This window comes from Glandiceps talaboti, chromosome 14, assembly GCF_964340395.1.
Source record: "Glandiceps talaboti chromosome 14, keGlaTala1.1, whole genome shotgun sequence".
NCBI lineage: Eukaryota > Metazoa > Hemichordata > Enteropneusta > Spengelidae > Glandiceps > Glandiceps talaboti.
The window spans coordinates 8,202,634-8,305,133 of NC_135562.1; the positions used below are offsets into that span (position 1 = coordinate 8,202,634).

The following is a 102,500-nucleotide window of genomic DNA, read 5'->3' on the forward strand; positions in this document are numbered from 1 at the left end:
ATCGTAATATGTAATCTGGAGCTACTGATAAAATAAACCTCCCACAATGGTCAGGGTAACTATGAATTGACCATTCGTGGTTGCAAGCAATGTACAGTATTGTTTACAATGCCAATTCATTAGTATTTATTATCACATTTCCCGTGATGCAGCATTCATTATGGCGGGTTTGCAAGTTCCCTATTATGTGATACTGTGAAATTGGAACTTTGCGTAGTTTACATATTGCCTAATTAGCGAAAAATCATTAATAATGCAAATTAACCATTAAGATTATCAGCTACATCAACAAGATTTTAAAGAACACGTGTGCTTCTTTACCACCAATGCATGTACTAAATCATTTCAAATTACCTAATTATCAAAAATGACTATTTATGCAAATTATATATCACAATTAAAAACTGGTTAGGGTTTTGTATAATTAATTTGGCAATTAAGGGGTACATCATGTATGATATCTATAGCTAAGAATTTTGCATTCCAACAATATGTGTAGGAACGAAAATCTGTATGGTTTTGCCCTTACTAGAGGCATTCAGTTCAAATCTGGTCAAATATCATTCCAACTGGTAGAATAGTAGAACATACATTGTCAATGTTTAGGGTTGTCGGTGGCCATTTGCCTCTTACCACTGTAGTCGGCGTTCGAACCCATTCAGGGTTTGATTAAATTTACCACTCTGTAAGTAAGAAAAGTGTCGTTCAGTTTGACTCTATCGAACAGCGTGGGTGAAAACCAATACCCGTATCAAAATATTCCAGTATTGCGACCTGCATATCGGATCTGACCTTCAAACATTGGATATCGCTAGTGCTGATGTTTGTGTTGTTGAAAGTTGAACATGACCAGTTATGACTTGTTGAAGTTTTTTTTATAGTAAACACCTGAATCAGATCTTCATATTAAGGCAAAGCAATATTATTGTATACAATTTTCATTAGTGAATTACATCGAACATGACATCGAACATGTATATTTTGTTATGACATCAAATTCGAAATTCGATCTACAATCATGTGATGTCACTGGAATTCAGGTCATGTTAACGTTCTTAACTCAGTGTAATTATAGACATTGTAACATTAGCATTCGACATGGAAAATACTGCTGCTCTTCTTCTTGGCTGTCTTGTAGCTGTGTTTGTCTTTAAAGTAAGTGGAATCCGTTGGTTTATCATAGAATGAATGCTTTGAGACATTTTCCAACTTTTCCTGAAATACTGATGGAACGGATATCAAATTAATGTTTGGTACGTCTTATCATGAGGGGTCCATCCTCATGATGTAATTGTATGTAAAATTAAGCACTGGAGTTGGTACACCCGAGATTTTTAAATACTAAACACTTTTAACTGCATATCGTAACATGTTAAAATCAAAACGTGAAATGTAGACCAAGTCCACATTCGTAAAAACAAAATAAAAATAATCATTAAATTCATAGTCAATCAAACAATAACTAGCAAGTTTCACACAAAACCTTACTAATATGTCGATAGCAAGGAATATGGAAGGAAACACATTATAAATATTTTTTCCCCATTTTTTCTTCTTATCATTTTAGTCTCCGGCGAATGCACTCTGTGCGGACGGTTCTGGTAAGTCGTTTCCTTCGATATAGAAGTTGCATAGTCTTTGACTGAACCAAAATTGTCAACTAAAAATTAAAGCCAATGTAGAAAATGCGATCACACAATTAAACTCTAAGCTATTAAGAAGCAAATCTGAACTCAAGCACAGTGTTACAGGTTTAAAGAAACACAGTGACAAACGAGATGTCTAGCTGCTTGCCAAGGTTCAGTATGTTCTACTAGTTGTGATGATACTTGTAATTGTAAACTCAGGTGATCAAGCTATTCATGCATGGTGACGTATTTATCTTCCACAAGGGAAGGTTATGTCATTGTTTAGTTATGTGTGTACGTCATCCTTTTATCGAAAAGGACTGGCTCAATTCAAATGAAACCTGGGACATAATATTCTTTAAATTAGGATAATGGCCAACACTTGTAGTATTAATTACAATGTATTACTCATTAGAGTTAAAAAGCTACATCACCAACCTTTAGAAAACATATGTGCTCTGACTGCGCGGCTCTCTTAACATCAACCAGTTCTGACCATAACCCCAAAAAGTATGTGTATCAAATTTTGTTTGAATTGGGCCGTCCATATTTGAGAATACACTGACCCGGCAGGCAGGCAGGCAGACAGACAGACAGACAGACAGACAGACACTCACTCACTCACTCAACACACACACACACACATATCACATCTTTAAAATATATCCTTCCCTTTAAAATACGGAAGGTAAAACTATTCAGTATATGAATAAATATCCACAGTCAGCTAACCAACATTGGATGTCTTGAAGTTTAAAGGTCAATATGAAAGTGACATACTCATAAGGAGATTCCCTTATGACCCTGAATTCAGAATGTGACCTCTTCATACTTGGCATTTGTTAAAGTCCTGTTTTATTTTCGAAGGCTATTTTGGTATATTTCTCTGTTGAATGATACAGGGCTAAAGCCTTGTTGGGTTAATACTCAACATTTACATTAACACATTGACAACCTGATAAATAATGTGAGCAGATAGATACACACTCTTGGGTTGGATTACAGGCTGAGTTGAAACCCAACGTGTGGCTAGTTTAATACGATAAGCATATATTATCATGAACTAAAAACTATTAATCGCAACCCCTGCAATTCAGGGTCACACAAAATGGACTTGACAACAATTATTTTGTGTTGACCTTGGGCTGTAACCTTCTCATTTTGAAGTAATCTGCAATAATTTAAATATGACCCAGGCAACAAGTTGATCTTGTATAGATTTATAAGTTGTTTGACCTTTGATGTATACCACTTGTTGCATCTATCATCTGTATAACTATTAATCAACTTCATCTATTGCCCATTTTGAAGCTCTCTTTTTCAGAATTCGTGACGTCATACCATCCCATCTTTGTACTTGATATCACGAAGCAATGTTAAATTTTTCACTATGGAAATATATTGTAGAATCTACAATCGTCTTTAGAAGATCATTATTAGCAACATGCACATATTTGTTCATATTTGATGAAGATAAAAAACGCCAAACCGTCATTTTTCATACTATTTTACAACGGAAATCACAAACGTTGAAATTAAACGTCGCCTGGTTCGACAAAAATCTCACTAACATTGCCACAGTTTTTGTCTGGCCAGACAAAATATCTCTTTCAAGTTGGAAATGTTCTCGTCTGGCTCGACAAAAATCTAAATAATATTTCCACATGTTATCGTCTGGCACAACAACCACTGAACTACAATTGATACATTTTAGTCAATTGACTGTCTCAAAAATATCAAAGAACACGCCAGACCTTAGGTTTACCAGGCAGGGACATGTGAATTTGGCATTGATCTCCTAAGATAATGGTAGCTCACGCAAAGAAAGTGTAACAATATCGGTAAAGATGTTTGTCACGCTAGACAATTGACGAAATGTTGTTGGTAAGATTTTTCTCTAGCCAGCTGATAGAATGTAGCTTTGTTAATGAGATTTTACCTTGTGGCTAAAATAGAACTATTGTGTAGAATGCAAAATTAGCACAAAAGTGATGAATCCAATCTAATTGTAATATTTATACAAAGTTGTCATAAGAATTCAAAAATTGCAATAAAGGGTAACTAACTTACAATTTTGCATTTAGTTTTTTCATAATTCAACAGAGCTTACAATAAAACCCATATTTCCATCAATCAACAGTTGCCGAGGTGTGCGCATTCAAGGTGTCAGCAGATATATTTATCAAAGGCAACAACGTCGTGACTCTAGATAGAGAAACCCCTGATATGTGTGCCGAAGCATGTCTGGAAGAGACTCGCTTTGTTTGCCGTTCATTTGACTATGGACATGATGAGGGAAAGTGTTATCTAAGTGACCAGAACGGCGCTACAGCTGATATTGGAGAACAGCCGAAATGGTCCTTGTATGAAAGAATGATTTCCAGTTAGTACTTTAATGGTCAAATATTTTAAACTAAAATTGCGTCATGGACTTGGTGACACTGCAGACTTTTAGTGTAAAATGTTTGTTCTGAAGATAAAACAGCCTTGGTCGATTCCACACCCATTTTGTCTCGATCACTGTACATTTCATTTACCTACTTTTCATTTAATTATGAAGCAGTCAATAGCCAAGTGAATATGTGTGTCTGCCAAAATATGTTAAAGTTAGGTAATATAGCCATACAGTTGCATAATAATGCATTGACTCGAGTAACGTTAGGTTATTGAAGACAATTTTCAAGTAGTTTATGACTTTTGATAATGTGTATGATCATTTAATGACATTTTTGGCATTAAATAACCTCCTTATTTTTCAAAAACTGTTTGCTTGGGAGGGGGATACCTCCCACACCCTCCCCACAAGCTATCATTGGGGATGGTGTTTCTGCCCAGAATCAAGGTTGAAAGAGAAAACCCTGCCGACTAAGTATCTCCAAGTATAGATTACAGCCCAGCTAATTGATTTTAGCCTAGAAGCCCTCCTAAAAAATTGAATAAATTTGCCTATATCAGTCAAATTAAAAATTGCTGCCATCACTTTCAAAAAATCATATTTCTGCAAAATTTCAACTTCAAAAAAAATTAATGATAACAGCCTTGCATGCTATCACACTACAAAATCTTATATTCCTATCAAATAAGGCACTTTGTATTTCACAGTAGCGAAGTAAATAGAAGTTTCCATAATGTACCCATGATTCCTATGTTGGAAATTGTTGTCTGAGCTTACAGTACAAGCAAAGGTTCTTGATATTTCAAATTAGACACTACAGCAGAGATTGCTGTCATAGTTAGTTTCTGAAAGAAGAGCACCATGAATAAATTAGTGAAGTCAGATTACACCTTGGCATCAACACTAAACTTTTTTATACATTCTGGTGAGAATTTACTGTTAAAAATGTGAAGTCATTTGGGGTTTTCCTTACAATCACTAGCTTTCCAGGACCAGTATTCTCCCAGAGCTTTTCAAAAGAGTTCTGAATTCTGAGGATTCTTCCTCCACCACACCATTCTTGTAACATTAGGGGGAACCCCCGTTTTCAGTAATGGGTATTGTAGTTATATTACGACAATAACCCTATACTTCATGATTGAGCTGTCAAAAGCATGTTACTTATCAGAACTATGGGCCCTTTTAGGGTGTAGCAAAGTGTTTTCAACTTCCTGATTTACGCACATTTATGTACATATTTAGGCTTCTTTTCTTGTTCATTATCAAGAAATAGATCAAAAGAAACAATTTTGTGCTCTTCATTCAGTATTCCAAAATAATGTCTTTTATTAATGAATGTTGCGTTAATTGTTGTTTGTGGACAGGACCCCAATCACTGCAAGAATGCTTTGATACGAGATACCTCTCAACTATTACTCATCTTGCAGCTCAATCCGTTTCCATTGTAACTGTTCCTAAACGATATATGTATGTATTTTCTTTCCACAGGTGACTCGCTGAGTCAGTTTAAACAGATGAATGGACTATACATGGTAAATGTACATGACACCAACGCTAAGTCAATGAAAGGTACCCAGGAGGAGTGCGCCAAGGCCTGTCTGGAACTGACTTCCCTTGAATGTCTTTCATTCAGCTATAAACAGGGTACGGGAGAGTGTTTCCTCCACAAGCAGGACAGGAAAACCTCCAAAACAAGGGATGAAGATGGATGGTATCTCTTTGAAAGAACCTTTATTCGTAAGAAATGTCATTATCTTTACAGAATTCACCTTTGGCTTTTCGCATATTGTCAAATGTTTGAAGGATGAACGAGACTATACAATTCAAAATTTGATGAAATTTTCATGACCAGATTTAAAACTAATCGACTTTATTTGATACGGGCACTGACAGCAATTGCGGATTTTACATCAAACAATTGTTTTACTAAATAAATTTTGACAGTTCTTTTATTGATGCGTTACACAATATCTTGGTTTTCTCAGAAAAATTAACCTGTGAGCGGGATGGTTGCAAACATGTAAAGACGTGAAAGTTTCATTGGATTTAATGGCAATATTAGTAATGTGCTTTTGACGGATAAAGTTCTTGACAAGCCAATTGAATCTGACACAAGCCATTTACATTACTATCTTGATAAAGTCGGTAATTTATTTTGATGAAATATTAATCTCAACAAGAATTTTGTTTTCAAATGAAGTCATTTATATTTTTGGAATATAATCTTATAAAAATGGTTATTTCGGAGAAACTTATCATTTCCCATTGAGTGTTAAATTTTCATGTTCACAGATGATGCTCTATGGAACTTCAAGGCGATCCATGGTGTATATGGAAAACCTGGTTTAAAGACGATTATGGTCAAACCTACGCCTGAGGAATGTGCATTTGTATGTCAGTTGGAGGAGGAATATATCTGCAAATCTTTCAACTACAATCACAACACTGGAAAATGTTATTTATCGAACAAAGGTGGAGATTTTGGTGAACTGAGCAAGGCCGACGGATGGTCCTTCTACCAGAGAACATTATCATGTAAGTATCACTTGAAGATGGCATTTGTATTTCTCTCAAGATGAAACAATTCACACTGATTTCATATTTTTGTGACTAGATATGAATAATAATTATTCTCCAATATGTTTCCCCATTCAGGAAACATATTGGGAAACATAAGGAAAATACGAGTAACCTAAGGAGCCTTGTCAGTACGAGTCTAGACAAGTAGTGACAAACACTTACGTCACAAATATTTTCTTGTTGAATGAAGAGAAGTACCGAGATAAAATTTGGAATATTTTGAATCGTAATTGAGCACCGCAGAACCAGTGACGTAGACACGAGTTGTGATGACGTAGAAACATCTGTTCAAAGAGAATAACGTGGCTTGTGCATGTTATAATTTATATTCTATTTATTTCTTTTAGTTTAATTCTTAAAGAAACACGCTACAGTACGTCTCAGTGCATTGTACAACAAACTAACAACCAAAGATGAAAAAAATAATCCAACAGCTACGAAAACACAGAAAAAACACCAATAAAATGTCTCCAAAGAAAGGGCACAAATGACTTATAAAATTGCTTGCTGGTTAAAAGTTCTTTTAAATATGAAGGATAAAAATTTCAGAATACAGCTGGTGGATTAAAACAAATCACTCATTAAATAGCGTTACACATTAAAATAGAGAGTCAAGTGTCCTGCAGATACCCTGTCAACTCAACTTGAAATCATCAAATTATATACTGTCTAAAAAGATGCGTCTTCAACCCACTTTTGAACATGTGAACAGTCTTAACACTACGAATATCAAGTGGTAGTGCATTCCACAAGGAAGGTGCGCAAACTGAGAAGGTTTATGCATTGTTACATATTTGATATTCTTTGACTGGTATAAATTATTTTACATTGCTATCAGTCCATTCTATATTTACATGTATCTTTTGAAATATATATTTACATAAATTTAATACGGCCTGCTTATATATATAAGTGTTTGTGTACATTCTTTACCAACAGCTGACGCATTGTGCCATTTTAAAGAGACCAATCGAGGATTCGTCGTTGGTGACAGTAAAGAGAAACTAATAGTGGACACAACTGAAAAATGCGCTGAAGCATGTATGGACGCTACAGGATACCACTGTCGTTCGTTTAACTATGGGAAGGCAGACGGCAGTTGTCGTCTAAGTGATATGGATAGTAAGACCGCTAAAATTGAAGAGGTCGGCGGATGGTATTTGTATGAGATAGTTTTCTAGACCAGTTAGGAAAATGGGGTCAAAGTTCTTACGGATTTGAGGTTTTCTTCAGTATTTTAGCTCAGAGATTCGTGTGGGTTTTTTTTCGTCTAATGCATTTCTAATTAGGGATCTGTAGATTTGAGAGTCAACAAGTTTTGATAACTGTTTATTACACCTCGGTGTTCTTCCGAAGGCTGTGATTGGTCAGACTCGTATCACGTGACCGATTTTAACTGGGCTATTGCCCACAAGGTGATATTGCCCGCTCATGCAGAGACTACTTTTTGTATATTTATTTGCACTCTAAACTTGTACCATTATTTACTTTGGCCAGGGGTCAGACACGATTAGCATAGCTATTTTCTGACTCCTGTTATCCGATCTTGTTTGCTTTTCCTGTATTTACGTTTGTATTGTACTTATTTTTGATCGGGTAATAAAATATATATCATATCATATCATATCATATCACTATTTGCCCGGGACTATTGCACTGCTTCTGCGCATAACAAATAGTCGTTCACTACTTTCGCTCAGACATGGCGACTGCCGCAGTAAGACACGCAAACCTTTCCGGTACAGAACTCGATGCCATTTTATTAGAATTGGACAGTAAGAACACAAAAATTGCTATCAATTATTCCGTCTCTGTTTTTAAAGATTATATCGGTTCCAAATTTGGATATGGAGAACGCGCAATGGAAACTTTCACCGCCGCAACATTAGACGAGGCCTTGACTACATTTTACGCTGAAGTCCGTACACAGAAAGGTGAGCTTTACAGCAAAAAATCCCTACTGTCCCTGCGTTATGGAATCCAGCGTCACTACAACCAGCCACCAATGCGAAGGAATTATGACATAGTCAACGGAGAAGATTTCGTACGTAGCAGGAGAATGTTCGCCACTATGTGCAAGAAGCTGAAAGCCGAAGGGAAGGGAAATGTAGCACATAAGCCACCGATACTACTGGGCGATTTAGAAAGGCTGTCGGCATGTGTGTTTGAGTGAATGAGGGATGGTGTAATAAAATTAATAACACATGCGCTCGGGCAATATCACCATTTAGTGCCTGCCCTCGGACTGGCACTCTTTACCAAAATTATGATGATGCCCTCGCCTTCGGCTCGGGCATCATCAAAATTTTGGTAAATAGTGTCAACCCTTGGGCAGGCACTAAATGGTGATATTGCCCTCGCTGGAATGTGTTATTACTTAAATGAAGACTACATCCCAGACAACCATCAAAACTGGTTGTCTGAGGTTACAGCATGTGACACTCTTTAGGCTACCCATAAAACCTGGAGTGAAATGGGTACGAAACTGCGGATATTTGCTTTGAAGTAATGTTCTTTTGCATATGATTAGTTCCGTTACACATATTACACGTGAATTGATTAGCAAAAGGGTCTCTCCTGGGGAATTCCAGTACAATAGGAGTTCTAGCCAGAGCTATGATCTACCCAACTGTACGAGTATTAGTACTGTTGACTACTGACGCCTTCAGATATTTGATTTATGTTTTAGAACACTTGAAAGGCAAATTAGTTATCACGGCTATCAAACATTAAATCAGACAGAAATGTGTTGTAGTGATACATATACATAATAGTGTATATTAAGACGTCATCAGTTACCATAGTTTGTTTTAAATGTTTACAGTTGGTGAAATCTACATGTAATTTCCGGAAAATGCTATAAATCGTATAAAGTATAACAGATAGCGGTTATTGGCGGTAATATTAATTCAAAAAATAAAATCAAGATAAAATAGACATTGTTGAATTACGAACGACAATTCTTGATGTATGTCTCATAAATCAACTTTCCCAAAACACTGAATATTGCTATTGCTTTAGTTTGTGTTGTTGAAAATTAAAGGAAACCAGTTGTGTGAATCAATAAAGTTACCTAACGGCAAACACATTATCATCACAGGCAAATAATTTTATTATTTGCTAGTTTAATTGGTGATTTAACGGCGACAATGTAAATGTTGTTGTGATGTCAATTTTGAAATTCGATCTAACAGTATTTGGTTTCACTTGAACTTACAATAAGTAAACTATCAATGCACGTATTGTACCACAAGCGCTCGACATGGAAAACACTGCACTTCTGGTGGGCTGCGTTATAGCTGTGTTTGCCATCAAAGTAAGTTGAATTCTTTGTTTTATCCTACAATGAATATTTTGAACCACTCTTCAACTTTGTCTGTACCTAGGGATGGTATACTTCGAGGTTTTGACCAGTTGACGATATACACGCATAGGGCGTCAGCAAAACGGAGTCTACCGGTCAAAACCAAGGAATATATATTTTCTCTTTAAAAAAAACAGGCAATGGTTTATTGCTCTCATATTATATCGTTATATTTACAACGAACTTTCTTTTAAAAAACGGGAAAACGAACTGTAGTTACAGTCATTAAACTTAAATATTTCACTGATGAATCATTTGCTACAGTGTAATGTCTGTAGTTGTGTTTATTTTGTACAGTGACAAGTTCATTCGTCAAACGGCTGAAGATAGACTAACTTTGTAGCAACTTTAGTTATATCATGTGCCTAGCCGTATCTTTTATTGGGGGGGGGGGGGTCAAAACCCGAGCGTCAAGAGCCACGCGACAGCTGTATGGTCAAGGGTGACGATGTTGAGTAAACATCGGACAGTTGCAGTTCTAGAGCTTTGAGCTTGTGACATCTCATTCACTTCCTCACCGTTTTCAGCGTTTGACACGGACGACTTTGTTCCTTGCACATTTGCCTCTTACCACTACTGTCTGGGTTCGAAACCATCCTGGGTTTGATTAAATTTAGTACGCTCTAAGTGAGAAGAGTGTCGTTCAGTTTGACTCTACCGAACAACGCAGGTTTTCCCCCGTCACATCGGTTTCCTCCTGCATGAACACTGAACCCTCTTTCTATTATTGGGCAATGCCTGTTGGATGATAGATAAATAAATAAAGTCTACATTAAAACGTATTATTAAAACTTTATAAAATTATATTATGAAAATATTAAAGCTATATCAGCAAACTTTACAGGACACATGCTCTTTGCTATGTTTAATTATATTGCATTTGCAGTAAGCATTCTTCAGATATAGCCTAATTACTTTTATTGTCTGGCTCCATAAAATGATACTAACACTGCTACAAAACATTGTCTGGTGCATCAAAATCTTGCCGATATTCATATATTTACGAGAGATGCATTTCGTCTGTCTGTCTGTCTGTCTGTCTTTCCGTCCGTCAGTCTGTCTGTCTATCTAGATATGTATGTATGTATGTATGTATGTATGTATGTATGTATGTCCATCCGACAGTCTGTCCGTCTTGTGAGGGATTATTATTTGAAATCCCCATTAGATACGCATCGTATTTTGTGAATTAAAGATGTTAAATATATAATGAGAACATGCTAAAATATAAATATCTAAAGGGTGCTCTGACAGTTGAATCAACTTCTACACAGTATATATGGTATACATGGTCTTTTCCCTAAGTGATTTTATGTGTTCTTCTATCATTGTGTTTAGTTGTCTCCCACTTTCTCCAATGTAGGAACCAGTGCAGGAATTACATTATTTTAATCCCATAGATGGCCCACACACACCTGTTCTGAAGGGGTCTTGTCTTTGGGAGCTACTACCAAGTTCCTGATTGTGCAGCCAGGCTTTAACTGAATGTTGTGCTTTTTAGAAATCCTGACTAGTTTTTTCTCTAAGACCGTAAGCATAAGGGGAGCACAACCATGCCAGGTGATTTAGCTCTGTCTCTACTTCTGTTGTTACCACTGCTTTTATCCTTGTTCATCCTACTTTGAGTGCGATCAAACACCCAGTTTGGGTATCCACATATGGACAGTGCTGTCATTCACTCTGCCGTCTTCTTTCGCAACAATAGAGGGGTTGCAACAGTCAGTAACGCATGTGACCAGGTAGTCAATTCCGAAGCATTGTCAATAATCACGTGACGCTATTAACACCTGGCGAAAACATGCAGTCCACTGAAGAACTCAATCGAGTCTAGACGAAATATTTGGACACGGTAACATTTCCTGCTTGTGATAAAATAACCTTTCTATATATCATGAAGCCAAGCTGATGAGTTTCGTTAGTTCTACAAAGTAAATAAACTTTTTTTTCCATTCGATGAATTTCTTTTGGCACGAATACTGAGTAAGGCTCTGCTCAACCACTGGCCGAATATTATTTTGCTGCTGATCTCCAGCGGCACGTTTACAAGAACGAGCCCTTTGGTTTTGGAAACGTTAGAACCTTGGGTGAAAACCAATTCCTTTACAATTCTACTTCCAATATTGCTACCTGCATAATATCGGATTTGACCTTTCAAACATTGAGTATCGCTAGTGCTGATGTTTGTGTTGTTGAAAGTTGAACATGACCAGTTATGACTTGTTGAAGTTATTTTTAGTAATCACCTAATCAATTTTATTGTATGCAATTTTTTTTTAGCGATTACATCGAACTCGTATACTTTGTTATGACATCAAATTCGAAATTCGATCTACAATCATGTGATGTAACTGTAACTCACACCATTTTAACGGTCATAACTCAGTGTAATTAAATAGACATTGTAACATTAGCATTCGACATGGAAAACACTGCTGTTCTTCTTCTTGGCTGTCTTGTAGCTGTCCTTGTCTTCAAAGTAAGTTAAATTAGTTGGTTTATCATAGAATGAATGTGTTAATCCATTTTCCAACTTTTCCTGAAATACCGATGCAAATTACTGTTTTGTACGTCTTTTCATTAGGGATCCCTGCTTATGAAGTAATTCTATGTAAAATTAAGCCACCCCTGGAGATGGTTTTCCAATGCTAAAAACTTTGAACTGCATGTGAGTTATAACCTTTGCAAATCAAATGATTTGAAATATCGTAACATGTTAAAATCAAAACGTGAAATGGAAATTAAATCCAAATTCTACAATCATAAAAATAAAATAAAAATATTCATTAAATTCATAGTAAATCAAAGAATAAGTAGCAAGTTTTAATCAAAACATTACTAATATGTCAAAAACAAGTAATATGGAAGGAGACACAATATAAATAATAAATATTAACTTTAATTTTTTCTTCTATCATTTTTAGTCTCCGGCGCACGCATGCTGTTGGGACGGTCCTGGTAAGACCTCTACATTAAATTTGTAGTCTTTGACCGAGCCCAAATTGTCAACTGAAGCCAATGTAGAAATGCGGTCACGTAATTGAACTCAAAGCTATTAAGAAGCAAATTAGAACTGAAACAAGAAACTCAGTGACAAACGAGAGGTCTAGTATGTTCTACTAGTTGTGATGATACTTGTAATTGTAAACTCAGATGATCAAGCTATTCATGCATGGTGACGTATTTACCTTCGACAACGGAAGGTTATGTCATTGTTTAGTTATGTGTGTACGTCATCCTTTTCTCGAAAACGACTGTCTCAATTCAAATGAAACCTGGGACACAATATTCTTTAAATCAGAATAATGGCTGACACTTGTAGTATTCATTACAATGTATTACTAATTTGAGTTAAAAAGCTACATCACCAAGCTTTAGAAAACATAATTTATGCGCTGTGTTACCATCAATCAGTTCTGCCTATAACCCTAAAGACTATGTGTACAAATTTACACACACACACACACACACACACACACACACACACACACACACACACACACACACACACACACACACACACATCGAATCGTAAAATATGTCCTTTCCTAATTGAAGGTAAAACTATTCAGTATCTGAATAAATATCCAGAGTCAGGTAACCAACAGTTGCTGTCTTGAAGTTTAAAGGTCAATATGAAAGTGACATACTCATAAGGAGATTCCCTTATGACCCTGAATTCAGAATGTGACCTCTTCATACTTGGCATTTGTTAAAACCCATATTTCCATCAATCAACAGCTGCCGAGGTGTGCCCATTCAAGGTGTCAGCAGATATGTTTATCAAGGACAACAACGTCGTGACTCTAGCACTACGGGGAAAACGGGGTTCGATTTGTTCAGTACAGCGCCATCAACGAGAAACAAGTAAACTACTGACCTCGGGGTCATATCCATAGAAACTCCTACACTATAAGACTGTGAAAATAAGTGCATCCATCAAAAGAAAGCTGAGGGAAGCAAAATCAGACCTCAGGCAGTGTAAGTTCGATGATTATATTAACCTAAACGGTGTGTTTGATGACCTAGAGAGAGCTGTGGATCTGTCCGTGAGGAGGAACGACAAAATAACGCCGGACAAGGCACAGTGGAGGCAGACTCTTGTGTATCCAATGTTTTTACCTAATCGAAATTGAATAAATATTCATAAAGATTAGAATAAGAAGTCTAACATATTTACACTAACCACATACATTGTTCAGTATGAATCTTAACATCATGATATGCCTAGAATAAGCATGATCGCCCACAGTAAGTTGACAAGACGTTTGTTTACATTGACAACAGTGTACGCGTCCGTAGGTTCAACGCACGTACTACATCTTATAAAAGTGGATGTGTTACCTGCTTCTACTCGTTGGTTCAATTTTTTCAGTTTGCGTTGTATGTACACAAAACTTTCACAGTAACTGTATTGCATGAATAACCAAAACTCTATCGTTTTCGATTTTTCACTTATGCTACGTAACGTCTTCAATTTGTGTGGACCTTTTGCAGCAAATAACAAGCATTATACAGCAAGACGAGAACTGGCGCAGGCCTGCTTCAGTTCAAGGCCTCTATTTTCACTACAGTGTAACTTTAACGAAAAATAACCAACTGAAACATAGTTTTAACATATATTAACACAATGATGACAAAATTAGATCGAATTCCTTCCTGATTATCCGTGTCCGGGAAAAAAATGACGACCGGCATCGGCGCCAAATACACACTTTCGAAAATGGCGCGTCTCATTATCCAAGCTCATGAATAATTCATGAGAACGCGCTACCATGGAACGCAATCGCGTCAAATATCCCCGTAGTGAGACAGAGAAACCCCTGAATTGTGTGCCCAAGCATGTCTGGAAGAGACTGACTTTGTTTGCCGTTCATTTGACTATGGACATGATGAGGGAAAGTGTTATCTAAGTGACCAGAACGGTGCTACAGCTGAAATTGGAGAACAGCCGAGATGGTCCTTGTATGAAAGAATGATTTCAAGTTGGTATTTTAATGGTCAAATATTTTAGTTACAATTCTGTCATGGACTTGGAGACTCTGCAGACTTTTAACAGTAAAAAACAGCCTTAGCCGATTGCACACCCAGTTTGTCTGGTTGAGAACTATTTCCGAATCGCCTGTCATATATAAATTGTTTCGAATCTGTTTCTGGAAATTACTCACTAATTATTCCAGATGTCTCAATAATTACATAGGCTGGGGTCAGAATTTACTGCAGGGGGGGGGGGCTGGGGAGAAACACGGGGGCATAAAAATTGAGAGTCCAAAGTGGAGCTACGAAAATTATGATGGTCTGAAAGATGCCCCCGAAATATTTTGCTCATGATTTGAACCAAATTAACGTCAGAAGCGGTCGTTTACCGAGTAAATTAAAAAAATTCTCCTGGTTTAGCCACAATGCCTTCTAAGACCTAGATTCAATAATGAGTTGGTGGCAGCCATGCGATTGTATTTGTATATGCCTTCCTCTGTCTGTCTGTCTGTCTGTCTGTCTGTCTGTCTGTCTCTCTCTCTCTCTCTCTCTCTCTCTCGCTCTCTCTCTCTCTCTCTCTCTCTCTCTCTCTCTCTCTCTCTCTCTCTCTCTCTCTCTCTCTCTCTCTCTCTCTCTCTCTCTCTCTCTCCTTGTACTTTGCAAAATCGTACACTTCATTTACCTACCCATGATACATTTAATTATGATGCAGTCAATAGCCAAGCGAATATCTGTGTCTGCCAAAATATAAGTTAATGTGTAGGTAATATAGCAATTCAGTTGCATACTAATGTATTGACTCGAGTAAACTTTGGATATTAAAGACAGTCGTTCAAAGTAATTATGACTTTCGATGTGTATGGTGGCCTTTTACATGTCCTTATTTTTTTAAACTGCTTACTGTGGGAGGGGGACATTCCCTCCTATACCCTTCCCTATAGCTACCATGGGGGATGCTGTTTCTTCCCAGAATCAAGGTTGAAAGAGAAAACCCTGCTAGCTAAGTATCTCCAAGTATAGATTACAGCTGAATGTGGGACCTTTTCCGCAAGTCCACATATATTTGTAAAGAATCTTTTCATATTTGTTATGTATGGTCGCCAACCACAGTCTTTAAATATTTGCGTAAATTTGCATAAATCAGTAAAAGTCAACTATATGCTATCACACTGGAAAAATTTCATATTCCTAGTAAATAAGGTACTTTGTATTCCTCAATAGGGAAGTAAAATTTTCATAATACAACTATGATTCCTATGTTGGCAATTGTGGTCTGAGCTTATATTACCAGAATGACAAGAGAAACTTAATTTTAGAGCAGCATGCATAAAGTAGTGAAGTCAGAGGACATCTTGGTATCAACATTAATCTTTCTTTATACATTCTGGTGAGAATTTACCGGTAATATTGTGAAAATCACACGGTGATTAATCACTAGCTTTCCAAGACAGTAACATTCTTCAAGCACTTTTCAAAAGAGCTCTGAATTCTTAATTCTTCTTCCATCACACCATTCTCGTAATAATAGGGGGAAATACCATTTTCAGTAATGGGCATTGTTGTTATAATATGACAAGAGCCCTATATTTCATGATTCAGCTGTCAAAAGCATCTTATTTGCCAGAACTATGGGCTTTTTTTAGTGTAGCAAAACGTTTTGAATTTTCTGATTTACGCACATTTATGTAAATCTTTAGACACATTTTGTGCTCTTAATTCAGTGTGAATATTTGCAAATTAAGGCATTTCACAGAACTACATGTATGTGTTTGATAGTGACCACCTTATTTTTTTCTGATCTATGCAAATTTATGCAAGTGGCGTTAATTGTAGTTTGTGGACAGGACCACAATCACTGTAAGAATGCTTTGATACGAGATACCGCTCAGCCGTCATTGCCTCCTGGGCCTGTACTCTTCTTGCAACTCAATCTGTTTCCATTGCAACTGTACCTAAACGATATCTATGTGTATTTTCTTTCTACAGGTGACTCACTGTGTCAGTTTAAACAGAGGAATGGACTATCCATGGTAGATGTACATGACATTAACACTAAGTCTATGAAAGGTACCCAGGAGGAGTGCGCCAAGGCCTGTCTAGAAACGACTTCGTTTGAATGTCTTTCATTCAGCTATAAACGGAGTACTGGACAGTGTTTCCTCCACAAACAGGACAGGACAACTTCCAAAACAAGGGAAGCAGATGGATGGTATTTCTTTGAAAGAAGCGATATTGGTAAGAAATGTCATTAACTTTGAAGGTGCCGAGACAGAATTCAGCTTTCCGCATTGTCAAAATATTCAACAATACAGTTCGAAAATGATGAACTGTTCATGACCAGATTCAAAACTTATCAACGTTATTTGATGACAGTGTGACGATGGCTGATCACTGACAGCAATTGTGAGTTTTACATCAAACAATTGTTTTACTGAATACGTTTGACAGTAATTTCATTTATATCTTCGATAGTGTCTTGATGTCTGATATGAGAAATATTAATCAGTGTGAGCGAGAAGGTTGGAAACTTGTAAAAACATGACAATTTCATTACATTTAATGGCCATATAGTAATATGGATTTGACGAATGAAATGCTTGGACAACCCAATTGAATCTGGTATGTGCACCAAGCCATTTACATTATCATGATAAAGTCGGTAATTTATTTTTATGGAATAATTATCTCAAAAAGATATGTGTTTTTTCAAATGCAGTCATTCATGTATTTGGGAATATAAGCTTATAAATAATAGTTTATTTTCATTTTCACAGTTAGTGCTCTCTGTAACTTCATGGCGAACCATGGTGTATATGGAAAACCTGGTTTAAAGACGATAATGGACAAATCTACGCCTGAGGAATGTGCATTTGCATGTCAGATTGAGGAGGATTATATCTGCAAATCTTTCAACTACAATCACAACACTGGAAAATGTTATTTCTCGAACCAAGGTGGAGAACTTGGTGAACTGAGCAAGGCCGACGGATGGTCCTTCTACCAGAGAATGTTGTCATGTAAGTATCACTTGAAGATGACATTTGTATTTCTCTCAAGATGAAACAATTCACACTGATTTCATATTTTTGTGACTAGATGTGAATAATAAATCTTCTCCAATATGTCTCCTAATTCAGCTAAGAAAAATACGAGTGACCTATGGAGCCTTGTCAGTACGAGTCTAGACAAGTAGTGACAAACACTTACATCACAAATATTGTCTTGTTGAATGAAGAAAAATACAGGGAGAAAATATAATTATACCTCGGCATCCATATTATAAGTAAATGCGGGAAATAAATACAGTTGGAATGTTTTGAATCATATATTGAGCACCGCAGAACCAGTAACGTAGACACGGATTCAACGAAAATAATATCGCTTGTGCATGTTATAATTCATATTAACAGTTATTTTGTATTTATGCATTGTCTGATATTTGATATTCTTTGAATGGTATAGATTATTTTACAATCCAATCAGTCCATTTTACATTCATACATATCTTTTGAAATATATATTTACATACATGTAATATGACTTGCGTTTATACAAGTGTTTGTGTGCACTCTTTACCAACAGCTGACGCACTGTGTCATTTTGAAGTGTCCAATCGAAGATTCATCGTTGGCGACAGTAAAGAGAAATTAGTGGTGGACACATCTGAAAAATGCGCTAAGGCATGCATGGACGCTACAGGATACCACTGTCGTTCGTTTAACTATGGGAAGGCAGACGGCAGTTGTTATCTGAGTGATATGGATAGTAAGACCGCTAAAATTGAAGAGGTCGACGGATGGTATTTGTATGAGATAGTTTTCTAGACAAGTTAGGAAAATGGGGTCAAAGTTCATACGGATTTGAGGCTTTCTTAGGTATTTTAGCTCAGAGATTCGTATGTGTTTTTCAAGTCTAATGCATTTCTAATTAAGGATCTCTAGATTTGAGTCAACAAGTTTTTGTACTAATATTACTGTATTAAGAGTACATCTCAGACAACCATCAAAACTGGTTGTCTGAGGTTATAGCATGTGACACTCTTTAGGCTACCCATAAAACCTGGAGTGAAAAGGGTACGAAATTGCGGATATTTGCTTCGAAGTAATGTTCTTGATTACGATTAGTTCCGTTACATATATTACACACAAATTGATTAGCCAAAGGGTCTCTCCTGGGGAATTCCAGTACAATAGGAGTTTACGCCAGAGGCTATGATCTACCCAACTGTACGAGTATTACTATTGACTACTGACGCCTTCAGATATTTTACAGATTGATTAATGAGAATTGTCGTTCATAATTCAACAATGTCTATTGTACCATGATTTTATTTGTTGCATTAATATTACTACATTCAAATGCCAATAACCGCTGTCCGTCCTACTTAGGATAATTGACATTGTTAAGGATTGTTAAGAAATCAAAGATTTAAAGAATTTGGTAGAAATTATAATATTATGCAAATCTCGCCAATTATAAACATTTAAAACAAAATATCGTAAATGACAACTTGCTAGTATACACTATATATATTTATCATTACAACACATTTCAGTATCTGTCTGACTGAATGTTTGATAGCCGTGGTAACAAATTTGCCTTTGAAGTTTGCTAAATTTTCAAAATTGTAACAAGTGTAGTTTTAGCGGTGTTATACATGTACTACATGTATACATGTAATACATGTAGTTTTAGCGGTGTTATACTACGTGAAGATATACTTTTATGAGGAAATCTCAGTGATTTTTATGAATGAGTGCAATGACATTAAAATTAGTTTAACCTAAGATTCTTTGTGTGTATGTTTGTGGTGGGCGAGGGAAGAAGGAAAGTTAGACAGACACTTTATATTTGGTTTTAATGTCTTTCTCGAGAAGGATTTGCTCAATAAAATGAAAAGAATATTGTTACATACTTCTCTGGGAGAAGTCTGTTGTAAAATTTATGCATGATCTATTATCCCACATTTCCACTTTTCACGTTTTCATGTGTGTTTTTAAAATAGTTTAGCATATTGGTTATATTTTTTGCGTGTACTTCAATAGGATTATGCTAAACATGAAATGAAGCACACAATATAGTGTCATTTTTCTTTGGATATTCAACATCTAATTATATGTTTTGGTAAAAGATTTATTTAATTGGCATATTTTATTATCTTCGTGTATATCTGAAATTCGTTTTCATTGTTACAGGAGGAAATCTGTTTAAAGGAACTTTATTAAAACGTACTTAGTGATCATATTCAAGAACTGAATACTATAAGTAGTTATGTATTCATGCCAATCTTTACATTTGTTGTTCTACCAAATATGTACACGTGTACTTTTGTGACCTAATGATAAACAAAAATATTTATTAGTGGTTACATGATAAAAAGTGATTTGTTGGGAATCAACATATAGGTACATTAAGGTATAGAGGAGCAGATCAAATTGTTTTGCTTCTCATCATTCAGATTACCTTGGAGAGTACACTGGTGTGTCTGTAAACTAAACAGATGTAAACTAAATGCCATGTGCAAGTCATGACAGCAAGACTTTTGATGATACAATACATGAAATAGCTCCGGCACTGAAGTGTGAATGAATGAATACAGCACCTTCTGACAGAACCTGAAACTATCCCCCAGGCATATTCATAACTACACCTCTCTTATGGGAGGTAAAATGTACTACTAGTATACAAGTCGTTAGCAAAGGCAAGAGATATATATATATATATATATATATATATATATATATATATATATATATATATATATATATATATATATATATATATATATGAAAAGACTGTTTTAGCTACTAAATACCACACCTTTCGCTATGTGGACTACTGTTCGATAATCAAGACCACTAGGTCTTTCGGATTCATCTTAATATGCATGGCATGAGGCAATATTCCAAACTCACAAAATCATACTAATAGGATTATTTTCCACAAACAATGTTATTGATGTGATCAGACTGTGGTCTGTGTGGACTTGAATATATACATGTTATAGATAGTGCGCCCCCCCCCCTCCCATGTAAATTGCAACCCGCTAATGTCGGCATTATCAGTCAATGTTAGTGAAAATGTAACGCTCATGCCGGGGTACAGTTAATCGGAGTCATCCAGATGACTAACTTTGTATCTTTGTTGTTTTTGTTCAACTGTACGAATTTTCCGTGTGTGTTTCTTGCCGACTGGACGCTGGTATTGTTGGAGCTCTCGTTGAAACGTTGATTGCATCACTGCAATTGTTGTCTTGTCTATATCCACCACTCGGATTGTCTTCAGACTTCCAGGAGAACGACTTGATGTACCAAATTCCTTAATAGCATCAAACATTGCTTCAGCACAAACATTTTTAGGAGCGCCATACACTCCTGTGTTGACGGCTGGTAAAGCTATGGACGAAGCCTTCAACTTGTTCTCTGCATACATGAGGCTGTTATGAACAGTCTTTCGCAGGATGTCTTGACTGGGACTGTTGTCTTTCCATGCCACTCCTATTGCATGAAGTACATATTTGCATGGCAGGTTATAAGCTCCAGTGTGCACGACTTCTGAAGGAGCCAATTTCAACTGTCGACTTTTGACAATCTGGTGGCTCTCCCTCTGTAACCCATGCCCTGCTACACGAACCAGTGCTCCCGCTAGGCCTCCACCATGTTCTAATACTTCATTTGCTGAATTTACGACTACATCTACAGATTCACGTGTCATGTCACCACAGCAGATATCTACAGTAATTCCCCATGGGGTCTTCAATGTCAAAGTGTCTAAATCCATCTCACTGCTCTTTTGAATACCATAGCCTGTATATTTTTGGCGTAAACTCTCCTTTTCATCCCACCACCTTTTCCCCATGCTGGCAGTCTGAATAGGATGCTGCTGATAACTTTTTGTCTCTCGTTTGCTACGTGCTAGTCTTGTTTCCTCCTCATCGTTACCTTGTTGAATGATACGTGACATCCTTAGACCATTACCTTTCCTCTCGACTTCAACTGATGCACCTTCGGGAGTGCTCCTTCTTGTATAGGCATCTGAAGAAGTTAATGTGTTTTGAAAACCGCTCAAACCGCTTGCGTTTGTGTCTGTCATTCCTTGATCAAAGAATATCTTCTTACTTTTCGTTTTTCCTGAACTTGACATTTTTGGAACAAGGATATCCTCTTTCATCTACAAAAAGGTAGATAAACAGATATTTCACTTATTTGAATAATTTGATGGGAGGGATGTGTGTATGCAATATAATACAGGCTGGCATAGAGTGAAACTGGCAACATACTTTTATTTTACTTCAATAAATCTTTACCCATTTGGTGTTACTCATTTCATTGATAAATTATGAAAGTTTCAAACACAAAGAAATGTAAGAAAAATGTAATAGTCTAGGAACGAGTCTGCAAACTCATTAAACAGAAACTCACCTGATCGTGTTGTTTTTGATAAGAATCAGAGACTGCCGAGTCGCTCATGGTGTAGTGTTGCTTGGATTCATGATGAGCCTCTCGCCGAGTGACAATAGATGGTCTGCTCTCAGACAGGCTTGCTTTACCTTCAGATCTGACAGAATGTTGATTCGGAGGTTGTGTCTGTTTGACATCATCATCTATAACAGTTTGATTGCGGATATCTATTGAGACCCCACGTTTATTCTCTGACGATTCATCGATCTTGCTTTCCTCAGATTGGGCAAGTAACTGGCCTTTGTATTGGTCTTCCTCACTCTGACTTGACTCAATCAGTGTAGTGACAATACTGGTTTGTATTTCAGCCTTGGTGTCTGGAGACAACAATTTCTGGATTTCCTTGTTGACTTTTTCTACAGCCATCTTTGTACCTTGCAGTCGTAGACTACCATCAGGCTCAACGTCTACTCTTACCTGGAATAAGACATAAATAATAAAAGGTTTACTCTATTTACTTGTGCTTACCATCAACATTTGGGATTATGAAGCTATTACTTTTCATGAATGTCTCCTGAAATCTATGTTTGTACAATTATCTGATTTCTCTTAGCAACATGTATGTATGTATGTATGTATGTATGTATGTATGTATGTGTGTGTGTATGTATGTATGTATGTATGTGTGTGTGTATGTATGTATGTATGTATGTGTGTGTGTGTGTGTGTATGTATGTATGTATGTATGTATGTATGTATGTATGTATGTATATATAAGTATGTATGTATGTATGCATGTATGCATGTATGCATGTATGTATGTATGTATGTATGTATGTATGTATGTATGTATAGATTCCTTTCCTATCGTTGAGATTGCTATTTGGAAAGCATTGAACTATACGACATGGACTACCACGTCTAAAGTCTTACCACTTTCATTGTATTCCAAGACAAATACCCGATTCCAAATAGCAACCATGCGTATATAATCATCAAAAAACTCAAAACATTTCAATTGTAACTAAGATTTCAACAGGATAGGGGTTCACTTGCATTGACCACAACTAAAAGAATTATTTTGAAGTTTGTAAAATTTGTAAATGTAAATTACAGGAAAATCATTAATACTAATAGAAGTTATATGTGAATGTGGATTTCCACTGAAATGGCTGTAATAAGGCAGCTTGTCTAACCAATGATACAACAGAAAGTTGTTGAAGTCACTGTTGTATATCACATATCTACATTCATGTTTGACCCTGTCTTGTGTATATCTCAAGATCGAACTATATGTTGACTGAGACTGCTATTTTTCCTCAAGTGGTGAACAACAACTTGACACCTTCAATTCCTTGAACTTAAACCGAAACATTTGCTAGGCTAATTTGTCTCATCTGAAAACTGCTGTTATATGTAAAATATATTGGTGTATACATGCTGTATAAATGTATATTTGTCTGTCAATGAGTCCAGGCCATGCATGTGTGACCACGGATGTTGATCCCATCTAGTCAATTGATATTTGAATACAAGAACATACATGTAACGGTCTTGCAGATGACTGTATGGTAGATATGTCCATGAAGGAGAGCTTCTTAATGTCTTCATTCACCACTTTCTATAAACAAAATACAAGATATCACTATTATATGTATCATATTATTAAACTTTACATGAAATGTTTCATACAGGTATTCATTTAGTTGGTACATAACCCATGAAGTATGCGTGTCATGATGTGTTGCATAGCACCATTCGTTATCAGGCTAGTCGTGTATAATACACGTACAGCCATCTGTGTATCATATGCCAGGTTCTTGACATTTCAGTCATTTGTTTCCCTTGATAGCTATGTCAATGCTCGTAGTAAAAAGTGTGAATAAATACAAGAGTTTGATATTCATACCTTGTCTACAAAAGCTTCTTTGATATATTTATCAATGCTTTCAATAGCAGAGTCTATGTTCTGCTGCACTTCACAATGCACGAGGAGGGTCAGCATGCCATAGGGATTCCAAGATGATTCTGTCGCAGAACCCGGTCCACTGTTCTGTTTTTCTTCTATCGTGCATTTGAATTCATCTTCAACTGACTTGAGGAAAGTTTTACCTTCTCCTTCGGTAAAAATCATTGAGAGACCTGGTGTATTAATTGTATAGGGGCTACATTTGACGTCAGTGACAAGTTTATTTAGGTGTACAAGAGCCATATCGGTGTCGTCTTTGGTGCCTTTGACCAGAATCTCATTTGACCCACTTCGTTGTGTCTTCGAGATGTGGAAGGGCTTTCTTTTAGCTTGATCTTCAGTATCCTGCATAGCGTCATTCTTGTGGTCATACAGGTACCTCATAACACCAGGTTCAACAACGAGTGTTTTCTCAATGATTGAATTCCCTTTGATGAAGCTTTCAATCTCGGCAAAGACGAGATCAATGGATGATTTGATACCAATTACAGATAGGGTTGTATTGATCTGATCCGAATTAAGTGTAATCCTCACCAGTCGATCTTCTTGTAGTTTCAAAGAAATGCTTCTCCATTCATCCATCTGGAATACCGATACCAGGTCTGTTCCTATATCCATATTTTTCTCAACTACCTGCATCTTGAGAACTTCTATGGCTCTTTCAAGGTCTGCCTCATTGTTTGAAGAGCAAATGACGTCCCCATCATCAACTAGGTACATGGCATTGATACTTTCATCTTTGAAGACATTATCAATCTTGTGAGTCACTTCTTTGGAACTCAAAACATCGATCACGTGAGAGTCTAGAGTCTTGACCCTTGACACCAACATGCGGTTCATATGTTCATACATCATGACTTTGGCTTCCATGATTGCATCTGCTTGCCCTTCCAATACCACAGTGTCAGTCTCGGATGATAACTGGACACGTACATCAGGAAATTTGTCCATCACTTGATCTGTAAACCCAGACAGAAGCAACTGCTTTATCTTCATACTTTCGAGTTGAAAGCAGTCAGTCTTCCTCTTTATAGAGGCATTAATATTTACCTGCATGTCATCTACACAGCTTGCCTCTCCAATGACATTTATTGACAAAGAAGACTGGTCAGCCTGCCAAGAGACATCATTATTTTTCGGAGAGCTTTGCAATTTTTCAGTGACCTGTAGAAAGATTTCTTCGGGGACAGAGATGGAGACTTCTTTGAATCTGTCAAGGAACTCTTGTAAGCTACTTTCTGCTGTCTGGGCCCAGTTTTCATAATCACTGTCCTTGCTCTCTCCTTCCTCTGTCATGCACCTGGTCAGTGTCGCTGATTCCTCGTCATCCTGGTGAGGCCATTCTACTTGGGCAAATGACCGCATCAATGTCAGATTCAGCTCCTCCTTGAAGTGCTCATGCGCCATGATGAACTTCATAGTGCTGGAGTTGACACGTACAGGTAAGGTTTGTGGTATCTTTGGTGATGCTCTGTCTGTGCTGGGTTCACATGGTGTGCAAAGACTTTCATAGCACGGCTCTACTACCACAGTAGTCTTGCTAATTGTATGACTTCGTCTCAACACAGAGTCAATAACTGTGGAAAACAAAGATATGTGACATTGAACATAGAGAATCTACGATGGGTACGAACATTTTGCCTAGTTCATTTAACATCTTCAGATCTGAATAATCGACAGAGTTACACTGTGATATTCAGATTATCATAACAAGTTTAAAATTCATGACAAAAAGTTGATAGTCTCAACTTCGAGAAGAACAAATTACTTTGGCAAGACTGCACGAAGACACTGTCTGGCATGAATGTTATATGCTTTGGTCAGTCTTGTAACAACGAAAAACTGAAGGAAACAACTTGCATGAGGGTTGCTGATGTAAGAGTACTGGTTTTGTTGATAAAATGAACGCTAGGGCCTTCATCGAATGCAAACTTACTACCATATAGAAAGCTGGGCCTAGTGTGTCATCACTCAATTTAAATATATTCTGCAATAACGTTTTATTTTGTACCTTTATAGTTTTTGAAGTAGACAATTGCCGTGTTCTTGACCTTATCATATTCCACTTTTTCTACATCTCCGCCACCACTCCTCTTCCAACTTTCAAAGTACAGTTCAAGCGTCTCCTCCGAGACTGTCTTTGGTAAATCCTTCACCACAATACACTGTGTATGATGCACTGGTTCTACCACAAGCGTTGCCTTGTCTAGAGTTCTTTGACTGATACGCCTTATGATGTCATCAAAGTCTGAAATAGTGTAATCAAAAGAAACTGTGTTACCCCTCTCAAATACGTTTTTTCCATGGCTACAGTTCGCAGTAAACTTTCACCATACCTCTCATGTAGTCCCAGTAAATCATCTCATTTCATTATATTCTTTGAACTATATTTCAAGGCAAATGAGGTTATGAGTAAAGGGGGGGGGGGGGTTCAATGGTCAGTTTTTAATTCTTCCTTTTGTTTTAAAGCCCAACATGTATGCTTAATTGCCGTGAACGAGTATCCATACCGTTTATGAATATACAATTGTACAGATCAAATAACAACTACCCAACCCGACCCACAACCAACATATTAATGGATTTACCTGTTATTTCATCAGTATATCTGACCATCACTGTACCACGATCTTGACTAAACAAAAGTTTGGGTTCCTCATCAATATTAGTGCGGTTTTCAAGATATAGTTCAAGTTTCTCTGTTGTTGTGCCTTCTGCTAATCCCTTCAAGAGAAAACTCCTCTTATCCTGCGGTGTTTTGGGTTTTGTCTTTTCGATTGCTGGTACATTGACTGCGAGTTGGTTGCCCCCAATAACATGCCTGCCACGTTTTAGAACCCTTTCTGCATCTGTGACAACGAGAATGTGTTTGATTTAAACGTGTGCGCTAATCTAAAGTGATGAAGTACTGATAAAATTAATTCATCCAGGTACAATATAAAGTTTTGCGATAATACATTTTCCGAAATCTAGTTTTACAACAAATTTGATATTCTATATTTTTGGTAAAGAAAGATACCTTCTGAGTTTTCATACGTGATCATCAATATGTCTCCACTCTTCTTTTGTGTTTCAGCAATTGGCCCTCCACCAGATCTCTTTTTACTTTCAAAATACATCTCCAGAGTTTCAATAGAAACCTTGTCTTGAAAACCATGCACTTCGATTGTACAGTTTGCAACATCATCCCCATCTTCAAAATTATCTGAAATATTCGATAAAAATGCATAAATCAAACGAGACGCATTGTGTCAGTTATATCAATGTGAACATATACTCCGTTACCTGCAGTAATTACAAGGGTTAGGGTTGAGAGAATTAGAGGTCACACTTTTCAATACAGTGTTCTCGGGGAGGGCCATATTTTTAGAAAGCGAAATTAGGGGAGGGTCACATTTTACTTTAACTCATTGTGTTATCTAACTATACATTATTTTGTTATTTTGGTGGCACCCTACCGCTGCTACAAATGTCACAGAGAACACAGCTGCCAGATCCCACCACTGCCACCATTGTCATGGAATATTAGAACATGTCAGTCAAATCGCTCTGTTGAAAACCTTACAGTGAATCAATTGTTAGTTGTGATGTTGTGAGAGGTCTCCATAGATCTCAAGGGAGTGAAGGGTAAACATTGTAATATTAAGATATTGGTGATAACGATGTGGTGGAGTGAGGATGTTCGTGAACCCAAATAACATTCTCGCAAGCCATAGTTATTATTTCTACCACTACATTTTGAAATAAGTAAAGCTGTAGGAGGCTCGTTAAGAACGTTGCCGTAAAACAGGCCGTAGTTTGCGACGATGCCCTATAATGTCAGTGGTGCATCATCCAGTCTTTCGTAGTTCTGTCCTCCAGCTGACCTCCAGCTATACTAATTATATACAAACAAGGGATTGTAGTGTCTTTACACAAATTCACTGTGATGGTAGTAGTGAGTAGCAACCAATGCGTGGTGGTGGTGGTGGTGGTGGTGGTGGTGGTGGTGGTGTTTGGTTCATGTTTTGCTTTCAATTCTGTTTCGTTTTTACTGTCCAATTCATAAAACGTACCTTCCGTTGTAATTTCTTCCTTCTTCGTGTGTCCCTGTTTGACAACCAAGGTTTGACCATCAAGAGTGTGGTTCTGTCGGCTGAGAACTCTTTGAGTATCTGTAATGAAAAATAGATTTTGACTTACGATGCTTCTCGCGCGCCGCCGCCGAGTTCTCGGTAAAACTAACCATTCACTGATGCGTAAACATCTATGTACATTTGCACGTCATCTCCAATGTATATAAAAAGAGTTCAAGTTAATGGCCACTATAGCGATAAGAGATTTAACCCGAGCTGGCTATCTAGCACATTCGGTTGTTGCCATGGAAATGAACTGGAGCGGGTGGCATTACTCGTATTGCGTTAGTTATTTCTGATTGCTGAACTATCAATAAGATACATTTGTATATGTCATCTTCCATGGCTAAAGGGTATCAGTTAATGGTCTACGCTTCAGACCTCTATAATCATCTGAGATCTAACTAATGTGATAACTTGCACGTGATGGATAGAGACTTCTAATAACTAAACTGAGTGTGACTTCACCCCCGACTGTGAGACTGGTGGTTGATATATAACTAGTAATACATTATATGGCAGTCTGACACGTCGTATCTTAGAGCCTGAGAATAATTCCCGCCAAATATCAATTATTAAGACACAATATGACTACACACATGTTTCGCCAAGTTTCTTCGCAAAACTTGAAATGTCTCCACGATCCATTTGTCTCACGTCAAACTAGCTATGTAATAATTGGATTTGGTCGTTGTGGTAGTCATAATTATACGTTCTTATTTGCATATCACAAAGCTCAGTAGACATATGAAACGCAGAGACGACTTTTGAAGTATTTTCTCCGTTCTTTGCAAAACAACAAACCTTTTAGAATATTAAATGCCTTACCTTCTGACTTCTCATAAGTTATTTTTACCGATCCATGGCTCGTTCGCTTGATATCTTCTATAGCGCCCCCACCCGACCACTTCTTACTTTCGAAATACATCTCAAGGGTGTCTAGACTTGTTTCCGGTTTAAACCCAGTCACTTCTAGTATACGTGTGTCATCCATTCTGAAATCAATAACAATTTGAATATAAACTTAAATATGCTATGGGGATCAATGTCACCAAAACAAAGTTCTAAAATTTCTCAAAACTTTCCCCAAATGAAAATTTGCTTCTAGTCCTCAAGAAATTAGGGGATTCACCGTCTTGTTTTCAAAGAAATCAGTAATATTATTTTTACATTCCATTAACACATTAGTCATCCTCTTTTTAAAAATAAAATACTGTGCGGTGACCCCCTTTTTTCATAATTTTGACTAATGAATGGATGTGAGTTTTCAACAAAAACAGCAGCAGTAATTTCATATTTTTATTTCCCAAGCACACCATAGGACCTAAAAAAAATGATTTGTAGAAGAAGTTAAAAATACAACAACAGAATCTTCGAGTATAAATCACTTAAAACAAGGATATTCGTAATTTTTTAGACCTCAAATGAACTGACAAGTTGTAATCAGTTACATATCATCATCAATGTATGAATGAAATTAAGATATGGGATTCACGTAGGCAATCCTACCATGACCTCGTTTTGACACACCCATGGAATATCTGTTTGCGACTTGTATATCAGTTGCAATGGAATTACCAAAGTGAATCAAGCGTTTAAGAGGTAAGTGATCCAAAATGTATAATTATTTTCTTACTTTATTGAGCTAATTATGTTATCTTTTCCACGTAATGTCTGTCTGCCTGTCTGTCTGTCTGTCTGTCTGTATGTCTGTCTGTCTTATGCATTTGTGTCCACCAGTTTCTGTCTGTTGTATGTATGTATGTATGTATGTGCGTACATAGGTATGGGAAAGCGCTATATAAGAACCCAACATTATTATGTATGTATGTATGTATGTATGTATGTATGTATGCATGCATGCATGCATGCATGCATGCATGCATGTATGTATGTATGTATGTATGTATGTATGTATGTATGTATGTATGTATGTATGTCTGTGTCTGTGTATGTATGTATGTATGTATGTATGTATGTATGTATGTATGTATGTATGTGTGTATGTCTGTCTGTGTGTGTGTGTCTGTCTGTCTGTCTGTCTGTCTGTCTGTCTGTATGTATGTATGTATGTGTGTATGTATGTATGTCTGTCTTCATGTGTTAGCATTTACATCTCCATAAGATGGATAAAGCTACATGAATAAGAATGTATAGTCAAAAGAAAACATGTGATGAATATAATTATAATTCTCTTTGTTCATTAAGTGGAAATTGTCCCTTATCGTCAATACCTTTATTCTGACCACAGTTCCGTGTATTTCATTGTATCTCTGTGTCATAATTTGAAATGAGTTCAACTAAGGGGTGAAGGGTTACCTATTTTTATCTTTCTAGGAATCGAAGTCGACCTAACAACAACTATTGTACATGTACTGAGATGCAGTGACTTTCGTTTTGGTGTAATGTATGTATGTATGTATGTATGTATGTATGTATGTATATGTGTGTGTGTGTGTGTGTGTGTGTGTGTGTGTGTGTCACACCCTCTGTAGGCGAATTGCATGTTGTTCAGTGTCAGCTACTAGGTAACAAAATACAGAGGCCTGGTTCGTCACTGTCGTTCCAGTGCTTTCAACAAACAGAAACAGCAGCAAGCCTGTATGTTGTTTAACAAGACTGAAGAGGAATGGCGATGAAATCCGAAACTCAAGATATGGTCGGTTGTCATGGAAACACCCCATAATACAACGGTTCTTTTAGGTGTGTCCTTCAATCAAAACAACTAGACACTCTCACAGTTAGCCTATAGATAAAACCACTTTCTTATTTTAATTTTGCTATATATTTGTTACGTTAGATTTTTGACGTAGACTCGGAGTGCTTGTGGTGCATGATTTGAGAATATTGGTGGCGTCGTGTCGAGATATTTTGTGTAACTTTTACGGCGTACACTCGAAAGATGACCTTCGATGCAAAACACTGCAAAAATATACAGATAATCCATATTGTATTCACATGTCATTGATAAGATTCGCCCTAAAAGCTGTCAATGTAAATCTATATGGTGAAGGCATCACCAACACAGTTAATCAAAACACCCCTATAACATGACAGAAACACAACATGGCTTTCTAAAGAAAAACACTCCTTGCAACAAAAGAGGAAATTGTGTAGGAAAATGATTTGTACCATTTATTTTATAGGAATGACGTATCAATCAGTAAATCAATCAAATTTCTATAGCACCGATTTCCAGAGCAATGTTCTGTTCAGTGGCGCTGAAGTACACCATATGCTGTGGTGAACAAAGTCTTCAGTTTTGTTTTGAAACAATCTAGGCCGTGTGTGTGTGTGTGTGTGTGTGTGTGTGTGTGTGTGTGTGTGTGTGTGTGTGTGTGTGTGTGTGTGTGTGTGTGTGTGTGTGTACAGTAAGTTTTGGTCATATACAACCTAATAGTCTGAATGCCAACGTAGCCTCCAACTAAACCCATCGCAATGATACCGTACATGAACTAGACTAACACATTTAACGACAATATCATACATGTACCAGTAGTACATGTATGTCTATATATACAGTTTATACAACGTCTTACTCATACATGGCCACAGAGTAGAGATAGAACAGAGTTGTGATAATTCGGGAATTGATGCATGTAGTCTATGATCAGTGTACATACGTAGCACCTCTAGCCTGTAATTTTACGATTACCCATGGTCAGATACTATTAGTCTACGTTATGAGAACACTGAATCCTGCTCAAGGTTTTCAAATTTTGGACAGCTCCCTTCCTAAAAAATACGATAACAGTCAAAACCTAGCCCTGTCGATGAAAACGAAAGACGGTGGTGTGCCAACAATGCAGTCAACGCACTGTAGCTGGTCCCGACAAATTATCAGCAATGTATTTGCGCAGTACAATCTCAAACCACTATATAGTGGTCTAACATTCAATGTACGCACGAGTACATTTTCGCGAAAATGAACTGGAATTCGCAACAACAACAAAATCTAGATATTACCTGATAATCTTGCGACGCCCATGAACACAGTCTTCAAATGTTGACTCCCACGATACCCTTTGAATCCTAGAAGGCAGCTAACATCGATTCGGGGAATCCCCTGCATGATGATGTCATCGAGAGGTTTGCTGTTATTGGTTGATTATGACGAGGCGGAAAATCCCCTGCTTACATTTGTATTTGAATGTAGTGATCATGGCGTGAGTGTCTTTAGCGTTAAATGAATAATGACAGACAAATGTCTGACACACACTTCTATTCTAACCTACCCATGATTTATGGTATGTGTGTGTCTGTGTCTGTGTCTGTGTCTGTGTCTGTGTCTGTGTCTGTCTGTCTGTCTGTCTGTCTGTCTGTCTGTCTCTGTCTGTCTGTCTGTGTGTGTGTCTATGTCTGTATGTATATGTATGTATGTATGTATGTATGTATGTGTGTGTGTGTCTATGTACGTGTGTGTGTGTGTGCATGCATACATACATACATACATACATACATACATACATACATACATACATACATACATACATACATACATACATACATACATGCACACACACACATAAGAAATAAATATATAACCTTTTTTTAATATTGTTATATTTTTGACTTCCGATATGATTTGAAATTTTCTCACATCCTTTGTAGAACGTATCTTGTATTCCAACTTCCAAATAGAATATGTAACTGGATAATATTTGCATTTATTTCAGATGCTCTGTATACATAAGTCAACTTACTTACAAAGAAGGAAAATAGAATTCAACTGAATTATTTCTACAAACGATTATTCTCCATGTTTTTTTGTTGATATGTTTTTTCAATGTTTATCATTCTCAAATGACAAATAAAAATTACTGGAAAGTATACGTGATATTTGATTAAAGATAATACAGAATGTTTTATATAAAGTAAATACCACATCTGTCAGTGTGGTAAATTCATGTGGGGGGACAATTGTCATGGAAACAATTTTATTGGATCCAGACAAAAAGTCGGGTTTATCCATCTTTACCCAACTATTAAACTTTTTCCAAACCTGTGACCAACGTGACCATCACCTGTGTCCAGGGGTAACTACGATCGAGATAAAGTAACCACAGATGTACAGTCTAGTCCCCAGGGAAGATACTGTAGGAGATATAGTACCAAGGTGACGTTTGACTCTACAGTCAAGAGCTACAGTCCCCAGGGAAGATGTTTCTATAGGTGGATTAGGTCAAAGGTGGCACCTTGTCTCATACTCATCATATGTATATATAGCCTCTGTGCATGGAAAGCTCCACTTGGGTGGAAAGGTGGGATCAAATGAGATTGTTCGTGCGGTAGGTGGGTGGGGGCAGTTTTCCGGCGGAAAGTGTCTGGAGCAGTTGACGGGGGACAGTCGTCTTAGAACCACTAAATGTAGATCTTTATTTGAGTTTAATACTTCGTACAACTTTGATAAAGGGTTTTCTCTTCTTTGAAATGACAGTCTGTAATTTTATTATGTATGTATGTATGTATGTATGTATGTATGTATGTATGTATGTATGTATGTATGTATGAATGTATGTATGTATGTATGTATGTATGTATGTATGTATGGATGGATGTGCTACTAATATTGCCTCGAGCACTTTCTCTCAAGCGAGACACTTAAACTTATATATAATTATATATATATATTTGTGTGTGTGTGTGTGTGTGTGTGTGTGTGTGTGTGTGTGTGTGTGTGTGTGTGTGTGTGTGTGTGTGTGTGTGTGTGTGTAGTTTGAGTCAAATTTAGGTTCCCGACACTTAACCTATCCAATTAGAGGAGAAGTCCATCCAAACATATTTTTGCCTTTCAACCATTCAACTTCGGGTGATTTTCTTCAATATGTATGTGACGGTTTCGAATCAAATCGAACGTATTTAAGTTTTGCGTTTTTGAAATTGGGTTAGGTAGGTAGGTTGAGTTGAATTGAAATCAGCCATTTTACCCCAAACGGATTGGGGGAGTGACGTCATACCCTCCTAGTTTCAAGAAGTTGAGTTTTCCACCTGTTCATTGTTTGAAAACATGCCATCCTTCAAGTACTACAGTTGGAACATGAAGGCATTCTCTTCCCTATTGACCAATCCTATTCCTTCAGGTTATTCTGTACTTGCAGGTTTCTCTCATCATGTGTGATTTGTCGGAGTTTTAATAACAACGTTAACCAATAAAGTGTAGGTAGTTACTTGAGTACTGATTATGTAAATGTCATTCTTCCAGGACCTGGTATACACAGTTCTCTCAATCTTCATGCATCTCCATCACACTATGTTAACAAATAGTCACTTCTAGATACATGTCTACGTGTATTGTGAGTAGCATTTTGTACACTGACTTCGTTTTTTAGTAAGGATGATTTTCATTTACAAATTTCGACCGAATTGCTTCAGTTGCTTCTCTATCGATGTCAACCAGGTGAATATTCTTCAAACTTTGAGCCCATATGTGACTTAGACCAAATTCTTTGTTCGCATCAAAGGTTGCCTCAGCGCAAACGTCTTTGGGAGTTGTTGTTGTTGTTGTTGTTGTTGTTGTTGTTGTTGTTGTTGTTGTTGTTGTTGTTGTTAATAATGTTGCTGATTTAAATAGATTCAATAATATATTCTCATATAATGCATGAATATTTCATTTTCTTCAACGCCGTTGCGGGCGCTCTTATAAACCCTTTCCACAAAAAGGTATCAAGTCACATGTACACATAATATATATAAAGATAAGGCTAATGAACACAACGAATTATAAACATCAAAGATAGCACCATGGAAGTCACTCACGATGGGTGCCCTCCCGAGAACCGATTTGTAAAAAAGTGATTCACCCCGTAATTCCCCGCCCCTCCGCTTGTAATTACTCACGGCTCCCTAAGAGGTAGCTCGCTAATGGGGGGGGGGGGGGGGCGTAATTAAACATTACTGACTTTAGTGTTCTCTAAGTCTTTTCTTGAAAAATTACGTCGAAGGTCACTCAACGACAGAGGTAGACAGTATGTTAAATCAACGATTGCTCTGCTGAAGAACGGGCTGTTGAAAATATCAGTTTTTGCATAAAAGTTTTTGTATGTAGCTGGATAAATGCGAGTACTCACAGTTAGTGAAACTTAACTTTGCTACAGTGGCTGACAGTTCCTCCTTTTCTAATTTTATATATGTTTCATAGAAACTTTTCCAATGGTTTTCTTGTAGGGTAGGTCACTCAAGATTTTCAAACATGTCTGTTGCACTGCTATAGTCACCACAAACAATCTGGCTGCAGACCGTTGTACATCTTCCAACTTTTTGACTATATTCTCTTGTGCGTATGGGTCTCATACTGAAGTTGCATATTCAAGTGTTGGTCTAACAATTGATTGGTAAGATTTTTCAAGTGCAAAAAAAAGAAATATCATCACTTTCGCAATTTGTTGTTTGTTTCGTAAGAATTGCCTGTATAAAAATTGTCATCAAAATCAAACACGTGGCTCGAATTATAACTATAATAAATTTGAAATGAGATCATCATTGGTAATCTCTGCCTACACCGCATCCGTGATACAATGTAGATATTATACAAACGCAACGAAACGTTTCTTACAAAACATGGCTTAATGAAAAACACCTTGCACTTCCCGGATATATTCATGCAGTTGCTTTGGGTTATCGGGTATATGCATGCACTTTCGTCGAAATCTTGTCAACACCGGTTGGAAATTCCTTGCCTATCCCAGTGAATGAGTCATTGGTGAGGGTGGGGGTCGTCACTTTTCGTTCTTATTGTTGACCTCAAAAGCTCCAAATGGGTGAATTTAAAAATGAAAGCATCTTTAAGTTTGTATTTAATACAAACTTAAAGATGCTTTCATTTTTATATTGCAAATAATGTGGGATTTTTAAACCACACAAGTTACGGACACTGACATAGTCGAGTGAAGTTTCGAAAGAGCGCCCCCATTAGGCAGCCTACTCAAATATTTACATGTTGTCACGTGATCGTAGGTCAATCTCCTGAGATTGAGAGTGCATCATTTCACAGAGTCCAGGTCAAGCTGCTTGCAAGTGGTGGTGTCACAGTTATTTCGCTTTGTGTTTTCTCTCGAATGGTAAGTGTATTTGTCATCTATTAACACAAACCCTCCTTTCACACTTTGATGCTGATAACTCTAAGTGTTTGGTAATATTTCAAGGATGTATTTGTGTAGAACCGCAACCGGTGTCAGCCGTGCTAAAAACGTCTGCCACAACTTAACACTTGTGGACGCGAATGTTTGTTGTTATGACCAGCTGACGACAGTGTTGTTAGTGGTTTATCATACGAAGATAAAAAAAAAAGACGAAACAGCTAGATGTATGTCCTAGGTTATGACGTTTAATTTTGTAAAAGTAAATAGTTTCTTCTATTTTTAGCAAACGAAAATTATTTCATGTTGACATTTCTTGCAAAGTTTGTCATAATTAAAACTTGAATAATAAATATTTACATTTGCGGAATAAAACCCAACTAATGTTTATAAAGTTTGACGAGAATGACACATATAATTAAACTTGTGACAGAAATGCAGAAAGTTTCCTCAAAAAAAGCAATTCTTTAGAATTATTCATTCAAAAAACTGGACAGCTATGCAGTGCGGGAACTTCAAAAACGTGAATGACAATTTTTTTAGGTTCTTCACTTCTCGCATTATTCAAAAATACTCCGAATGAATCAGAAGTGAAATTTTTATCACTTTTCATTGAGCTGACCAGCAGATGTGACTCAAATTAATTAATATTCTAGTACAGAAATGGTTGTGAAAATCCCAACCAAGTGCTGGCCCGATGATATATCCAGCCATGTTTACAGTATAATATATCAAATGCACCATTTTTTTTAATCATGTGGTTCCTTTAATTTATTGAATTTAATTCAGTTTAATCTGTTTTGAATATACAATAAAAAACAAAATTTTGCACAATATTTACTTACAAAATTGGAAGGAACACATGTATTATTTTAAACATTGTATGAGAAAATACAAATGAATGATGTCTTTCATTACCCTTCAGTGTGGAAGACAAATTGTTTAAAAGTTGTCAGGGCATACAGGTTGTATTTTGAACCATGAACACATGGATATTTCACTTTTAGTTGGCCTAGTTGGTCATCATGTTGCGTTTAGAGAAACCTACTTTTCCAATAATCTTCACATCAACTTTTATTCGTGAATAATGAAATGATTTAAACATAATTTTCATTCTATTGAATTTGTACTTTTCTAAGCTCTATAGTTAGTGTAAATATTTTTCATGAATAATAAGACAGATATTCTGTCTAGAGCTTATAATGGACAAAGTAACCCAATAATAATATGCATGGATTAAAAAAAAATGTAAAATTTGATATAAAAACTTAAAGTTGTTCAAACTGGAATCAGATATTATTATTAAGAAGATCTTTGTTTTGAAGAATTATCACTTTGTAATTTATAGCCAAAATGATAATTCACTTGAGGGTGTTTAAAATTATCACTAATAGTTATTGCGTCTAACTGGGTTCCCCTTGAGGCACTTTCCTGGAGGTCTGGTGTATATAGCTTAAATGAAAATATGAAAGTTATATCAGATTTCGTAGCCTGGAGACTAATGCTACTTAGCTCAACATACTGACTCAGGGACTCTATAGAACATTGTCAAGGCAGATAGCCAAGTCTCTTGGCAATACAGGTTTCCCTCCCTGTCTCAGTTATCACCGGGGTTTGAAAGCTATTTCAAAAACTCAAGTGCATACTAAAGAGAGTTTATACATTAATGATGTATTTGTCTGTGAGATGAAATGTTGTTTTGAGGTGAAACATTCAGTGTAAGGCCTAACAAAAAAAAATTGTGTGGTTCCGATTACGCTCAATTCTAGAATAGGTTGGGTAGGTAGATTTTGTAGTTTATTTTTTTATATGTGAGTGTGTAGTTCAGGTAGTTAATAGTTATGTTTTCTGTTGTTTTCCATATGGTCTCTATGTTATTGGTTTCTTCTCATCAGATGTACAACCATTACAGATTGAAAGAACAGATATATATTCTTTTTTAAGTTGATGTCAGTTATTGCATCCACTTTTTCTTGGGAGACTTCACAATTTTTGCGATTTATTATTTTTTTCTTGAATATGTAAAAAAAAAAGTCTAGGGTTGGCCTGAAAAACTAGGTGGGGGTCAGGTAACGGGAACCAAATCATTTTTTTATTGGACCTAAATAATCATAGGAACTAGTTAATAATGTTAGAAACCATGTTGGCATCTAGAATATATAAAACTGATAACAAAGAAACATCAAATTACTGGACCATGTCTCCATGTACACCGGAACTTGTCTATATATTATGTTTTCCTATTTACTAACTGTAGTGATGTGTAGCTAACAGACAGAGATAGATTTACCGATACAACTTATAGAGTTAATTTTGTACATTTTAATTTCCTGTGCCTACAGGAAGTACACTTTATCAGTTTTCTCAGTAAAATGCACATATTATGTTTCTATTAGTATCTTCCCACTCATTGAACAATCACTCACAAATAAAATTTTGGATGAGCTGAATTTCAATTTTAAAAAACCACAAACAACCAACATGTCATGTAGCATGTTTGAATTTAGTATAGTAGCTGAGATTGAAAGAGTTACAAATACAAACAACCATGCAATTTTTCAGAAAGCAATACCCAGAAAGCTTTGAAATCCTTGTGGCAACACTTTTTGTATTCCAGTAATTTGTACATTTGCTGGCAGGCCTGATGCTCTTTGAACATGGCAAAGTCTATAGTTATAGAGTATAGAAAAATGCATTTATTCATAGAGCTGAGTTCCATTTAGACCACCAAGTTTTCCTTTTACATCAAAGTTTCTCATAATATGGCCAATATTCCATTGATGATGATTAATAATAATATACATATTTTCTAAATTATGTACAAAAATTTGGAGTCTTCAGATAATTTCTGTAATTTCTCTCGAAAAATGAGAGAAAATTTTCTTGCATCTTAGTAAAAAAAAGTCAAGATTAGTATCATATTTGCATTCATTAGTCTAGCCTGTCTACTCAGTGGATCTGTGACTTCGCTACACTCATTCACAATCAGTATCAGTATCACAAGTATAGCAGAGTAGCAGATCAGGGATGTAGACAAACAAGAATTAGCCTAGTCTGCAGGATGCCAACGTGGTTTCTAACTTAACCATCATAACAATACTGTATAGGAACTAGACTAGAATTAGCCCAAAGACTTGCCTATCTGCTTAGTCTTAAGGCTATGAATGGCTTCAAATCTTGTGATCTCTCATGTCCCATTTTAGTGAGAAGAACTTTGAAGCCCCACTACACTGTATTTGACTGGATTGACAGAATATTCTGGTGAAGGACATTTCCAAGCAAGATAGCCAGTCTCTGTGTTAGGCAAGCATTTGTCATTCCAGTCAATTTGACTTGAGCAGCTTTTATGTTGTAATACACGGGTATATATAACATGAAGGTGAAAGATTACATTTTGATTCTGTAGTGTGTACATGTCTGTGTTACATTCATCAACACACATCACATATCACATACCAAAATGATCTTGTTTATTTATGCAAGTAATTCATATAGAACAAAAATTTGTCTCCCGCCAAGACCTGATGTGTATTTAACAACATAGCTTTATAGAAATAAATAGATACATTAGACTAATTTTTAAAACACAGTACTGCATATTATATATTGTTTTAATACTGCATTGGTGTATGAAATCCTTCAATTTCTATCTCAGTATACCCCATATAGTAGTATTAGTACTGTCTTATTAATGTTAACATTTGTAAGTACCTGCCAAGGTCAAATTTTTGTCTTTTTAATATTCCCATTATTGTTACATTTAAATAGTATCTTCATTCAAGTGCCATCACTCATTACATTTCTGAATATGATTAATTTTGTGAAATAATTTTAGTTTTTAGAATTTACAAGCATCCAAATTTGTAATGTAATCATTGATAAATATAGTTAATCCGTGATGGTTCTGTACTTCTTCATTCGTGTGTGAAATCTTGCATACATGTACTGTGCATGCAACTATTATCTCTTTGCGCATATTTGTGAAAATTTCTTATGCACTAAACTAGAGCAATTGTTGATCACTGATATTTTGAAGATATGGTCATTATAACTTTTATATTATGATGAGTATCTGATGTTTTGTGCATACATGGTATTACAAACACACAAAGCGATAAAAAGGTACAACAATCACAGTTTCATAACATTTATCATTCAATGACTGTTCCTGTGTTTTGTACACAATATTTTATATGTACATGAAAAGATATTGTAACAGTTACAAGCACCCTTGCTTCAAGATATCAAACATCTTCTACAGTCATTTTCATGCATAAAATCTTACATACAGAACACCAGAGTGATTGTAGAAGATGTTTAAACTTTAATATCTTGACTCCAGGATGCTTGTAACTGTGTTACAATAACTTTTCATGTGCATGTAAAATATTGTGTACAAAATACCGAGAGAGAGAGAGAGAGAGAGAGAGAGAGAGAGAGAGAGAGAGAGAGAGAGAGAGAGAGAGAGAGAGAGAGAGAGAGAGAGAGAGAGACACACACACACATAGACAGAAAGACAGACAGAGAGGAACAGACAATTTCGCATTCTAATATTAAAAACATAACATAAATTTAATCAAAACTACCTAGTAATCACCAATATTTGCAGGTTAGAGTAGACTGGTGCTTCAAAATAAATTACAATAACTATTTCTTTATTAAAAATTGTGTTGTTAATAATAGACTTGATTCAACACAATTACAGACCAGTTCTAGATATGAATTACATTCACATGCCATATGTTGGCGGTTACTGTTCATTGGTAACAGATGTCTAGAAATAACTAAAAATAATGAAAACATAGCTCTAACTTTCAATTATAATAAAAATATTTCCTTAACATATGCTGAGGTTCATATAGAAAAATATATTGTAAAATGAATATTACTGAGGGGCTATTTACAACATTACAGGAATGTGGTGGTAATTATTTGAAGAAATTTATTCTCTTTGAAAAAAAAAGTGGTGGAAACTGACAGAAGGTGAGGTAAATAATTGCAGTTAGGCCTTTAAAAAAAATTGTTTGGTTCCAGTTACCCGACCCCATCTAGTTTTTCATGCTGACCCTAACCTTTTTTACGTATTCGAGAAAAAATAATAAAATTGCAAAAATTGTGAAGTCTCGCAAAAATAGTGGATGCAGAAACTGACATCAACTTAAAAAGACAATATGAAACTGTTCTTCCAATATCTGTAATGGCTGTACATCTGATGAGAAGAAACCAATAACACAGAGACCATATGGAAAACAACGGAAAACATATAACTACCTGAACTAGACACTTACATATGAAAAAAAAGTATATGAATATTAATGATGTCATTCTCCACTATCACGTTATTCCACATCACAGTTTAGCCGCTACACTAGGCAGCTATATTGTTCTAAATTATTGGATTATCTTTAAATGGTATCTGTCAGGATGGTTTTTAGTTACCCAGAAATCATCACATATTTTGACTTATTTAATAGATACTATGATACTATCACATTTACATTTCATATCGTACATAAATATGAAAAGTCTTGAATTATTAATATGACAGCGTCGAATAATTGATGACATGGTGAATATTTCATTTAGAAGTGGTTTGATTATTTAGTATGATAAATTACACAGTATATCTACCTTCAAGTGTGTGATTTCCTAAGGGAATCGTTCTTTTAATTATATATTTCATACTATAGTACAATGTGAGAGAACCTCATGATGCATGATGTGTGGTGCACCTGTGAGTGTTTACATATCATTGCAAACCATTGCCTCTTTATGGAACTAGCTAAAACGTACATCATCGCAAACCACAGCCTCTTTACGGCACTGGCTAAAAGGTACATCATCGCAAACCACAGCCTCTTTACGGCACTGTCCAAAACGTATATCGAATTGCAAACCACAGCCTCTATATAGCACTTTCCAAAACGTACATCATTGCAAACCACAGCCTCTTTACGGCACTGTCCAAAACGTACATCATTGCAAACCACAGCCTCTTTACGGCACTGTCCAAAACGTACATCATTGCAAACCACAGCCTCTTTACAGCACTGTCCAAAACGTATATCATCACAAACCACAGCCTCTTTACAGCACTGTCCAATACATACATCATCGCAAACCACAGCCTCTTTACAGCACTGTCCAAAAAGCACGCTTCATAATCAATTTCATTGTGTCAGCAGAAACGTAATCTGGCTTGTGAGGATGTGCTGACAGTGTTCTCTGTGGTGCATTTTTTGACTCAGCATATCAGATAAAAGTGGCTAGTGCGTGAGTGCAGCAGAAAAGACTGCAAGCACGAGTGCAGACTATCACCAAGCATCTCACTGGCATTCCCACATCAGTCATAGGATTCTGTTATCATTACATAATTATCTACAACAAATTTTCACCCAAAATACTACTTTGCATTCATGTGATTTCAACAGGGACTGTTTGTGACACTCATTTGCATACAGGCACGCAATAATGTTTTCGGTATCGCACTGCAGTGTAAATACCATTAGCATGCAAACATGCAATATGCAAGTAATCACTCGTACATGTATATTTCAGTGTGTAAAAATTTATGAAAAATGGCAAAAGGTGACAGCTACAAGGGCTTTTAATGATATATCATTCTATGGGATTAATCTTTATGCTAATCCTTGTCATCCTGGTACATCAATATTTAATAAGGACTATAGTAGTATAATTTGTATGCCCTAATTCTGCTTTGTCATACTCAGAAATAAAAGTTAATGGAATGAATTAAACAATCCAAATATAGTGTATATTTTACTAAGACTCTCTGTCGCAAAACTTGTGTGAATTTGATGTTATTCCCCAATATTTTTCTTCATTCAGCCAAGGAAAATACGATTGACACTGACCTAAGGGATCTTTGTTACAGCGAGTTATTTTACTGAGACTCTCTGTCACAAAACTTACGGTGTTAATTAGATGTTATTCCCCAATATTTTTCTTCATTCAGCCGAGGAAAATACAAGTGACAATGACCTAAGGGGTCTTTCTCTTTGTCACTACGGGTCAATAGATGAGTAGTGACATCCCTTAGGTCACAAGTATTTTCCAGGTGAATGAAGAAAAAATATTTGCAAATATGATAATTATACCGGCGCTAGTAATATTAAAGACAAATCAGGGAAAGTAATGGTGATTTTGAACGTTTTCACTCACATTTCAAAAACAGCAGAACCAGTGATGTAGACTCTGACACGTGTTGTCGTGACGTAGATGAGCGTTGTCATGACGTAGAGCGACCAGAGTACATGTATATATTCCATATTTTTAATTCTAAGTGGCTCATGCATGGTATAATGTATTCTATTGTATCAAACAGAATTGTTTTGTGACAATGAATGTTTAAATTAGATTCTAGGTTTATGGTAAATATACTGTCTATTTATGAAATTTAGACCAATTTAACCACATTGTTCTGCAGTATGGAGACCAAACGCTATTGAGGAAAAATATCATTATCGTATTGTCTGTGGATGGGAACATAATAGAATGATCTTTTCCTTGTAACAAAATAAGATAGTGAATAACCAAATGTATGTAATGATTTCAAAAGCTGGAAATATCTTATATCAAAGTTTTGGATGAGTTTATACTATACTAAATAATTTTAAGAAAAATTTGTCTCTGAGGTACTTTTTTTTCATCCATTTATAAAGATGGTAAATAACAAATTACAAAAGTATCTGGGGAAAAAAACTTTCATTTATCCAAGTTTTGGATGATTCAGGCTACTTTAGTTTTCAGAAATATTAGTCCCTGAGGCACATTCTTCCTTAGGCGCATTCTTCATAAGGGTGGCTAATCATAGCTAAAACAGTTCTCTGATAACCCCTATTATCAGCGGATGATGATAAAAAGTGCAACTTGATATTGACTTTCAATACTGTCCTATAAGCTGTGCTGATACCAGTGTTTTTGCTAACGATGGGGTACCTTTGTAAAAGAAAGGGAGAAAGGGGTAAAATGGCAGTGTTTCCCCATAGCGTCTAGGGTAATTTTGTTTTGGAACCCAGGTAAAATGACATAGGAACCCTGATAGATTTTACCTATTTATCACCCTCAGCAAAACACTGTAAACTGTGTGTATCATTTCAATTTTCATGTTGATAAAGTGCGCTGTACTGAAAGTACATTAACCATGGTTTAAAAACAGCACTGCCTTGACCACAATTAAACAGAAATGGTGATAAAAATTGCAACTTGATCTTGACTTATAGTATATATACGTATGAAGCTAGAGCTTATTCTAAAAATACTGTTTTATCATTTCCTTAATGAAGTATTACTATATGTTGTAAATCCATCAACCATAGTTTAAAAACAGTACTGCTATGACCCAATTAAAATCAAATGATACAAGTATTGCAACTTAATCTTGACTTTCAGCATTTATGAACTCAGTTTATATTAAAAATAAAATGATTATCGTTTTGTTTTTGATCTATAAAGTACATATACTTGTTGAAAATCCATCAATCATAGTTTAAAAACAGCACATGCTTTGAACCTATGAACTGAAACAAGTAAATGACAAAAATGATAAAGCTGTGTTACTAAAAATAGTGTTTATTACTTCATTGATAAATGCATGCTGAAAGTCAAGTTTGCACGGTTAAAAAAGCAGCTGTTATGACCCTAGTTTGGCCTTTAAAAAAATTGATCGCAAATAATGATAAACAACACAACTATATGTAATTCTAGATTTTCAATTTTTCAGCACACCTATATATATTATCAAAATTGATATTCACACTGTTCAAAATCCTATATTTATTGGTGGTATGCTGAAAAGTAGTAAAGTCTAGTGCTATCTGTGGCATTGAATCTCAGTGAAGAGATGATTGATACCATGGATAGCATCTTGACTAGAACTTAAGCTAACCATAACTAAAACAGAACAATTATAACCATGCATATTTATAGCCAATGATGATGAATAGAGCAACTTCACATGGACTCTATACTTTTCACGTGTTTGAAGCTGGTTTTGGCACTTGTCAAACCTTGGTAAATGAATGCTGAAAAAGAGGGGGGGGGGGGGGGCTTTCCATGTCAGAAACAGTAAAATTTAATGTACAAACCCTTATATACACTAATGATGATGAACAGTGCACCATTTCATTGACTTTATACTTTTAATATAATATGAGCTGAGCTTGGCACTTGTCATTATTTGATAAATGAATGCCGAAAGGAGGCTATCATACCTAAAACTGGAAAGTTTAATATAACCCCAGTGCACAGGCAAATGATGATGAACAGAGCAATTTTAATACAATTCCTGTGCTTTCAGTATACAAGCCAACTATGGAGCGGATATTGTCAATTTTCATTGTTTTGTGAATGCGTGCTGATGGGTGACAAACCACGACTAGAACAGCATAATTATAACCTACATTAGAATCTTTATTGTATCCGTTAATTAAGAAAACTACATTTCTTCATTGGATTTTCTGCAATAAGTGTTTAGTACATCATTATAGCAAATGATGGTTAACAGAACAAGTTTAATCCTGTGCCTTCATATACCCATGAAGCGGATATTGTCAATTTTGCTGATAGCTGTCTAACTACGACTAACACAGCATATTCATAACCCCTATTATAGGCAAATGATGATGAACAACACAGCTGATGTATTCCAGACCCACTACATCAATCATTTTCATTTAATCTTCACGTCTCACTAACTTGCCCCAGGATATCAAGGGTTGGATGTCGTCATCACTCACATGTGGCCAGTGATGTGACTGTAATGTGAGCTCCTTGTAGCTAATAGTCAGAGAGTATATGGGATCAACATTGTGATTAGCTGTTAATAGCTTATTTTAATCCTATCTGTTAATCCTTGGACAAATTAAACCCATCAGTTCTCAGAATGATTCAGCTCCCAGAGTTGTTGGCTAAAAAGTGTATTTATTGTATTACTCAGAAACTTTAATAGGTTCTTTGAAACAGTTCCCCACCTGTTGAGAGAGAGAGAGAGAGAGAGAGAGAGAGAGAGAGAGAGAGAGAGAGAGAGAGAGAGAGAGAGAGAGAGAGAGAGAGACAGACAGACAGACAGACAGACAGACAGACAGACAGACAGACAGACAGACAGACAGACAGACAGACAGGGGAGAGACAGACAGAGGGAGAGAGAGAGAGGAGAGAGACAGAGAGAGATGAAAATAAGTTAATAGTTTGTTGTATGCTTGCATGAATGTATTGAAAGCAAAATTTTTATCAGTGTATTTATCAAGATTTGTCTATTACATTGTACAGACATAGAATATAATTGGATCTTGTGGCTGTAACACTCACAGTAAAGTCTATTTTAGGAATGTATTGTGAATTCGGGATACATACCATGTCATACAATACAGTGAATTAAATTTACAGACATGCCAAATTAGTTAACAGTTGTAAAGTCTAGTCATAAAGTCTGGATGCCAACATTGTATGGAATCATTTCAAAGAGAGATCTTAAGATTCGATGAAGTATAGCACTTGACTAATAAAGTTCACACCAGCTACAGTATATGTACTTCTGTCAAGTGTTTGTTTTGTGGGTTGAACTGATCAGCAACTCTGATAGAGAACTCCTTTTTTAGACTTTTGTCATTATTTTATACCTGACAATGAAGAGAAGTAACACTTATATGTAACAATATCCAGGACACATCTGTATGATAGTGATAAATGAGTCCTGGTTAGTTTTGACAGGACAATTGAAAATACACATAGTAACAGCTAGGGGACACGGTCTAGCCAGTATGTCGAGTCAGATAACCAAGTCTGTGGGCTACTTTCCTTGTAGTCTGTAAGGTACACCAAGAGGGGCCGGGTGCCCTCACACAGAGGTCAACCCCTCTCACGCAGGCCAGTGCTGGCCAAGAGGCACGATTGTATCTAGTCTAGGTCCGGTACCGTTACGATCTCCACTCGATTAGTAAGAGACTACACTGGCATCCAGGCTATGATGTATCTTACATTTACTTTCCTTGTCAAACATTTCGTTTTCTGTTCTGTTAACTATGCAATAGTCTGTCTATGTAGGTGATCTGTGACTCCACTTCACCATATGAATAACATGAACACAGTGGAATCACACATCCAACAACATAGACATTAAACATACATGACAGGGCTGCAGTGTAGCTATTAACCAATATGTGCCGTGTTGAATGTCAGAAGTGGTGAGTAAGTGAGTGGATTGCTTCTTTGATAAACGAGCGATTTTGAAGCCATCATGTTATATACAATGTACTTAATAATATATGTAGTGCATTCATTAGTGTACAGTATGGACTCCGGAACCAAAGAATTTTTTTTCAGGCCTTACTTGTCATAGTGAATAACTAGTAGGAGCTACATGATTTAATACCAGACCCATTGAACCTAGTTTTTTGCTGCCAACCCTAAACTTTGTATGTATTCAACAAGTCTTTGGAGAACTTAAAAAGACAATATAAAACTATTCTTCCAACCTGTAATAATGGCTGTATATCTGATGGGAAGAAACCAATACCACAGAGACCATATGGAAAACAACAGAAAACATAACTACCTGAACTACCAGTAGAAACTCACACATGAAAAAAAAATCTACCTACCCCGCCTATTCTAAAATTGAGGTAATCAGAACCACACAATTTTTTTAGGCCTAGTAGGTAGTAATGATACATAAATTTGAACAAACAACATGATTTAATCGTTGAGACTAAAAATAGTCAAATGAAACAGGTGTCAACTAGGACTTTATTCAGTAATTTGATTTCTCAAGAGATTTACAGCACTGCTGATAGAGTTGCTAATAAAAGTGTTTGACACCTTTGATTCATTTCTGTGTACACACCAGTCACATCTGTAAGTCACCAAGAAAACACAAATTGATGCAATTAAAGGAAAACTCCAATCAGACTTGTGACTTTAGTACACTTGTATTCATTTATACTACTATCAACTTACATATAATTAATGATTTGGGGTGATAAAATAGCACCTCATTCAACTTTCAGAGTTAGCGCTAGCGCTCGCCACAGTCGCAAAATGCGAATAACATTCCTAATTGGTGAAAAAAAATTATAACAGTGTTGCCATGGTGGCGATTGTATAATTTGCTGCTGTCAATGGAAGTTTTCGGAGCCTCGCCCGCCCTACTCGCAGTCGTATCATTCCATGGTCATTCCAGCAGTCACTTTTTTATAATGTGTTCCCTGAATCTGTTCTTGCCAAAATTAGCATCAAAATCCCAGTACGGTGCGTCTTTTCCAAATTTGATGCACACGACATGTACAGATGTACACGAAAGCTCTACTGCACCTGATATGTGAAGCCAGTTTGAAGAGTTCCTGCAAGGGTTTATGGGAAAACCTAAGGCTCTCTAGTGATGACATAATTTTTACTCCAATTTGTATGCTTTGACAGTGTTGTCTTTGTATTTGTCATGAGACAGGAAAATGGGAAATGCTCAGCCTGACTACTTTGGCTTGATGAGTTATATGTTCTAGCCAATGATATGATATAATGGTACCACATAGTATAGTACTATCCTTCATCAAATCTCAAGATATCTCATATACAAATGATTCAGATACCACATTAGCATCTAGACTAGGCATGAAGTTGTTTAGTCACTCATCCAGCCAATCTACTGTGGCTTACCACTAGGAAATAATCAGCTGTTGTTGAATTTGACTGTCAGCTGTTCATGAATTTGATGTACAGTTGTTGAAAGAATTAGCCAACCACTGAGTAAATCAACTATATTGATGACAAATCTAAAGTCAAAACAAACACAACTGTTCACCATCAAACTGTGTCAACATTCTGTCTTCAGTAACTTTTATTTTTAACAGATGCGTGGTTCTCATTTTAATAGTCTAGAGGCTATCCGTGACTTCAAAGATCTCTGTACCAGAAAAGTTTCAATGCCAGAGATCACCTCTTGATTATCAGTACAAAGACTGTCTGATCAAAACCTTCATGAATATTGTAGAAAATCAGTTTCACAAAGTAAGCTTATATAGATATTGAAGAAAATTGTTTTTACAGTTCAAAAGTGGAGAAAACTTGTCATATTTTAAGAGTCAATTGTAAATTGACTCAAAAACTGAACTGAAAAAGCAGGAAGAGAAACTAAGGTCTATTTTAGTTTTTGAGAATTGAGTGAAATTGTTAAACTATGGTGAAATTAATTTGTATAGAGTATGATGTATATATCAGCCTGTTTTAATACAAGTTTCGTAGGGTTTTCAAAAGTAGGCAAACTTGTCAAATCTCAGAGTCAATTGACTCAAAACTGAAGTGAGAGTACGAAACAAAGGTTTTTGTTTTGTTTTTGAGAACTGAGTGAAACTGTTAAACTATGAAAGAAATTGGTTTGTATAGAGTATATATAAAATGAATGTAAACCTGATTAAATACAAGTTTCATATGATTTTCAGAATGGGAGAACTCATTAATCTCTGTTGATGCAAAACTGAATTTAAAGAGTAGGAAAAGAAACTAAGATAACAAGACATTGAAACCAAAACTGTGACTATCATGAAATCCATGAGATAAGATAGTTGAACTTTTGTGTGTGTACTGGTTTCAAATGATTAAAAAACACAATAATAAAGCCACTTCTGTGAAGTTATATATTATCTATAAATCTGAAAATACAATACATGCATGCATTGATGATAAAATTGAAAGCATCAAATCATATCTGTAAACATTTTATTATTATGAATATAATGCATATACTGTACTTTATATTGTAAAGATGTGAGATATGGGGTAAATACATGTATGCAATTTCTGTCTGGTACATTGATGTTAAAATAAAAAAAAAATTAGGCATATGCAGGATAAGATTTACCATCACAGCTGTGCTTTGTTAAGGTTGGAATACTGTAGTTAAAGTTAGATACAATGTGTTGTGCCACCCTATCAGCCAGCACTCACAGAAGACTGGTTACATCTGAATGACATGACATACTATAACTAATTCCATAATTTTGGCTGGAACCCCGGGTAAAATAACTTTAGAACTAGGGTCTATTTACATACATCCATCCATACATCCATACATACATACATACATACATACATACATACATACATACATATACATACTACGTATACTTGCCACCAGAACTAAACCTCTATGTCACACCAAAGTTTCATTTGTCATGATTTATTACAATAATATTTATATCAGATTACAAATAAATAGGATGTGACTCTCAAATTTCACTTTCATACATCATAAATTTAGAGTAACTCATTATGGTTTTATTTCCAGTTATGTGTGAAAGATAAACCAATAATATATACCAATTAAAATTTATATATTTTACAACAAAGTCATATTTATTTTCATCAGATAACTAATTGTAAGATGATAGCGGTATTTAATTCCAAGAAAGATGATCTCAAGAAAATGGACCTCAAAGTGTGGTACATGTAGTCAGATAAGGGACGTAATATAGCCAGCATTATGACAGCGAAGCAAAATTTACAGGCTAACCAAATAAAGAGTGTAGGCTAGAAACCAGGCTGTCCGGTTCTACGTGTACAATTTAAGAAATGCCTTCCAGTTAAAATATAGTCCAATATTGGTTTTCAGACCAACTGTGATCAGTATGGCTATTAAGTTTGATGAATGGAATAACACTATAACATCTCAAATCTCATGTGGATTGTACATATCATGATAAATGAATCCTCAAAAGTTATTTTATTTTTTTTGCAGATCAATGTGATAGCAAAAGATATCAAATCTACATTCCTCATTGGAAAGAAAACCATACGTCCAGGTATGACTCATTTTATGTGTACTTTACCTTAAAATATATCTGATGTATGTAATTACATACTATAACATGAATCCCCTATAGAGTGTACTTAATTATCATGATATATGGTTCTATATGTAGTCTTAGATAACCATGGAGGTAATAAAAGTTACATTTAATAACTATCTTACTTCAGAGACTTGGCTATCAGGCTCAATATATTTACTCAATATATATATTGTTAGCTGGTCATACCTCCTAGCCCTCATAGCCTATTTATTGCGCTGTTGAGATACATCATAATAGCTGGTCATACCTCCTAGCCCTCATAGCCTATTTATTGCATTGTTGAGATTCAACATTAGCTGGTCATACCTCCTAGCCCTCATAGCCTATTTATTGCACTGTTGAGATTCAAGGTAGCTGGTCATACCTCCTAACCCTCGTATTCTCTGGGCTACGAGGTATAACCAGCTAATATGTATATCGACAGTACAGTACAGTTTCCAGGCATTTTGGTTACCCAGTTTTTTGACACAATAAAGTATCATTCATCCTATCCTAACTATCTCATTATGAGACTCATGAATCGCAACAGCGCAATAAATAGGCTATGAGGGCTAGGAGGTACGACCAGCTAACGATATATATATTGAGTAAATATATTGAGGCAGATAGCCAAGTCTCTGAAGTAAGATAGTTAATATAAGGAAATTATTACCTTCATGGTTATCTAAGACTACATATAGAACTTATGGTAGTACTTTGTGTCATGTTTAATAATTGATATCACAGTATGTGATAATATCGGATATCATCTATGAAGTATACATATTACTATTTATGAATCATGGATAATAATAACTATAATATTCTCATGTAATATTAGCATCTTCATTTCCGGAGCTGTTGGCCTAACATTTATGTATTCCAAACTATCATACACATAGTCAAGTGCAATCCATGGCATCAAATCTCAAGATCTCTCTTTGAAGAAATGATTTGATGCCACGGCTAGCAACTACTAGACTACAGTAAATACATGTACTGTAGAGAGAGATTTCATTCATTCTGTCCGTGTATATATCCCATAATATCATACACACATTACAAAATCTGTAGGTATTATACTATTGTGCTTGTCCTTATAAAAGGGACATACAACTTACAAGAAGGCTTCAGTTTTTACATTTTTGAAGGTTTTTTACCTGCATTAAAAAGTACTTGACAGGTAGTATCATAGTTCATACTTTCTGAAGTATATGTCATGTAATGTACCGTAGCTCATTATTGGCTAAATACAAACCTGACAGTCAGGCAGATATATGATATGATATGATTCATTGCAATAATTTCGTTTGTGTATATTGAATGTCAAAAGAACCAAATGCCTGAAGACATACTGTTTCCAAATTCTAATATTATCGACAGCATTTTGTAAAGAGCTATAAGCAGGTAAAATCTACATGAGTTTGACAAGCATTTTCAGGCTCACTAAAATTATGGTACATGGTATTAAAAGCTGTGCAAATGTTACCAGATTTCCTCACTCTGTGACTGTCAGTGGAGTTCCCAGACCTAAGGGAAAGCAATGCTTGAATCATGAGTTTATGTATAAATTTTCATTGTGTAAGATTTGCTTAATAAGTTATATACTGAGCATGTGCTACTTTATAAGTGTTACCAAAAATACCGTTCTCTATGGACTCCTTTTTCACAAAGTGACAATTTAGTACAAAGAGTTGTGCATATAAAACAAGTACTCCTTTTCAACAAAGTGACAACATAACTCTGGCGTTATGCATGTGATGCAGGTATGTTTCAAGAGCTCTTTAAGTATTATCATAAGGGTACCTGTACTGAAGGCTCTTTTTATGGAACTGATCTTCAATAGAAATATGAATGATTTCAAAGTTTGTATTCGTGAAATTAAGAAATCTGGAGGAAGAATATTCTACTATAAAATGGAAAATATATTGTCCATGGCTCTATCAATAGGACAGAGACATAAACCTGGAAAATAATTAAATCATTGCGTGATCAAAGTCCGTCGTAGATGGGTCAAAACGTTGCATTCGTTCCCAATTTGTCATTCCAAAAGTAACTATATTATACTGTTTTGCCAGCAGAGTGTTTGATAGAGAAATCCAACGTATCAGAATAGGGTTATAAATCAATGAATTTAAAATCCCTTTTGTAATTTCAGTTCTGTGGATCAAAGTTTGTATATCCTCAGTAGGCAATACCACAGTCATTACTCACACGAGTAGAGATTACATTTGATTCATATACCAGCTGAGAACATTAAAATGTAAATATTATCAAAACCTGAGATTGACTCAGCATACCATGGTTGTGAGGATATAGCCAGCTACTCATGAAACTGATATTTGTATGTAATTATAAATACACTTGACAAATATTGATAAAGACATAAATTTCTCAAATTAAATACTTACCAAGGTTCATGTAATAGTGTCACTGGAGAGAACAGTGCTCAGTGCAATATAAGTAGCAGAGCTCAGCATGAAAGAAATAATCCAAGAAATAAGGATATCGTTATTTGGAGTTTTCTTTTTCTTTTTAATGATCGCAGAAGAAGCGTGAAATTCTGAGTAATGACTTATAACATCCTTATATGTTGGATTAAGTCTACTTAGTACCAAGGTTGAAATGAAACTTGTTTATACTTTAAACATTCATCAGGTCAGTAAAACATGGTAATTAATAATAAGCTCTTGCACCATGTTCAAGGGCTCTTAATACTAGTAATATTTTGCCTGTTCAGGTCGACTGGCTTTGTCAAACTGTTTGTTTGCTGACTTTACAACTAATTTGTTGTTCTATTTTAATGACAGGTTTCAGAATACATAACTGAGTATAACTGTGAAAAAAAATGATCAAGGGTTTCTATAGTAGCATTCTAAAATGTCTGAATGAAAGTAGAAAGTTTGATGCGTTGGTCCCGGAATGAAAACCAACAACTTGAACAAGTAACAGTCGTGAAATATTTGTGGCTTGGTATAAAATGGTGATTGACAGAATTATAAGTTTAGTACACCATAACCCATCTTAATCTTAATTTTAGATTTGAAGTAGTTTTTAAGTATTTAGTTAGTATAACACTCGCTGGACAGAGGGCCAATTATGACTAAGTGATATAATGTATTTAAGTTACAGCCTAACTTTTGACTTGATGGTGAACTTTTTCATAGTTCTCTCGCACATACACATGCACGCATGTAAACATACACACACGTAAATGCACACACATGAATGCACACACGCACACACGTGTACACACACACACACACACACACACACACACACACACACACACACACACACACACACACACAGTAAAAAGCAAATAAGGAAAATAGCACTTTGAGAACAAGGTTGACTAAGTTCAAAGCCTGTCAAGGATAGACTAAAACCTACAATATGAACTTAGTACACAAACATTGTTAAACTACAGAATCAATAAATAACCACCTGTGAATCTTTGTAAAGCCTGTAATATTGATGACATTAAATGACTGAATGACAAAAAGTCATGAACTTGTCAACTTCATTGTACACAGCTCAAGGTTATTGATTTCCCATGGGTTACCTACTAGAACTACCTTCACCCAGACAAAAGTAGCCATAGCCATAAATTTGTATAATCTCTGAAAATATGACCACTTATAAGACAATGATTTTGACATCAAGTGATTTATTAACATTATCACTATGATCCCAGTCTAAAATGAAATTGAGATTTGTCAAAATTTAGAAAAACGACAATTTTTGTCAAATATTTTGGTGGGAAAGTGACACAATTTTATCAGTTCGTGACTACGTATCATTTCTTTGATCCCAGTCTAAAATAAAGTTAAGATATGTTATAAAAAATAGAGAAAACAAGAAATGTTGTTCCAATAGTTTTGGCGGGAAAGTACCTTATTTGAAGAGAATAAAGAGAATTTGTTTGTATTGCTCTTTGCAAGTAGCAAAAAGACTGTTTACTTCAAGGTCACAAATATAAACTTTACATCAAAAGGACTAACAGCTCATATTTCTAAAACCTAGTAGTATATTATGTAGTTTCAATGAATTATTTGTTTGAGTCTCAGCCTTCACACCCAGGTCTTTCATGTTGTCCTGTACAAGGTACACCAAACGGAAGCTACATATCATTGTTCAATTGTGTACACCTATTCTCGATCAACTGCTACCCATTCATTTCAATTTGTGGCCATTGGAACTCTCCATTTCTGTTTTCACTTCATTCATTTATGTTTTTTCAATGGACTTAAAACTTTACAAATGGGGGCAGGGTTTGCATTGGCCTATATTTATAACAGTACATATTTACTTATGGCTTCATATGTAGTATAGTAGAAAAACAAAATTATGGATGAAAGTATGAACCACACAGTCCCTCGTGGATGAACCTTGCCTAGAGTCGGGATTTTACTAGTCTAGTCCTATACTCTTCACCGTATAGGCAAATGGATTTCTTTAGCGCAGAATTCCTTTTTTACCATCAACAGTGATAGTTTATGCTATAGGAGTGTTGATTTAACTGGAGGTTGAGTTTGTAGTAAACTGAACAAAGTAACCAATTACAACTGCCTGTCAGTGTGTGATGGATTACTACTGACAAGCGGTGTTCATCCCTTCCCCAGCAGGAGATTTAGCTAGATTTTTGATAGAATTTGTCTATTTGACTAGATGTTAGACAGAGATCATAGAGAACCACTACACATACATGTATAGTAACTAGACTACGATTTTCTCGTACACCAGGGCATTCTTCAAATTTGTGCATTCAAGTTTCATTCTTCCATACTCTACAAAAATGAGTGGTATACATTGCACGAACTTCTAAAAAGAAAAGCCAGCAAAACTATTTAGATTGTATTTTTAATCAAAAAGTAATAAAAAAATCTTATTTTCGTTTTTAGCCTCTTTATGTCACAATCTATCTAGTGTAAATAAAAACTCTTAGATGTAATATTATCAATTTTGTGATACACCCACAGAAGCAAGACCACAACTTAAATTGCGTGTTTTGTTTTAGATACTGCAACAATAATAATGATAATGGTACATACGTTAGTAAAGTGTGAATAATTAGTCACTAGGATTAGAGGTAGAATTTTGCTGTAGAAATTATTTCAAAAAGTAAAAACCAATTTTACAAAAACACAGATATTATAGCAAAATTATCAGTAGACACCTGTCAATTACAATTTATTTTGTCTATCTGTCTGTCTAACTGTTTGGCTCAGCTGTTAGTAGTGATAACAAATCCAACCCCTGGTCCAAACTATGTGGATAGGTCATACGTAGGTAAATTATTGCCAGAATGAATATTTTCACGCACTGCTACATTTGCATATGTCAATATATAATTAATTCAGATTTCCATATATGTAGAACAAAGCTGTTACATTGTATCAGTATTATAGACATGTTTGTGACGTAGTAGTGGACGTATTATGTAAAGTAGCAGTATACAGTTAGATACTATCAGTGACAGACTACATCACATGTGTAAAGACATTTATGAGAACACAAGTGGACATATTTTGTCAGTTACTGTCAGGTTTTTCGAATGGTGCGATCTGAAATTTGTGCAACTCGGTAAGTACCACCCTAGTGATTCATAACCATGTGATAGTCAGTAGCAGAAATCTATGAAGTACATGTAAGTGAGATCTTTAATTCAATAATTGACATATTGTATCTACCAGTATGTCTTTAATACTACTGTTGTGTTTTTTTAATGATGCGAGTTGAAATTTGTAGAACTCAGTCAGTACCACCATGGTGATTTGTGAACATATTTACTGAGTTACAGTCAATAGCAGCAATGTTCAAATTGTTAACGTTAGATCGTAAGGCTAAATCTACACATTTGTAGTACATGTATTATTAATACACTGCAGACATCCTAGTATATCAGGCATTCCTAGCTACTATAGTTAGTACTATCTCAGGTGAAATGGTTTCTGTTTAATGTGTCATACAATGGTCACATGGTCAATAAATCCATCACAGCTTTTAAATTTAAGAATGTATCAGACCTGGTGTAACTATCAAGACCCCAGACTGTTTCAGGACACATTAGCATTTATACAGATTTGCCTCAACTATGAAGCTTTCCTTGACACTACCTTAGATCTAGTAAAGTTCCTATGATATAGTATCATTACCATTTACTACACCTCCAATCATGTTGGCATCCAGACTACCTCAGATCAGAGTTACAACAGTTTTTTCCAAGTTTTTTCACGGCGAGGTCTCTGCCTGAGGTTTGAATTACACCAGTTTTCTTCAGAGTGTTTTCATGACTATGTAAATCGCTGGGTATGTACTATTATATAGTTTATCAAGGCCCATCAAATCTAATGGATTTAGAACCCATTCAATATTACCATGACAGTTTATGATGGAATCAATAGCATACATTAAAGGCCTGTGAATTAATCCCAAGTTTACAGTGTTATCTTGTCAACAGAGCCGTAATGATTAGTTACATGTAGGACCTTTGTTTTGTTCAGAACTAACTTTATATCGTTATCAGACAATTCTATTTATCATCAAAATTTAATTCTAAAATAGTGGAGTCATGATTGTCGAATAGTTAGAGTGGCAAGCTTGGAATCTGTAGGTTGCTGGTTGTGTACATGTAGTCATGATGGTTGAATGGTGACAGTGGGCGACTTGGAAGCTGCAGGTTGCAGGTTTGAGCCCCATCACTGCGGTTCATTTTTGAATGGTTAAAGTCATTGGGCAAGATTTAAACCATGATTGTGCCTCAGTCAACCAAGCTGTATAATTGGGGACCTGGTAGGATAGAGGTTGCAATATGAATGCTTTAATCCTACACACTTATAAAGGCTGCAATGGATTGTATGCTCCCCAGGGAGTTGAGAAGTATAAAGGGTTGTTGTGCTGCTATAGATCCGTGCCAGGGGTAATAATTGTAAAGCACTTTGAACACAAAGTGGGAAAGTGCTATATTAAAAATCAACAATATTGTTAGTATCATCTCATATGGGCTCTTTAACAGTAAATCCAAATTTGATAAAGTCACAAGTATCCTTGTTATCTGTAATTGTGTATAACTGTTTGTTTGTTTGTTTGTTTGTTTGTTTGTTTGTTTGTTTGCTTGTTATCTGTAATTGTTTATATCTAAATGTTTGTTTACACTAACTGTATTTCTCAGTAATGAAAGATGAAACACTGAGCATTATCAACCTTATCTAATAAGCTTTCCATTATGATTCATGCATTGTAAGATAAAACCTAGACAACCTTGAAGTCCTGGACTTCATTCCTTTAAAATAACCATCTTTTATGACTCAACATAGCAATCATTTCAACAATGTTAACTTTTCTTAAGTTCCTCTGATATCAAATTAAATTTTGTTGCCTGCATGGAGTGTGTGAGTTAGAATATTTTCACCATATGGATAAGGATGGGATATATTTTCTGGGGTGAACAAATTATTTTGTGAACTGGTGGTCCCCGGACCAGTGCCTTAAAAAATCCAGTGATCCTGCTGAAAGAATTAGTGGTCCCAGGTCCCACTAATGTGAAACATTAAATCTTACCTTAGTATGAATCTGTATATTCAGACGACATAGTTATTAACAGTAAGGTACTGGTCCGACAAACCAGACAAGGTAAAATTTGTGTGGTCCGCCCAAAAAAATCGCTCGTCCCAGACCCAGGACCAGTGGATTTGTTCACCTCTGATTTTGGATTTTTAATGTATAAAACAATTTTATGAGGGTTTCCTACTTGAAAAATCAATGTTGAACAACTTATGCCAAGTCCTTATTTGTAACTCATAAATTGTAAAAGATTAGTAAATGTGTAAAATCATTGTTATTGTACGTACAATAACAAACATTTTACACATTTTTAGCTTTTTGCTCTGTATTAAGTTACAAACACAGACTTTGTCAATGATGTTTCACATAGATTTTTCATGTAGGAAGCCATGATAAAATCGTTATAAAAATCAAAAATCAAAAATGATTATACCAAATCTGCTTCCACATGGCTACTTTTAAATTGAATAAAATTTGAAGGTCTTTTCTGTTTTATCAAATCCTTAATTTACATCAAATGAACAAATATGATAAAAAATGCAACAGGTGGTTTTCAGAGTATATATATGCGGTGTACAGAGATTTCAAAATATTGAATATTTTCTTTTACCATGTGCATTCAATCGTAACAGTTGTCCTTGAAGTACATAGAAATACAAAAGTAATATTTATTCACTAACTGGTACCAACCACTATGAGGTACTTATAGACTATTTATTACAGAAACTAATACTAACAATAGTCTCGTATCATGACATTGAATGGCCAGTTACATGTAAACACTGAGTTATGTAAAACTATCTTATGTCAATTTTTTTCAGTTTTGAACACTTAGCAAGTGTTAAATATACATACACTCCATTACTTCATTATGATAGATCAGAATAGCATTCAGTTCTGTTGTGCTTGAAGTCTGACAAGTGCTGAAATTTGCATATCATTTGCACTTTGACCCAGTAACCCCAGCCATGACATGACATGTGATATGATGAGATGAGATGAGAGACAGACATTCTCTATCAAGCCATCTGCACTGTAAACAATGTATATGGTTTCCTAGGCAGGTAAATAAGGGATTCAATGCTGTAATCAAGGTATTTATACTCTTCTAGTGCTCAGAACATTTAAAAATGACCTGATTTCTCGTGTAGTCTATATATATTGTAGTTTTGGTGGAAATTTGCTGCCAAATATAACATTAAATGCAAACAATGTTCTTAAAATACTTGTTTAATATTTACTAGTATCAGGATGGTGATCAAAATAAATATTGAGCATAACAATATGTCTTACAAAGTTTCATGTTCAAATATTTAAATTGAAAATATGTTATTCATAATGTCCCCATGCTAAAATCTGAAACACAGTTATTGTTAATATTCAATATTTTTATTAAAATACACATTACAATAAGTCCAAACGTATATTTGTTTTTTGTGCATAGTAATTACTGTAGTCTGCTGATCAAGTCGTTTAGTGACAGGAACAAAGGTTTTAGACACAGCTTTCTAAAACTGTTTGTGTTGGAAATTGAACAGTTTGTACTACATTAATATGGCTAATACCAAACAGTTTGATTTTATGTAGAATTATTTTTGTACTAATGAAATTTCAATATTTTAGCTGATATTAGTCATAAAATTTCTTGTTATTCCATGGTGCCAATTTTCAACCACTTTGTTTTGATATGTTTAACATACAAAGTTTACATATTTGACAAAATATAGGGGATAATATTTATAATACATGAAATATTTGTTTATTTTCATGTTAGTTAGATATTGTTCATGTAATTATTTTCATTCTTTTGAAATAAAAGAGAAAATATGTTCTATATTTGTATCACTTGAAATAAAAGGGAGAAAATATGTTCTGTATTGGCATCACTTGAAATAAAAAGGAGAAAATATGTTCTGTATTCGTAATCTTATTTTGATCAACCTATGCAACAAAAGGAAAACAGCAGGTAGTGATATCACAATAGCTAAATAAAATAGTGTATTCAAGGTCTCTCTTATTAAATCTGTGTTATTAATTCAGTTGGAGATTTAATCTAGGGAAGGGGGTTGATAGACTCCATTGAGAACATAATTAATAACATATAACACATTAAATTCAAATAATGTTGACATAGTTTATTTTGTTATATTGCATAAGGTATTTCTTAAGGCAAGAAATTAGCTGTAGTCCAGGACACAGACTATTAAACATTGTATCTGGACTACCAAATTAGCAGTAGTCCCAGACACATAGACTACTAAATATTGTATCTAGACTACCAAATTAGCAGTAGTCCAGGACACATAGACTACTAAACATTGTATCTAGACTACCAAATTTGTAAGGTTTCTTGGGAAATCAGTAGAAAATTGTAGCTGAAACCTTTCACTTTTCTAAATCTGACTACCAATTGTAGAAGTTAAATTTGAGCCCTGTAACTTATTTGGTTTATTTTTGGATAATAGTTAATACATATACTATTAGCCTTGTCTGTGAATTATCCATTATGTAGACGTCCATCCTGAGTCCATGTGATGTTATGTTGATAAGGTGATATAGACAGACAGTTCAGTGAACTGAGGATAATTAGATTACATTCCTGTTCAGTGAATGAAGAAAGATATTGTGGAATAATGTAATTATTCTTCCAAAAGCAAAATTTATGAGAAATCGGGACAAATAATTATTTTTAATATTTTAATTCAAATTTGAACACTACTGAACCAATGATTTATAGCTATAATATATGTATATTGTCATGACATAGAACAACCGGGGTATAAATGCCATATATTTTGTTTGAATACTTTCAATTTGGCTTGTGTGAGTTAATATCTTGTTCAATTACTTGAAATGCATGTTGTAATAACAGATTGGTTTTTTAAGACGTTCTGTGTTCAGTTGATGAAAAATTATGAAATCATGTTCTAAAAATATTGAGATTAAAATCAGTTGTAATCAATGATGTAAATTAGTATAAACTATATCCGTCTATCTATCAAGCTGTTACACAAGATTATCATATACAGTAGTCAGTATCGCTTTCAAAGTTATTCAGCGAAGAGCATGTGCATCAAACCTGGGCAATAATTTTTTGTATCATGCCCCGGCACACTTTGCCCAAATATCGACATCCATTCACCTAGTGATTTGGCGTTGTTCATTTTTTCTTCATTTTTTATGTTTTAGTGAATAAAATGATATTTCCCTGCCAGTTTATGTGATTACATTATTTAAATGATGTTTCCATGCCACTACATGGGGTATATGATAAAACCTTTATGGCTCAGAAATGCCAGGCAGTGTGTCTGTCTGTCTGTCTGTCTGTGTGTGTGTGTGTGTGTGTGTGGTGGGGGGGGGGGGGTAATTCTTGTTCAATGACTCTGCAAAGGTTTACTCTGCACTGTAGTTATATTTGACCAAATATTTATGATGACAACACCAACAGTGCAATTTTATGATGCATGTCACAACAATAGGGTTGAAGTTGTAAAATTGGTCGTAAAAATGAAACCATAATACTGTTTGAATATGATTAAAGATCATAAAATCAGCCATGAGGGAAATTGAAAAAAAAATAAAAACAGCCAATTTTGTCTGCAGGTGTAGAAATGAAATGTAAAGTAATCAGCTGGAAAGACATTTTCCAGATTAGGTACCGTTTGGAAAAGAGAAATTATCATTCCAGTGGTACTTATTTTCAACACAAATAAATGCCAGTTAAAGTAACCACTACATTCCAAACCAGAATTTAAAATATGGTATTGCCACACAGTCTGTATGGCCATATGAGAGAATATTTTGACATGAGAAACAAATTTGGAAAATTTGGGAAGATACACTATTTTGCGATAATCACGTTTACAAACTAACCAATAGAACAATATAAAAATTAAATCTTAGAAATTTAGATAATTTTTTATATAACAAGTGAGATATTTTTTCATTGTAATATCCATGTTTGCAATAATAGAGAATTTGGAGATAAATGGAGAAAAAAATCTAGAAATGGAACACGATACACTTTTGCGGTATTTTGATATTTACAATTTGGAAACAAAAAATCAAAATTTGAAAATAAATGTAAATAAATGAAAAAATATCAAAACATTTTTTAAAAATATCAAAAAATTAAGCAAAACTATTCCAAGATATTCATGATTGCAATAGATGAAAATTAAAATTCAAAAATAACTAAATAAATGAAAATTTATGATAAAGTACAAAAAAAAAAAACGGAAAAAATAAACCAATATAGATACACTTAATTTGGAATACTAACTTTGATATTAAATGAAAGTGATGCTTGAGAAAGTGAGAAAAGTCGAGAAAAACAGCACAAAACCCTTTTTTTGGTAACATTCATGTTTGCAATTGAGAAACATAAAAAAATCAAAATTTATGTCTGGTCCAACTATTTCTATTTTTATTCTATTCACGTAAAAATAAGTGATGAAATATTTGAGGAATGTGACACCAGGTTGATGGATTGACACCAGAAATATTATTAGAATTTTAAGGCCAAAAAAATAAATAAAACAGGGTATCTTTATTTCCATTGTTAATTGTGTTTTTTGCTAAAATAGCATATATTAGAGGCTGAGGGGATTTGTGTTGTCAGTTGAGCTGTGGAGCTCAGATGCTGGATATTTTTCTTCTCATGAGGAAGAGAGTGATGGTTAGTAATATTATTACAGATATGTACCACTGATTACCCGTACTTAATAGTGTACATGCACAGTAGTAGTATTTGAACTGCTGTGCAATAATGAAAACATATTATTTCCCAACATTTTTCTTTGTTCTGCCAAGGAAAATATGAGTGTCCTAGGGGGCCTTGTCACTACGAGTCACTAGACAAGCTGTGACAAACCCTTATGTCACGAGTATTTTCTAGCTGAATGAAGAAAAATATTGGGGGAATAATATGATTATACCTCCTAAAAGAAGAAATTATCTGGGATATTATTCACAAAATACTTTTAAAAAATTACAGGAATAGCAGAAAGAAGTCCAGATTCTTTGAATTTTCATTTTGTCTGCCATGCCTGTGAGGCATTTAGTTGTGAGTACATGGTATGTGTGTTAAGTGATCCAGAAAAGTCTACAATATTTTCCATAATTTAGCAGTATTTTAAGGGTGCTATGTTTTTTATGCTGGTAGTTTTCGCAAATACGGAAAAAAAAGCTTGGCAAAAAAGATAGTCAATTTTGTAGGTTTGAACATATAATTTTCATTTTTCAGTGTCCCAAAACGTTTAGCATCAGACCTAAAAAGAAATTGTTTGGTTTCAGTTACCCAACCCACCTAGTTTTTCACACCGACCTAAACTTTTTTACATATTCGAGAAAAAATAATGAAATCACGAAAATTATGTTAAGTCTCGCGAGAAATATACGGAAACTAACATCAACTTATAAAGACTATATAAAACTGTTCTTCCAATCTGCAATGGCTGTACATCTGATAGGAAGAAACCACTAACACAGAGACAGTATGGAAAACAACGGAAAACATAACTAGCTAAACAAGACACTCAAATATGAAAAAAAAAATTACCTGCCCCACCTATTCTAAAATTGAACGTCGAAACCATGCAAATTTTTTTGTTAGGCCTTAGCCAAAAAGATAGCAGTAACTATATGTAGAGTTCATGTTGATTGAACCATGCCTATATGTTTGGAGGCTATAAACCAATAAACTATACACTCTAGGTATGTGTGTGAATGTGGTTGGAGCATGGGAAACATCACAGGTCACTGTTTTTGGATGTATAGAGGGGGTGTGTCACTTGCATTGTATGTGGTGATGGAGATAAGACATCTATTGTTATTCTTTTTTAGTAGGGTCATCATACTTGGTGTGAGATGACATGTTTGTACAAGTATGACAAGTCATTATTAAAGTATACTCACTTTTCACTGGTCTTTTAAACTTTAAAAGACATTGCCACAACATGTGGTATGGTGAAGCAGTGAGAAGGGGCAACTACATCTGTGTGTGTATGTGTGTTATACTGGCGTTGTGTTACATCCAGGTGTTACATATATATATTGATATCTGGAGGTTGTCATCAAACTTACTTTATCCATGCTAAGGTCAGGTTAGTATTTATATTAAGTATAAATCAATTTAACAGTTTCTTCAAAAGAGATATTGCAAAATGTACTGTCAGGTGGGATATCATGCAACGTCTGTGTGTATGTGTGTTGTACGGGTACTTCCATACAGATATTGAGTTGTTGAGATTGACCTTATCAAACATAAGAATTACAAGCATACTTCAAGTTAGTATGAACGTTGTAGGTGGGTTTTTTTTTCAAATGTAAAATTGACAGTCACACTGGATAGTAGGAAATATTTCTTTTTTTCAACACATACTTGGTCCTACATACAGATAGAAATATATTTACTTTTTAGACGTTACTCCTTTTATACTTTGTACAGGTGTAAATCCGTCTAGTATGAGTGTTACATATTTTTTTTAAAAATTTCAATGGAAAATTAGACAGAATATCAAGAAATTTCATTTCTCTATGTGCTCTGTCTCCTTCTTTCCTTCCCTCTTTCTCACAACACACAACACACAACACATACACAAACACACACACAACACACACACACACACACACACACACACACACACACACACACACACTTGAAATAAAAAGCTGTATGTTCTTTCAAAAATAAATACAAATATGACAGCTTTTTAACAGATATAGCACACAGTGGTTCCAGAGGGCACATTTGTTATTCAACATACATACATGTAGGTGTCAAATGACGTTATTATCCCATAGTAAAGTTTTACATTTAACAATACAATACAATTGATATAATAACTTCCTCAGTACATTGTGACTTCTTACATCAAGTAGGTGATTATATACTTGTTTGTGTAAAACATCACATGACTTCTTTGTATCTGTTGTGAATGTAACCATAGTAACATGAATTAGGTAATGCTAGAATGAAATTAAGTATTGTTCCCTTTCATAGCACATCAATGTAAAGATAAGTTTAAAAATGGGAAATTTTTAAGTTTAATGAATTCAAATTTTTGGCTCAACCTGATATGTTGTCATGGAGATACAACCACACCTCATATATTTAATAATATATAATTGTGAGACTATCCTTATATGTGTGTTTGCTGTTAACTGATAACACCACATACAGAATTTAAAAATTTGTGCTGTTTTTGTTAGCATCCACTTTTCATCATGGTTATATGAGCATTTATGTCAACTGAAACGTATTTCTGTTTTTCCAAAATCAAGATCTTTGGCTTCAAGAAATTTCATGAAATTTATATGAAATTAAAATACAAATGTAGACCATTTTAGTTGATTTGTGATTTGGGTGGCAATAGCTGATAAAGAACTTTGATTGGCTGATCTTGACATCCCAGCAAAGGTTCTGAGCTTGGATTTCAACATCAAAATTAAATTCACAGAATGATGAAGAATTACGCGTAAAGTTTGTACTGGTTGTCTTATAAACACAAAATATGTGTAGGACTTCACGTTTCAGTAATCCAGTTTGGCAGCAAACCAAAATTAATAAAAACCAATTTAATTACCAATTGCACTCAGTAGACAATTTGATTACACATTGCACCCAGTAGACTTATTCTGTTTGTCATTTTATCGTCATCTTTATGTATCGTCAGTTCACATTTAAGATAATTTCACTGACGATCCTGTAGTTTTGCCAAGATCTCACACCCTTTGTATAACACTGAGTGTGGGAAATCTGGTTAGCATTATAAAGTTTAACCATTTAGATGGAAACCTTGAAAAAAAAAGCCTTTATTTTATGAGTCAGTGGGAAACATGATGTGACTTGTTGTCCAGCCATAGAGGGCATCATTTTTTTTTTTTTTTTAGTGACTCAAAGAAATAGGGATTGTCAGGTCATGAGAAATATTTAAATAAAATGTGACATATATTGCGTTTGTGATTCTGACATATTGTTAGTTTTATTGACTGAAATTTGGTAAGATGTTATGAGAGATGAGAATGAGAGAGAGAGAGAGAGAGAGAGAGAGAAGAATGAGAGAGAGAGAGAGAGAGAGATGAGAATGAGAGAGAGAGAGAGAGAGAGAGAAGAATGAGAGAGAGAGAGAGAGAGAAGAATGAGAGAGAGAGAGAGAGAGAGAGAGAGAGAGAGAGAGAGAGAGAGAGAGAGAGAGAGAGAGAGAGAGAGAGAGAGAGAGAGAGAGAGAGAGAGAGAGAGAGAGAGAGAGAGAGAGAGAGAGAGAGAGAGAGAGAGAGAGAGAGAGTACATTGTGCATTTAGTTGTGTAATCAGTTTTATGGTCTCTTTTTACGAGATGTTAATTGATTTAAAGGTCATTTTTATAGACAATATTGAGTTTTTACCAAGATTTGCAAACTATGTAACCGAGAGGAGAAAACAAAAAACATTGACTATTTGAAGTAAATGATTATCTTGATCTGTATTAAAAGATAACCAATTTATCCTAACAAAGAAAAACACTTTACCATCTATATTGTAAACTGTCTTGATGAGAATTAACTGTGTTTCCAATTAAGAATGATGAAAGATCCCAATAAATTTCCATCGTAATCACTTTCAGTAATTTAATCATTTTATACAGAGAAATATCTTTCAATTTCACATAATAATGAACTAGAAATGGTAATTGTAACAAAGGCAGCATGATATTAAATGGCTATTGTATGTATTGTAATGTATTGTATAATTTGTAATATGGTGATTTGACCAATCTCAAGTCCGTGTCTCCAAATTTGGTTCGTCATTGTAATTAATATCACAGCAGTTTTTACCAATAATCTTTTAATTTTTAAATATAATAATTAATTTTTGATGAAAAACAATTAGCATTTTCATGATATTAACCTTATCAAATATTTCAGCTGTCAAAAATGAAATTATCTGACCTGCCATGAAATATTCATACTTACATTGAAAATAGTGACAGGTACTTGAGATGTTGAGTGATGAGTTTGAACTACCAGGATTTCTTTTATTCCACTCTGTTATTTAAATAATGACCTTGGAAATTATAAATGTATGTCACTGTCACTCTGTCACCTAAAATGAAAAAGTGAATAATTAGATATTATTCCCCAATATTTTTCTTTGTTGTTCAGCCAAGGAAAATACGGGTGACCTAAGGGGCCTTTGTCACTTACGATTCGCTAGACGAGTAGTGACAGTCCTTAGGTCATGAGTATTTTCCAGCTGAATGAAGAAAAATATTGGGGAATAACATAATTATACCAGTTCCAGTAATATCAAAGAAAAATTGGGGAAGTAATTGCAGTTTTGAACATTTTGACTTGTATTTCGAACACACCAAAACCAGTGACATAGACATGCGTTGTTGTGACAGACACACGTTGTTGTGACATAGAACGACCAGAGTATATATATTCCATTATGATATTTTAAGTGTTCAATTTGGCTTGTGCATGGTATAATTGATATGAATTGATGAGTTTGAACTACCAGGATGTATTTTATTCCACTTTGTTATTTAAATAATGACCTTGGAAATGATAAATGTATGTCAATGTCACTCTGTGTCCTAAAACAAAAAACTGAATAATAAACATTGTCCTTGTTTAAGATTTATAGGTGTATGAAACTAGCATTACAATCAAGGTACATTAACATTATATTATTATATCCTTGGAATTAATACTAGGTACATTTATCAACTGTTTATTTCTGGTACATGTCAAAGATAACAATTTTAGTAGTCATTTATTACAAATACAGATATTTATCTCTTGTGTACGTGTACTCAGTTTCTAGTAATACAGAGAAAACTGGATAATAGTTGTACATTTTCAAATCGGTTAAAACAAAATTATGGAATCAGACAGTCAAATTGTAACAGTTGATTTTATTTTCTGACTGACTAATGATTCAAAGTAATATTAGTGATAAAAGTACATAAAATATTAGATATTTAATAATATACATATTAAAAAAACAAATATGCAAATATAGGATGAGTAAGGAATAAGGAATTGCAACTCAAAGTTTCTCACGATCATGTAATCATCAGGCAACTGACAGCTGATTCAGCTGACGGTCTTACAAGCACTTCATATAAAATGATATGAAAGTCCACTAATTAATTCTACTTTTAATGTAATATCTATAAAAGTTAATACCTCTCTTGTTGTATTTCAACAATTTTGGTAAACAAAGACAAAGTCTTGAATTTCTAAAACCCAACAAAAGCAATTCTCATTATGCATACATTTGATTTTGATACATGTATTGTACATGTACCTTTATTAGTCTGTTGTTATAATTACATTATTTCATACAAAACAAGTGAAACAAAACAAAATTGATGAAAGGATGTGATGTTTCTTTAAACAATGAATTCAAAAGGTCAGAATATCATAATACAGTAATAATAGCCCACTAGTACTGTGAATGTAGTATTTGCCTGTAGGCACTCACTGTAGCTCAGCTGGTATGTGTATTCATGTAGAACAATAGATACTAATATCTGCTTTAAAATCATTTGTCAAGATACATGCTATGCTATACACTGGAGTATAGTGTTGAATAGATAGTATCTAAGATAGTAACAGTACTGTAGAATCTACACATAGCACATAGAGACGAGGTATGTGTATGTATGTCTATGTATGTGTATATACGTATGTATGTATGTATGTATGTATGTGTGTGTACGTAAGTGTGTATGTATGTATGTATGTATGTATGTATGTATGTATGTATGTATGTATGTATGTATGTACTGTACTGATGTATGTATGTATGTATGTATGTATGTATGTGTATGTATGTATATATGTCTGTGTGTGTATGTATGTATGTATGTGTATGTGTGTGTTTGTGTATGTATATATGTATGTATGTATGTATGTATGTATGTATGTATGTACATGTGTGTGTGCATGTCTCTGTCTTTCTGTGGTATTGTATGTGTATATTCAGGTAGAATAATAATACTGATAGATCATGATACCTGCTTTAAAAAAAATTCCAATCAAACATGCTAGACACGCAGTAGTCTTACAATAAATAGTGTCTGGGTTGTTGTTAAGGACAGCTAAAGTAGGTAGAATCTAAGTGTTTTGAACACGAAGCACATAAATAAAGTTGTGAATGTATGTGTGTATTCTCTCAGAATGACAATTCCTAATCTTTTAATATCATTTACCACAGTCAATAACTTAAATAATTCAAGACATTGTACAAAGAATGATATATAAGAAATATGATATAGTAGAAGTAATCTCTGTACATTAGGGATTCAGAGTGAACATTTTGTCTATAACTGAGTTAAGACTTCAATCTAGACACATGACATGAGTGGCATACTGAGTGAACAGAGAGAAGAATATGACAGTCCTCAATAAATAAAGTTTCCTTAAACCCATAAGCTGCTGTATGCTAATTTCTGTGAACACATAACTCACTGCAAATGCAAGCTTTTATTTTGATATTAACAGAAAATATATGTGGGTTGGCTACGAATGAATTAAAAATTACAAATTTTCCAAGGATGAAAAACTGTGTATTATTGCAATCTTTTTAGACTAGATACAAACATGGTTTGAAATCATCTCTGACTTGAAAGAGAGATCTTGAGAGTCAACTAAGGTGGAAGTTTGTACAGTATTTCAATTTGAAGAAATAAATTCCATTGGTTCATTCAAACCTATACTGGATTTTGATTGGCTGTTGAAAAGACAGGTTTATAACTGCGTACATCACAGACCTATGCCTTACATACTAAAGGACATTGAATTCTAAAGTGTCCTGGTTTTTCATTGAAAACAATTCTGTTAGTCGAACAGTGAGTCATTGTATATCTCCACATAGTTGTGCAATGCAAGCTGTGAACATTACAAAAATAATGTCATTTTGAAGCAAAATATTTCTAGATTACATGTTATCAAACTAAAAATGTGATAACTTTAATCATTAAGATGTGTCCAAATATTGTACATTTGTTTTTTGTAAAGAATGGCCTCAAGTAGGGAGCTAACTTAACTAAGTTCTTACCAAGTATATATCAAGAATTTTATGATATTGATTTCCAAGTTTGCTAACATTTCACCTTTCCAGTAATGAAACCTTTAAAAAAGCATTACTGCAGTGTATAAAGTTATCTTAAGTTAATATACAACAATATTCTTAATATCAAAACAAAGTGAAAACATTTTGACCAAAGTAAAGAATAAACAGTGCCTGAAATTTATGTTTGATTTGTATTGGATTAGAAAGTCAGTAAGGAGAGCTAGCTTTGATAAAAATATGCTGTTTACTCAGAAAATTGGAACATCCGCACATCAATACACCCCTAGCCCCCTTTTGACCTCTGTCTTAACTTGTTACAAGTTTTGTCATGTGTACATTGAGTGAGTCACACAGTTTACGGAATACAGTGTGTGTGAAATAATAACGTATTCTAGTTTTCTGTTCACTACTCCACTCTAAATTGACCAGAATTAGAAAGATGATTGTCAGATTAACAATCAAATATCAGCAAATTACACAATTTTGAAGAGAAAATTGTCCCACATTGATATGCAAATTAGGTATGATGTCATCATTCATGATAGTTTGGAGTGCAATGCCCTCTTTATATTTTGTATACAATTGAGGTTGTTATCCTTCAACGGACCAATAGTATTCAACGATTTGATTTGAAAATCTTGACTACCTGAATACTCTACTATGGTAAAGCCAACAGGTAACAGGTAGAAAAGGTATGTTTTAATGTCATTGCTTTTTTTCAACTTTTCTTATTTTTTCAAGGGTGACTGGCTCTTAAATTCATCTCCGATCTTACATAATTTGTTTGTAATTATCAATGTACCTGTTCTGATGATATTTTACTATAACATAGGATAGGTTTAAGAGGTGATGTATGTTTCACTTTTGGATAAAGTAAGTTAAATATATCTAGGTTTCACTGTCTGTAGATTAATTGTGCTATAACGTACAGATTTCATGTATAGCTACAGATCATTTTCAGTTCACTAGCCACTCCATTGTATTCCTTATATATGTTTCTTATATCTGCATACATAGTTATACATCCGAGGCTCTCACTAGAATGTAGTTGTATAGAAACTTCCATATCTCATCTATTAGGAGCTACTTGTCATCTTCAAAAAACTTGATAAACAAAATTTTGTTTAAATTGTCACTATAATTAGCATATTACTGACTTCTAAAATGACTTCAAATTCAATATATATGCATGGTGTCACAGGTATCTGTACACATACATTAGGTTTATCATTGTGTATCACAATCATTTATTAGACATTTTATTTCACACAGGGTTCGCACGGTCCTGGAAAACCCTGGAAAACCCTGGAATTTCAAACCCTCCCTGGAAAGCCCTGGAAAACCCTGGAAAAATGCGCCCTACCCCTGGAAAACCCTGGAAAATGATCATGATCAATCGATCGATTAATATTGATGATCGTCATGTCTGTGCTCGAGCCACCCATTCGTATGATTCTGAATATCGTAAATGTGAAATGGCGAAAATATTTTCAAAGTCTTTCGCCACGGTGGTGAATCAAAATTCACGCCGATTGAACCCAGACAGTCAAACGATCGTTCCACGAGACACTTCGCCCCACAGACCGTGCATATGATTAGTTGAATGGGCGCCGCAGTGTTTGTTTCGATCTTGTATATATTGCTACTCCATACATCTCCCAGTCGTCATTTCAGGGACATGATATTGTAACACTGTAACAGTCCCGGTCGGGGTCTGTTAACAAGATTATCGTAACATTGTAGCGAGTATCAAAGCATCATCAACCACGATTAGAAATTGTTACAAGTTCGGCGCATGAGTCGACATACTACAAGCTCAGGCATGGCTAGGGCCTAGGGAAGTGCAGTTGAATTTCCGGGTTGTGGAAGTACGGTTGTGACTTTTATGTCGTCGATAAATAGGTATTTGTGTTACATGTTCTAAAAGAATAAACTACTGTTTTATGTTGTCGGTACAGTAACATTCGTCAATGGTCAAGTTGAGTTGAAATCGCGATGTTCCGCAACTCGTGGCATCGGTACATAAACATCGAGACGCAAGCAATGAATGTATTCAGTTATTCATAGCTCGAAATTTCGTTACGTAAATGACGTTTTTATTAAAATTTTTGAAGAAAAAAATTATTTTAGGTGACTTATAAATCTAGTAACATCAAATCATACAATAACGAGGACAAACTTTAGTTTTTAATTTAATTTTCTGGATATGTCTGAATTAGACTGATGAATGCTGAGACTCAATCTTACACGATCAATGCATCTGCTTGACGAAACGGCTACTTTAATAGGGGGTAGGAGAGAGGTTTCTCCGTTAATCTTAGCATGCAAACGTGGTTTTGAAACCAACATCTTGCATAGTGTCGATTGTCTTTAAAATGTTTTGTAACATATTATGGGAACTGTTGTTATTTTTTTCGTCTACATCAGACAATTAGATGTCATTCAAAAAATATACTTAAGTGTCAACACCCCTGGAAAATGGTCAAAATCAATATGAATACCCCTGGAAAACTGATGAAAAACCCCTGGAAAGTCCTGGAATTTTGTTTTGCTTTAAGTGTACGAACCCTGTTCACAGATGTGAGTATGTTAACTAGAATTCTAACTACTTACTAGGCACTGTCATTTTGTGTTGAATTAGCCTAGAATCTAAGCATGTCTGTGGACTTCAACACAGTTCTTGGCCTACATAAGAGAAACAAATCATTGTAGTTGACAGACATGCTAAGAAAATGTTAAATGGATCGACAATATTTACTAAAAGTTTTGTGCCAAAATGCATAATTTTTAAAAACCATTTCATGACCAAAACAATTTTATAAATACCCTCAAAATTAACAAATTGTTGTTGGATATAGTTTTTGACCATAAAGCTAGAATTTCACTTAAAAATGTGATGAATAAAACCAGCAATATGGTTTCATTTCATTTAATGTGTTAGACTTCACCCAGCAACAAACATGTGATTCTGAAAATAACTAGACAATTGTGCTTTATATTTAATAGTGTTTTTTTTCAGCAATTTATACAATGTGCATGATTTTATAGTCATTCATATCTAGTATGGACCACATTGGAAGTCAATGTTTCTAAAAAAAAATACTTTTATGTGTTATTCTCGAAGATTTTTTATACCTTGTACTTTCATATGTACCAGTATAAATTTTTACAGAGTAAATTCAATTCAGTTTGCATGTATTTCAGTGTTTTTGCCAAGGTTTGGGAACTCTGGTAACAAAAAGGTGAAAATATGGTATAAGTGACATACAAATTACACTGTAATTCTGGAACACGGGTACCACATGAAAATGATGACAGGGGGAACTTGGATAGATTTGACCACCTTACTGTCCTGAACAGAGAAACACTTGTAGGGAATCCCAGTAAAAAAATGTGGGAAACTCAGGTAGATCTGACCAACTGACTGTCCTGAACAGAAACACTGGTAGGGAACCCCGGTAAAATGACTGGGTACTCAAGTAGATTTGACCACCTTACTGTCCTGAACAGAAACACTGGTAGGGGACCCCGGTAAAATGACTGGGTACTCAAGTAGATTTTGTCAACTTATTGCCCTTAACAGGAATACTGGCAAGTAACCCTAGTATTAAGTGACTAGGGAACTCAGGTATATTTTACCTAATTACTGCCATCAACAACAATACAATATCTAAACCACAAATATTCTACACATACTATAGTTAGCTTGTGCTACTGAAATGAAATAAGTTAAGATCTAGGCTAACAAAATTGCTGAAACAAAATACAATGTACTTAAATTAACAAGTTTAGGTATTGTGAGACACAAAACCATAGCAACTGTTGGCATGACAATACCATCATTGTTAAAAACATGTGGCAACTCATGGACTATCAGTCAATTATTGATGCAAATGAGATAAAGTCACTATTAAATGAATTAGTAATTACTTAAAAACTAAACTTGATGTAAAAGTCAGGAAACTCATTAGAATCCCCTATGAACTAGAATAAAACCATTTCTTAATGTTGTGTAATTAATGTTGTTCATCCATTCCTCATTTTGAAAACAATAGACAATAGAATGTTATGGTAAACATTAGTAAAATAACCAGCTGCCTGATGTACAGGTATAGAAATCAAAATAGATTGTTGAAAAAAACAAGAAAACATTTTAGAAGGATGACCATGGAGGTAGAATTAACTAACTAACCGCCATGCCACAACACTTCCCAAAACACACACCAAATTGACTTCTCATTCTTTCTGTCTTAGAATTTAACACAAGTAATCTTTTGTATATCAATTTGATTTGCATCAATAAACCTGTTACTTCCAATCCTAGCAAGTACTAGCCCAGAAACTTATCTATTTACCATCTCAAGAGGCTTTACGAATTAACCAATAGCTTCCTGAGATGGTAAACCAAGTCAGTCTCTGAGTATGTACTTTTAGTAAGACCTCAGATCTGCACTCAGAATGTTGTCAAAGGAATACCAAGCATGACAGTATCTCTGGTGCACAACCCAATGGAATGCCTGACCATGGTCTGCCTTTTGCTAGACTTTCAGGCAAGTCCTTGACAGACCTGTGGTGCTAATTGACCTGTGGTCACTTCTAAATTAACAGAATTGGAGGGTCTAACAGGTCTGTTGGCTAAGCATGAAAGTACATGTACTCTGCCACTCAGTAGCAATGGGTGGTGAATCAATGTCACTAACACAACAGTAGTAGATCAACAGAAAAACAAATAAAAAACTTGAAGTTTAACAAAAAGCCATGTCACAATTACATGCAATTAACTTGTCTTCATTCAATGATTTATTCCTTTTTATGAAAGAAGAGAGTGAGAAATGAGAGTCTTTGATTTGACTTCAAGTAGCCAGCTGGCATCAGTATCATTACCTTTTTAATCTTCTTTGTCAGTGACATTGAAAAGATCATCTTGAAATATTCTATCTTTTTTTGTCTTTAATTTCTTTGTAAAACAGCGATAGAGATGACAGCTGTGCACTGCCCAAAAGATTTGATTCTATAAGCCATAGCAAAATCTGCCCGAACAAATGCATTTGAATCCAGCATCAAAATACTGTAAACCTGGAAATTTCGCTAGAGACGTTTATTTTTGCTTATTTTGCTAGAACACAAGAATGCAAAAATAAATAGTGACTAAAATGGCTTCTTGTACATAAACATGGCTTCTTGTACATGAACATAATGTCCCAGTCGGGTTAATTAGTAAAAACTAGTCTTTGAGATCTAGCTGAAGACAAATTTGCTAAATTTTCTAGTGGCGAAAATATCTAGGTTTGCAGTATGTTCCATTCATAATGCATTTGGTTTAATAAGTTTCACTTTTGAAAGTGTACAAGTAAATAATTACCAACAACTATAATTAAACCTATAACATCAGAGTCTAACATGTAATGTGTTACATTAAAGTTTTGTTCCAAACACAAACTTAAACCCAGCATCAAGTTTATGTAAATGCATCGGTTTTGTAAGTTTGTTTTTTGACTGACAGAAAAAGTAGTGATGCTAGCAGGTATGCATTGTATAGCAGTGGGTGGGTAGTTATTCCCAGAAAGACCCATGTAAAGAGTGACACAGTATAGACAAATGAAAAAATAGATTAAAAAGTTGAATTTGTAATTACAACAAAAGCCACCCACAGGTACTAGAATTATTGACCAAGCCCAAATTAATCATTTATTGAGAACAATGAGATCAAGTATTGTCTCAATTTCTCATCACTGTTCTCTTTGGAAACTACTGAGAAAGCTAAATGAAAATTCAAACTATCCTTTACAGGTATGTGTGAGATATGAGACCTTTTAAGTGAAAATAGACCAGACTTTGTAATTTGTTTGTCGTCAAACATCAAGAGGAAGCCATACAAGTTGTTAGCACTGACATTGTGTGGGTTACAGCTGTTTGTACTATTGTTATGCAAATGAGATGTTTAGAATTCAGACTCCCTACCTTAGCTTATTTGAAAAAAGTGTTTAGCTAGTTAATTATGCATACCTATAGGAAACGAATGCCTTTAGAGTGAACAATAACATGAATAAGAACCAATAGAATGAATGAAAGTATTAAGTGGTCGATTTCTTTTTCTGTTGCTCTATTCAAAACAGGTAAATAAGTCAGACGTTGCTTAACCGCCATGCAGTGAGGTTACAAGGGGAGGACAGTTAAAACCAGTGAGAACTTCCATGGAATGTCCAACTCAGAGATGACAGTACTAAAACTAAAATGGCTTTGACGGCGTTACCGTTTACTTATAGTAAATTTCCACTGAAGATTCTCAACAAGGGACCGGAATATTTTAAACTACAGGCTGAGAACAGAGAACAGAAATGTCGGAAGACAGCAACGGAGCTATTAGCGGAGAGTAGACATAGGTATGTTAAGACAACATCAGCTGAGAACCAATACAGTGGACATATTGAATACCATGACAGTTGTAAAAAAGAATTACCTAGCGAGAAAAATGAATATGAAACGATTGTATTCAGACCGTTCCCACAACAGGGTTTGAACAGTGAAGCAATAAATCAAGCCACCAGGACTCATAACGTAACACGGAATCATGATATTGAGGTCAAACCTCCTGTACCCAGAAAACCGAACTATTTATTTCAAAGCAAACGTCACCGTCAGGGGATCCATTCTAGAGATGGTAGTTTTGATAGCGGAGTGTATCCCAACTCTGGACCAAACCACTTACGATCTAGTTCATTATTACAGACAAGTACACAAGAAACACAAACAAACTTTCCTATCAGTGACCCACTGAATGGAAATCGACCTTCACAGATACTGCGCACACACAATGGACTTAAAATTCACCATGTTAAGTCTAAGAGTGCACCAGTTTCCAACTCATACCACGTCAGCAAAATGGTCAATTTGTTTAACAAACTGGGTGATGACGACATTCCCAATGCAACTGAACACATGACGAAAGACAACAGACAGGCCTATCATAACTCAGCTAGACAAATAAGTGATGGTTACGATTCCAACCAAAACTCACTCCGACCAAAAAGTCCTTGTGCTCGGAGATGTGACAGAAGGCATCACACTGTATCAGGTGGGGAGGCATTGATTCAACATACCGATCACAAAGATTATAATGAGAGTAACCAACACAAAACAAGACCCAAACCATGCTCATATTCCGATCAGGAAGCTCTCACTCAAGACATTGAAAAGAAAAACAAAAGACAACCCTTACAAGAACACTTTCAAAATGAAATTGAAAATATGAACTTTTCTCAAAGTCCAGAACTTGAGAATCATGAATCACAGCATTTTGGTCTTGAAAATGACCCAAAGTCAAGTCGGCAGGATCAAAGTCAAACTGTGGGTACTAAGTACAAGTATGATACATTTCCTAAGAGTCCCAGAGCAAGCAAACACCCTTTCAGTAATCTCAGACGAGATAGTTTGACCAGAAGTCCGAAAATAGCCAGGAGAAACTGGTGTCATGAAGACGACAATGGCAACAGAGTAAGTCCAAACATAGACAGACAAGATTATCCTGAGTTTAGACCAAGACAAAATAGTGATGCAAGAAGTTTGAATGCACTTAGAAGAGAACATCTTCCTGAAGGTAGTGAGGGAAAGGCTGTGTATACTGAGAAAGTAATACAAGGGTCTGATCTGCCTAGTAAAAGTCCGATTGCACAGAGACGTGGCGCTAAACTAGGTATGATGAACGTTAGTCCAACACGGAGAATGGACTTACAGAAAAGTCCTCGTAATGATCGTAAGTCACCGCTAGAATCGCAGCTTTTATCGTTACTCTTAACTGAATTTGAATATAAAAGGGAAGTTGATGGTAAAGCGACACCGATTAGTGATGCGGGATTTGATAGCAAAGGGGATAGTTTGAAGTGGTCTAGTACATATCAGTCGGAGAAGTCAATTGATGATAACCATGGTAACAACAGTACTGGCATTTATCAAGGGGACAACGTACATACTGGGGCTGTGGAAATGAAAGTTGAACGAATCGTACAACCACAGTACGAAACTCATATAAGTCCTGTCAGACATTACCACAAGTACTATCAGTCTGAGGTCAATTTGTTGGACAGAGTTGTTGCACCGATTACCTATGCGTCAATGAACCGTGTAGATTTAACAAACCAACGTTATTATGACGAGGTTGACGGCAACAATTCACAACACAGTACTGGATCATCATTCCGACGTCGGCTACAGAGATCCAAATCTGATATCAGTCATAGATTTTCCAAAAGTAGTTTTGGGTCTGATCCGGATCGATTCTTCAATGAAATGGGAATGGACTACTCAACATTTGCTAACCCTACTTGGGAAAGAGTGGAAGAAATCTTCCACATGATGCATGGACCTAGAGACCGGAGTTCAGTGTCTGGAGACAGTCATTGGGGAGAGCTCAGCTGGAGAAGTGACCAAAGTACCAAGGGACCATTCCGGATGGGAATTCCAGACAGACTGCCAGATACATCCCAGTCAGTGGTGATGAGGAATGCCAGGATTATAAAATGGTTGACTGAATGCAGGAAAGCAAGGTCAAGATCCCTCAGTATATGTTAGTTGGAAGATGTACAGAATTAACAGCTCAATTTGAAGTAAGTATAACATATTTGCTATCAGTGAAATATGGTGCCAAATAAAACGAATAAAAATGAATACATTATGGTTCTGATTGCATACAGTACTTTGTACACTGTTGATTTTTGGAATGGTTGGTTATTCTTTTTTGGGAGGAGAGATGCCATGACAACTCTTTTTTCTGAGATTTTTGCAGGATCTATTTTTCACATCATTTTCACAGTATTTCAAATTCAAATCATAAAAATAAAAAAAAATAAGGTTGCCAGGAAAAATACTCGATATCTAGGTAATCAGAAGCATATGACTTTTATTTGGCAGAACATATTTCAAAATATTAAATTTCAATTTTTAGTTGAAAGTGCTGGTGCCTACAGGTTTTGGATTTACCCCCTTGTCACAGCAGAATTGTATCATGACATAAGGCAACCAATGGTTCATGTGATATGTCTTATAAAATGATAGCACAGGTAGTGATACATATGACATCACACAATGTAATGATCATGTGATAAGGGTTATATCATAATCACACAGGTAGTGATACGGATATGTAAATTCAGTGGTTGATATTAAGAATCACTGTCTAAGTCTGGTCCAGTGATAGTGTAGCATTTGTCAGTCCAAAAATAATAACATGAAAGTGTTTGTGAGTCAGCTGTATCACCTTGAAAAAAAAATAATACACATTGCATCACCGTTAGTGTACAATGGCTATTTCACCCATAAGGGTTAATCTGGCATGATGACTCACTCAAAGTCTTTTTCTATAGGTATGGGCAATTCACTGGTCAATACATTAAAATGACATTGTCAAAAGACTTGAAGCTGGACCTCGTTAAAAAAAAATTACCTCCTTAGAAAAGACAACAGGTAGTTGTTAGTAATACCATATACAAAAATTGTGATAACAGCAGTTAAAGAATTATATAATTGTTGTATGGACTGTTTCGACACAGACCAAAACAAATCACCAAGATTACAAGTATATCCAGTACAATGCCATTTAAACTTGTCAAAATTTAAAGGCCAGCGTGGGAACTTGTCCAAACTTGACCTCCGATTTACCCAAGCGTCCAAGCCAGGGTTCATTTAAATCCATTAACTATTGTTAATTTCCCATGCTTGGTAGCCATTCTAAATATTGACAGTAACTTGACAACAATGAAATTTACATATAAAGGTTTGTGTAGTCGTTACAGTCACTCCTGTCAAATTTATCGCTGTATCTTGTCGGGACAATTGAAGTTTATTATTGTTGATGATGAATTTGTCCTTTGATGGGTGTCCATTTAAATGGTTTATTCATGAATCAATATCTCTTTAATTGCTTTCACTATAATAGTTTGTAAAAGTTAAACTTTGTATGTACTGAAGTGAAAGGTCTCTCTGTGTTTTATTAAGTAATTTGTTCCAATATCAGGTTAGAATTTCTAAAATAAACTATTGCTTTCAAGGACCAAACAAATCCATTACCTTGGGTTGTCACATGAGTTGTAAAATTATATCATACATTATAATTAAAGTTTAAAGTTACAAGCCGGTCAATTTAATAGTAATGTTATAAAGTACCATATTGAGCTCTCAGCCTGACTTGATCAACACAGCACAGAGACTTGGCTATCTGACTTGACATACTGGCTTGACAGTATAGCCCAGAGACTTGGCTATCTGACTTGACATACTGGCTTGACAGTATAGCCCAGAGACTTGGCTATCTGACTTGACATACTGGCTTGACAGTATAGCCCAGAGACTTGGCTATCTGACTTGACATACTGGCTTGACAGTATAGTCCAGAGACTTGGCTATCTGACTTGACATACTGGCTTGACAGTATAGTCCAGAGACTTGGATATCTGACTTGACATACTGGCTTGACAGTATAGCCCAGAGACTTGGCTATCTGACTTGACATACTGGCTTGACAGTATAGCCCAGAGACTTGGCTATTTGACTTGACATACTGGATTGACAGTATAGCCCAGAGACTTGGCTATCTGACTTGACATACTGGCTTGACAGTATAGCCCAGAGACTTGGCTATTTGACTTGACATACTGGATTGACAGTATAACCCAGAGACTTGGCTATTTGACTTGACATACTGGATTGACAGTATAGTCCAGAGACTTGGCTATCTGACTTGACATACTGGATTGACAGTATAGCCCAGATACTTGGCTATCTGACGACATACTGGCTTGACAGTATAACCCAGAGACTTGACTCTCTCACTTGACATAACTGGCTCAGCTGAGTGACATTGTAAATGTAAAGCCAGATAGCCAAATCTCTGGGCTGTCAGCAGCTAGTAATGTACTATACTGGCTCACCTGAATGACATTTTCAACCCAGATAGCCGGTCTGGACTATCCATCATCATTGAGCAGTAAAGCACATGTACAAATGACAAACCTTAAAAGTTACTAACACATACCCATTTCAATGAAATGTACGATAGACCTGTTGCCCATTCCTAGATGCATTGCACGTCTCCCCATACAATGCCATGTATTCTGTATCAGCAGGGGGTTTGCATACACTACTTAAAGGTATAGTTTGCACATATGCTTGACAATACCCTAGGTTTACCAGTAAACTCCTTCTCTGTGATTGATGGTGTTTAGTCTTTGTTCTACAAAAGCACTCACAACTAAAGCGGTAAACATGTCTTTCAATCATTTTATGATGAAAATGTCATTTCAAATGTAATAAAGACAAAACAAGCCTAAATAAATGTAACAACATAACCAACATCATCCCATGCATATCTCAGAAATCAACTGTTTGATTTCATTCAAACCTAGCATATAGGTGAGCCATCACCATGAAATGTACAATCCACTACTATTCAAACCCAGCACATAGGTGAGATGTGCCACCACAGCCATTTGTATGTATAGTTTTTTTTCCAACCAACTGAAGACGAATTATTGATCTGTTTTCTTTTCATTTGGACTTAACACAAGGTTTGACATAGCAGACATTATGTAGTGTGGTTTTATAAACCCCTGACAAAGCTACATTCTTAGTTAATAAGATCACTATCAAAATCTCAACAACTTTCAATTAACACCATCATAAACAACAAGCTTGAAGACAAATGTCTGAGTAGTGAGATTCCTTGCACCTAAAAAAAACACAAAAGAAAACAACTTTGTATAAAGTTCAAAGCCCATTTATTTATGTCTGTTGCTAAACAACTATTTGCCATAAATATGCAATATAAAGGCAGACCGGGTTTACATTATCTCTGTTATGTACAGTGGAGGTGACCTGGATTTTAGTAGTGTAGTAACCTAACACACTTGACGGCAAGGGGTTATTAAAAATTTATAAATACTTGGGAAAGAACTAGAGGAAAGAAGTATATGATTAACGAATATACATTGTCCATTCTCTAATTAACTTCTATACTTTTCACTAAGGGAAAGTGTCTGTACTAGACATAGATACAGCTAAAATAGGCAGTGTTCACCAGAAAGACTATATATAACATATAGTTATGTTCAAAGTTGATCATTTTAGATTGTTGGTTTACTTGATACATGTAGATAACAACACTTTTACTGCTGAACATAACAAGACTGTTATTGGGGTTAGGAAGCGGAATTAAAAGAAAAACCCTCTCTTCAATCACAATTCTGCTGTGTTCAGTAGTAAAGGTGCTCTTATCTAGACAGTAAAAACAACCTCAACTTGCCAAATGGTCGATGTTGATCATTAAATGTACGCAATGTATGTACATACAGTCATCAGACAAATACTCCCTGTTTTAGCTGTAATATACACTAATTTTATGGTGTCATGATGGTCAATTAGTTAGAGTGATCGGCTCTCAATCTGCAAGTTGCTACTAACCTCACAGCTGCCATTTCTTTCTAAATGGCTTAGGTTCTTCGGCAAGATTTGAACCATGATTTTGGCTCAGTGTGAATGTAAATGGGGACTTGGTAGGATAGAGGTTGATATGTGAATGAGTTAATCCTGAGCATTTACAGACAGCAAGGATAGTACGCTCCTAGGGAATTGAGGAAGTATAAAAAGACTTGTGCTGCTATAGGTCCATGCCAGGGGTAATAATTGTTAGTGTCTTTAAGTTGAACAGTGTGGGAAAGTGCTATTTGAGAACTTACTCTATATTAACCATATTATTAGATGCAAATGACAGCATAGCAGATGAGAAATACAGTAAATAAAATTTATACTGCTCCAACGTTAGACGCTGTGATTGTATTTCTTGCATACATCTTCGTCTTGCTAATATTTAAGATATCAATTCAATATTTTACAAAGTTTTAAGACGTGTTTAAATCTGAAATATAAACTTCATCTCATGTATACAAACCTACAGACTGCCTTTTGTATGGTTTCTCTTGTATCGTGAATAACATGAAACATTCTATTTAAAAAAAAAGAAAAAACTCCTGTTACAATTGTTTGGCCACTTGTATGGACTCTTAGAATGTCTGCCTTGGAAATGTCAGAGGTAATGTTTGACTACAGTGAATTACTACACACCTTGAAATTTACAGACTACATGCATACAAACTAAATTAATTGTACCCCTTTATTACACAATAAAACTTAGTGTCAATATATCACATGAATAGATACCATCATCGTTGCACATTTCAATAAGAACTCAACGATGGGAAAGAAACTTGTCAAAACCTGCCAGTACTTCTTTACTGGTGTTTAGTATAAGGATTGATTGAATTATGTTGTGTAGCTTACTAAATAAAAGGTCTTTTTTTTGTTTTGGTTTGGACAAGTGGGTGTAACATTTTGTAAGAACAATGGTGTCAAGTGTCAATGCCTTTGTATCAGTTTACACAAAGCCTTCACACCTCCAATCAATCATTCTGACCTTGAACTTGAGTATACACCTGTATAATTTTGGCCTGCCAGTGTATATTGTGTTAAAATATAATGTGAATAGACATTTCTTCAGCGCTAGAAATAATGATTTTGTCAAGGACAAGAGCGGAACTTTGTAAGTCAGCTGTTACTATGATAGAGTGTGTTTGACTAATTTGATGAACGATGGAGGGAGGGGGGAATGAGTAACAACCAAACTAAAATTGAAACTATTGTAAAGATGGAAATTTTCACTAAAGGCTTGTATTTGCTTATTTTGCTGGATAACAAAATGCAAAAATAAGTAGTGACTAAAATGTCTTTAGCGTAAATGCAATGTACCAGTCTGGTTATTAGTGAAAAATGAAACTAGATGTGAGCTTTCTGAAGACTGTATAATCGCAAAATTATCTTGTAGTGAAAATATCTAGGTTTAGTGTGTTGTATGTTCTAACTGTGGTTAAAGTGGCATTATTTGATGTGTGTTAAGGAGTCTAATCCCATTCCTATCCTCAAACTGTACTCCCTAGCTTGAATAAAACTGTATACCCAATGTACAGTCAGTCTACTGTGCTCCCACAAATTCACTCGAATTAAGATTCAGCAAAGTACAATACAGACAGGGAGTAGTTGAAATGTCTTGTCTGAAGTACAATAGACTGGGTCCATCTTAGACATACAAAGGAATTGTTATTAAGTTTGAACGTGGATGTAATATGGTTTAAAAGTACAATGTCTTGGGACCATCTTAGACAGAAAGGAATTGTTAAATTTGAAGGAAAAAGACAGATAGTTTAACAAAGGGTTTAATTCAGTGACTAGATGCAATATAGAAAGTAACACTGAGTGATTGTATGTGGTTGTTGTTGTATCAGTAATTAAACTGTCCTACCACAGACAATGTCTTATGGTCCAACCCAACCTTTATCATTTGAATCAAGGTGTATACAGTACATTGGATCTGTATTAAATTACCTACACTGGGTGATTGTATGTGGTAGTTGTATCAGTAATTACTAGTAACTATCCAACCACAGACAATGTCTATGGTCCAACCCAACCATTATCATTTGAATCAAGGTGTATACAGTACATTGGATCTGTATTAAATTACCTACACTGGGTGATTGTATGTGGTAGTTGTATCAGTAATTACTAGTAACTATCCAACCACAGACAATGTCTATGGTCCAACCCAACCTTTATCATTTGAATCAAGGTGTATACAGTACATTGGATCTGTATTAAATTACCTACACTGGGTGATTGTATGTGGTAGTTGTATCAGTAATTACTAGTAACTATCCAACCACAGACAATGTCTATGGTCCAACCCAACCATTATCATTTGAATCGATACCCTGTATACAGTACATTGGATCTGTATTAAATTACCTACACTGGGTGATTGTATGTGGTAGTTGTATCAGTAAATAACAGTCCAACCATGTAGACAATATCTATGGTCCAACCCAACCATTATCATTTGAATCGATACCCTGTATACACAGTACATTGGATCTGTATTAAATTACCTACACTGGGTGATTGTATGTGGTAGTTGTATCAGTAATTACTAGTAACTATCCAACCACAGACAATGTCTATGGTCCAACCCAACCTTTATCATTTGAATCAAGGTGTATACAGTACATTGGATCTGTATTAAATTACCTACACTGGGTGATTGTATGTGGTAGTTGGATCAGTAATTACTAGTAACTATCCAACCACAGACAATGTCTATGGTCCAACCCAACCATTATCATTTGAATCGATACCCTGTATACAGTACATTGGATCTGTATTAAATTACCTACACTGGGTGATTGTATGTGATAGTTGGATCAGTAATTACTAGTAACTATCCAACCACAGACAATGTCTATGGTCCAACCCAACCTTTATCATTTGAATTGATACCCTGTATACAGTACATTGGATCTGTATTAAATTACCTACACTGGGTGATTGTATGTGGTAGTTGTATCTGTAAATAACAGTCCAACCATGATATAGACAATGTCTATGGTCCAACCCAACCTTTATATCATTTGATTCGATACCCTACCCTGTATACAGTAGTTGATCTTTGAAATGAAAAAATTACTGACCTCTGATCTTGTTATAGTCATGTCTCAACGCCACAAGTTGTTAATCTTCTCTTTTGGAATATACTGGTCTCAGATGGTGATTTTTTACCTTCTGAGACTGGTTTGAGATGGCTACTTTTTGCAAACTGAGACTCTCAGTTCAACGTTTTCGGTACCCTTACATACCTCACAGTATATATAGTAGTCTTCATATAAAATACATAGAATTTGTAAATATTTTGGTATTTCAAAAATATAGTATTGAGATAAAAATTTATTTTTCTAGTAGTACAGATGACATTTTAATATAGAAATGCATATTTACTATTGTTGAAATCGTAAAATATTTCATCCAGTGTGAAACGTTTACAATGCATGTGTTGTTGTCTGTAGGTTATGTACGCTATATTGCTTTCGCGCCGTTCAAAAACATTCCATTGCATTTATACATGTGTTTGTTTATATCAGTGCAAATGATAAGTTGTGTTGAAATTGTTAATATTTTGTCCAGATGTGAAAAATAAAAAGAGTAAATTTTGGGCTATATTTGCTGTATTGTTTTCACTTTGTTCAAAAAGTTTTCATTGTTGCAAACCGCAGCCTGTTTTACAGGAACGAATTTATTTTGTATCGGTGGAGTTGATATTTTTTTATAAATATTAATTTGCATCATTAACCTTTTGTCCAACATGAAAAATAAAAAAGTAAATGTGTTATCTTTTAGTTATATATGCTGTTATTGTTTTCACTTTCTTCAAAATTATTCATTATGATAGACTTTATTTTGTATCAGTACAGATGATATTTTCTATAAATATTAACTTGCAAGGAAATCGTTAATGTTTCATGCTGGGTACTATCGTTGGGTTATGTATGCTGTTATCACTTTTACTTTGTTCGGAACCTTTCCGTGACAATAGAAAGGGGTGTAAAAAGATTACGTAGTCATTGTTGTCATTGTGTTAATCGTTACCATGTATAGTGTTTTGTACCTACCACAGTATAACAATACTAAACTATGCTTTGTTCAACCATGTGAACGTCTGGGTGTCAGCAGATTCCAGCTCAAAAATTTACATTTTAACGAGAAATGGTTATATTTAGACGATGTGTAATTGCACACCAGAATGTTTTGACCTAATTTTTGTTTCTGTAATTAGTTGAATTTTAGTTTTACTACAAAACAGTATGCAAGGAAGAATATTTAAAATGGTGATATGAAACTACGAAAATGTTGAAATATATTTCATGACTCTGACATTAGTTACAAATTATGAGTGACAGTTTGTAGAGATCCAGTCATAATTTTTAGACTTTTATATTTATTTTTAACATTGCTTTATTTTTTTGGCTAGTACAATTATTGCGTTGCATCATACATGTTGTTGTTTTGTGTGTTTTTGTTTGTTTGTTTGGTTGGTTTTGTTTTGTTGTTGTTTTGTTTTATTTTTTGGGTGGGAGGAGGGGGTAAATAGTACCACACAGACAGATTTGAATTACACCTTGGACAATTTTATTAGAAATAACATTTCCACATGAAATCTGTTGGTACTTTAAATCCTAGTTCATGCAAACGTCGCAACATTTTTTCGTGAGAATGATTTTTTTGCTTGGCATCATAACTTTGTTTTTGGAAACAGTACCACACAGACAGAATTGAATTATCTTGATGACTTTAGAAAATATAATATTTATACATACTACTCTATTTTTGCAAACATTCTGTATATTTCATCAACATGATACAGTGAACATTTTAGAAATAGTGCCACACAGACAGACTTGAATTGCATCTTGAAGAATGTCTGAAAATATTTTCTTTGTTCTTTGCATCAAAATGAACAATGTATTGGAATGTCTGCCCGTTTGTCAAAACAATATAGGTTGCATGCAACATTGAATCTGTAATTAATCATCGAAAGTATGCGTACTTGTAACAATTCAGAAGTCTGTCCAACTGTAAGTTCTCAGGACTGTGCACGCCATTGTTGTAAGGAATAAGAATCCCAGCTCATTCCTTACATGCCATTGTACTATTGATTCTACTTGTCTACACACCAACTTAATGCATTGTCCACATAACAATACCCAGGCACTTGTTGTCCGAAACAATGCAGACTTTTAAAAAATCAGTCTCAAAAATTTCAAAATTTTACGAAATTTTTTATTCTGTGTGAAAAAATTTTGGATAGATTTTACAGTATGCATACTTAAAGTAATTTTTGGTCTAAAAGATTTTTGATTTCTGCTAAAAAAGTTGAAAATTTGACAAAATTAGTTCATGTGAATTTTGTGATCTGTAAATTTTTTTGCACTGTACATGAGTATTAGATGGGGCTATAGGTATAGGGGCTAAATCGTGAGAAATTCCATGTTTGACTGCCTCATAGATATGTCACCATTGTGTTAGGGATTCCGTCACATTTTTTTTGTGGTGAACAGAATTCTAAAATGTATGCGGGCACAGTAGCAAACCAAAAATAGACAAACATACAGTGGATATAAAGACGAAGACATTGAGAATTTGGAACTGAAAATACCGAAAAGAAAAGCGAAATGATGATATTCTCTTTTCTGGAATCAATGAAATTCATGCTAGAATGCATTCATGACTACCAAATACTTGTATGTAACAAACGGTCTTCTAACCCAACCTTTGCCCTAAGACAGGGGTCATCACAGGGTCGCCACTTTCCCAAGCCCTTTAGTGAGTGTGTGAATTCTAATGAATTGTTTCTCTACATTGTGTATGTACAATGAAGCAATCATGATACATAGTGAATTTATTGCACATACCAGACTGCAGTAGTTAGCTCAAGGTTTCATTGTCTTTTGGTTCAGTTCATGTCAGACTTTCTTCCCCACAAAAAATCATATTAACACATCCAACATGTTAGTAAGGAATTTTTAATATGACTGTCAAAAAGTTAAGATAGAAAAGAAAGTAAAAGAGGTCCCAAGAAAATAGTTATGCCAAAAAGTTAAAATAGAAAAGAAAAGAAATAAAATCAAGAAAAAAATTGAAAATTTAATTTTTTTTTTATTTTAAATAATTACATGAACAGCTTATTTGTTATGATTTGTCTGTAATAAAAACTCAAACTTAAAAATGTGCATAAACACAAATTGGTAACGAAACAATTCTCATATCCTCTGCAAATATTTTAAACCTTTTACAAGTGGTAACCTGGAAGATTCTGACTTTGTATGTGTGTGTCTCAGACAATAATGAATAAAACAGCAAAGAAAAAACTATAGACATCAAATCTAGGTCCAAGCTAAAAGACTAGAGTTATCTGTCACACTATTTTGTTGATACTGCAACATAGAGATAAAACAAGCTACAAGGTGAACAAACTCGTATAGAGACACAAACACTAGTACAATACAGTACAATACAGCACAGCACAGTACAGTACAGTATAGTACAATACAGTACAGTACAGTACAGTACAGTACAGTACAGTACAGTACAGTACACACACATATAATATAGTACATACAATACAATACAATACAATACAATACAATACAATACAATACAATCATACATACATACATACATACATACATACATACATACATACATACATACATACATACATACATACATACATACATACATACATACATACATACATACATACATACATACATACACACACACACACACACACACACAATACAATACAATACAATACAATACAATACAACACAATACAATAATATAAACATTATAGATTAGGAAAAGAAAGGGGACAAAATTGTGAGTCAAACATATACACCCATATTTACAATTAATACAACTCTGGTGATCAGAATGTGGTATTACTATTATTGTTTGAACTTTATTTCTCCCTTGACCATATCACTCATCTAGTGCTAATAAATATAACAAGTTTATGGTTGTCATCACTCTCTGACATTGACATTCCAAAAATAGTATTTGATTTATTTCATTTCATTTTTCACTCACCACCATGGATAATTAGACAGAGTCTGTGTCATATTACAGTTTATATAAACTTCACCGCCAATAGAAAGTGATCAGTCATGTCAAAAAGTACAAATGATAGTATTTATTATGGTAGACTATGTGTTTATATGTACAAGGGTGTTGATCTGTACATGTATATTCAGTAGCCTTATGTGTATAACACTGTAGAACTTTGTTTGGGGTTCAAATGAAGAAGCGTTCGTTATCTTGTAGACAACATTATATTAAACTTTGAACAGGAATAACTTCTAATAGTTGAATAATCACAGGAGATGAAGGGTAGGAAGAATGTCTTGTCCCATAGATTCATCATTATCATCATCACCATTTCCATCATCATCATCATCATCATCATCATCGTCATCATTGTCATCATCATCATCATCATCATCATCATCATCATCACCATCACCATTTCCATTATCATCATCATCATCATCATCATCTTTTAAGGAACATCTATTCCTGTTTAAACCCAGTTACAATTTTAAAAAACGGCTAAAAATACATACAAGGGTAGCAGGGTGAATGTACTCTAGTAGAGTACATGGTGCGATTATAATGTCTCAAATAAATGTAGAAAGATTCTATAGTTACAAATACAAAGATAAAAGTGGTACATGTAGTATCGGACAAACTTTAAATCATCGTCATCATCATCATCATCATCACCACCACCACCACCATCACTACCACCACCACCACCACCACCACCACCACCACCACCACCATCACTACCAGACTAAAGTAACCCTTGTCATGGCTAAAACCATAGTATTAATCCCACGAGTCTAACTTTGCAATAACTGGTATCTTGACCTCACAGTCATGGCTATAATCCTGTCAAATACATAAACTATTAATAATTTATTCATCCCTTGAGAAAACAAAACATCTCTGTGATTTGATTTTCTTCATGAAGGTTAAAGGGAGGCCATTCTTCCTTTGGTATCCTCTGTGTAGTGTTTGAGAACATTTCAAAATGGAATGCTTTCCAAAACGCAGCTGTTGTAGCTTAGTTTTAGTTCAAGACTTTTGGGACTCACAAAACTTGAAACAACTGGTTTACATTCTATACATTTTAAATCTGGTTCTAGAGTGTCTTAGTTTGTTTGGTAATGATTAAGACAAAACTTTGAAGTAATACAAAGAACAATGAAAAGCAAAAATAAAGGTAATGAAATTGCAACCTAGCCAATCAGATTTTGATCATATTGGAGAAACTTTCAGTTAAAAAATTTTTGACATACACAGCAGTGTGCCCTCTCTAATGATAGCCAAATTTTGTTGTTGTGGGTCAGTATGATAACAACTTGGCATTTCTTGTGAGTCACCACATAGTAAGAGATAGGGGAACACCAAATTCTGGTGCGTCACTAGAAATTGTGGGCATCAGTAGCGCGTCAAATTGGCTTAGAGGGCACCCTGATAGACAGTGTTTGCCACAAAATGACAAAATTTCAATTTTTGAAAAAACTACCTTTTAAAGCTAAGTTACAAAACATCTTGATTTAATTAAGGTCATTTTGTTAATGATTGTCATAATTTTGTTACAAATACAAACTACTGACCATAATTGGCATAAGATGAATGACATGTATATGTAGATTAGACTGAGTTATACCACCTAGAAGAACTCTAGTGCAGACAGAAGCAAACCACTCATTGCCACATAATGGGTGACAGGTTGTAGCCAATATGACCTCTGACCTCATTAGAAGCGTACTTGTAAATTGATCTTCCTGTATTGGTTACTATGTTGAAGACTCAGTGGGCGTCACGGTAACCGATACCATGGAAATAAACAATACATGGTATGTTGTGCAAAGACTATTGGGATTTCAACTTGTCATGAGATTAAAGTCTTATCTATAGAATACTGGGTACAAGTCACATTGTTTATGTAATTTTGAATCTAGAATGTGAAACCTAGGCCAGATAAAACTTGCCTGGGGTCATTCCTCAACTCAATCTTTTCAAAATATTTGATGAAAAAAAGTGTGAACAACCATGTTTGTAGTGGATATCTATACTTCAGGTTACACTATACCAACATACTTTGGTAGTGAGGGTAGGGTTGCACTGCCCACTAGTTTGATGGGGGTGTACTGCCCTGGTCCAAAATCCCAAACACCAGTTTTGACCAATATATACTGTCATTTTAAACCCATGGAAGTATTGGACCAGATCCCATTGACATGTAGACCTGGATGTCTGCTGGATGACTCCTAGTTTGTACATGAGTGTCCCAAAATCTACACTAACATTTAAGATCAAATGTATGATATAACATCATTTACATTAAGTGTCCCATAATGGTGTTGATAATGATGCTGTTGTTAAATACATTCAAATATTAATGGAAACCCAGCACTGTAAATCACATTAGCAGTAAATTTTAATCTCATTATTAACATTTCAGAATTAAGTACAGAACTTGTTATCATTGAAGACGTGAAAGTTTTATAAATAGTGTTCATTAGAAGTGTGAAAATGAAGATCACTGATCAGCAATGACATTGATGACAAACCCCCTCCCTCACTCCGTAAATATACAGAGTTTATTTATTGACATTGTGTGATCATCCTTAACAGACTACCAATTTGTATGTGGTACGGTAAGTCTAGATGTGATGTTTTAGTAGTCTATGTGCCCTGGATAATTACAATTTCAATCCCTGACTGTGTTATTATTTGGAAATTCTCAGAAGGTTGTAATCATTGGGGAAAGTAATAAACAACGTTCTTATGTAATAGTGATTTGATTGACTTCATGAAATGAACAAATTTGAGCCAATAATACCCTTGATAGTATCACACTGTTATGGTAATATTTTTAATCAAAATTTAATTATAGAATTTCACCACCCATTGATTCAGATTTGTTAACAGTAAATTCATTCTTGTTCTTAGTTAGATAAAGTATTATCTAGTGTGATTTTTGTTTGCTAAAAAAAGTCAACTGCTGATCATATCTGCTCATTACAGACCAGTGGCAATATCAGCTCTAGGAAAATCTAGCATGTGTGAATAGATGTGTGTTTGACTGAAGGTGGAATGTGTTCTCAAATCCATGCTGCTTATTTTCTGAAGTACAATAAATAAATTAGATTATTTCATTTATATAATATGCATGTAACATGTAGACAAGTTGAGAAGGAATAATGTATAATGATTGCGTACCCCCACCATGTACCACCACCACCCACCACCATCACCACCCACAACCCCCATCACCATCAACACCACCACCCACCCACAACTCCCTCTTCTGGCCGATGCATAGCATTGATATGTACTCTGTAATTGTCAAGTTAAACGTGATAGTTCACCACTGTCTATTCAAACAAGGATGAAGTGTCCAATTTTCCAGGGTACTATTGTCAGATTTTCTGGAGTACAATTGTCATATCTTGCAGGAAGCAATAGTCAAATTAAGTTTCGAGGGTGCAATTGTCCAAGTTTCCAAGGTGTTGTCCAATTTCCCACAGTGCAGTTGTTAAATTTTTCGGTGTGCAGTTGTCAAATTTTCCAGGGTATAGTTTTCAAATTTTCCAGGGTATAGTTGTCAAATTTTCCAGGGTATCGTTGTCAAATTTTCCAGGGTATCGTTGTCAAATTGTCCAGGGTACAGCTGTCAAGCTTTCCAGGGTATAGTTGTCCAATTTTCTGGGGTATATTATTTAGAGTTGTCCTTGGCGTTCTCAGTAAACAGTATGATGTCTAAAATGTGAGAAGTGGCTGTATCATTGTGTCTCAAGATTTATTTACAAGAATTATAATAAAACCGTGCCTAGATACAACACAAGGTCAACAACAAATAAGTGTGTTACCTGTATGTATTTGATGATATAAGTATATAGACTGATCAGTGTGCCCTCTAATGATAGCCAAATTTTGTTGTTGTGAGTCAAAATGAGAAAAACTGGGATTTCTTGCAAGTCACCACATAGTAAGAGATAGGGGAACACCAAATTTTTGTGCGTCACTAGAAATTGTGTGCGTCAGTGGCACGTCAAATTGGCTTAGAGGGCACACTGAGACTGATTATGCTGTAGGTGTAATAAACTCGCAGTCTGTAAATCGCAATCCTCTTCAAAGGGTATATTTTCGGTCATCTGAATGTTCTCCAAAACAAACTATAAATCATTTTGTCTATTCTTCCTTTAATAGGTTTCACTTCTTTTCAACAGAAAATGTTGGGTTTCAATTTGTTTCACCAGAACAAATGAACATCTGTACAAAGCCCTCAAAACGTGAGAAAAAACGAATACTGGGTTAAAAACCTTACTATAGGTTAGATGGTCAATCAAACTTTTATTGTCAAGTTTTCACCCAAGTAAATGAATACATGTAGCCAATCCATCAATACCCAATAAAAATGAGTTTTAGGTAGACCATCTAATGTTGGGTCAATTGGTCTATCAAATGATATGACCTCCTTTTTGGAGTAAGACCTGGCAATTTTTTATGTGGCTATAAACAGTAAAGGAGTGAAAGGCCAAGACTTGCTTCATAAAACTTTGTTATAATGTATTTAATCACACTATAGGCATCATAGTAGGATTCTGAGGAGACTTCCTTGATGTGTGTTAGTGATAGGGTGTTATTACATACATATGGTGTATGCTGGGGTGTCCGTTACCAAGGACAACAAGAACTGCATATAATTCAATACAGCTGTTGGTCGAAAAGACCTAGAAATAGTTGTTTATGTTGATGGCAAGTCTGTTGTTAAGGTGATTGTGGTTGTAAATCTGTCTGCATTCCAATCTGTCATAGGTTTAGTTGTTATTTGATGTTCAGAATTTTTCCCCTAAAAAATGACTATCAGCCAACCAAGGTTATTGATGTATCTTGTTACTGTGACTCAATGAAGTGAGATTTTGATGACTTTTCATAGTCACCTAAAGATACTTTTAATTTCATTTTATCTATAAATACACACATGATAACTAAAATTTGATTTTTTTTCATTTCTTTCAGGCATCAGCTGAGATTCTAGCAGTCGACAAGAAAGCATTACAAAGAAACTCAGGAATGTTTCGCTGTGTGAGCGCCCTCTAGTGGCCAGTTATGTTTGTCATCATGGCGCTGAGGGCGCCCTTCACAAAGAAGTCATGTTCGTGGGTGCATACACCAGCTGCATTCAAACAACTCAGTCTTCAGAAAGTATTTAATTTGCAAAGAGGCATTGCTGTATTTCAGTAATTATGGTGACTAACTTGTGCCTTGTTTATGTCAAGAAATGACGTTTGATTTTTGAGAACATTGCAGGCATTGTAAAACTGTAGATTCTACATGAAATTTCATGTAGGGTCTAAGTAGAAACAAACCTGAGACTGCCAGAAACGTTTCAATCTGATAGACTTTCTAAATCAGGATATTCCATTGTAATGATGGGGAGAGCAGGGTTAAAATCTGAAGGGATCAGTCTTAATGTAGATACACATTTACAAATTGAGAAGCTATTTTTCACATTTCAACCAGATCTATTTGTCTGATTTTTGTCATTTTTAGTTGTAAAAGTACTGATTTTATTGATAAAATGTGTGGGTTATTAAAATTGTGTTTATGATTTATCAAATTTGGATGATATCAACTGTATATTTATGATTTTTCTTTCTGACCTGAAAAACAAACTTTCATGTCATTTTCTGAAACAAAATCATGGTTTGCTGTCACAAAAAGTACACATTGGAGTGTACACAGCGTCTTTGATCGAGTTTCATTTTGTTGTATTTCATCACTACTTATGTCAACATTGCCTGTTCACTTAGAAACATTAATTATTCATTCTCAGCAGAGGTCAGAGGTTGTGAACTTATCACTTATCATTAACCAATCATTGGACTGCAGAAACACCACATGACAGTCATGTGATTGTATCCTGGCAGTGAATACACCATGTTCCGGTTATCAGCCAGATAAAAGATTTCATGGTTTAGCCTCTAGGAGTGCTGTTGATGAGCCATTTTAGGGCCGAAAATGAGGACCAGAAAAGTTGAATATTGTGTCATGTAAAGACAGCAGACATGTACTACTAATTTATGTGTTATTTTTACTTTAAAATCAGCAGCTTAAGTTTGAGCCCTCATGTTGTCAAATGTGGGGTGTCCTCTTGAAAACCTTACCTGCAAAGTGGCTGAACTTCAGTAGCCAGAATATGATGCATTGCACTTCTTAAACTAACCTTTATCACTTATTAGGATCTCTTTCCAAAATAACTGCATTTCAATGTTTTTATCCAAAACAAACCTTACAGCATTTCCACCTTCCAGAAATATTGCATTTTGCTAACTTTTTGAGAGACTGTAGCACTTTGGTCTTGTCAATTTGAACTCTATTATACAAGGGGATACACGGTGAACTCTGAACTTTGAACCCCATGATGCAGGGAATACTTATACATAGTTCATTATTTGAGATGCAATGTTATAAGGAATGTATTTACAGTTTTTGTCAAAGTTTTGAAGTTTTCAATTTTCAGTCATTAATTTCAAGAATGCCTTAAAAATCCACCACCTTCCAGTCAAACAAATCAGTATTCGTATGTGTTTGGCCATAGACAATGAAGTTGAAGATCACTTATTACTGGGTTTTCCCTTCATTTTTGATGTCCATATTCATAATCAAAGGTTGCGAAAAACCACCTGTTTATGCATCATGTATGGATGTAGTTTTGATTTAATTTACATAGTGTCAGTTATCGGAATGGTGATATTATTCACCAACTATAGCTAAACTTGAAGTTGGAGATCACTAAGGTAGTCCTATGTCAAGTGGTTATGTATACCAGACAACATGGCATTACAGAAAAAGTTGATTCACCAATCAAATCTTCCCCCTCCATTGTCTATGGTTTAACAGATTTGCATTAACCATGTACCTGTCTCAGTGTATCAGGGCTAGGATTCCCATTGAGCATGCTCAAAAGAGCAAAGCTCATTGGCTGTAATTTGAATATTTAAATTTCATTTCAGTAGCCAATCATAAATTGTCAAATACCATGTTCTTTTTTTTTTTGTGTCATACCCCTCCAAGTGGTGCAACTCTTGCTGTACAGTGTCAAAAAGAAACAAAATCTCTACCATTCTGTAAGTTTTTGTTATTAGAATGCTTGGTGGAGTATTTACCGTTCATGAAGCAAAGAGAAAATCAAGTCCTTTATCATACAATCTAACAAAATCCATGTACAGTGTAGTAGAGTTAAACATTTGAAAGCACGTTGTCATGTAAAAATAGACATTTTAAATTTGCACAGGTTTTGTGAACAGTAATATCACTGTGTGAGGTACTCTTTTAATGCACAAAATAGATATGTATACAGCGAGGAAATTTACTTCACTACTTGCACTGGATAAGATAAATAGAACACGAAACTGAGAATTTAACAGTATCTGAGATCATTTGACAGAACTCGCGAGGTTCTCACGATAATAATGTACATATTTTAAATTCACTTCACATCTGGTACTTGAATGAATGTATAGTATCCAGTATTAAAAACAGATAAGACCATTTTACAGACGTTGATAGAACATAAATTCTGTAGATCTACATTTTCTAAATGATTCAAACTTCATTCGTATGATGTCATTTCAAAATGTTAGCCTGACTACATTGGTAGATCTGTGACGCCACTATGCTCAATATATTCATGAATGTAACAGTCACAAATCCAACAACACAGAAAGGCTATTCAACTGTACTGTCCCTTTACACACACGCACACGCACACACACACACACACACACACACACACACACACACACACACACACTCCCTTCCTTCCCCATCCTTCACATGTATATACTGTCACTTCAAATGTTGGCCTGTCTACTTTTCTCAATATATGACTCTAAGTATAGCAGAGTAACAGATCCAACATATAGGCAGGCTGTTCAAATGTATATACCATTCCTGTCCTTTTCACATGTATATACCGTCATGTAGTCTCATCCTCTACTCTGCCATGGTGCTTTCTACTAATATGTAAATTAGTGTGGTCTGTGGAAAATAACTATTGTGTTTCTGTGTACTTGTAGCCAATATGGTTGTAGAGATAATTTTACAATTTGTGTAATTAGTGATTCTTTTGCTTTTTAGTTTGAAATCTTTATAAAAAAAAGACTTTATTTGTGATAAAGAGTTTTATGTGATGAATTGTTGTCATCAGCCACCTGTGATGTAGATTTAAAGATCATGTATTAAAAAGATGAAATATTGAAATAAAAACTTGTACTTGGCTTTGTTGTTGTTGTTATTGTTGTTGTTGTTTTTGTTGTTGTGCATGTTTGTGACTTCACTGTGTATCGATGTTGTTTGTTCGTTATTTTGTGTTGATGTCAAGCTGAGTTGATAAACTTTTTACTCAAGTGACAACACTTACAAAGAAACATCAATTAATTAAACTATTTTGATATAATGTTAATGTCAATGCACGCCATTTATGACATTACAGACGTCTATCAGCATTACTAGAACAGTTGATTACATGGTAAGGATTTCCTCAACATTTTTATATATATGAAAAATGACGTCATTAAGACAATTTGTCAGTGCTGTCTTAATACCAGGTTTGAGTTCAGTGAATTCCAAGTGATGGTTAAGTGTGCTTCAGTAAGTTGACACTAGAGGGCGGTATATTAATTATATAAATTACGTCATCGGATCATTTATGAGTTATATCTTAATACCAGGTTTGAGTTCAGAGAATTCCAAGTGATGGCTAAGTAGATGTAGGAATAATAAAAATAAATTCTTTTAGTTGACTCCTTGCCATTTTCATCGAAATATTTAATATATTTATGTTGCAGCTATCATTGTGTACATACTCTGAGTATATACGAGTAACACCAGACTGATTTTCTTAAAGTTGCCATCAAATAAATTGTAAATGTCTAAAAACCATAAGCTGGCCACACACCTAGACTATACTAGCCAGCTCACTCACTCACTCACTCACTCACTCACTCACTCACTCACTCACTCACTCAGCAAAATCTGTGTACACAATTGTTATTTTCACGGTTTTAAGTAATTTACCAAGGATGGTTAAATAAAGCAGCCTGTCAATGGGACTTGCTCCTTTTAGTAACCATGGAAATAAATTAAAATAGAATACTATAAATACATACCGGTCAGAATGCCTTCACATTTTCAAAGTGAGTATGCCGTATACTGAATTGTAAGGCAAGTCGTGTTATAGCGCCCTCATCGACTTTCTCTTTCACAGACGATAGGCCGATGCACGAGGGCGCCCCGACACGTCGTACCTTAACTCACTCTTCTCACGATAGAAATAACAGAATGGCACGTTTTATATTGTGGACTTCCTCTAGTGTAATTATAAAGTTTTAAAGAGATAAACTTATTTAGTGACAGCTTCGTAGATGATATTTCAATGTCATTTTCGTCACGAATAGTGATCGGCTAAAAAGTCAACCATTATGTCCCTTGTGTCCATGTAATATATCAAGACTACCCGCCATCTACATCTTTTTCCTGCCTTTCTATGTCTCTCAAGGTACCTTTAAAACTCTATCGTTATGTTATAAGTATGTACACTTATACTAATATTAGTATTAATATTGGGCCTATCACCGTGACTGCGTCCAAACGCGCCCACATTTTGTTCGAGTTCGAGCTCCGGCGCGGCCGGGTCGGAAAAACGATATTCTTTTTACACTAAACTTTGCAACATTGTATTAACGATCGATATTTTACCTGCCAGTCAAACGTTGTTGACTAAAAATTGTTCTGGGTCAGTGTGTCAAGGTAATTTTTTATATTTCAACTTGCCAGTTATGTAAACTGGTTTTGTGGACTAAACATACCAAGTTACAATTTTTAATACATGTCCATACAAATTATAGATTTTTGCCCGCAATTTTCCGGAATACAGTTCGACTGATCTATATTTTTCAGTCAACTTTGCAATATTGTATCGATAATGTACCTGTCAATCATTTTTTTTTCAAATAAAACGACACAAATCAATAATATCATATTCGTTTTAATGTTTTTATGTATTTACACGATATAATAGACCGACCGGCAATCGTTTTGCACCGTTTACTTAGATTCACCTAGACTGACACCCTCGGCAGATTTTTGAGTTTGTTATTCATGTTTCAGTGTTGTAAAGGAAACTTTTAAGTTTTTTTCAGTTACCAGTAAGCTAAGTCCCAAACACGAAACAGTTCACTGACATGTCAAAATGTCTTGTTACTTGCAATGGGTGCCGTTTCCATCCAAAATGTGTTCATATAAACTTAAAAACCGTCGATTTAATTAAAAACAAACAATGTAATAATAATATCGAATGTGTCGATTTAATTGAATATCAAATTTAATTAAACTATTGACCACTGTGATAGATATATTCATACCCAATATATAATTTGTTCTTATAATTAAATCAAAGAGTGTTCTTTTCGGCTAATTTTTAATAATAATGTAATTAATGACCACTGCGACGGGTGTTTATTTTCAATATTTTTTCCTTAGCGATCACAAAATCAAAAAATGTTCTATTTAATAATTGAAATTTTATTTATATCTGACTGACAAAGGTCAACGTTCGTATTTAGTTTTTAAGACATAAACCGTGTGTATTTTTTTATATTGTAGTCATCTGTATTTCAACATGTGTATGGAACAACGTCACCGTAATTTGTCTACGTGAGATAATAACATTTTCCCGACGTTTTGTTGTATCTTGTATTTAATTAAATCGTGACCACTACAAAAATATGTCCGTATGAAATTATGTACGAATCATTAAATTTCAACTTTCCGATTTACCTACCATACATGATGACTTCGCTAATAAAATAACTGGCGGCGATGATTCGTTTGACAGGGGGCGCGCGCGTAGTCTCGCGCTCCACCCCAGCCGGCCCTCAAAGGCAAGAGTCTGGGTAACCAAGACTAAGGTATGCGTTGTATACAGAGTGTTATATAGTGTAGTTTCCTTTATGCGCTATGATCTCTACGATCACCGGATAGTGATCGTAGAGAACGTCGACTGCTTATAAGATCTAGACTAACTCATGTATTAACTGAGTGTACACTCACGGTATTTTGAAAAGTTGTTAATATACAAGTTTAAAATCATGTAGAGAGAATTACATGTAAGTCATTGTCAATAATTTCGCTGTTGTAATTTTATGCTAAATACAATCACAGACAAAGTTCTTTACTTTATTCACAGCTCACAGTTACATACAACGCATGCGTGTAAGTTTATATTAAACTCAGCTTAGCCAAAACAGTATAAATAAAGGGGAGCAAATGTTATTTCAACGATCAACGAGAGATGACTAACACTTGAGTTCAAATATTATGTTTATACATTTATTTGTTTACCTGTAATCTATCTAAGGCCTTGTAAACTTGGCACCTGTCCCATTTCGAATGCCGATGAATCGAAGAAAAGCCCTTGCCAGATCGCTTGTTGAATTGAATTGGCTTGGCCTACACTGAACTGAAATTGGGGTCACCCCATCATCGTAAACCACAGCCTCTTTTACGGCACCGTCCACGACACACTGATATCCGGTTGCGGAAGAACTAATAGTCTTGCTGCTAGACGTTCGGGCTTTCTTTCGATACTATACTATAAGCGAACGAAGTTCGCAGTGAGGGCTTGCCCGAACTTGGATGTTTCATCCTCGATAGCGATGTTCGGGCGTGTGTCGTATTCTATCGGAAGAACATCCGAGGTCTAGCAGATAGACTAAAGAACTAACACTCAGGCGTACAGCTCTGGTTTGCGAGCATTTTGTCGCACATGTATACGTACGAATCATCGAGGGCACATCATAGAAACGTTTAATATCGCGATTTGGACCCCAACCCCCACACACACACACCGCCACCCCCCACCCCCACCTCTCTCTCTCTCTCTCTCTCTCTCTCTCTCTCTCTCTCTCTCTCTCTCTCTCACACACACACATGTACCTGCTGATGTCGCTATTATTAT

At 35.1% G+C, this 102,500-nt stretch overlaps 2 protein-coding genes across 4 annotated transcripts; one reads left to right on the forward strand and one right to left on the reverse strand.

The window, feature by feature from the left end:
• Positions 1-20,740: 20,740 nt before the first annotated feature.
• Positions 20,741-32,478, reverse strand: LOC144445610 (uncharacterized). Its single transcript, XM_078135222.1, has 10 exons — positions 32,392-32,478; positions 29,254-29,420; positions 28,366-28,464; positions 27,330-27,515; positions 26,899-27,159; positions 26,322-26,558; positions 24,251-25,887; positions 23,885-23,962; positions 22,363-22,818; positions 20,741-22,111 (listed from the first exon to the last, which is right to left on the reverse strand). The coding sequence occupies exons 2-10, from the start codon at positions 29,417-29,419 to the stop codon at positions 21,047-21,049; spliced, it is 4,185 nt and encodes a 1,394-aa protein (XP_077991348.1). The 5' UTR covers position 29,420; positions 32,392-32,478; the 3' UTR covers positions 20,741-21,046.
• Positions 32,479-36,412: 3,934 nt separating this feature from the next.
• On the forward strand, positions 36,413-98,249 carry LOC144445501 (uncharacterized). Of its 3 annotated transcripts, XM_078135084.1 has the most exons (4): positions 36,413-36,482; positions 51,250-51,313; positions 77,089-79,575; positions 95,498-98,249. In XM_078135084.1, the coding sequence occupies exon 3, from the start codon at positions 77,207-77,209 to the stop codon at positions 79,538-79,540; it is 2,334 nt and encodes a 777-aa protein (XP_077991210.1). In that variant the 5' UTR covers positions 36,413-36,482; positions 51,250-51,313; positions 77,089-77,206; the 3' UTR covers positions 79,541-79,575; positions 95,498-98,249. The 3 variants fall into 3 exon arrangements, with proteins under 3 accessions (XP_077991210.1, XP_077991212.1, XP_077991211.1); XM_078135086.1 differs by lacking the exons at positions 36,413-36,482; positions 51,250-51,313 and adding an exon at positions 59,943-60,000; XM_078135085.1 differs by lacking the exons at positions 36,413-36,482; positions 51,250-51,313 and adding an exon at positions 73,508-73,552.
• Positions 98,250-102,500: the final 4,251 nt, after the last annotated feature.

Coding starts and splice junctions, on each gene's coding strand:
- LOC144445610 (XM_078135222.1), bottom strand. CDS start 29,419: ATGGATGACACACGTATACTAGAAGTGACTGGGTTTAAACCGGAAACA. Junction 28,465..29,253: donor AACTTATGAGAAGTCAGAAG/GTAAGGCATTTA, acceptor TTTTCATTACAG/ATACTCAAAGAGTTCTCAGC. Junction 22,819..23,884: donor CATCTGCAAGACCGTTACAT/GTATGTTCTTGT, acceptor GTCTTATTCCAG/GTAAGAGTAGACGTTGAGCC.
- LOC144445501 (XM_078135084.1), top strand. CDS start 77,207: ATGGCTTTGACGGCGTTACCGTTTACTTATAGTAAATTTCCACTGAAG.